The sequence below is a fragment of the Mustela putorius genome, unplaced genomic scaffold, assembly GCF_011764305.1.
Source record: "Mustela putorius furo isolate JIRA1106 unplaced genomic scaffold, ASM1176430v1.1 tig00003845_pilon_pilon_pilon, whole genome shotgun sequence".
Lineage (NCBI taxonomy): Eukaryota > Metazoa > Chordata > Mammalia > Carnivora > Mustelidae > Mustela > Mustela putorius.
Genome location: NW_025421998.1, coordinates 65,358,751 through 65,502,929, shown reverse-complemented (window position 1 = coordinate 65,502,929; position 144,179 = coordinate 65,358,751). Strand labels below are relative to the sequence as shown.

The following is a 144,179-nucleotide window of genomic DNA, read 5'->3' as shown; positions in this document are numbered from 1 at the left end:
CCAAGCTGAGGAAAGAAAATAATGCAAACAGAATATCTTAGGGAACTCAGTGACTCCATCAAATGTAATAATTGCCTGATAGGATCTCAGAAGAAGGGGGTGGGCAGAAACTTTATTTGAAAAAATAATATCTGAAAACTTCCCAAATCTGGGGAAGGAAACAAATATCCAGACCCAGAAGTCCAGAGATTTCTCCAAAAATTCAACCCAAGGAGGTCCACACCAAAACACACAGTAATTAAAATGGCAAAAAGTAGTGATAAAGAAAAAGAATTTTTAAAGCAGTAAGAGAAGATAGTTATATACAAGAGAGCCCTGATAAGACTATCAGCTAATTTTTCAGCAGCAACTTTACAGGCCTGAGGGGAGTGGCATGATATATTCAAAGTGCAGAAAGGGAAAAAAATCTGTAGCTAAGAATACTCTATCCAGCAAGGCTATCATTCAGAATAGAAATAGAGATAAAGGGTTTCTCAGACAAGCAAAAACTAAAGGAACTCAGGACCACTAAACCAGCCCTATAAGACATATTAAAGGGGAGTTTTTGAGTTTTTGAAAGGACGACCATATATTCAAGTATGAAAAAGTAAAAAACACGAAGCAGTAAAAAGTATTTCTTTAAAGGAAAATCAGTCAAGGGATCCATAAAATAAAAGGATGTAAAATATGACACCATATACCTAAAATGTACTGGCGGGGGAGAGAAGAGGAGTAAAGAATGGTTTTAAACTTAGTGACCATTAACTTCAGAGAGACTACTATATGCAAAAAAATCTTATACACAAACCCAAGGGTAACCACAAAACAAAAACCAGTAATAGATATCGAAAAAATAAAGAGAATGGAATCCAAGTATACCACTAAAGAAAGCCAACAAAGCATGAAAGAGAGCAAGAAAGGATCCAAGAAAAATCTATAGAAACAAGGTAACAAAACAGCAATAAATACATTCTATCAATAATTATTTTGAAGGTAAGTAGACTAAATGCTCCAGTCAGACATAGGGTGACAAAGTGGATAAAAAAGTAAGACCCATCTATATGTTGCCTACAAGAGACTCAATTCAGATCTAAAGACTTGCAGATTGAAAACGAGGGAATGGAGAAATATTTTTCATGCACATGGATGCCAAAAGAAGGCTGGGGTAGCAATACTTAACATTGGGCAAAACAGACTTTATTAAACAAAGACTGTAAAAGACAAGGACATTATATAATGAGAAAGTGGAAAATCCAACAAGAAGATGTAACAGTTGTAAATATTTATGCACCTAACATGGGAGGATCCAAATACATAAAACAGTTAAAAACAAACATAAAAGAAATAATAAAATAGTAGGGGACTTTTAACACCCCATTTACATCAATGGACAGATCATCCAAATAGAAAATCAGCAAGACAACAGTGGATTTGAATGACACACTGGACTAAATGGATTTAACAGACATATTCAGAACATTCCATCCTAAACCAGCAGAACACATGGAACATTCTCTAGAATAGACCACATATTAGGCCACAACACAAGTCTCAGCAAACTCAAAAAGATCAGAGTCATACCATGCATCTTTTCTGGCCACAATGGTATGAAACTAGAAATCAATCAGAAATTTAATAAAAAAAAAAAAAAAAAAAAAAAGGGAAAGAACACAAATACATGGAGGTTAAGTAACATCCTATTAACCAATGAATGGGTCAACCAAGTGATCAAAGAAGAATTAAAAAACTACATGAAAACAAATGAAAATGAAAACACAACAGTCCAAAATCTTTGGGATGCAGCAAAAATGGTTCTAAGAGGAAAGTTTATAGAAATGCAGGCCTACTGCCTCTCTGCCCACTTGTGATCTCTCTCTGTCAAAAAAAAAAAAAAAATCTTAAAAAAAAAAAAAAGAAATGCAGGCCTAGTTCAAAAGGAAGAAAAATCTCAAACAACTTAGCCTTACATCTGAAGGGGCTAGAAGAAGAAACAAAACCCAAACCCAGCAAAAGGAAGGAAATAATATCAGAGAAGAAATAAATGATATAGAAACTAGAAAAAACAGAACAGACTGATGAAACCAGGAGCTGGTTCTTTGAAAAGATCAACAAAATTGATAAACCTCTAGCAAGATCATGAAAAAGAAAGAGTATCCAAATAAAATAAAATTACAAATGAAAGATGAGAAATAACAACACAGAAATATAAATAATTGTAACAGAATATTATGAAAAACCTATACACCAACAAATTGGACAACTTAGAAGAAAGGGATAAATTCTTAAAAAATATATAACCTGCCAAAACTAAAGCAGGAGGAAATATAAAATTTGAACAGACCAAGTATCAGCAATGAACTTGAATCAGTAATCAAAAAATTCCCCCACAAAAAACAAGTCCAGGACCAGATAGTTTCACAAGAAAATTCAACTAAATATTTAAATAAGAGTTAACCCATTTTTCCCCTCAATTTATTCCAAAAAATAGAAGAGGAAGCAAAACTTTCTATGAGACCAATATTACCCTGATACCCAAACCAGATACACCAAAGGGAAAAAAAAAAAAAAAGGAAAAGAAAGAAAAAAGAATACTACAGTCCAGTATCTTCCATGAATATAGATGCAAAAATCCTCAACAAAAAATTAGCAAACTGATCCCAATAATACATTTAAAAAAATCATACACATTATCAAATCTGATTTATTCCCAAGATGTAAGGGGCGTTCCAGTATTCCCAAAACAATCAACATGATACATCACATCAATAAGAGAAAGATTAAAAACCATATGATCATTTTGATGCAAAAAAAGCATCTGACAAAGTACAACACCCATTCATGATAAAATCCCTCAACAAGGTAGGTCTAGAGGAAACATACCTCAACATTATAAAGGCCTTATATGAAAGACCCTCAGTTAACATCATCCTCAATGGGGAAAAACTGACAGCTTTTCCCCTAAGGTCAGGAACAAGACAAGGATGACCATTCACCACTTTTATTCAAGAGAGTAGTGGAACACTTAGCCATGCAATCAGACAAGAAAAAGGAATAAAAGGCATCCGTATTGGTAAGGAAGAAGTAAAACTTCATTATTTACATATGACATAATACTGTATATAGAAAATCCTAAAGACTCCAGCAAGAAAGCTATGATAAATGAATTCAAAATAGTCACAGGACCCAAAATCAATGTACAGAGTTCTGTTGTATTCCTGTACAAAAATAATGCAACAGCAGAAAAGGAAGTTAAGAAAAAAAAATCCCATTTACAATTCCACCAAAAATAGGAATAAACTTAACCTGTGAAAGACCTGTACTCTTAAAACTGTAAAACACAGATTAAAAAAAAAAATGAAAAAGAAATGGAAAGACATCCCACGCTCTTGAATTGGAAAAAGTAACACTGTTTCAGTGTCTACTGAAAGCAACCTACAGATTTAATGCAATTTGTATCAAAGTACCAATAGCAGTTTTCACTGAAATAGAACAAATAATCATAAAATTTGTACAGAACCACAAAAGACCCAGCTGAAACAATCTTGAAAAAGATAAACAAAACTGGAGGTATCGCAATTCCAGATTTCAAGTTATATTACAAAGCAGCAGTAATTAAAACACTATGGTGGAGTGCCTGGCTGGCTCAGTTGGAAGAGCATGTGACTCTTAACCCACTGAGCCACCCAGGCGCCCCGAGCATGTGACTCTTGATCTTGGAGTCATGAGTTTGAGCCTGTTGGGTGTAGAGATTACAAACAAAAATGAAAAACAAACACCAAACAAACTTTAAAACAACAATACCACTACAGTACTGGCATAAAAATAGACACATAGATCAGTGTAGCAGAACAGAAAGCCCAGAAATAAACTCACAATTATGTGGCCAATTATTTTTCAACAAAGAGGGCAAAAATATACAATGGGAAAAAGACAAATGGTGTTGGGAAAACTTGACAGATACATGTAGAAGAATGAAACTGGACCACTTTCTCTCATCATACAGAAAAATAAACTCAAAATGGATGAAAGACCTAAATGTGAAAGCTGAAACCATAAAAATCTCTGAAGAGAGCATGGGCAGTAAGCTCTCTGACATCAGCCATTGCAACATTTTCTAAGCTAGATCTCCTGAGACAAGAGAAATAAAGAGAAATAAAAATAAATGTTAGAGGCTATATCAAAATAAAAAGTTTATGCACAGTGAAGGAAACAACAAAACTTAAAGACAACCTATAGAATTGAAGATATTTGCAAATAACATATCCATAGAGGATTGGTATCCAAAATATATAAAAAACTGACCTAACTCAATACTCCAAAACCAAATAATCTAATTAAAGTGGGCAGAAGAAACAGACATTTCTCCAAAGAAGACACATAGATGGCCAACAGACACATGCTCAACATCCCTCATTATCAGGGAAATACAAATCAAAAGTACAATGAGGTATCACCTCATTGTCTGAGTGGCTAAAATAGCACAAGAAACAGTGTTGATGAGGTGTGAAGAAAAAGGAACCCTGGTGCACTGTTTGTAGGAATGCAAATTGTACCACCACTACAGAATACAGTATGGAGGCTCCTCAAAAAATTAAAATAGAACTACTCTATGCACTAGTGGGTATTTACCCAGAAAATTAAAAAAAAAAAAAAACTATTCAAAGGGATATATGCATCCTGTGTTTATTGCAGCATTATTTGCAATAGCCAAACTATGGAAGCAATCCAAGTGTCCATTGCTAGGCAATTGAATAAAGAAGATTATATTAGTCACCATAAAAAGGATGAAATCTTGCCATTGGCAACACATTAATGGAGCTGGAAGGTATGCTCCTAAGCAAAATAAGTCAGAGAAAGGCAAATACCATATGATCTCACTCACATGCAGAATTTCACAATACAAATAAGCAAAGGAAAAAAAGAGACAAACCAAGAAACAGACTTTTATCTATAAAGGACAAACTGATGGTTACCAGAGGGGGGAGGTAGGTGGGGGTATAGGGGAAATAGGGAATGGAGATGAAAGAGCGCACATATAATTAAAAAAAATTTTTTTTAAAGATGTATTTATTTTAGTGAGAAGCTGGGAGGATGGGGCGGAAGAGAGAGAGTATCTCAAGCAGACACCCTGAGCATAGAACCCAGTGCAGGGTTGGATCTCATGACCTACTGGAGCCACCTAGACACCCCCTAAAAAAAAAAAAAAAGATTAGAAAAAAATTTTAAAATAATTTTTTTAATAAACATAAAATGTATTATTAACCCCAGGGGTACAGGTCTGTGAATCGCCAGGTTTACACACTTCACAGCACTCACCATAGCACACACCCTCCCCAATGTCCATAACTCCACCACCATCTCCCTACTTCCCTCCCCCCAGAAACCCTGTTTTTTTTGTGTGTGAGATTAAGAGCCTCTTATGGTTTGTCTCCCTCCCGATCCCATCTTGTTCCATTTATTCTAAAAAAGAGATTTTTTTAAAAGAAGAAAGAAAAATACCTGCCAACCAAGAATACTTTCTGGAAAACTTGTTCTTTAGCTATGAAAGGGTGATAAAGACTTTCCCAGACAAAAGCTGAGGGAGTTCATCACCACTAGACCTGCCTTACGAGAAATGCTTCCAGTCACAATCCCAAGAGGATATTTTCGATAATTTGATTCTAGAACTGTTAGAAAATACATGAAAATATTAAAAGCACATACTTTTTTTAAAAAAGATTTTATTTGAGAGAGTGAGAGAGAATACAAGAGGAGGGAGGGTCAGAAGCAGACACTCTGCTAAGCAGGGAGCCTGACATGGGGCTCAATCCCAGAACTCCAGGATCATGACCTGAGCTGAAGGCAAATGCTTAACCTCCTGAGCCACCCAGGTGCTACAAAAGCATACACTCTTTGACCCAACAGCTCAACATCAGGAATTTATCTAATATATATACTATGACATACACTTATCCATCACATATACATAGCGTATTTGTATAAGGATATTCACTGCAACACTGTAGTAACAAGAGAGTAGAAAACAACCTTAAAACCTTAAAATTCATTATTCATTATAGTCTGTTTCTATTTTTTTTTAATGGAAAAGGAGAGGAGTAGTATGTATTTGTACAGGAATATATACTATCTCAAGTAGGCTTGAGTCACATACTATCTCAAGTAGGCTCCACAAGAAACTGGTAAGAATGGTGACATCTGAAGGATTGGGGACCACAGGTTCATTTTTACTGCATACTCCTGTTTGGATTTTTTCTACCGTATGTACATAATATCTTCAGTATAATACTAGAATCCTAGGTTTACTCAAGCACTATTTTTAATTGTTTTACATAATAAATAGTTTATTAAAAATGAAATTAAAAAGGTATATAGCAAATTCTCCTTTCTCTACCCCTGGCACCCATCCCTGAAGTTCTCCCCTAATAGTAGATAAGTGCTATTTTCAGCTTATACTGTTTATGCATATATAAGCAAATAAACACATATATACTTCTTGTCCCTCATCCTTTCTTACAGAGACAATTATTATATAAAAAACTCTGTACACATGGTTATTTTTACTTAGAACCAAAATTATAACCCACAACAGAAAAAATAGAAAAATAGACTGGACATCCTAAAAATAAAATACTATTGTGCTTCAAAGCCATCAAGAAAGTGAAAAGACAACCCACAGAATGGGAGAACTTTTTTGCAAATCATGTATATGATAAGGAACATATGCCTAAGAACTCTTAAAATTCAATAATAAAAAAAATGCTGACTTCCAGAGAAGCTGGCAGAGTAGGAGGATCCCAAGCTAACCTCTTCCTATGGTTATAATACCAAATAACTCCCATATCAAAGTAAATAAACCAGAAAATGACCCGAGGACTGGCAAAAATGACTCTCCACAGGTAAGCAGAGAAGAGACCACATCAATGAGGGAGGGCAGAGACATGTTCAGGAGCCAAACTGACCCATGGGATTGCACTGGTGAGAGGAACACCCTGGGCATGGAAAGGGGAGAGGAGCAGATCCCACACCAGGCACCCCAGACACAAAGGACCCACTGGGAAGACAAATTCCAGTAACATTTGGCTTTGAAAACCAGAGGGGCCCAATTTTGTTTATATAATGAGACTTAACACCTGAAATTTTAAAAATCAGTGGACTCAGAGGGCAATAGGAAGCTGAGTCCTCTCCCTTAAAGTGACAGCACAACAAACAGCGCTGCAGAGATACAGCACAGGAGCAGCAGTTTGAAATGTGCCTTGGGGATACAGCAAGATTTACTGCCTAATCTCAGTGCGTGTGTGCTGATCTTTGGGAGACTTCATCAAGAACAAAAGAGCTGGTGGGTGCCATTTCTTCTACCCCTGTACCCACAGACACTTGTGGGAACCAGTATAGCATGAACAGTCTCATCTAGCTTGCTAACAGCGCATTTCACAGTGGACCAGTGCAGAACTTCCTGGCACCACATGACCTGCCTCTGCATTCTCCTGCAGATCCACCCCTCCCAATGCACCTTGGGCAAGTGAGAAACTGAAGCAGTGTCAAAAACCTGGCAGGGTGCAAGCAACCCCAGCAGTGGCCAGCACCACCCTAAAGTGACTCCTCATCTGGGGAAGGAGGGGAAGATAATCACACATACCAGTCACACTGCAAACCCAGCCGTGGACAGGGGCAGATAACTGGTCTGACTCCAGGCCCTGCCCACCAACAAAAGCTGCTCAGACAACACAGGGAAAGCACCCTGCAGTTCAGTGCTACCTGGGCTCTAGCAAATATCTGTTCTGACCCAATTCAAGCTCAAGGTGTCCCCGAATTGGTCTACTAACAACATAGTAACCAAACCCTACCCACAACCAGGCAAATAGAGCCAGTGCAGATGACTAGCCTGAAGGCAAATGTGCCTCAGCAGTAGGGCACACATGACACAAATAGGAGACACCCCTTAAGCGCCAGGTTCTCATAAATAGGGACATTGCACCGCAGGGCACTACAGGACCTCATTATCATAAGGCGACTACTCTCAAGGGCAGGAGACAGAATTGACTTTCCTAATGTATAAAAACAGACAAAATGAGGAGAGAGAGTATCTCCTAAATAAAAGAACAGGACAAAATCACAGTAATAGCTAAATGAAATGGAAAGAATATGCCTGATAGAGAATTTAAAGTAATGGTCATAAAAATACTGGTCTTGAGAACAGTGTGGAGGATCAGTGAGACCCTTAAGAGAGAGAATACAAAGAGCCAATCAGAGATGAACTTATTAACTGGTATTAAAAATACACTAGATGGAATAAATGGTAGGCTAGAGGAAGCAGAAGGGATGAGCGACCTGAAGGACAGAGTAATGGAAAACAAGCAAGCTGAACAGGACAGACAAGAAAGAATAAAAAATGAAAATAGTTGAGAGAGACTCAGTGTAACCATCATACATTATAGTATTTTCATTATAGGGATCCCAAAATAAGAGGGCAATAAGGACACAGAAAATTTATTTGAAGAATAAGATGAATTTATGAATATGATGATTTATTTGATGAATATGGGGGAAAGAAACAGAAATCCAGATCCAGAAGGCACAGAAACCTCCAATAAAATAAACCCAATGAAGTCCACACTAAGACACATAATAATTAAAATGGCAAAAAGCAGAGATTCCAAGAGAATCAAAAGCAAGAGAAAACAGTTATATACAAGGGGAACCCTATAAGGTTATCAGCTGAGTTTTCAGCAGAAAGTTTGTAAGCAAGAAAAGAGTGGCATGATATATTCAAAAGACTATATGAAAGAAAAGATGAAAGATGAAAGAAAGAGGGGAGCAAAACTTCAACCAATATTCTACCCAGCAAGGTTAACATTCAGAATAGAGAGTTTCCCAGACAAACACAAATTAAAGGAATTCAAGACCATGAAACCAGCCTTACAGGAAATGTTAACAGTGACTCTCTGTGAGTGAAAAGAAAGACCAAAAGCAGAAGTAAGAAAAGTAGAAAGCACAAAAGCAATAAAAAACGTATTCACAAAAATCAATCAAGGGATTCACTAAATAAAAATGTGAAGTATGACACCATATACCTAAAACATGGTGTGGAAGGGGGAGGAGTAAAAATGCAATGTTTTTAGAATGGATTCAAACTTAAGTAACCATCAACTTAATATAGAGTGCTATGTGCATAAGATGTTATCATTAGGTAATGATAACCACAAATCAAAAACTGGAACAGATATGCAAACAATAAAAAGGGAAGATTCCAAGTATATCACTAAAGAAAGCCAGCAAACTGAAGAAGAGAGCAAGAGAAGAAAGGAACAAAAGAACTACAAAAACAGCCATAAAACAAATAACAAACTGGCAATAAATGCATACTATCAATAGCCAAATATGGAAGCAACCCAAGTGTCCCATGATAGGTGAATGGATAAAGTAGATATGGTAAACATAAACTATGGAGTATTATTCAATCATAAAAAATGCAATCTTGGAGCACCTGGGTGGCTCAGTCGTTAAGCGTCTGCCTTGGGCTTGGGTCATGATCCCGGGGTCCTGGTATCGAGCCCCTCATCCGGCTCCCTGCTCAGCGGGAGATCTGCTCCTCCCTCTCCCACTCCCTCTGTTTCTGTTCCCGCTCTTGTTGTGTCTCTCTCTGTCAAATAAATAAAATCTTTAAAAAAAATGCAATCTTGCCATTTGCAGCAACATGGAAGGATCTAAAGAGTAAAATGCTAACTGAAATCAGTCAGAGAGACAAATGCAATAGGATTTCACTCATATGTGGAATTTAAGAAACAAAGAAAAAACGAGACAAACCAAAAAAAATATGGAGAACAAGCTGATGGTTACCAGAGGAGAGTTGGGAGCAGGGAGATGAGGGAAATATGAAGGGGATTAAGAGTACACTTATCACAAGAGCACTGAGTAATATATAGAATTGTTGAATCACTATATTGTGCACCAGAAACTAATATACCATAGCATGTTAAATATACTGAAATTAAATTTTTAAAAAGTGGGAAAGGACTTTCGAAGGTCAAGTTCAATAACTTTTTTTAGATTTAAGAGGGATCCCTTGTTTTTTGAACCAAGGAAATGAGAAAATGAAAGCTGTGCTTCAAGAAAACTAATTTAGAAATCGAACTGAGATATTTCCTTTGAACCCAGTGGGACTTAGTCATCTGTTTATACCAAGTATCCTACTTGGTACAGTTATGCAACTTCGGCAACGATTCCTGTCATAAGAAACTTACTTATTCTGGTGGATTCGAGAAACTGATTTTGAAAAGTCTGACTCAATAAAATTTCAGTAGCAGAGTTGATGTCAACTTACATTTTCATTGGGTAGTTGTTTGGTGTTGACAATGTAGTGCCACAATAGTCACAGATTGAGTCTGTCATGATTTTACACCACTAAGGTGTATTCTGTGATTCTCACTGGATGTTTAGTCTACTCCCAAATCACTGGAATCCTGTTGTATCACAAATATGGATGAATTGTAAACAGCAGCATTTTGTATTTCATGTTTCTGCCTTTGTTCATTTCTAAATCAGGTTTCCATCCATCCTTAAGGCACCTCACCCCTCTTCTAGAGCACTCTTACCACTCCACATCTTCTAATTATCCCCTCCTGACACCTCCTTCTCTAAAATGCTTTATTCCCTTGTAATGGATGTCCCTCGCACTTTGTTATGCAGTTTTCTCTCTTTTTTCAAAAAGATTTTATTTATCAGGAAGAGAGAGAGGCAGGCAGAGGGAGAAGCTTCCTTCTCAGTGGGACTAATCCCAGGGCTTTGGGATCATGACCTGAGTTGGAAGGCAGACAATTAACTGACCCACCCAGGCATCCTGCTATGCAGTTGTTTTTGTCAGTCTTGCTTAATGAATTAAAATTATAGTCTACTTGAAGACCTAAAAAAAAATTTTTTTCAAATCTGTAAATTGAAAGGAGTTTGAGTTAAAATAAAATTAGTAGCACACTAGTAAAAGTAAGACATAATCACATTCAGAATACCCCTATTGTGATATGGTTGTATATTAATAAGGCTAGTATAAAGGTTAAAGGACAAGAGTATTAAAAGTAACTATAAAAGTATTAAAAGTAACTATAATTACAATAACTTGTTAATGGATACATAGTATAAAAAGAGGTAAATTAGGCCACCAAAATGCAAAAATGGGAGGCATAAAAGGATCAAGCTTTTGTATGTAATTAAAGTTAAGTGGTTACCAGCATAAACAGACTGTTTTATCTATGTTTTATGTAAACCTTATTGTAACCACAAAGTAAAAACCTACAGAAGATTTACAAAGGATAGAGAAATGAATCAATGCATACCCATTATGGAAAATCGTGAATTTACAAATGAAGGAAGCAAGAGAGGAAATAAGAAACAAGGAAAATACAAAATAGCTAGAAAACATTAAGATAGCATCAATAAATTCTTACCTAACAAAAGGCACAGATGCCAGGATAGACTTAAAGCACAAGATCTAACTAAAGGCTGCCTACAAGAGATTCACTCAGCTTTAAGGACAGACATAGGCCCAAAGTGAAGGTAAGGAAAAAGATACCCAATGCAAGTATAAACCAAAAAAGAACAGGGGTAACTAGTATCAGACAAAATAGACTTTAAGCCCAAAAGGGTAATGAGACAAAGAAGATCATCATACAATTATAAAGGGGTCAGTTCAAAAGGATCTAACAGTCATAACACAAGTACCCAACACTGAAGAACCTAAACATATTAGGTAAATACACATGAATAGAGAAAATAGACAACAATACAGTAACAGTAGGGGAGCTTCAATATTCCACTTTTCTTGTATCTTTTTTAAATTTAAAAAAATTTTATTAACATAATGTATTATTTTCAATAAGGAAATGCTGTACTTGAACTACACTTTAGACAGAAATGGTCCAACAGATAAATACAGAACACTCCACCCAATGGCAACAGAACGCACATTCTTCTCAAGTGCACACAGAACATTCCTCAGGATGGATCATTTAATCAGTGACAAAACAGGTCTTAGCAAAGTTAAGAAGACTGAAATCATACCAAGTATCTTTCCTGACCAAAATGGTATGAAACTAGAAATTAGTAACAGAAAGAAAACTGGAAAATCCACAAACATATGGAAATTAAACAACGTGCTCCTGAATGACCAATGGGTCAAAGAAGAAATCAAAGGAAAATTAAAAAAAAAAAATCTTTGAAAAAAACGAAAATGGGAATATAATGTATCAAAACTTATGGGATCCAGCAAAAGCAGTTCCAGGAGAGATGCGTATAATGATAAACGCTAACACTAATTTGAAAAAATCTTGAACAACGTAACTTTACACCTCAAGAGACTAGAAAAAAAGAATAAGCCCAAAGTTAACAGAAGGAAAGAAATAACAAAGATCAGAGGAAAAATGAAGACCAGAAAAGCAATAGAAAAAAAAATTCAACAAAACCGAGAGTTGTTTTTTTGAAAAGATAAACAAAATAGGCTAACTTTTAGTTACACTAAGAACAAAAGAGTCAAATGAAATCAGATATGAAAGGCATTGTGATTGATACCACAGAAACACAAAGGATTATAGGAGATTACTATGAACAATTAATATACCATCAGATTGGATAATTCAGAAGAAATGGATAAATTCTTAGAAAGATACAGGTACAACCTTACCAAGACTGAATAAGGAAGAAATGGAAAATCTGAACATAGATCAGTAATAAGTAAGGACACTGAATGAGTAATCAAAAATCTAAAAAAGAAAAATTCAAGATCACATCATGTTCCTGGTGAATTCTACCAAACCTTTAGAGAAGAATTGATGCCATTCCTTCTCAAACTTTTCCAATAAATCTAAAAGAACACTCCTAAACTCATTCTGTGAGAATTAATCTGCTATCAAAAGCCGAAGGATAGTTGAAGAACAAAACTACAGGCCAATCTCCCTGATGAATACAGATGCAAAAATTCTCAACAAAATTCAACAGGGGGATGTATTCCTGGAAAACAAGGATGGTTCAACATACACAAATCAAAAATATAATAAACTACATTAACAGAATACAAGATAAAAATAATCTGATCATCTCAATAAATGCAGAAAAAGCATTTGACAAATTTCAACATCACTTCATGATTAAAAACTCTAAAAGTATTGGGTAACTTTTGTATCAACATAGACAGGACCGGAAGAGATTATGCTGAGTGAAATATCATATGGTCAATTATCATATGGTTTCACTTATTTGTGGAGCATAACAAATAACATGGAGGATGTAGGGAGATGGAGAGGAGAAGAAAGTTGAGGGAAATTGGAAGGGGAGATGAACCATGAGAGACTATGGACTCTGGAAAACAATCTGAGGGTTCTGAAGGGGCAGGGGGTGGGAAGTTGGGGGAGCCAGGTGGTGGGTATTATGGAGGGCACGTATTGCATGGAGCACTGGGTGTGGTGCAAAAACAATGAATTCTGTTATGCTGAAAATAAATAAAATAAAATAAAATAAAATAAAATAAAATAAAAGTATTGGGTATAGAAGGAATGAACATTATAAAGACCACACATGACAAGCCCAAAGCCAACATCATATTCAAATGGTAAAAGGTTAAAAACTTACCCTATCAGATCAGGAACAAGACAAGGATGCCCAGTCTCATGACTCCCATTCAACATGTTACTAGAAGTCCTAGCCAGAGCAATCAGGCAAGAGCACATAAATAAGGCATCCCAACTGGAAATAAAGAAGTAAAATTTTCTATATTTCCAGATATGATCTCATACATTGGAAATCCTAAAGATTTTCTCCACCAACATAGACTAATTAACATATTCAATAAAGTTACAAGATACAAAATCTAAATACTGAAATCAGTTGTGTCTCTAAACAACGAAATATCTGAAAAAGAAAATCCCATTTACAATATCAAAAATGATAAAATACTTAATAGATTAACCAAGGAGTTCTATCATTTAAAACTATAAGACTTTCATGAAAGAAAGGGAAGAAGACACAAATAAATGGAACAATAACTCGTGTTTATGGATCAGAACAATTTATATTTTCAAAATGTCCATACTACCCAAAGCCATGTGTAGATGCAATGCAAGCCCTATCAAAATTCCAGTGTGAAACGCCTAGGACGCAGTGAATTTTTTTTCCCACAAAAATAGAAAAAAATATTAAAATTGATATAGAACAACAAAAGACCCTGAATAATCAGCAAAGCAATCTTAAAAAAAACCCCAGAGGCATCAGACTTCCTGATTTCAAACTATACTATAAAGCAATAGTAATCAAAACAGTATCCTACAGGCATAAAAATAGACACACAGACCAACAGAACAGAATGGAAGGCCCAGAATACTCAATGGGAGAAGGACAGTCTCTTCAATTAATAGTGTTGGGAAGACTGGATATCCATATGCAGAAGAATGAAATTGGATGTCCTAGATCATGCACAAAGATTAACTCAAAATGGATTAAACACTTAAACATAAGACTTGAAACCATAAAAATCCTAAAAGAGATCACAGGGGAAATGCTCTTTGACACTGGCCTTGGCAACATTTTTTTTTTCTTTTAAGTTGTGAAATCAAAAGTAGAACTGACAAGAGCAAAATAAATAAGTGGGGCTACATCAAACTGAAAAGCTCTGCACAACAAAAGGAACAACAGAATGAAAATACTAGTTTTGGAATGAGAGAAAATATTTGCAAATCATCTATCTGATAAGGAGTTAATATCCAAAATATAGGGAACTCGTGCAACTCAAGAGCAAAAAATAAAATCGGATATTAAAATGAGCAAAAGAGGGGCACCTGGGTGGCTCAGTGGGTTAAAGTCTCTGCCTTTGGCTCAGGTCATGGTCTCAGGGTCCTGGGATCAAACCCCGCATCGGGCTCTCTGCTTGGCAGGGAGCCTGCTTCCTCCTCTTTCTCTCTGCCTGCCTCTCTGCCCATTTGTGATCTCTGTCTGTAAAATAAATAAATAAAATCTTTAAAAATAAATAAATAAAATGAGCAAAGGAACTGAACATTTTTCCCAAAGAATACATACAAATTGCCAACGTGTATGTGAAAAGACATTCAAAAACACTAATCATCAGGGAAATGCAAATCAAAACCACAGTGAGCTATCACCTCACACCTGTTAGAATAGTTATCATTAAAAAGACAAGGGATACTGGCAGAGATATGGAGAAAAGGGACTTGTGCACTGTTGGTGAAAATATAAATCAGTAAAACAAGTATGGAAAACAGAAGGGAGGTTCCTCAAAAAAAAAAAAAAATAGAACTATTATAGGAGCCAGTAATCCCACTTCTGGATATATAATCAAAGGAAATAAAAATAGGGTATTGAATATATATCTGCATTCCAATGTTCCCTGCAGCATTATTCACAATAGTCAAGATAGGGAAATAATCTAAGTGTCTGTCCAAAGGTGAATGTAGAAAGAAGATGTGCACATGCACGTATACACACACTGGAATATTAATCAGCCACAAGAAAGAAGAAAATCCATTTGCAACAACATGGATGGGCTTGAAGGCATTATGCTAAGTGAAATATATCAGAGAAAGACGATTACTGTACGATTATCACTTATATGTGGGATCTAAAAAAGCTAAACTCATGGAAAGAGTAGAATAGTGGTTACCAGGGGATGTTGCTGGGGAGATGTTAGTCGAAGGATACAAACTTCCAGTTGATTCTGAAAGATTTAATGTACAGCACAGTGACTACAGTTATCAATATTAAGAGACACCTTAAATGTTAAGATCTTAACATTAAATCTTAACGTTAAGATCTTAAATGGTAATTATGTGAGGTTGTAGAGGTGTTAACTAGAGGTTAACTAGAGGTGTTAACTAATACTACTGTAGTAATCATTTCATAGTACATAAACATATTAAGTAGTCACATTAAGGGTGCCTGTGTGGCTCAGTCAGTTAAGCATCTGCCTTAGGCTCAGGTCATGATCCCAGGGTCCTGGGATCGAGCCCCGCATCAGGCTCCCTGCTTGGCTTCTCCCACACTCCCTCTCCCACTCCCTCTGCGTGTGTTCCCTCTCTCACTGAGTCTCTCCCTGTTAAATAATAAATAAATAGATAAATAGATAGATAACTTAAATAAATAAATAAAGTCTTTAAGAGAAAGTCTTTAAGAGAAAGTCATTGCATTATACTCCATAATGTTCTCTGTGAATCATAGCTCAACGAAGCTTGGAAAAACAAGAAAACCAACTACACTATTTGTGTTGTGTACTGGGTCCCAGACATATTTATGCATTTACAATCAAATATGCAAAACTACTCTTTCTTTTTAGTACAGGTTACTACACATATTTTTCTGTATTTTTGATTTTTCCATTTAATATATATCAGATTATTCTAAGATATGAACTCTCTAAATAAAGTTATGAGGGTTTGTTCTTTTAAAAAAATAAGTGGCATTTCAGTGGATGATAATTTCAAGAGATTGTGGAATGCTGGAGATTATTTTTTCCAATATGGGAATTAGATAAACCTGAAAAAGTCCCAAACACCATTTATGTCAAAGTTCTCAAGAGCAGCAAATACATGATTACCTCCGGTGTAAATAACTCAAATTTAGATAAATCAGATTATTTGTTTCTTTTGCCCTTTAAAAATAACCTCTATCATATTTACTGTACTCCCCTGGTTAATGACTGTGTTTCTCCCAGGAAATTAAGTATCTTGGATCTTACAGGTCAATGGGCCTTCCTGGATCTAGGAAGACCTAACTCTAGAGGGAGTTATTTGAGCTCGAGGGAATTTGAGTGCCACTCCACAACTACCCACTAGAGGGACCACGAGCTCTTCTTTCCCCTTCTCTTCTGGCTCTTCCCTTTCCCTATTTTATTTCAGGCTACAGGCTGTCTAGATTAGACTAATCTTGCTGGTTAATCCTTACAGCTAAACCCAGAACTACACTTTGACTTTAAGCCATCATAATTCTTCTAGGAAAGATATGTATAACCCTTTCAAGAGCTCAGGAGAAGGACTTACTGAAGTCTGCAGTCCCATTCCAAAATCAGGTGTCCTCTTGTGTTCAATTTTAATCTCATTAACGAGTTTGCCATAAAAATTCCTTGAGTTAGGCTAAAAACCAATATACGTACTCTGCGTATAAACACAGGAAGTGTATTATATGCTAAAGTATGTTAAATACTATTTACAGTCTTGAGAGATATCTTCAAAAACATTTCATTGTGTTTGAAACAAGCAAATCTGTGAGATGAGAACAATTTGAAATTTAGATGCTCTTTTATCCTACCACAGCCTCCAAATACAAATACCTAAGACACTACTCAGTACAACCAGTGTTTTGCTTTTAGGGAAATAAGAGGAGATACTGAGGAAAGACATCAGATCCTCTGGCCAAAGAGATTTCTCAGCTTGACAGCTAACCATGGCTCACAGACTGAGGTCCCCACTGTTTCTGGATCACAGGCAAGGCTAGGGAATTCACAACTTCTGACCTCAAGACCCACAGTGCTTTGATGTACCACACCTCTAGGGCGACTCTAGGTCTTCTGTCCCACACCCCAGGTACCTGGAAACAATGCACCTTCAAACCCTATAAGCTTTTGGACTGTCTTTAGATGAAACACTGGAAAGCACACAGAGGACTTCTCCTTCATGACCCATACCCCCAGGTAACATACCTATAAACTGGGATTCCCAAGCACCGAGGCGTTTAGGGGTTAGATAAGTGACTAGATTTAGATTTGTCAGGGAAAGCCTAGGCTTTGAGAACATGAACGTACTGTATGTTACGCTGAGGATGGGAACTGGGGCCCTTGCCTCCAGGGTCTGTCTGGAAGCTGCCTGCGAAGGCTCTTGGGTCTGATGCTCCCATATATTCACTGAGCCTAGTTGGCCTCAGCACTGAAACTACTCAGTCTGCATGCAGGCCCATGAGACCCCCGTGTGGTAAACGTGAGAAGATCAAACTTCTCAAAAGTTCTCCGGTAATTTAAAATTGAATAAGTGATGAACGATGTTCAGAAAAATTCTGGAGGAAAGTTCCACAAATTCCCAGAGCTCCAGCTGTTAACCAAATAGTAAGGATTTACTCGGCATTGGTCTTTGAAACCTGGTCTTGTGTTCAGTAATTAAAGTCGTGAAAAGGCCCTGGTGACATCAGCAAGCCCAGGGCTCAGACACTTAATCCAACAGTCACAGTAACAGTGCTTCTGCCACCTGTCCGCTCTGAGCTCCCGCGGATCTCCTACGGAGACTTGTCACAGTTACTGTCCCCACTGAAGGAATCTCTTACCTAGTCATTAAAAGCCACACTGAAATCCTAATCAACTACCCTAATCAACATTTCTTCTTGATGTCCTATCTTTAGTATTATGTAGAGGAGGCTCAGGCACATTTCTAGGCACTTAAAGATCCCCCCGCCCTGCCGCCAACACTCGTGTTTCTCAAAGGGTAAGACTCAGGGCACCTTCATTGATTCTGCTGGGCCACAGGCCAGACCGATCCGCACTCCATTCTCTGACTCCCTGCGTTAGGGCTAAGGAAACTGCTTGCCAGAAAGCTCCTGGGTGATCCTTCCATGTGCCAGAGTGGGAGGCCCACTGCCCCAGAAAGTGATTCTCCTTGTTCCACAACACAGTCAGAACACTTTAGAACAAAAAGGAAAGGAAAGGCCTGGGAAATGCAGTTCAGTGTAGCTGCTAGCTCCCAGCAAATCTGTGATATAGCTGGCTTCATCCTGGCATTTCCTCACTCACTAGCCTTGGGTTTTAGAGTTAGCATTGGGGGAGTAAGGTGGATTTTTCTAGCCAGGAAAATTCACAGGATTCCTTAAAGCAGTGAACAGGGACAGTATCTTGTTGGCACTTCCTTCCAGAGGAAACTGTCTCTGGGATCTCTGTTTAAAACCACCACCTCAGCTTCTCAGAGCCCAGAAGGAAGAAACTGCCACAGGAAACACAGTGGGCCTGGGCCCAGGGGCCAGACACCTTCTTCCAGCTGCAAAGTCGGGCTCTGTCCAAGGCCGTGGCTTCTATGTGATCACACAATGCCGGCCAGTTGTGCTCACTCATCACAGTAAAACCTGAGTCCTTGCTGCTCGCACCCTACCCCCATACACTTAAATGACTCACCATAATGGAGGTCAACAGGGCGCCTAGGCATGTCCCTCACCCAACACTGCCCATTGACTGGAGCCCAGCCCACTGAGCAGACTAACTGTTAAACACCCCACAACCACAAGCACCAAGGGAAACCTGCCTCATGTGGTTTGACCCCAGACTTGGGAAGGCACAAGCAGACCCGAAAGGCCTTTCGGAGGTTTTGTCTCTCTCCCTCTTGTCCCTCCTTCCCCAGCCACTGGGAACAACTGCCACCCAAGGACATGGTGCTCTGGAGACAAAGCCCTTTTTCCTGATGCTCTCTTTCAGACCTTTGAACTTCCCTGCTCTAATGGACCTGAACTGTCCATGTTACCAAACCCAACCGGGCCATGGGCACCCATCAGAGAAAAAGGGAGGAGCTGGAGACACCCTAGGAGGCAAGAGTCAGAAGTCCCAGGATGCCCCAGACCACCCCGCAGCCTTCAAAGCTTGTCCTGCACCTGCACCCTTGGCCTGCAGTGGTGGCGGGACCTGGCCACCCCTGGGGCTCCCCCACCTGCTTTCCTTAGTCTGTGTGCTGCTGGGGCAAGACCAATTCCGAGGTCACCCTTGGCTACTCAGCCTCCCAGGTGGTTTCCAGAAAGCTGGAAGACCCGGCAAAATCTCCCCGGCCTGTCCCTTTGGCGTTAGTCCCACTTGCCTTTGTCAAGGCCACTTATTTTCCGCAGCCCTCTGTGTCGGCTTGACAGGTCCCAGACCAAGCGCCCTCCTTATCCCAGGGAAACCAGAGCCCCTCCTGTCTTCCCTTCTCAGTCCCTCAGCTCCTTCATCAGCAGGAGGAGCACGGACAGTAGAACCAACCTCACTGAACCCTTCTGAGGAATAAAGCAGTTACACGTGTCAAGTGCTTGGGACAGTAAGGAGCCAGTAAGTGTGGGCAGGGATGATTTACAAGCAAGAGCCAGTTTAAGATTACTGAGTGCTGCTGAAGCCATGAATTCCTTTCCTTTGCCAGCAGACCCCGTGGCACTCTGACGCCATGGGCGCTCACCTCTCAATCCCACAGACGGCGGGGACTCCTGCCAGGCGGGGTTCTCACTCCGGTGGGACAGTGTCTGCATGGGAGCATCCGGGGAGAACTCAACCCTTAGATCTAAAGAAACACAAAGAAATAAACGATATCCCTCTGGCTCTGGAAGAATGCAGCCTGCTCTTGAGGGCCATGCCCATTTTGCTTCTTTTGACATCTTCCAAGCAGTAGTGAGGGAGTCCTAGCCTGGAGCCAATTATTTGTAGCACAGAAGGGCTTCTGTCTGCCCCCACCCTCTGCCGCTAAGTCTGGGGACAGTAAGGGATGGGGCTGGTGCAGCAGAATGGAGAGATGGTCCCCGGGGCCCTGCTGACTGGCTCCTGCACAGAGAGAGGAGGGGAGCTCTCTGATCACAGCACCTCTGTGGGACAATGGTCATGAGAGGAAGGTTCCACTGGGGCAGAAGGGGAAGGGCTGTGGTTGCCTGTGTGCTCCAGGATAGAGGGACCCCAGGAAAGATGGCAGAGCTTCTACTTGTCCCCTAGGACTTTGTGTGTCCCTAGCATGTAATTCCTTCACATCTCCTGCCCAAACTCACCTGCCAGAAGCCCTGTTGTGCATCAGGGCTTTTCCAACTGGGCTTTTCCAACAAAGCGGGTTTGCAGTAGGGCCCTTCTCGAACAATCCTGGAAAGCAGGGAAGGAAGAAAAGAATGGAGAGGGAAGGAAAGGAAGAATGGGAGAGAAATGTCCCATCTGAGGACGGAGCTGGGGATGGGGTGGGAGCGAAGTCTGGAGAAAGTGAGGATTTAGAAAGAGTCCAAAGGGTGGGGAGCAGATAAAGTTCATCCAATGGACTGTAGTTCAGCAATAACAAGAAAAGAGCTATCAGGCCATGAGGAGACACAGAGAAACTGTACATGCAGGTTGCTAAGACAAGCCAACTGAAAAAGGCTACAGACTGATTGCAACTATATGGCCTTCTAGAAAAGGCAAAGCCAGGGAGACAGTAGAAGGACCAGCGGTTGCCAGGGCAGGGCAATGAACAGGCAGAGCACAGAGGATTTTTAGATCAGAGAAAAAGGGATATATGTCTTTATACGTTTGTTGAAACCCATGGAACGTACAAAGAGTGAACCTTCAACTATGGACTTCAGTTAATAAGGTATCAGTCCTGGTCCCTCAGTGGTAGCGAGTACACCACACTAATGCCACAACAGGGAAAACTACCGCGAATGCGGGATCTCTGTGCTTTCTGCTCTGGTTCCCTACCAACCTAAAACCATTCCTAAAAATAACATCTATTAATTAAAGATGGAAAAAAAAAAAAAGAAAAGAAAAAAAAAAGAAAAAAAGAAAAGCAAAATAAAACCCAAGTCAAAACCATCCCCCCTAAAGCAAAAACCAAGAAGGCTGTGGCTAGAACAGCAGCTCCCTCTGCAGACAGGACTGTCCCACTGCAGGCAGTGCCCCCTCCCGGCAAACAGGCCTCCAAGCAACTGCTTGAATGTTAGGAGCCAAAGCCAGGATGCACTCTGTGTCTGGGATGTGGCTGCGGCCTTCCACTCCACGCCCCCTCCCTCCCTGCCTCACGGAGTGACCTTCAGTAAGGCCATTTAATTGGTTTTCTTTTCCTTTACTTTCACGTAGGACTTGTCTTTCCGTAGTTTTGGTGCAAAAGCCAATCTGGCCAAAAGGATTTGGGGCAGCTGGCTGGTGAATGCTGGTGAAGTCTGCTCTTTAGATGAGGCACCAAAAAATGGCCTGCTTTGCTGGGGAGCACCCTTTCCTCCCTGCCATGATCTTTCCTTCTAACTTGAGTGCTTTTGGTCCAGGCTCATTCATGTCTCCAGTGGCACAGCCTGAGCCCAAGAGAGAGGCACTACTCACCCTCCCTCCCCCACTGGAGTTGGTCCCTCAGGAGAGGCCCAGCCAAAGCCCAGGCACCCCCAGAGTACCTGGAGGACTTCCTTCCTGAGCCCACGATCAGTGATGCTCCTTGTAGCCGGCTGGTCCAAAAGATGGTCGTTGGGGGAAACAGGCGTCTGTCACTGCATCTGGCCCCGGCCCCAGGGTTCACACTGTGTGGTGACAACAGTTTCTGGGTACTGGTCCACACCGGGTTTTCCAGCGTGGAGGGAGGAATAAACCCTCGGCTTCCATGGTGACCTGGAACAACTCATCATCTAGGCTCAGTACTCACACATTCGCTATCAGGGTTGCTGCCTTCGCGGCATTGGTGCTGGCAAGCACAGACTGGAAATGTGGGCACGGGCTCTCAGGCTGGGTTTGAATCTCATCTACTTACCGGTTATGCGACCTGCAGGAGGTTAAGTGCTCTACACTTTGATTTCTTTGGAAATGGGTGTTATGATCTGGTCTCACAGGAGACCTAAGGGAAAACCATGCCAGCAAAGGAAGGGATACCTTGTGGCTGTTAACATGGGCTCATCTCCCTGCCCTTTTCCCCAACCCCCACAAAAATGAAGCCTTCCTCATTACACCCAGGCTTAGCTTCCTGTGGATCTAGAATCAACAGACAGTCCTCAGAATCACCATAGGGCAGCTCTGGGCTAGGAACCGGACTGAAAATTGAAGTGGGTGGGGAGGGAGGGAGGGAGGAAATAGGATCCTTCTGGGATTCTTGCCCAGTGCAGGGAACCGACACTGAACGGCCAGAGACACAAATGGCGCTCAGGGGTCAGAAGACAGAGAACAGGCTGGGAGGGAGAAGGTCATAGGAAGATTTTATAGTAAACTCAGGGGGTTGACAGGGGTGTGGGAGGCATCTCCGCAAAGTAGGGGGTGTAAATGAGCAGTTGCCTGGACCACAGCCTCACAGAGGTGCCGGAACTGGGCACAGAACACCCGTAGGCGGGGGGCCCACCCCCTGGACGCTCACTGCAACCAGGCACGTTCATCTCTGTTTATTTTTTCAAAACAAAACTAAAAATCACCACTCAAAATATCTGAGAAGAGTGCTCAGCTCAGTCACAGTTAAAAGCTTTATACAATCGGCAGCCAGAGCGTCATGGACCAGTCATTAGTCAGAGACAAGCGCTTCTGGCACAACTCAGACCCGGCCTAGCAGGTTGAGACCACCCTCTCCAGCCCCAACAGCCCTGTCACGGTTCTGTGCACGCCGCCACCCAGGGGCGGCGGCTGGCCGGCCTGCGTCTGTGGGAGTAGACGACAGCCCCAGATTATAAGGCACCTCGGTCCCCCACTGTGCTTCTGATGGGATCTGCCCCATGAGAGGTCCAAGAACGTCCACAGAGAAGGCAGGCAGGTCGAGGCCCAGGGGCTAGTGTTGTCAGGCCCAAGACCATGACGCAGTTCTGGCTCCGCGTCTTCACCTGGAAGGGTGGATTCCCCTGCCTGGGGCCCTCCAGACTCAGAGGTGGAGAGACCTCTGGGTGCCGTCATCGCTCGTGCTTAACGTTGGCTTCACTTCGCTCCAAGGTGACCCCGTTGCCGTTCCGAGGGCCTTCCTTCTTGTTCCAATCCTTTTCAGCATAGAACTCAGCGAGCACGGGGCAGTGCTCAGAAGCCACTCCGCCCCAGGACCAGTTATCGGGAATCCAAGGGTTCGTGAGGCCTTCTCTCACTACAGCCCAGTGACCTGGAGGGGGAGGGAAGAGAGACCCCGGGATCAGGCCTGGGGTTGGCTGGGGCCACGGTCCGGCGGGTGGAGACCTCTGCTGCAGCTGGGAGCCAGGATGCCCTGTCAATACCCCTCAGCTTGCCGGTGCAAACAACAGGTTTGGGCCAATGTGATCTGGACAAGCGAGGGCTTACTGTGTAGGCACCGAAGTCCCCCGGAGGCTGGCCTCCCACTCACTGCCATACCCATCAGCCTATGGTTGACCTCCTCCTCACCATACACCTCTTCTAATCTGAGCAACAAGAATAAATTTCTGACGCAGGGTCAAATGTCTCTCAGAGACGTGATATCTCATCGCGGTTTTGATTTGCATTTCCCTGACGATGAGTGATGTTTGAGTGTCTTCTCATGTACACAGTGACATTTTTTCCAAAGAAGTCCTACAAATTGCCTATTCAGTTCTTTCACTCCTCCCCGCACCTGAGTTTCTAGAATTTCACAGCAAGGAGACCGATGAAATCATTTCTAACTTCCTTCTGGCCCTGTGTTCTCTTTTGATGAGAGCATGCCCTTCCGGCATCCTGGGCATCCTGAGGCAGCCTGGGGCCAGCCTTTGGCGAGCAGCGCCTTTCCACAAACCGTGTCTCACCGAGTTGGATGATCGCCAATCCTCCTGAGACCCATTCCTTTACCTGCAGACCCGCCCCCAACACAGTCCAACGGAAACCAGCACCCAGAGAGAGGTGCAAGAAGCTGGTGACGCAGCCTGGACTGGAAATTCTGCTGAGGAGCTCAGTGCTGGCTGCCCACGAGGTGCTCCCAGGCCAACTCCAGAACGGGCGCTTTCACAGATTTTAAATGTCTCACTGAAGTAGAATATGGATAACGTGCTGGGACTTAGCAAAGCGGCCAGGCAGGATGGAGAACCACAGTTCCTGCTGTTCATCAAAAGACATTGCCTGTCACTGCCCTGTTTCTGACTAATATTTGCTGGCCCACAGTCAGCTCAGCAGGCTACTGGTTTGGGGGTTCCTGGGGCTGCTTTGCTGCGCTGAGATTACCCACCACACCCCAGTCCTCGTGAGGTCCAGGTAAAGCATGTCTCGCATCCTACCACAATGCTCTGAGACGTCTCCGCTTGTCCTCAACGGCAGCTCGTTGGGGCACCGACAGCACTTTGGGAAACCACAGGCCACAATAAAGCGCCTGAATATGAGGAGGCTTGAGGAATGTTTGCTAAATGACCAAGTGTCCTTAAAATTAGAGTAAGGTATGGGCTCCTCTCAGAACTGGTACTCTGCTGGCCTCTACCCAGGTTTGCCCCTGCTAAAGATCAGTGAATGCCTTTTCACCATTTTTCATGGCCCCCCTTCACTCCTCAGAGTGGCTGTTTGAATGATGGTTACAGAGGAGCCTAAACTATATATAATCCTGTAAATTACCCACAGAGAACATAAGAGAACTCCTGACCAGAGTCATCAAACCAAAGGATCTGGGACGATCAGTTTGGACAAGTCTCTCTTACATTTCTGAGCAGGAGAAAGACTGAGGGACTTCTGCTTTACCTGTGAAGACCTTCTTTAAGCTTTTACTGATCCAGATGTTGTCTAGAGACTTCGAGCCTTGGGGATTCTTGGTGCTGATGTTGGTGAAGGTGTGGGCAGGGACTAGGTGGTAGAATTTTTCTTTCCTCAAGATATCACAGTCACTGCTCTCAGGACCCTGGCCGAAGTCCCCTAAAACAATCATGTCTTTTTCTCCTGCAGGTGGAAAGAAGGAGAAGCAGGCATTTAAGAGGTGCTGGGAGGTCGAAACAAAACTGATCACAGCCCACAAAGTGGGATCTCGATTCTCTGATTGGACTCTGCGGGGTCAGAAGTGCATCTATCTGGTTCTCATTCTTCCATTTTTTCTAAATACCTTGTGCAACCAACAAACCAAAAAAAACCAAAAACCAAAAACTGAAAACAACAACAACAACACAAACTCCCAACATGCTCACAAGACTTTAGAGCAGATTAGTAACACATCTGGAAAAGGGGAGCTGGAGGATGCAGAGATCACCCCTGTTCCAGCTCATGTGATCCAAATTTCATGGCAGAAAAAGCCTGAGGGTCTTGACTGGATATTTCATAAGAGCTTGACAAACGCTCCTTGGGCACGGTGGGGAACACCGTGCAAAGACAGAAGTTGGTGGCCATCTACATGTCAAGGAGAGAGGCCTCAGGAGAAACCACCCCTGCCCACACCTTGTTCTCAGACTTCCAGCCTCCGGGACTGTGAGGAAATACATTTCTATTGTCTAAGCCACCCAGACTGCTATATTTTGTTATGGTGGCCCTAACCGACGAATACAGGGCCAGAGTGGAAATGTTTTCTCTTTAGAGTATTTTCAACATTTCTACCATTGTTTGATGTACACTAGAGTAAGTGGAGTCATCACAAAGTACTTCCTAGATGGAGCAGACATTCCGAGAAGACACTGGACCCCAGCTAGGCTCTTGGATTCCCATTATCTTGGCCTAACCATCCCTTCCTGTCTTCAGGTTCCCTCAGGGAAGACACATTATTGTGGGGAGCAGGGTTCCCGTCCTAACTAGCAAGGGAGGCTTTGAGGAAAGCAGTTCATGAATGAGAGCCAAAGGTATCTGAGACACTCAACAAATTTTTTTCTTTAACGCCAATATGTTGCAGCAATAATGGCTAGAAGCAAAGAAATCTGAAGTGAAATAACACAAGTCACCAGCAGAGGGCACTTGGGCACTGCAGTGGTCACCCCCCTACCGAAGGAGGCCAAGGGGAAGTAAGACTCTCCCTCCGCCCCACTGTGTGACGGTACCTCCACGCCACAACTCAACAACCTTGGTGCCCAGAGCAGGGCAAGCTCTCGCTGTCTTGAGAAATCAGGGCCAACCTCAACAGGAAAGCAGACTTCAGAACGCCTACCCGACTGGTCAGACCTATCCAAGAGCCCTCAAGTGGTGTGGGCCCCTCTCCATAGGTAAAGAGCTAGTCTCTGAGACGCTGAATGGCTTGCTCCAGTGCATCAGACCAGCCCTCAAGTCCCCGGCTGTTCACAAAGCGCTAGAACAGCAGAGCCACAGGGACATGGGTGGTCCTCCTCACAAAATCCCCCATGCCTGGAACGGGCCTGCTGCCTGGCAGACGGTTGATAAACACGTATGCAATGAACTCGTGAATGAGGCATGAGGAAAACCCCAGAATGCAGACGGACTCTTTGAAAGGAAAGAACGATGCTGTATTTACTAAATGATAAGAAAAACTGAAGGTTAAGAGAACGGAGGCAGAACATTCCATACAATGGGAAGTTTTCATTGGGAGGCACACCTGAAGACGTCTGGGCCAAAAAAGGCAATTCTGAAGCCAGGCGAGATGCTGGTGTCAAAGGTCAAAAAACCCAGCTCTGTGTAACTTCAAGAATGAAAATAACAGCTCCTTTTCTGAAGGGGCACATCTGGGTCCCCCACGACTTCTCTGCTTTCCTTTAAATTGGTGGCACTGAGGACATCAACATGGTCCTTGCCTCTGAAAAGAGGAGGCCTGAACCTCCCTAGAACACCATCTGCCTGGGATCCCCAGGGGTGGGCTCCTTGGTTCTCAGGAGTGAGGGGAGAATGCCTGGGGCTGATTTCCTCAGATAGTGACAGATATGCAGAATGCCAGGGGCAACAGCAGGAGCTGGTCCCTACTGAGGAATGGTCCAACCCAGACGCCAGGCATTACCACGCACTGTGTTTCAGTCTAGCGGAGTTCACAGAGTGAGCCCCAGGGCTCACAGAGTGAGGCCCTGAAAGAAGAACACGCCAACAGAGGCCTGGCATACATGCTCATGTCAACCCAGACACACATTCCAGACAAAGGCAGAAAGGCCCAGCGTTTGCTAATCAAATCGCTTCTGTTTGCTCTGATGCAAGGATGTGGAATAAAAAAGCTTCGTCTTTGTTTTAGCTCTGCCACCTCTGCAAATAATGGATTTGTCCTTGTACCTGGGGCAGGCTGGAGGGCTTCCAGAACCCCTGGGTCTGCTGTGTCACCTGTTCACTGGTTATCAGTTAGAAACACAAGGGCGCAGGGAACAGGAGTCACCGTCCATACCTGGACAAGCCAAGGTGAGCCAGGCTGTAGGTCAACAGTCCCCTTGGCAATTTGGTACAATGACCTGCGTACTCCTAAGTGTCAGAAAGAAGCAGTGAGACGTTACCAGAGAAGTTATGAACCGGAATTTCTGCTTTCTACTCCTACATACAGGCAAAGAAGGGCTTGAGGCAGAGAAGGACAGAAACGTCCACAGATTTTAAAAGCCATCAGGTCATCCTTTTTAATAGCTTAGAAACCAGCTGTGTGTAAACAATTTCCCATAGGGTTGATTCTTGGATGGGGTATCTTGGCTTAAGCTTTTTTTTTTTTTTTTTAGCCCCCCAAACTCCTAAATAGAATGTTGGCCACGGCATATCCTGGTTCAAATGTAAGTTGTCCATCAATGCTCAGAGCAGCATTCCTCACAACAGCCAAAAGATTGAAGCTGCCCAGGGATCCATCCATCAGCCAGTGAGTGGATAAACGAAATTCAGTAGACAGACAACAGAATAAATAGTATCCGGCCTGAAAAAGGAAGGAAACTCTGACACGGACTACACCATGGACGAACCATAAAGACCTAATGTAAGCGAAGCCAGCCAGAAAAGGACAAACATTGCCCAATTCCAACTTAGCAGAGGTACCTGGTGTAGCCGAATTCAGAGCCAGGAAGGAGAAGGGCGGTCGCCAGGGACTGAGGATGGGGGCAGCGGGGAGTTGGTGCTGAATGGACACAGAGTTTCAGTTTGGAAAGAAGAAAATGTTCTGCAGACGGATGGAGGGCGTGGTTGTAAGACCATGTAAATGAATTTAACACCACGGAACCGTACACTTAAAAATGGTGAAGAAGGTCACTGTCATGTCAGATATACTTTACTATAACCAAGACACCTTTTTAAGATGCAAATTTATAATAGGACCTAATTATTTTTTAAAAAGATTTTCTTTATTGATTTCACAGAGAGAGATCTCAAGTAGGTAGAGAGGCAGGCAGAGAGAGGAGGAAGCAGGCTCCCTGCTGAGCAGAGAGCCCAATGTGGGCTCCATCCCAGGGCCCTGGGATCATGACCTGAGCTGAAGGCAGAGGCTTTAACCCACTGAGCCACCCAGGCGCCCCGACCTAATTATTTTTATAGCCGGATGCTCATGAATCACCCATGTGAGGGGCTGATCTAGCATGCAATAGGCTTAGAAAACTAGAGAATATCGGCGAGCATGGAAGAGAATTCCAGACCTCCAGCCAGAAACCCTCACCTAGAGAAGGGCAGGGCTCTGAAGAACCCCACCAAGCTGACAACAGCCCAGTCTTCGCAGCAGTGACAACGCTTCCTTCCCGGTAAACCCTGCACACAAGAACTTTCTGTAAGGCTGGGCCAGAGCCTGGACCCAGAGAACCGACTTCCTCCCGAAGCTCTGCTCTTCTCAGTGTTCTGGTATTTTCTGAGTCAGTTCCTGCCTGCTGAGCCCCTACTATGTGCCTGGTTCATCCATAGACAGTCACCGTGCCCACCAGGCATCCCGGGGAGGGGGGCATCGGCCATCCCCCGACCAGACAGGCTTCAAGTGGTGTGGGGGGCTCATCCAGGTCCTACCACTACGAAGGAGCAAAGATGAACAAGCAGATTTCCTGAGAGCACCAGGGCTCCTTCAGGGTCACCTGCACCCCACGAGGAAGAAAAAGCCTACAGGCGCTCATCAGTACTTTCCCGGTCCCCTGTCACCCATGGTCTCTCTCTCACAAGACGAGCACGTGTGAATCTGCAGGTGGCACCCCCACAGGGGCAGCTGAACCAGGAGGACGGGTCACGAGGGAAGGTATCCTCCCCCCACAATCTTTCCATCAAAGGGAGGTTAGAAGGACCCCAAAGCTGATACCACAGTACATGTGTGGTAGACCCACCGAGACAGATGTCACCCTGCCCAGGGATGGTGGTCTTCTGTGCCCTCAAGATACACCACTGCCAATAGCTGGGTCAGCCTAAGGGGTGGGAGAGATGCTTGGAAGAGGCCACTCGGTGCCTGACCTTCAGAAGTGGGAGCCGTGGGCCCAGTCACAGAGAAAGAGTGTTTCCTACCTTTCAGGGTTTCCTGCAAGGTCTGCACAAAGCTGGCCAAGCGGTGGCTGTCACTGTGATTCCTGCTCGGATTCTCACTCCCCGGCAGGATCAAGGCTGACAGGTGAAGGTTCACAAGGGTCAAGTCGTTGCTTCCCACCTGAGGCGAGGGGAGACAAAGCAGCAGGCACAGGCTTAGACGTCCCTGCTGCCCATGTTCGTGGCTCCCCACTTACCAACAGCTTCTCGCACCATGCCGACAACGGTGAACGCAGCCCAGGCTGGCTTACACCCCAAGGGTTAAGGTGGTCCAGGGTTGGATTTTTTTTCTGAGGCACCCGGAGGACCGAAACCTATCTTGTTCTGTCAGTCCACCCCCTACCCCCACCATAGCACATCCCCTACTCCAGCTGAGGGTCTGGAAAACCAGGCACATCTGGAAATATCAGGTTTGGGGTTTTGTTTTTTTCCTTCTAAGCAACGACGGAGAAGGAGGCGGCGGCAATTCCAATAGCTGGTTGTTAACCAAGACTGGGTTCTTACCCTCTAGGACAGGCTGAGGTCCCTCTGCCAGGACCCTCTTCTGGGACCCACTTCCTTCCCCAGCCAGCCCATCCACCCCTCTGCCTTCTCTTCCCTCCAGAGACTGCTCTGCCCTGATGCTCACTTTCACCGGATTTCAGATGTGTCAAATGGGGAAGGCGGCCGAGCCTCGGCAGCACAGGCTATGCCCAGTCTGCACCCCCGGGGTGCGTGCCGCGGCGGGCAGGTGCAGGGACACGCCCTCAGAGCCGGTCTCCTGAGTACGCGGCGCTGCTCAGCTGCTCAGGCTTTGGCAATCCCGCCCTCCCGTTTGTCGTGGCAACAAACACGAAACACTGCCGGGGAGGAAGGGGGTGTAGGGGGAGCCCCCGGGAAGTGGAGCCTGCCAGTTTCATCTTACACATGTGACCCTGGTTTGCCCACCGCCCCCCCTCCCCCAGCCTGGACCGCTGTCAGCAGCGGTGGCTCTGACCACAGAGGAACCACCACGAGGCCACAGGCTGGGAAATCCAGCCTGGCGGGGGGCTGAAGGCCTGTCTACGCACTTTGGAGGATCTGCGCCAGCAAATGAGGACACGGTAGCATTTTCTCGTTGGCCACTAGAAGCAGCCAGCCTGTGAGAGACACTGGTTGGTCCAGCTGTGGCCTTGTCAGGTCAGAGCAAGCATCACCACTTTACGTAAATGAGAAACCCAGTGTGGTGTGAGGGGGACCTAAATATGGTAAGTGGCTGATTTTCCACCTCAGTCTTAGGAGTAAGCACAACCTGCAGACGCCCCAGGTGTGTGGGCACACACAGAACCCCAACAGCCTTGCAGCCAGGAGCAAGAGTAGGGCTAGACCCCCACCAGAGCCAACGCGGTGCCCCAAACATGGGCCTCCCCAGCCAGGGGCTGCCAGACACCACGCTGTGGCTGGAGGGAATGCGCAGGCTCCAGAGCCCCTCTGGAGCACACAGAAGGAGGGGGGAGCTCAAACACCCAGCAGTGGCTTGCTAGGCTCTGTGCTGGGGGCCCACTCCCGCCCTGCCCTGTGATTTCACTGGAAGTGCCATGGGGCTCAGGTCAGCTGAGTGCCGACCTGCCAGCCTCTTCTCCCTCCTGAGTGTTCGCTGTTCAGGTACACCCCCCAGGGATGGGGGCGGGGGGGTATCAGAGAGAGCCCTCAGATCAGTCTCCCTGCTGCTCCCCCTGTTCTCCCTGACCCCACAGCCCAGAAGCTCCTTTAGAATCCCCTCTGAACCCAGTGACCCCTTGAAGGTGAGCCCCTTCCCCATAGTCAGGAGAAGGGGTCCCCAGACAAGGGTGCTGTCCTCTAATCCAGTGATTTCTAAATGTCAGAGGGATGAAGAAGCTCTAAAGTTGTCTTTGAAAAATGGGCCATCCCGGGCCCTAACCCAGAAATTCCGTATGTTTGGGGTGGGGTCCAGGAACCCCTGAATTTTTTTAAGGATTTTATTTATTTGACAGAGGGATGGACAGAGAGCACAAGTAGGCAGAGCAGCAGACAGAGGGAGAGGGAGAGGGAAAGGCAGGTTCTCTACTGAGCAGGGAGCCTGATGTGGGGCTCAATCCCAGGACCCTGGGATTATGACCTGAGCCCAAAGGCAGCTGCTTAACTGACTGAGCCCCCCCAGGTGCCCCAGGAATCCCTGATTTTAAGAAAATCTCCCCAGGTGATTCTGATGTGTATTAGGTTTGGGAGCCAGCCGCCTGTTCTCCTTCCTGTCCAGATGCCAGAGTTGTCAGAGTCCTCCAGAATCCTCTTCATTCCTGCCCTGGACAGGTTCATCAGCCAAGGAAACCCCAAGAGTATGTGCTGACCTGACCGTGGGACAGAGTAGATGAGGCTGCTCTGGATCACAGTTTAGAATGGGACCACCCCCCGCCAACCCCATTTTAGAAGTAGACCTTCACAGCAACACAAATGGTACCTTGAACCGTGCAAGGTACGGGCTGGGCCCCAGCGGCTTCCCATGCCCATTACCAGGCGAATTTTCCTGCGAGCTGGCGTCTCTCAGCTCCACACCGGCCGTGGTATCCCACAGGAATCCAGAGAACCCAGCCCCCTGCAGGAGAAGAGAAGGCATCACTTAGTTTGGAGACCAGTCTCCTTCCTGGAAGGGCTCAGCCCCAACCTGGGGAGAGAGGCGGAGAAGCAGGGAGGAGGCAGGGGGACTCTGCACTGGGTCCTGAGATCATATGTGCAGGGACCGCTTCTGAAACACAAGCATACGCCAAAAGCCACAGCATGTTCCTTCCTGCCTGCTGCCCCAGATTTCCCATGCTGCCAATTTGTTTTAGGTGTAGCTGGGGCAGGAGAGGGGGGCGGGGGCTCTTATCTTTTGGGGAGTGAAAGGAGGGGAAGCCCTGATTAAGCAGAGAGTCATCTTCCTAATCATCACAACCCATGAGATGGACACTCATACCCCTCTCCACCAGGCAGGGACTCAGCTGCTCAGAGAGGTTAAGTAACTACCCTAAAATCCCACAGCTGGTAAACAGCAATGTTGAGAATGAAGCAGAAGACTCCGAAGGCCGGGCTTTGCTTACTGATGAGCTGCAGCTTCCCATCACCAGTACCCGGCACCTCCTGGATCCTCCATAAATACCTGCTGGGCAGATGGAGGTCAGCGCTAGCAGTCCCCACGATTCAGAATCTGTCAAGGGCATTCTGCGGGTGGACGGGGCCCACACAGGGGCCTGCAGCCCCGGGATGGAGGCCTGTGAGGGTCAGCGAGGGGGTGGCAGGAATGTCCTGGGTCCTGGTGCTAACCACCACCCTCTCTGGCTACAGATGGGCCATTGTCAGTCTGCCAGCTTCTCGCCGCTATCCCTTCTGGAAAGAGGGAAAAGCTTCCTCTCCCCACTCCACCCCAGCAGCTGGAGGAGATTGGAGATGGGCAGTAGGATCTGTGGCATCACTGGAGAGGCCAGCAACACTTACTGCTGAAGGAGAAGCAGCGACCCTGAACAGCTTAAGTGGCCTCTGCTGAGTCCCCGGCACCGCACGGTCCCAGCGCCATGCTTTGCTGGGCTTGCACCTCCACTAGCCCAACTCGAGGTGAGGAGGGAAAGCATCAATGGGCAACCGTGTTCTGTAAACTGTGCAGGTTGAGATTTAGAACCGCAGGCCTGCCTGCCCCCTGGAGAGAGCCCTAGTTTAAGAACTGGATGACCCGGATCTCAGGGCCACCTGTGTCACTCCGCCGTGGGGGCACGGAGCCCTCTGTTTTTCTCAATGTGTCTCCTCGGGTATATAGTGACGGAAGTGGGATTTTCCCCTTCTGCTGTGGAGGGTCGTCTTCCCATGTACTGATCCCCAAACAAGGTAGGACGCAGGTGCTCAGCCCCACTTCAGACCCTCCTGTGGCTCCCCGTGTGCCCTAGCCCCTGCCCGAAAAACCCGGCCAGCCAGGCACCTGCCTGTTCGGTCCGCCCTTCACACTTGCTCACCTGTGTGAGCACGGGGCGTTTCTGGGAGACTCTCCCGATCCCCTGGACCCAGGCAGCCCCTGGCTCGGGAAGAACTGGCCCAGCCCCTTCCGGGGCAGCGGGAGATCCCGTTAGAACCAGAGCGACAGCTGGGTGCGGGCCTGACCCCACCATGTCGCCACCGGAAGACCTTGGGGCAAATCGAGCTCCGTTTTCTCATCTACGGAGACGCCCCTCTGGCTATAGGGCGAGGACTGGAGACCCGAACAGAGGCGCCTGATGCCATTTTAGGCATTCGGGAAACGGGGTTTGCTGCGGCCACTTGCCCATGGTTGTCCAGGTAGAAGTGGAACGTGTGAGACTTGCAGATACAATTTGTTCAACAGCATTTAGAAACATTTTTGCTTATCTGTCCATATTTAAAAGTCAGGAAATTTCACATTAAAATCTAGATATTTGCATCTTTTGAGAGACTGGGAGATTTGTCCCCAAGAGGCCCTCCAGCTTCCATGGCAGCAAGGCCCCGATGAGCCAGCCGCTCCCCGAGACAGGTGCATGGACTTGTAGCTGGCACAGCCCGGCCAGCCTGCTGCCTCCTGTGGGCCCCAGCAGGCCTGGCCTGTGTTCAGTTAATGGGGCATTGCAGTAAATCCTACAGCCACCCAGTGACTGGCGGAAGGAAGGAAAAACTGCTCCCATTTTAGAGATTAAGGAATTGAGGCTGAGAAGTTGCAGTGGCTTGAACACGGGTCTCCCTCCAATAGCACACCACCCTCCAACAGCCTTGCCACCCTGATCTGGAGCAGGGTTTCCCACCTTGTGCCTCCAGCCGGCTGTGAGCTCCTGAGAGGGGCGCCATCAGCTCAGCATGGATTCTCCCCCTGGACTCGCAAGGACTACAAACAGGCAGGCCTGGGTCCCTGGGGCTGCGCTTCTCACTGATGTGTATCTGGCATGTGGCACAGTGCCTGGCACGTGGGAACATTTCTAACAATTTCTCAGTGGATGAATAGAGGGACTAGGAGAGCCTTGTGACCCTACATACATATAACATGCTATTTTTTTTCTTAAAAAAAGGCAAGGTGGAATTATTTCTATATGGACTGAGAAGCGACAGCCATGGGCAACAGAGGTAAAGACGAGATACCTCCCAGTTTGGCTTAGTTTCCAGCCTATGGGGAAACAGACACTGGCTGCCAGCTATAGTAACCATTTATAGTCCTAAACATAAAACCCAGAGAAATCAGATTTAGATCACATTTTTAAATAGTAGCTTTAAAAAGAGAGCTTATTGTCCACAAATGAGAGCTTAATGTCCATAACCTACTTTTAATCCAGTATGTATGTGTAATTTAAAAGCCCCATGTCTCAGGGTCACTCACATAAATACAATTCCTGTGTGTTTATAAACATGTGAGGTATACTAGAGAGAAAAAAAAATACGACATGCGCATTTATAGAAAAACTATGTACTGACAGTTTCTGACTCATGATGAACTATTGGAAGTCTATTTTAAGATCAAAACCCCACTAATATCAGACATTCCAAATGAGTGAAAACCGGCTGTGAATCTACCTGTATGAGTGACAGGTCCCCCTTCCATAATTTACCCACAGCCACAGGGGAAATGCCAGCAAAAGAACATTCAAAATGAGAATCTGCTCAAAATGTCCACAGAACATTTCCACGCGCGCAATTTCTACCACTGAAAGCAAATGCTTTGTGTATGAATTGAGCAAATCTGAAGTTTTCACTCAATGAACAATGGGCTCTCCACAAACTTGGCAGAGGATGGAACTGTGGAGACGGGATTAAGAGGACAAAGGACAGAAATACCCCATTTGCAGCGTTGGCTCCAGACAGGATTTCTCCTCTCCTCCCAACACCCTAAACTCCCATTTCCGTCTGGGCAGCAGTCCATTCCTGATCTAAACATGAAACAGGAACCAGGGCATTTTGAAATGAATGGCAAAGAGCTAAGAAATGTGCAGAAACACAGAATTGCTTCGAGGATGCTGGCAAAGGAAATTTGCAAATTCCTGTGATTAGGGAAAAAAGGAGGTTTCAGTAAGATGCAGACAAAATCCAGGTTTTGCAGAGGGAGGGTACCTTCTGGAGCTGAGTGGAGGGCATCTCAGCAACAATGGCCTTCCAGCATCCCCGGGGCCCCTTCCACTTGCGGATGTTGGGCAGGATAGGCTGGTTTAACTCCGCACAGAACTGCAAAGACAGAGCAACAAGTCGGTGTGTGTTCCTGCCCAAAGCTCCTAATAGCTGGTGGCAACAGGAGGGGCCAGGAAGTGCCTGACCCAGACTCATCGGCTTTATTTAAAGATTTTCGGACTTTCTCTGTGTTCTTAGGGATTGTGAAGACCCAGAGGACTCAAAAGCCTCACAAATTAAAAAAGCAAACTATAAATTATACAATTATCACCTGGCGGGCTCTTAGTTCATAGAAATCAATTCTTTCTGTAGTATTCTCGCACAACTTGCACAAAACTAGCGGTCAGAATCCTTTTTAACCTTGTAAAACCAGTGGCTTCAAGGTCTTCAAGGGGGAGAGGGGGATGTGAGAGGGGGTCCAGGTGGTTATCAAATGGGGAGGGAGGAAGGAAGAGGAATTCAGTGTCTTTTCTCACCGGAGGCCTGCTTAGAGGTGGAAAAACGGACCCCCAGCTTCACCCCAAACTACCATACTGTTCACTTTGACGCTCTTCGGAGAAGGAAGCCTACTACCATGGCTACTGCACCACACATGTGTTCGCAGGGTCTGCTTCTTTTTGCTTATGCTTGTTCCACCAAAATGGCGGACCTGTGAAGCCACTGGGTCACCAAGGCCGAGGAAAACTGCCCAGGCCAAGTCAATGGGGAGTCAAGAAACAATGAGGAGTTAAGAAGCTATTTCAAAACATGGGGATCCGTTCCTCCAACTCTCTCCTCAAACGCAGCCCACACTCGGGAGGATTGTTCTTTTGAGGGGTCCCCACAATGTGTCAGTTTTTGAGGTCCTCCAACATCTGGCTCTGCTCCTTCCTGGTGACCCCGTCTGTCTGTCTGTTTGCTTCTTGCACTCAGAGCAATGCCAGCCCCCTCTTTCTCTCTCTGCCCAGCCCTCACCACTCTCTCCTCTAGGAGCTGCCCTTAACTAGTCTTACTTAACTCCTCAGCTTTAGCTTAAACCTTCGTCCCCCACATCTGGGTCTGCAGCTCGGCTTTCTCTCCTGAGACTTGAAGGGCAGTTTAACAGCCCCTTTCACGTTTCCACCTGAAGGTCTCCACGAACCACAAACCCAGCAGGTCACAAAGAGACGAGCCCATCCCCCCTCTCCTGGTCCCATTCCCATCTCAGGTCCTGTCATGTCCATCCCTGCAGCTACTCAGACTCTTCCCTCCCCTCCCGGATCCCCTCCCTCACTGGGCCTGGCCCACCTGTTCTACTGTCACACATGTCCTGAGCTCCCTCTCTCTGTTCTCTAGTCCCACGGCTGTGGCCCGTTTCAGAGCCCCATCTTCTCTCACCTGGGTCAGCAGCATAGCTGTGATGGGCTCCTGCCTCCCTCCATCTGTCCCTGGGGAAGCTGTGATGGCCATGCCCACATGCTACCCCTCTGGTTCTTCAAGTGTGGCCTGGAGCCCACAAGCTTCAGCCTTACCTGGGAACTTGTTAGAAATCCTCTGGCCCCATCCTAGACCTACAGGATCAGAACGGCGAGGGAGGCCCACCGACCTGTTTTTAACAAGCCCTCCAGGTGATTCTGATGCCCGCCAAGGTGGGAGAGCCACGGCGGCTGCCCTGCCCCGACTTCAGAGGCATCCGCCCCCCACCCCCGCATGCAGCGCAGAGGCGGGGGCAAACAGCTGTCAGCCATCAGTCCTGCAGAAACAGTTCCACCGCACGGCGCTGCGTTCCTGGCCCTTCCTGGGAGGGCCCTCACCTGGTTTATGCCTCAGGCGGGAAAAGGGGGCACCCCTCCCCGGGCAAGGGAGGATGTATGACAGGAGGTCTACTCTAGAGACACACTGTTCTGGGGGTTCTGTGCCGACAGGTAGGCAATTAAGTGTCTGTCTTTTCCTGACCACAGGTAACATAAGAGCAGGGACTGTTCCCAAGCCCCCTTTATCAAGCTCACCTGGCACAGAGCATGGCGCCCAGGGCATGCTCTGGGCATCTGAGCATCTGCTGGTGAACCAGGGAACCCCAGGGAGGCCAGCACACCTCAAACCCGGGTATGACAAACACGTCTCCTTGCAGCTCCTTATCTAAATAATTGCCTCAATTTGAATGTGATTCTGAGTTTGCCTGAGAGGTATTCTCTTTGGGATTTGGTCATCGGGGCTTTTATCGGGGCTGAGTGGCTGTGGCCAGCGCTGTTCTTAATGGGGCCTTCATCGCAGATGGGTCCCCTTGGCCAGATGGTCCTGGCTGGAAGCCATCCTTGGATGGGAAATGAAGCCCTTTGGAAAATGCAGCCGGAATGTATCGACGATGACTACAGGGATCCAGCAAGGAAATGCACTCCATAAAGGGTCTGATTTCCTGCTCGGAAATCATTTGCTTGCTGAGTGATCACCAGAGCCGAATCTGAGAATCATTAAAAAGGAGAGCAGCTCCTAATGCCAGGCTGGTGCTTCGCCCCTCCCCATGGGGGGAGTCCCGCACATCTGGCTGCTCCCTGATCTCCCAGGAAGCAGCTGGGGGAAGGGGCTCCATTTTTCAAAAGTCCCATAAGATGATTAGCCAACCAGCCAAATTAGAGAGCCCCAGTCCTTGGGGGGTCCCATCACGCTGGAAAGAGCTACATGTAGGTGCTACACATTCCACGTTTCCTAACCCTCACAGGACCTTCCGACACCTGAAGACACGAGGAGCTCCAGTTGACACTGCAAACGCCAGCCACCGGCTCTATGTAAACATTTTGCGCTCCGGGCAACGCCCTTCTGATCAGAAAGGTTAGAATGTGAAGACGTAGCACGGTGCTCCGTGCTTCCCACTCTCCGAGATGATGGCCTTTGGGGCCTCGAGTCTGCTAATCAAAGTGGGATCCTCAGGTTCCGCTGGGAACTCATTAAACAGGCAAGTTCTCAGGCCCCGCCCCAACCGACTGAATTAGAAACTCTGGGCTGGGGCCAGGTGATCTGCATTTTAACAGACCCTGCAGGGGACTCTGACACAATTTAAAGCTACTGTTCTTGGAAAGACATTCTCCTTTCGTTTTCTACCTAAAAGCCTTTCTTTAGCAGTTATACTCCTAAGAGATTTAAGGAACCGTAATTCCTGAACCTTAAGGGCCACCTCTCCCTCGTACATCTGAAGCCTTGATCTTGATAACCTCTCTCAGCCCACACAGTCAGACGAGCCCCCTCTCTGTCCCCTTCTTCAGTAGTTCTTATGTTATCAGACACACTTCATAGTTGAAGGAACTGGGAAAAAGTTGTTGACAGCTGGAAGCCTTCTCTGCCCATCTACATGATCAGTGCCAGTTGAGCCGGAGGACTGTCCTCTATTCCTAGGGCTAAAAAAACAGTTGCCAGTTTGTTAACTTTGTCGACGGCACTCCTGGTTTGAGCAAAACTGAGGAGCACCTTAGAGATTCTTGCTACTCAGAGGAGAAAAAGATTAAAAAAAAAAAAAAGATTCTTTCAACTTGGAGCGTGGTCCACGGATGGGCAGCATTGACCTCAGCTGGGAGTCTGTTAGAAATGCCAAGTCTCAGGCTCACTTCAGACCTCCTGCACTGAAATAGGCCTTTTCATGGGATCCTGGAGTGATTTACAAGTTCGGCAAATGTGAGAAGCCTGCTCAGAGCCTTCTTGTTTTGTATACCCCAGCCCTATTACCCCCCACCACTGGCCCGCCTGAGGCCGACAGCCTACCCATGACTCCCAAGTGAAGGGCAGCACAGAAATGCTAAACCGAAATGTGAGTTTCTATTCGAGATTACACAGTGGATCAGTGTGAGGGGATGGTCCAAACTGAGGTCTGCCTCCTGCTGCCCTACCTCCTGGCTGGACAGGTGAAATAGTGGGGGTAGGACAGATGCCCAGTGGAGGCCGGTCACCTTACCGAAGCCTTACATCCTTTCTCCTAAAAATATCTTAGGAAAACAAAAGCATCCTCTGAGAGCCCTCTATCTGAACTCTGCCTGAAACTGTTTTATGTAGAACAGTTGGTTCTCAAATTTTCTGCTTTGCCCACAGAGCAGAAGGCAGAGATAATACTCTCCTAAGTAAAAGAGGCTCACCAGGCCAGAAAGGGTGGAAATGGGGAGATGTGTATGCTGGGGAAGAATTCTCCCAGGTAACTGACCTGCATAACCCGAAACAAGCCCTCTCAAATGTGTTTCTAAAATTCTGGGGTTCAGCCTATCCCGTCTCCATCAAAATCACACTGGTTCCTGTTTTTAAAACCACAGGTTTGCGAACCTCATTCTTTGCCGACTCAGAATCACTGAGGTTAGGGCCAGTCTGGGCAGTTCTCATGAGTTCCCCGGAGCAATTCTAAAGTTCGAGCCACCTGAATGGCTCAGTCCTTAAGCATCTGCCTTCGGCTCACGTCATGATCCCAGGGTCCTGGGATCGACCCTCACATCGGGCTCCCTGCTCTGCTCAGCAGGAAGCCTGCTTCTCCCTCTCCCAGTTCCCCTGCTTGTGTTCCCTCTCTGGCTGTCTCTGTCAAATAAATAAATAAAATCTTTAAAAAAAAGTTTCAGAAGCTCAGACAAGGCTCGACAATTGCTGATTTTGAACTCAGCCTTCATATTTTTCATACCTGTGGTCTAGAAAGACGGTTTTGACTCTTCAAAACAAGCATAGCATGTTGGCTGTCCCCGCACACTCGGAAAGCCTCTGACTGTGGCTCTTGTCAGATGATCCTGGGAGATAACATGAAGGGAGCCCACCCGCTGCAAGGTGCAGGAAGGCAAGCAGTAGATACCGGCCCAAAGAATGAATGAATCAAAGGGCTATCTCCCGAGCATCCCAGGGACCGCTTCTCTCTCCCAGGATAAGTCCCAAGAATGACCATGGGCTGGACTTGTTTTCTAGCCGCAAACCAGATGGGGTGATATCACCATTCTGTAGCCCCCGCCCCATAACCAGCAGGTCCAGTCGGCAGTGCACTTGATCATCAACTCCACACCCACCCTATCCTCTGGCTCGGCAACAGGGGGCCTCAACGTCAGACAGATAACTCCAATCTACACGACGCCCGAGGCACTGGCATTTAGGCACGTCAAGTCCTAAAAGAAAAGAGTCCTTCGGCCCTGTTTTAGATGTGCCGCGGCTTGGGTCTGCCCTGGACCATCTCTTGCCCGCTCATCTCCACAGTGACAGAAAGGTTCCCAGCCTTGAGACCAACTGTGTTTTGTTTGTAGACCTCCGGACTTCTTTTTTTCTTTCCTTCTATTCCCTCCCCATCCTCACTTATCTGGTCCTGAGTGAGAAACACGAATAGGAAAGGCATTCCAGCGTCACTCGGTGGCCTGTCCAGCCCTGCATTGTCCCTGTCCGGTTATGTCAGAAGGAAACCTGCGGTTCTGTGAGCTAGGCATAAAGATGTGTTGTAGTTGGGACCACCCAGTTAGCCCAAGATGAAATATCAGGAGTGCTGGCAGGCATTTCGAAGGCCAGCTCTAAACGGCCACCCTGATCCTGCTTCCGGGATGGTGGGGAAAGGGTGTTTTCACTCAGAACCCTCTGGGTCAAATTTCCAGATAAACTTGCTTTGCCTTGAGTTCCTTGTTTTGTTTGCTTTTCAGAGTGTGGAGGTCACTTCTCCTTGACATGATTTTCCCATTTTCCCTGCACTCAGCAGCGGGCCATTGAAAACGCAGCATACGATGGATAAAACAGCACAGGTAAGCTCTCCTTTAAAGAGATACATTGCCATCATCAAATACAAATGTCCCTGTTTTAGACTGTGTGAGGTCAAGAGACTGAACTTTCATTTGAATACTATAGAAACTGGAGCAAAGGACAGAGACATTTTTGTAAGGCTAATAGTAAACAAGGCTTATTATTTGCCAGGATCTTCAAGGGTAGAAATGTTAGGGACAATAATAGAAGCCAGTACATCTACTGGTATTGGTGAAGGATCACATTTAAAGTGAAACCAAGGATTGGTTAAGGTCATTAAAAAATGTCAGTCTACTCTAAGTGAAAACACCAATGCAAAAGCAAATTACCTATGAATTACCAAACTCTGTTTGGCCTTCTAAGTATAACAAGTCTATTAGAAAGTTTTCCTGGGATACTTAGACCTTAAGATGTTGATGTTTTAAAGGCCTATGGGGGCAGCAGTGTCCTCAGTTCCACCGCTTGGTTGAACTAGGAGCTAAGTGCCTTCATGGTTCTTCGAGATCTGACTGGCCCCTGGCATGCCTCTCTGCAGAGCAGGGGCTCACACACAGCATGCAACAGGACATAAAGCAAAAGCAAAAAGTCTTTAAATCCTCTTTCTGTCTCAGTCTGCCCAGAAGAAAAAAGTTTTCTCATTGGCTTATTCCACAGAGCCAGGACCATTATAGAAGAAAGAAGCCCTGTCTTAGGGCAGTGCAAACACAGGTACATATCCGGGTGCAATGTGGGACAGAGAGCGAGGTTGGAGGCGGGGAGGACTCCAGGGCACAGAGCCCCTCTCTAAATACAGCTACAACACTGCCTATCATGTCCTTTCCTAGAAGGCCACGAGTCCGCGGAGGGAGAGAAGCAGGTCATTCTCTCTGCTCCTGGGGGCTCACTGAGCAACTACAGTTTTCCATTATTGAAAGAAAGAACTGGGCTTGTTTCCTCCTACTTTTGCAAGTTTCCTCAGGGCCCCCTTCCTGGGCTGGAAGAAGAGGAGGAACTCTGGGACCCTGGTCTTGGTCTCCCCACCTATAAAGTTCTGGGATGAGAGGAGATGACCCAGCCCAAAGACATTTCGGGCTCCAAAACTGTATGATTCTAGAACCCTGGGAGGAAGGTGAGGGAAGGGTGGAGGGGGACGGGTGAGGTCAGTGTAAAGATGGGAGCGGGAGTACAAGATTCTCACAAAGACTAGAACTTTCTCCCTCTTTCTCTGGGATAATCCCTGCATGAACTCTGCGAAAAAGCTGCCTGCATTGACAGGACATTGGGTGAACTTTCCATAGGCTTCCCCCCGCACCGGAACAGGGAGAGTGGATTCCCCTCTTCCCAAAATGGCATCAGCTTCCCTTCACATCCCCTAAGCCCCCCTCAAAGACCCCTCACTAAACTGCCCCGACTAAGAGCATAGTTTTAATAGGTAGTCATTCTAATAGGTTAGGTTTGGCTACATCCAACAACAGTAGGAAACACAGGTGGCCAATAATCTACAAGCAGGTCAGCTTCTGAATCCTGTATAAAAAACAGACCCAGAGGGAAGGATTGGGGAGGGCAGAGAACCAACATTTATTAAGTGCCAATTATTTGGCAAGTACTTTTCACAGATTATCACATTTAATCCTAATGACAACGCTGGAAGGCAGGTAATAATACTCTCCTGTGACCCACGAGGAAAGCGGCGACGGAAAAGAAACACGGCAAGGTCACTCACTGCCAGCAAGCGGGCCCAGCGAGGCAAGAACCCAGGCATGGGCAGCTCAAAGGCCGAAAGGCACAGACAAGGAAAAGTTGAGAAAACCCAAACCTGTGGGTGGAGGGGTGGGGGGGGGTGTGTCCCCCGGACCCCAGGATTTGGCTTCTCCGGGACTAGACCCTGCGCAGTCTCCACAGTGCTGCTGGAGCTCATCGTCACTGCCCCAGGGGGCCCGGGGACGTGGGGACACAGCAGTTCTGGAAAGTTCCGCGTGTCAGACTTCCTGCTGGTGGGCACCGGGGTCTGGCAAGACGAGCTGGTTCTGTAACTTACCTCAAGCACTCAGGGCTTCGTAAGGCAGCCCCTGCTCTAAAGCTCGGACCCCATCCTCCATCACCCGTGGAGGGCGGCCATGGCCTTATAGCCCCCTTGTTCCCCAGGAGCGGTGCGGCGGGGGAGGGGCGCTTCCACATCAGCTCCAAGAACAGGCGCTTTCCGTGGGGGCCCGAGCGGAATTCTGGGTGACTGTTCATCCTTGTTTAAACGTTCTTATCATGCCGAGGAGGATAAAGAGCAAACAAAGAGACGTTTCCTCAGCCTCCACAACCAGCTAATCATTAGCTGCTTTTACAGAGTCAGGCGAAGGGACGCCCACATGCACTCCTGTCAGCAGAACGCTGCGGGTCTGGTAGCCTCTCCTCTGTGCTCCCAAAAGTTACTTATCACTTGTTTCCTGAACAAGATGGTTAAAAATATGCAGAAGTGGGGGGGGGGATGCTTTTCAAGGGCCGTTGAGACATTTTTCTGCAGGGGGAATGGTAAGATGGAGAACGGGGTAGGGGGAGGATTCCTGGAGGTGGAAGCTGGGTTGGGAAGGGAGGGACCCACCCTCGCCCTGCCCTCCCCACTGTCCTCATCAGCGCTCACTGCTGCCCTCCAGGGCTGCTTCCAAAGGTTTTTTTTTTTTTTTTTTTTTTTTTTCCTTCTCCAAAGGTCTTTGGATGTGAAGACTGTGATAGTTTTGTGGTGGGGTTTTTTCTCTTCTCTAAATCGAGGCTTATGTCAGGATATAAAGGAACACAAGCTCATTATAGGAGAACCTGTAAAGCAGAGAACCACACAAGGCTACCATGCGACGGTGAGCACCGCTAACCTTTTGTGGATTTCCTTGCAGGCTGTTTCCTATGGATTTCGTCAATACGTCTGTCTGTTCCTACAGACACATGCGGCTCTGTGTTCTGTTCTTCCCACTTACTGTGGGAAGCTATATACTGTGCCATGCTATTAGAAACCTTTCTAAATCCCCTCCGTGGGACGTCTCACATGCTATTATACTTGTGATGTGGCGTGCCATCCTACGGTGCTGGAGGTTTCTTTGGTTGGAAGAGATTTCTGCTCTTTTGAGGCTCATTTTGTTTCACTATAAACATCCTAAAACCACCTAACGAGGTAGCCGTAAGACCAGTTCTACCCTCACTTGCTCAAAGTGATTTCATCCACTGGTTTAAATAAAAATCCTCAGTAAGTTAGTGTTTACAATGATAACATCTTCAGCTCTGAAAATAAATCAGGAGGTCTTTGCTTATTTAAACATACATACTGGTGATAAATAGACGGCAGCACAGGGCCTAGAGTGTGAATGACCACAGACATTAAGCTTAAGCCCCAGGAATGTACAATCAGAGAGGAAGTGACACTTGCTTTTTTTAACTTCTTGATATAAGAGATAGGAATCTTCAAAAATAGTTCAGTTTCTTTCACCTACAGATAAATAAATTTCACCTTTATTATTTCCCTTTAGCTTTGTTGTTTGTTTAAAAAAAAAAAAAGATTTTATTTATTTATTTGACAGACAGAGATTCCAAGTAAGCAGAGAGGCAGGCAGAGAGAAAGAGAGGAGGAAGCAGGCTCCCTGCAGAGCACAGAGCCTGATGTGGGGCTCAATCCCAGGACCCTGGGATCATGACCTGAGCCGAAGGCAGAGGCTTTAACCCACTGAGCCACCTAGGCGCCCCTGTTTTGTTTGTTTGTTTGTTTAAGGTTTTATTTATTTATTTGACACAGAGAGAGATCACAAGTAGGCAGAGAGGCAGGGTGAAGCAGACTCCCCATCGAGCAGAGAGCCCAATGCGGGGCTCAATCCCAAGACCCTCAGATCATGACCGCCAAGCCAAAGGCAGAGGCTTTAACCCACTGAGCCACCCAGACGCCCCTAGCTTTGTTTTTTTAATAAAATTTCTCTTTAGAGAATTTGTCCTGCTGTCCATCTATCTGTGAGGACCCTCAGGTGTCCTGCCAGGCCACAATGCCATGGAATGTCTACCCCACTCTAGTGCCTTAAAGCTGTAATGTTAAGTGTGGTCATGTTTAAGGATGAGACAGAGTTAATTGCGCAAAGAGGAGAGGAGAGTAACCAGGGCAGTGGAACAGCATATGCAAAGGGCCTGAGGTGGGACAGACATGGAGGATTTGTAGGACAGAAAGGTCACTGTGGCTACAGCACTGGTGGTGAGGTGCAGAATGGCGAAATGAGCTTAAAGGAATGTCCAAGGCCTGGCTTGCAGAACCCTGCCTGACCTGCAAGGACTCTGTTCCTTAAGAGCAATCCTAAAATCAATGAAGGACATGAATAACAGATCTGCATTTTTAAAAGGCCTTTGAGCTGCAGTGTAGAATGCAGGCTGGAGAAGGGCCAGATCAGTTAGGTAGCGCAGTAAGATATGAGGGTGGTTGACTAAAGGGAGAGCAGTGGACAAGTTTGGGAGATAATCATGAAACAAGCATAACCTGGCTCCCAAGAAATGAAAACAGGTACTCAAATCAGTACTAGGATGGGAATGTTCACAGCAGCACCCTTCACAACAGCTCGAAGATAAAAAGCACCCACATGTCCATCAAGCAATGAATGATACACCAAGTGTGCTACATCCACAGAATGCAATGGTAGTGACCCCCAACAAGGCATGACATTTAATCCCTGTCTGCCAGGGATGAACCTCAAAAATATTATACTGAGTGAAAAGGCCAGACACAAAGGTCCTCATGTTGTATGATTCCATTTATATGCAATGCCCAGAATAGGCAAATCCACAGAGACAGAAAGCAGACTAGCAGTTGCCAGGGGCCAGGGGAAGGGAGAGGGAGGAGTGACTTGTAATGGGGTACTGGGTTTCTTTGCTGAAGATCAAAATGTCTTAGAACAAGACAGAGTTGATGGCTGCCTGACACTGTGGACATGCTAAATGCCACCAGATGACATGCTTCCTCGTGAGCTCTGAACTGGTTAATTCTTTGGGATGTGAATTTTATGTAGATAATAATGACAGTGCCTTGGACAATGGATTGGCTGTTGAAAGTAAAGCAGAGACATCACTCTGTTCGACCACAAACACCAGGAGCGAACCAGGGTGAGGGCCATCCCAGAGCCCTTTGCCTGGCAAGGATCAGGGCTCAGTGCCAGACCTGGGGAGGCCACCTTGCAATGGGGGTGACTCCAGGGTTCTTGGCACATTACAGGTCACCTAGAAGAGGAGCATAGCACTCGGTAATTCATGGAATAGAGGCTCTCCGAAGCTCAAAAAAGACCGTTTTAGGGCAAATAAAATAAATACTTTGTCCCAAATTAGGCATTAAACATGTGAGTAATGATTGAAACTAATTATTCCAAGTGGAAGCTGGTCTGAAAATAGCAATGAGTTTTGGAGGATTTTGTGGCTATTTTAGGAGAGAGTAGGAAAGCTTAGGGGCAGAGTGAAGCACCCCACGTTGGAGCAGAGACACTGGGATGGTCACACCATGGTTTGCTCTGAAGATGCCATTTCACAGGTCCTAATATTTTCACGTCACCTCAGAGACATATCAGTGATGAGGCTGGCAGCACAGATTTCATTCGTCCCTTCCTGATGAAATGCTGAACCAAAATTTCGATAGCAAATGTGATCCAGACATGTTACAACGTTTCACTTAGAAGCAAAAGGCATCTGTCCCAAGCTTGTAAGGTAACAATCACATTTCCTAGGACAAGCCATGCTGGTGTAGCCAACGATGGCTCTTCCTTTCTAGAATCTCCTTCCCTTTTTGATATTTTCAGGGGAACAGGCTCAAAGATTAGGAAAGATGGGTACAGATCAGGAAAAGAGTGTCTCTAGACCCCCCAAAACCATCCTACAGTACAATTGATTAACAAGAGTATTTTTTACCTCTGAGGTTTCAGATACGGCAACAGAAAGGGTGGGGACAGGGAAAGGGAAGATGGGAGGAGCGAAAAAGCCAAGACAAGAAAGTCGGAGACCATTATTTAGGTACTTAAATCCAAAGAAAACAATCCAAAAAGAAGCAGAACAAAGCCACGGTTTACATTAGCTCCTCATCCCTATCCTCCTACGAGAACACCTACACCTTTTTAGCCCCAGAGATAGATTTTTCTCAGTCCCTAATGACTGACAACTCGTTCACTCCTAGACTCAGTCTCGGCTGCAAAGCTCCCAGACCTTCCCTGTGTGTTCCTGTGAAGAAGCCAGAGTTATTTAGGAACCGTCACATTAAACAAAATTAGTTCTTATGGACCCTCAGGGAAATTGCTCTGGTAGCCATTTTTCTTATAAAACGCCAGCCTTCAGCTATTCTAAACAGCGTTTATGCAAGCTGCCATCCTCAGCAGCGATAATCATAAAAATAAAGACTTCGAAGCTGTGGGTGAAAGTATTACTGATTCATGACTTACTTTATTTTGATTTGCATTATGCCAAATCCTACACTTTCAAGCCTTCATATTTCCTAAATTATTTCAGGGCAAACCCCATATATTTGATTGTTCTTTTCTGCGTGGGCAGCAAGGGATGGAGAGACGGGCGATTTGTCACACCGCAGGCCATTTCTGGCAGCAAGAACTCTAGGCTGTGGTTCGTGAAACAGCATCCTCATTTTGGAGAATGTCCTGAGGCTCATCACTTCTCAGTTTTCTGTGCTAATGGGAGAAATGGAAAGCCAAGTCCCCGAACTATCTTTTAGTCAACCTCCCCTCCTGTTACACTTTTGGCCAGAGGCACTAAAAAGAGCCTAGCTACCGGGGCGCCTGGGTGGCTCAGTGGGTTGAGCCGCTGCCTTCGGCTCGGGTCATGATCTCAGGGTCCTGGGATCGAGTCCCGTGTTGGGCTCTCTGCTCAGCAGGGAGCCTGCTTCCTCCTCTCTCTCTCTCTCTCTCTCTCTGCCTGCCTCTCTGCCTATTTGTGATCTCTCTCTGTCAAATAAATAATAAAATCTTTAAAAAAAAAAATAGAGCCCAGCTACCTGAGGTTAGCTTGATAGGCTCTCCAGCTCTTTTCAAATGCCTGGGAGTGGGTGGAGTAAAAGCAAACAGGGCGGAGAGAAGTGGTACACAAATCCAGTGGCCTACCAGGCAAGGACCAAACCAGGGACGCCAGAACAGTGTCCTGCAGGGCACCAAAAGACGTCCACATTCATGAGCTGCAACCAAAGCAGCTCACTGCAAGCCAAACATGACGGCTGGCTCTTTGCACACGTGGCTTGATGAGACTCACGCCGTGGTTGGAACAATGAAGAGTGTGGCCTGGAGGGGATAAGATGGCCCAGAGGGCAAGGGGCTAAGCCAGGACCCTAATCCCCGTCTATGTGACCCCACTATGCCCTTCAGCTTCCTGCTGATGCAAGAACCAAGAGAGGTGTTGCATGATCCCTCCTGCATCTTAGAAGGGTTATCTGGTAACACTATAAATGAAGGACGGAAAAAAAAATTCAACTACGGAGACCAAATAATCCTTTTCTATGCTTTAATTTTTCTCTCTGCTTTCAAGTTTTCTAGAAATCTCACTTCTCTAGCCATTGCATAAATAGGGATCAAATGGCTTGAACTTTGTGCAGGAAGACGTGCCAGTCTGTGTACACACACACGTTGCATTTTCTTCATAAATAAAAGCAAATTAATTGCTGTTGCTAAATAAACACCAAAAACAACATCAAAAAAGTCCCTGCCACATCCTGAAATGAAGCCTGAAAATACTTGTACTTCTTCTCCTTTTATTCACAAATAGAGCCCCACTGATGAAACGCATATACAGGGATGTCTGGGTAATTTAGAGATAAAATGAAAAATTGATATGTAGCAACTTATTCTTCAACTAGAAGTTTCAGCCAGGTGAAGAGATGACGGGAAGACAAGTCTTGCTGGACAGCAAAGATTCACAGTAATATAAAACTACAGTCTCATAATTTTGTAATTAAGGCCAAAAAGGCTTTAATCCATATCCACTGCTCCTACCCCCATCTCCAGAGCTGGGGTAAATGCTGGAAATTCAGGCCAAAAACCAGAGCTTGTCACCTCCCCTTCCAAGTTCAGCTCTTTGGCTTATAGATGCTGGGGATCCTGCTTTAGCCCTGGGCACTTCTGATTCCTGTGGCTACTGACGGCTGGACACACAGGAAGGTGCTCTTTGTCTCAGTAATGAGTCTACAAAGCCACTTAAATAAATCTCTGGACTGGCTACTGGTATAGGAAGTCACTGACAGATACCTAGGAGGGCAGGCAATTTTAGAATAATTCATATATGGGGAGCTGCTTTGTTTTCTCTGGCTGTCTTCTTCCAACCTAATTAATTCTGCCTGTGAAAATGGGACCACATCTCATGGATGAGAGTTAGGTGGGAATTTTGGGGGTGAGGCAAGGAGTGCCGGGCAGCACAGTCAGAATGTGGAAGAGAAACCAAGTCTAGGATCTAGAAAGGAGTCTTGGACTGTGTTCATAAGGGATGTCAGTACACTTTTCTGAAATTCTACCAAGATGGATCAAAATCTCTGAAAGCAGGTTGAATGCTTTCCCAGAAGTTTGGAATCTTGTTAAGGCCCAAGCTCACCTTTTCAGTGCCTCCTGAAGGTTAATAAAAAAATATTTTATCAGCTGTAGGAATTACTCATTCTAAATGGCTAGTTAATAATTTGATAGATTTTTCCATTGAATTAATTCTGACAAAGCAAGCCCTAGTGACCAGCTCAATCAGGATAATTTTACCCACTGAAAACACCCAGCATAAATGTTTTTAGCAACTAAGCAAAACAGTTTTACCTACCTGCCCTTCTGTTTTATTTAAAATGACAAAGCAACCCACACTTGCTAAGTACAAAGTCATGCTCTCAAGAAATGAATGAATGAATCATTCGTGAAACGTCTCAGAATTCTCTAAAAAAGTGAATTGAAAGTTCTCTCAGCACTAACTCATTGTTAGCATTTCCTGATAACAGAGGCATTTGAGGGTGGACCAAATACGACAGGAAGTTGCATGTAACTCCAGTCACCATGATGATGTGAATGTTTGTACAAGGCGGTGGCTACATTACAGTTTTGAAGGGAATGTGGTGAGTCGAGCACCTTTTCTCTCAGTTGAGAAGCAATATAGAGTCAAGGGACAAACAAGGTCAGAGGGGAAAGTGCTCAGGATACACCCAAGGGCAAGCCTTTTGAGTACTAAAAAAAAAAATGCCAGAGCAAGCTTCTTCCTCTCCCCAAGCCAACCAATAGTGCAGGACAGCAGTTTTCAAACATTTGTGACCATGACTCATAGCGGTAAATATATTTTTATATTATATATATTATATTATATATAAATATTATATTTATATATAATATATAATATATTTATATTTATATTATATTATGTTATATTACATTTATATATTATATATTTATATATAAATATAAATATTCTATTTGTCTACCTGCCAGCTGTGCATGTATGTATGTAGTATGTATGTTTCCATGTTTCCATCCATCTATCCATTCATCCAACCACCTACACACTCATCCATCCATCCATTTGTATATACATATAATGGATGCCAATAAGAAAATGATGCCAAATGGTAATGTGAATCCACAGGAACAAATGAAGTGAAACAAATGGTAAATAAGAAGGTAAATGTAGCTAATGGTATAAATAGCTACTTGTTCTCCTTTCTTCTCTCCTCACCTTCTGCAAAAGACATACAAGTATATAAAGTAATGAGTATAATATGTATATCTGGGTCTGGAGCATAGTAGTTAGATGTAACATGTGTAACAACACCTCAAAAAGGGGAAAAGGAAATACAGCCATACAGGAGCAATGTGTTTATCTCTCATTGGAATTAAGTTAGTACAGATCTGAAAGAAGTTAGTATAAATCTGATACATTAAGATTTATATGGTAAACTCAACAGCGACTATGAAGAAAATAACTCAAAAAGCAGAGTGAAAAAAATCATTTTGGAAATTAAAATGCTATCTTAGAAAATACTCATTTAATGCAAAAGAAAACAGTGAAAGAGGAAAAAAGGAAGATATAAGATACAGAAAGCAAAAAGTAAAACTTTGGGAGCTGTAAACTCAACCATATCAATAATATCATTAAGTGTGAATGGATTAAATAACCCTATCAAAAGGCAGAGACTGTCAAATTGGGTAAAAAACAATATCCAACCACATGCTGCATACAGGACATAGCACTTAAGATTAAATGATACAAGTAGGTTGAAAGTAAAAAGATAAAAAGGACACATCATGCAAACAGTAACCATAAGGAAGCTGGAATGCCTAAACTAATATTACAAAAATAGACTTTAAAATTAAAGCTGTTACTAGAGATAAAGAAGGACATTTTATAATAATAAAAGGGTTTTATCAGAAAGACATAACTATTATAAATTTATATGCACCAAATAACAGAGTCCCAAAATACATGAGAAAAAAATCAGACAGGACCGAAGGAAGGAACAATATTTAGGGACTTCAATACCCCACTTTCAATAATGGTTAAGCAATTAAATGAATAATTAACAGAAAATAAAAGACTTAAGCAACAATATGAACCAAACAGACCTATAAACATTTATAGAACACTCAGCCAAACGACAGAAGAATACACTTTCTTCTCAAGTGTACATGGAATATTCCCCAGAATCGATCATATTCTAGGTCATAAAACAAACTTTGATAAATTTAAAAGGACTGAAGTTAAGTAAAGCATGTTCTCTGATCACTGTGGAATGGAAAAAAATTAGAAGTCCATAACAGAAAGAATTTTGGGAAATCCAGAATTAAGTGGAAATTAAACAATACACTTGTGAATTCCCAATGGGAAGAAAGAAGAAGAAATCTCAAGAGAAACTAAAAACATTTTGAGATAAATGAAAATGAAGATGCAACATGCCAAAACTTATGGGGGTCATCTAAGCAGTGCTTAGAAGAACACTTATAGCTGTAGATGCTTATCTTAGTAAAGAAGAAAGATCTCAAAACAATAGCCCAAACTTCCACTTGAAGACACCGGTGGGGGGAAAAGATTAAACTAAACCCAAAGCAAAGAGAATGAAAGATACAAAGATCAGAGCAGAAATGAGTAGAATAAAAGATAGAAAATAACAGAGACAATAAATAAACTCAAAAGGTCTTTGAAAAATCCAACGAAAAAAGAGAAACCTTTAGCTAGAGTGACCAAGAAAAAAGAAAAAGAAGACTCATGATATCCCCCCAAAGATCTCCTGCCTGAACTCTAGCTGAGCACACAAGCCAGTCAAGGTGATCAGGGGGAAAGCCAAACAGATGTGGATCTCACTCGGGGCTGGTTCCTTCTTTCCAGGGTTGATGGCTCTCCCCTGTCTGCCTGATTTGGGTAGCTCCTGGTGCTTTCAAATTTTTGAAATTTTATTGAAAATTTTTTGAAATTTAAATTTTTTTAAATTTTTTTGAAAAAAATTTTACTGAAATTTTTGAAATTTCAAGTTTTAAAATGCTTTTTGCATTTTAAGCAGAGTTGATCGTTGTTGTTTGAGGGAAGGCTATACTGATACAAGCTACATTGCCATTTCTAGAACTGGGGCCCCCAGATGCCCTCTTGAAGAGGAAAGAAGGCATCTCAAGCCAAGACTCAGCACAGGAAAAATATTAACATGGACACAGTATGTTTAAATTATGGACTAGACAAATGCACAAGACCAGCCCATCATTTCTAAGCCACTAGGAGAAGCCAGTCACTCTCTATCTTGTGGCTGATAATACAATTCTTAGCCAAACAGAGAGCAGTGATTTTTCAAGGACTCCTCCACTTTGAAGTCCTGAATCAAATTATCTTTCTGCTCTTGGAATAGGCCTTGGGTGGGCCTCTGCCTGAACCTGTAATTCACGTGGATATGAGATTTCTCCTTTTTTCCTCTATACATACAGAATCAATTAGGAGATGAAGAAGTAATGAATTTAGGGTATGAAGGCAAAGTAAGGGAACCATCACCAAAAACAGCCCCAGGGACAACCCATCACAGGTACAATATGGCAGGGGGTTCAGACTCACCTAGACAAGACAAGCCTCAGATATGATTTCTTTTCTTTTCCCACTCCCAGATTCCTAGCATTGTATCTAAATGGCTTCAAACTGTTACAAAATATTTAACATAAAATCATTATGTATCCATTACAAAAACAAAGTTACACAGAAATTATCAAACATGTATAACTGCTTATAAAATTTTAAAGTTCTATTTAAAATCAGTTCACAGTTTTTTAATTAAAAAAATAAAAAAGCCTAAATAAAAATGCTCTGGGTGGGAAGCTGGCTAGGGTAATCCATGATGTAGTAGTAGATGAACGGGCAGGGGTCAGGCTCTGAAGGGTTCAGGATCGCTGAGGTACAGGAAACTCCAAGTGCAAGAAAGAAGAGAAATAGGACAGGACCAAAGAGGAAAGTAGGACAAGTAGCCACACATTTCAGGTTTGGGGACTGCTACCACAGACTGTTTAACCCCTCCCTTCCCCCAGAGCACTGAACTGCCATTCATTATTGTAATTATAAAGCATGATATGACAGGCTTATTATTTTCTGCTTTTATGGATCATTTCCTTAAGATGTGAGTCCAGGAATAGGATCGCTGGCCAAAGCATAGGGGCATCTTGAAGCCTGATAAAACATGTTACCCAGGAACTTATGGGAAGACGGCACCTCATCACCAGCCCCACCCAGCAATGAATGGGGACCCCCCGGCTCTATCCCCACGTGAACATTCTATACTGTTCCTTAAAAAATTTTGCTAATGTAATAAATTTAAAAGTGTTTTTTTGCTTAATTTACGTCTCTTTAATAGCTAAGGACGCTAAAGGGGATTTAAGAGCCCTTTTGGAATTCTACTTTTTGCTCACTTCAAATAAAAGCTTTTCATAAAGAAAGAAAGGTGGTGGGAGACCCTAAAATTACCTGGTATCTTGGTGATTCTTAAAGAATAAAGAGAAAATACATTTTTTTTTTTAAATGAACTGTGAGGCCCGGCCCATAATTCACCAAGATGTTCCATTTTCTGGCAGCTGAGGGGCTGGGGCGGAGGTGTATGTGGGGGGGGACCCCAGCCAAGAGCCCTTTCCAGAACAGGGGTGGGGTACAAGTGCGCAGTTTGTAAAGCAGAGCTGGTGAGGGGGTGGCTGTGGCCGCCCAGCGTGCACCTGAGCCAGACTCCACACAGCCAACAGGGGGAGTCTGACAATAGGGGTCTCCACTTCTGCTTCCTGGACCCTTCAGGAAGGTAACAAGCTGCCTGCTGGAAGGGATTTGGCCAGAAACATGGTTACAATGAGTTTAACCATGCTTAGACACTGATCTGGCTCAACCCACTTAAAAAAAGAAAAAAAGTAACAGGCACATGAATACTGACCATTTAAGATGGTATTTGAATTAGGCTCAAAGTACCCGAAGGACCGGGGCACGGGAGAAAAAAATAAACCAAGGGAGCTGAAGAATCTCATTCTGATATTTTTAAATGAAGACAGAGTGCTATTTTTTGAAGGTATTTTTAAGTAGACTTCATGTTGAAATTCTTGAAGCTATTCATGTTGACTCTGAGCCCACGTGGAGGGCATGTCTGCTGCACGTTCTGTGTTGCCCCCTTTGCAGGCCCCCAGACCCCCGCAGCCCTCACACCACTCTCAGATGCTCCCCTGGGCCTGTCCACATCCGGGGCCCTCCAACCCCCAGCCCATATTCTCTATTTCCCCTCCTGGACCCAAGGGGGGCTCAGGGAGACCAACACTACATGCCTGTGTCTGTTTCACTACAAGTCATTCTTTTAAAAGCCCTGAGTCTCACCTCTCCATCACCTGGCCTGGGACTGACCCTCTGGGTCACTCCTGGAAGATGCAGAGATAGAAGCTTCCACAAAGCCTGCGGGAAAGCTAGTGTCCAGATTAAATGAGATCACAGGAGACAGGCAGCTGCTCTCTTGAAGGGAGTTCTGGACTGGAGCCCTTTCCACTGGGGCACTCCAGGTTCCAAAACAACTGGCCCTGGGTCAAGGGGACACTTCAGCTCCTTTGACCTCTGTGCCCTGTCTACAAGATGACAGGGTGAGAACCCAGGGTTTGAACAGTTTCCCTCAGCTCTGGCATTCTGAGTTTCTATACACGCCATTCAAATGTATTTACGTAACTTTATCTCCCTTGGTTTACAGTACAACTTAGGCACATGTTAAGTACTCAATTGCTGCACAAACTAAATTAACTGGAAGTCCAGATCACAGCGAAAAACACTCCAGAAGCAGGTAATGTCAGAGCTAAAGTTTATGTGCACCAGGCCGTTTGCCCTGGACAACTTCCCAAACAAGGGGAGGGAGGGGTGGTAACTCCTTTTTCAACGTCCTCTAAGGCATCAGCTCAATCTCAAGTTGGGCTTCTCAAGAAAGGAGAAAAAAGAGATACCAATGATGATGGTGATGGTGACAACAGGGATAATCTCATTAAGCAGGGACAGCACCAGCCACCATCACTTTCATGCTCACTCTAGACATAATTTCTTTTATCTCACATGTTATCGTCTTTAATTCTCGTAAAACATCCAGGGAGGTAGGTACTAGTCCCTTCATGTTAAAAAGAAACCAAGTCTGATCAATAACTTGCCCACGAGAACCCCCAGCTGGTAAATATCAGAGCTGGATTCAACCCCAATCTGTTCACCCTCAAAGCTAGAGTCCCAGGGGACAGAGCGTGGGCTCAGCCAGCTTGTGATTAACGGCTGAGTCATGGCCTGTGGAGGCCGGGGTGTTGTAGCACAGAGATGGCCGATGGCTGTGTGCTGGGTGGCCTGAACCTCACACAGGCAGGTCTTCAGGCCGACTTGGATCTGGGGTTGGGTCAGCCGGTGCTTTGCCCTCTGGCTCATCCAGCAACAGGATGACCTTCAGCTGGAGTGAACGGCCAAACTATTGTTTGCGGCTTTGCAGGAAGCTGTTTGAAAGGGTCATTGAAAAATGATCTTACTAAATCAAGCTGTACTAATATTTTTATTTCCTCTCATGCAATGCCACGTTTAAAGGCATTAGACCGGCCTGTTTATAAGGCCTGGGAAACTAGTCTGTGTGCCTTAAGTTCAGAAAAACAAAAGCGTCCCACACTTAAACCAGAGAGAATGGAGAGAACAGGATGGCATGAACCCTTCTCGAAGTTGGTCCTCAATCTCCGCTCCTGATAGATGCTTGACGACAAAGCCCAGCAAAATCCAAAACTTCTTGTCAGGGGACTGTCACATGTCCTGACATGTATGCATATTAAGGAATCTTCTCGTGGTTCCAACAGTTTTTTAAGACAAGAAATTGGTAGAGAAACTTAGTTCATTAATTGTGTGGTTTATAGCTTATTTTTTAAATAAAAGACAAGTAATTGACACTCGTCCAGGAAATGACTTTTTGCAGCCTTTGTAGAGAAGAGAAATTCAGAGACCTAATCCCCCCAGGGATCCCTAAGCTCCAACCCAATCTACTACTGCACCTGACTTAAGATGAGCAGTGTTAGGAGAGGTGAAAACTGGAACCTTACTGAGTGTGTGAGGGTTCACACACACAGGCCTGAGCTCACCGTTCACATCTCCTCAGGAAGGGTGTTCTAATGGTGAGTAGGGCAAATGTTAGCCTTAGAGGTCCTGAAGCCCAGTAAGGACCCCCGGGGCAGGGAAGCAGAGAAAATGCAAGAAAACAGAGCATGAAAAAACAATTTCCTCCTCTCCACGATGTGATGAGAGATGTACTAGGAAAGTAAACCCCAAGCATTTTAGGGTGAGAGGACACGAGAGAGATCAGTTTTATGCATGAAGAAAGGGCCTGGGGCCTCCAAGGAAGGTCCCTTGCCAGGTCCAGTAGCCAAACAGGGGTGAGATTAGGAGGGGACCTTGGCTCTACAACAATAGAGCTTCCCCAGAGCTGACCCCAGGGCCCTGTGAAAGCCAGGAACACCTCGCCATTATTACAGCAGAGAGGCTCTCTGCCTAAAACCTGGGACAGGAGGAGTCAGGCACATGGCTGGTAGTCTGAAGCTGGAATACTAAGACCATAATAATGCCTAATATGAGGGGAAAAAAAGGATTAGAAATCTTAGTATCTAGGAGACTCCAAAACACTGCTTCTCATCAGCCTTTTCCAGTATGTTTTATATAATCTGACTGTTTACTGGTCGGATTCAACCTGCAAGTCCCTAGGAGGGAGATAACGCACGAAGAGCTTCCACACTATAAGAGAAAGGCACGAGGGCAACAGGTCCCCGCTCTTGGGCCTGAGTCTGGAGGGGGACCAGTTCCACTGAGGCAGGGTCTCAGGGAGTTCAGTCTTGCAAACCACAAAAGCAGATTGCTGTTGGAAGCCCATCTCCAAAGACAGTCAAAGAGGTTTGAGGTTTGCAGGATGTTTGTCTAGCTGATGCCTTTCTGGCTCTAACTATTAAATTAAATAAGACTATTTTCTAAATAAAAAGAAGGGATGTCGGGGTGGCCCCGTCGTTAAGCATCTCTCTTCAGCTCAGGTCATGATCCCAGGGTCCTGGGATCGAGTCCCACATTGGGCTCCCTGCTCAGCGGGAGCCTGCTTCTCCCTCTCCCACTGCTCCTCCCTCTGCTTGTATTCCCCTGCTTGTGTTCCTCTCTTGCTGTCTCTCTCTGTCAAAAAAAAAAACAAAAACAAAAACAAAAAAAAACTGAACTATCATCCTTATGTTAAAAAATATATAAAATAAATGAAAGGAATAAACAGGAAAACTAAAGATAAAAACTGGGTTCTGACAAATAGAATGATGATGTTTGCTGCTTTTCTGGTGCAAGAAAAGAAAAAAGAAAAAAAAAAGAAAGGAAGAAAAAGAGCTTATCTGGCCCCCAAACCAAATGCCTGACATCTCAGAGGTTCTCTACGGAGGTGGGTGCGTCGACAGCAGGGATGGTGATCAGAATTGATTATCCTCAGGACACCTTCCTGGACCTTAGCACACACAACTCAATGGGTCTTGTTAGAAGGAAGATTGATTCTAGGGGTCTGCGTGGAGCCGAGAATCTGTCTTTCTAACCAGCTTACGATGCTGCTGGCCCACAGACCACACTCTGAACAGCAAACTAAGCAGTTTACTAAGCCCCTTCCTAGGTGGGTCTCGAACTTGTCCAGGTGAATGAGAATCCACATGTCATGAGGCACCTTGGGAGCCTATCTCATGCCAGCAAAGGAACCAGGTCAGTCTTGCTGCAAAAAAAATAATACGATGCCAGGGAACAGACCACGTGTCCCTCAAAATGCTGCTGACGACCCAGCTTGCATCAACTGGTTGCTTCTGGACTTTCCGAAGAATGTTTGCTGCTTGCCTGGCACATAGAAGCTCAGCAGAGGCCTTGAGAGGAAAGAATGGATGGATGGATGGATGGATGGATGGATGGATGGATGGATGATGAACGAATGAACAGAAGGCGGCAGGAAGAAGGACGCTAAGTGAACTTGGCCTCCAGCTAGCCTCTGTGCATATTTGGACCATCTCATAAATCTTCGTACTTACCACGTGCAGAGATCGGGGAATAATACAAAACCACCGTCAGACTTGGGGAGAAAAAGGGAGGGAGGGAGGGGAGGGGAGGGGGGAGGTGCAGCCACTAACTTCTGGGGATCACTGAGCGTCAGACACAGAGTCAAGTCCTTTACACTGACTGTCAACTCCATCTTCTCAAGCCCTCTGTGAACTGGGGATGATAAAGTTTTGCACTTCACAGACTGGGGAACTGAAGCACAGAGAGGGTCAGTGACCTGGGACGCCCCAGTTACGAAGGAGGAAGACGGCTCCGGCCCAGGCTGCCTGAGCTCCACACTCCCCACCCCACTCCGTGGCAGGCTCACCACTCCCCCCTCAGGGCAGCACAGCGGCTTGCCCGCCACCCACAGTGAGCCCTGACCCCCCCCCCCCACCGTCAGTCCCCCAAACTGGCTTGCCTGGGGCAGCTTCTCCAAATCGAATATTAACACAGCTGCAAGACCTAACCGATGGTCTCGGTGCCTGAGTTCTTATTATACGGATACAGCTTAGTGTACGGACGCCACGGGTTTATGAGTTTTGTCTGAAGGGCTCTGGGTTTCTTTGAAATTAAGTAGTAAAACAAAAGAATCATAAAGAATATTGAGGAGAACACTGTTTGTGGAGAGGTAACTTTTTAAAGGTTTCTGGAACAAAGAATCTTCATACGCTCCTCTACCCAGTCCTACTCAGCCCCATTTGCTTTATCATCTACGCAACCTCTTCCCCACCAACGTGTGTGTGTGTGTGTGTGTGTGTACACACACACACATTTTTCTCTGAATCATTTGAGAAGAGGGCACAAACAGCATGCCCCTTTATTCCTAAACACATCAGTGCATAATTCCTAGGAACAAGTCCATTCTCTGACACGTGCCAGTTATCGACTTCAGGGAAAGTTCACGTTGATAGAATACTTTCTAATCTAATCCATGATCCACATCCAACATTGTCATTTGGCCCAAGGATATCTTTGTGAGCCGGGCCTCCTGCATTTTAATGACTGGATGTGTATTAAGAATTGATACACATAATTAAGAATTAATATGTGTCGAGTGCTTTGGCATTTAGAAAGCCCTTCCGCTGCACTCGCTCATTTGGTTCTCATGTTGCCTCTCTGAGGTCAGGCAAGCAGCATCATCTCTGTTTTACCCGGGGCCAAAATGAGCTTAAAGTAATGTTAAATTCAGAGCCAGCGTTCAGCAGCCCTCTCCCCGCACATGACCACTTGGTGCTTCAAAACTGCTTCAGGGCCAACCAGCAGACTGACCACTAATCCAAACATGTAAAATTCTATTAATAAAATAATACTGCTTGAGTGTTTATATCTCTAACCATTTCCTTTTACACTAACGTTATAGATTCTAATTAGTACCCATAGCTACATACTCAGGAAGAGACAGAGTCACTCCCAGGAGAGCAGCTTGGTATGAGTTGAGAGACCCAAGAGGTGGGTCTTGGTCTTGCCCGATCTGTTTTCCAGAGCCTACCCAACCTTGCACACAGAATTTGAACTCCTGACCTGGAAAGGATCCTCGGCTGCCTGCTTGACTTGATCATGGAAGCTGAAACACTGGGTATCTCTTCCAGGGCATAGTGAAACAGTAGTTTGAGTTGGGGAGGGAGTTTCCTAATCCTCACAGAGAGCCAGCCTAAAAGGGGGATCAAACTCATGAACTCGCCCATTAAACAGAAAAAGCACTGATTTAGGAAATGGAACCGTGGGGTTCAAATCTTTACTCTGCTGCTTAGTTAATTTTCCTTGGGCATGTGACTTAAGTTTACTGGGCCTTTGTTTTATCATTCACAAGCCTAGAGAGGAACTAACACCCACACACAGAAGGGGAGTGAAGGGGCCAGCATGGAGTCTGGTCCAGTGCCTGGTGTTAAAAGGAAAAGAAAGGCTGCCTCTGCGTTCAACAGGACCCTGAAGTGGCCGAGCAGTGCTGAGACTGTAACAGGATGTGAGCAATGTGGGAAAGTGGATGAAAATGCCGCACGATTCACTGACTGGTAAGAACAAAATAACAGATGCACTTTGCAGTAAGTGCTATCTCTGACCACAGGGAGCTGAGTTTTTCCCGTGTGTGGCCCTCTGTTCTATGTTTGTGATGGTGGGGTGGTAAGAACAAAAGATTTACCTTTTCCAGAGCCTCTCTGTCAAGTAGTTCCTGCACAGCTAGAAGCTTGATGCTGTAAAAAAAAAAAAAAAAAATGAAACTGGGCTTGAAAACCAATTGAAAACAAATCATTTCAAATTGAAAACAAATCATTTCACATCACCAAGCATCAGCCAAATCATGAGAACAAATTTTGACCTGTCAGCCTGCATTTCTGCTGAGTCCCATCTAAAGGAACCTTTGCTTTGAATTGAAATGACCGCTTCAGAATGATCAAAAATGTTTCTAAATTGTACAGTTGATGGCATCATAGGATCCAGAAATTTCACGTCCGGGCCTACACCCAGAGGGGTTGAAGATAGGACCTGCAGCAGACATTTGCACATCCATGCTCACAGCAGCCAAAAGGGGGACACAACTAAAATGCCCATTAATGGACAATGCTGGGGATAAACAAGATGTGGCAGAGACCTATGATGGAATTATATTCAGCCTGAAAAAGAAAGAAATTCTGGCCCGTGATACAACATAGAGGAAGCACGAAGACATCATGCTAAGTAAAACAAGCCAGACACAAAAGGACAAATGCTGTCTCATTCCACTTTTATCAGATAGCTAGCACGGTTGCATCCAAAGAGACAGGAAGCAGAAGGGCGGCTGCCTGGGGCAGGGGGAGGGAAGATGGGGGACCTGTTGTTTAGCGGCTTCAGTTTGGGATGACCAAAAAGTTCTGAAGATGGATGGTGGTGTGAATGTACTCACATAGTCTCATGCTCATAAATGGTTAAAATAGCAGATTTTATGTTACGTACATTTCACCTAAAAATATTCCAAAAATAGGGCGCCTGGGTGGCTCAGTTGGTTAAGTGTCTGCCTTTGGTTTAGGTCATGATCCCAGGGTCCTGGGATCAAGTCCCACATAGGGGTCACTGCTGAGCAGGGAGCCTGCTTCTCCCTCTGCCTGCTACTCCCCCTGCTTGTGCTCTCTCTGTCTCAAACAAATAAATAAAATCTTAAAAAAAAAATTCTAAAAAATAATGACAGCTGCTTTATGCAATGGATCTGAACACATTCAGAGGAATATAAAGAAGTAAACAGGTGCCCATGTTCAGTATTAATCTTTTCTTCATGTCCTTTTGATGCCAATAAGCCAACAGCTAAAACCTCTGCTTACGAAGACGGCCTGCTCAGCTGCTGACCGCACCGTAATCAAGCCCTACTGTGTGCAGGTGGGCAAGGGTGTGCAATGACCAGGACACGCTCTCTGCTCAGGAGCTCACAGCCTCTCGGAGGCCACAATCAGACCACAGTCAGAACACAAGGCAGGGTGCCACGGGGATGGGCCAAGATGCAAAGAGAAGCCCGGTCCTGGCAGAGAACAAGGAAGGCTTCCTGGAGGAGGGTCTGGGCTAGCCTTGACTGGGGAGAAAGGCCACCCACAGAGGGGCAGCAGAGGCAAAGGCACCGGGGGGATTGGAGAGGTGTGGAGCGTATGAACCCTCCAGTTTCCGGTTTAGGGACCAGAGCCCGGGACGGTAGCCAGCAACTGAGACGTAAATTCGTTAGTGGATGCAGGCTTTACAAGGAGGCATCCTCCCCATCACGACACGCTGCCTTTGACTTGTGGCCAGAAGGCCAGACTCAGCGCACATGGGAGGAAGCACGAGTGCTCGCTGAGATCGTTTAGGGAGCAGGTCAGCCGTGGGTGGCGCGTGACACTCCCTCTCCGCGGAGCCAGTCTGTTTGTGGTCACTGGCCACTGCGTTCTCTACCTCCGACCAACCTGCCTGGATTCTCTGGAGCAGAAATGTCCATACTCCCCAGCTGACGAGCCTCCCTCCAAAGGGGTTATTCCTCATGATAAGGTTCACCTTAATTTACAGAATTCTTCGTATTCTCTCCATGCACCTAAGGCAAGCCCAGGCAGCCAAGTGCAATGGCTTACATAACAGCAACTCGGGGAAGGACGATAATGGTTTTAAAATTTACAGGACACTACCAGCACGACTAACAATTCGGCAACTCTCAGAGTGAAAAGACAGGACTCAGGGCATTCCCTCTGCTCCAGCCACACTGACTCTCCATGTCTTGGACACTGGTTTTGTTGTTCGTCCGGCTTGGGTCCTGCCCAACATCTTCACAACCCTGACTCTGACACTGTGTCATTCCAGGCCAAATGTGAACTCCATGTCCTCTAAGCAGCCTTCTCTGGACACTGAGGTCAAGCAGCAGCTCTGATCGTCACATTTCATTTTCTCCGGCCCACTTCCTAGTCCATTAAAGCATTGATTTGTTGGGGTGCTTTAATAGATCTGCTGTGGTCTGTCCCTTCCCAAACAGCAAGGAAGCTCCTGACAGCTGAGAGCTCAAGGGTCTTCTCGCCATTCTGTTTGCAGGCTCTGTGACTGAGGCATGGAAAGGATTCAAGGAACACTTACTAACCGACTAGCAGGGCCCAGTCAATATTATAGCTGATGCAGCCCAGCCTGGCTCACTGGCCGGACCTTAGTTTCTCTCTCTGTAGAAGAATGCCTCCAACAAGATGACCGTGTGTGTTTTCCCTCGGTGACACGCACTGCAGGCATGTACGCACAGGCCTGCTATGAAGGGGACGTATCCAGTGGCCGGTCAGCACTCCTGGCTACTCCTCAGCACATTCTGATTCCCCACGAATCTAAATTCCAGGCCACCGATTTGGATGGCAACTTACATGCTCAGTTAGGGGTTTCCAGCTGGAGCTCAAGTTTCAGAAGCTTAAACTGCTGCTGAAATAACCACTGGAAAATAATTCTACCAGGGGAAATTTTTCAGCAGTCTCTCATTTCTGCCCCAGTCCACGGTCTTGAAGTCCGATTCAGGATTGGATATCAGACATCAACCGATGAGAGGAAAGGTTTGAACACTGTTGAGATAGTCAACTCTCCTTCTCTCCCTGCTTGCAAAGATAGTACACACAAGCCATTATAGAACGTGAGCTGAAAACCGACAGTTTCAGGCTCTAAGGAAAAATGATATAAAGACAACATCAGTTGACTCTCATTTAAGTCAAGGCCTGAAGGATGCTGCTTCCTGCTCTGACTTTCCTCCTGACTGGGGATGTGGCAAATACGTGGCATGTCTAGTGCCACTCTCCAACCCTCTCCACCTCTTCCCATGAACTTTGCTCCCGCGTACCTTCGACGCAGCTTCAGAATCCTCAACACTCCAGTTAAATCAGATTAAACTGATTTAACACCTGCTCTACAACCAAGGCCAAAGAGTATTAACCTATGCAGGGGGGTCAGAGAAAAAGAGGGGCATTCCCACACTACTCGAAAGCATCAGCGTGAGGTGAGATTGCTTTAGGGGCGGGGCAGAAAAGACGGGAAGAGGAAAAGACACTCAGATCTTTCAAAATGGAAACAGCACATGGTACTGAGACATTACTGCCCCAGCTGCTTATAACGTTGGATTTCTTCAGGGAGCTGTGGGTTTTTTCCCCTCCTTAGAGCTGTAGTCTTTAAGAGTATATGAGATGTTTGGGGCACCTGGGTGGCTCAGTGGGTTAAGCCGCTGCCTTCGGCTCAGGTCATGATCTCAGGGTCCTGGGATCGAGTCCCGCATCGGGCTCTCTGCTCAGCAGGGAGCCTGCTTCCCTATCTCTCTCTCTCTCTCTCTGGCTGCCTCTCCGACTACTTGTGATTTCTCTCTGTCAAATTAATAAATAAAAGCTTTAAAAAAAAAAAAAAGAGTATATGAGATGTTTCCTGTTACATAACTATCCTAATGTTAGTTCTTCCCTTATTGGAAACGCTCCAAGTTTGGGGTATTTCTTTCAGTATGTGTGGTATCAGATTCCTCTAAACTGATACCGAGAGTCCCTGGGACATAATGTCACTCGTATGAAGCCGTTCTCTGCATCCTCCAGTTCAGACTTCTCATTTCCCCCCCCATCTCTGTGCCAGCTTTGCTCGTCTTTCCCTCACTCCCTCCCTCGTCCTCTCCGTCCTGCCCATCCTCCTTCTGTCCTTTGGCTAAGTCCATGAATGTGTATGGAATGCCTCCTACATTTCAGAAACTGCCAGGCCTCAGGGGGACCGAGATGAACCCACACTATCCCTGCCCTCCCAGAGGCTAGGATCCTGCTTGGGCATGTGCCGAGGGAAGTGTGCCCCTCTCTCCCGGGTTCTGTAGGCTGGTGGCTGGACTAAAGAGGGCATATCTTTATGGTGGCCTGGGGCTTGGTCACCACCCTCTGAAAACAGCAGAGCCCCCATCAGCAGTCTCAGTGGCAAGCAATTTCTTTTTCAGCACCCAGCTGAGAACGGAGGCAAATGGTAACACAAGAGCAGCCGAGAGCAGCGCTTTCCGTAGAAAAACGACAACTTTAAGGACAAGTTCTGAAGTCGAAGTGCCAACACTTGGGTAGACCAGGGATGCCTGCTATTAATGTTTGCTTAACTAAGCCCCAAGGAGATGAGCTAGCTGAGGGCTGAGGCCTTATTCTGCGGCACAGAGCCTGGTCCAGCGAGGTCTATCAAGGAGAGGTAGCAATGGGGAAAGGACCAGACACGGCAAGCAGGGAAGCAAAGCAACAAAGTTGAAGATACAGAAGCTGGAGGGCTCCCCCCACCCCACCACCGCCCCACTGCTGTCTGGGGTGGCTTGGAGCTGCAGGCTGAACCTTAATGGCCCCTGAAAAGGCAGCTAAGAGCCAGATAAGAGAAAAGGCAGATGGTTCTATAGGTGCCGCAAAATCATTTAAAGGCCAGACCTTGTGACTATGCAGAAACTCATGCGCGGTACCAGAGTCAAGGATTCCCTCCAGCTCCCTCTCTCTGAGGACTCTGGCACCGAGCTTCCCCTGCATTTATGAGGTGACACAGTATAGTGCGTGAGACATAGCAGCATTTGGAAATGCGTTATGGATGTACATGTAACATGGAGGAGTGATCCACTCACCGCACAGATAAAATATTTAAGGCTATGCATTACGCACTAGGCACTGTTGGGCACCAGAGATGCAGTGATAGGCAAACACAGCCTCTGCCTTCAAACTTCTTAGTCTGATGGAGGAACCAGTTACATACATCAGCCACAGATGCACCCTCAAGGGGCAAACACAGGGTGCCATGGGGCTCTTTGGAAGGGCAGTGCAAAGCTGGCAAGCTCCCTGGGAGGTGACTGTTCTAGGCTGATGCCCATGGGCTTGCGAGGCAGAGAGATCAAGTGGGAGGAAAAGTATGAGCAAAGGAACCAGGAGGTAGAGTGAACATATCCCTCCACCCTGCCCAGAGACTGAATGCCCACAGGGACCACAGCGATGTCTGGAGGATGGGATAGGTGACGAAGAATTATTCTGCAGAAACAACTGAGGCCAGGCCTGCTTAGAGGGTTGGTTAAACCATATTAAGGAGTTTGAACTGTATCTTGAGGCAAGGAGTAGCTAATGATGAGTTAGGGCGGTGGTGCCATTGAAAGTCCAAGGGGCAGAAGATGCCCGATAAAGGTATAAAGTGGCTCTGGTGTGAAGGGCTTGGGGGTGGAGTGGGAGTGGGGGACAAGAATGGAGTAAGTGAGACCCGAGCTCTGCACCCAGCATGCCAGCCCAAACTGTCTCCCGCACTGGAAACCAGGCAAGTACGGGGCCATGGTTACCACCTGTGTCCTCAGCAGAACAGATGCGAATCTCTAGAGAGGGGACACTCTGGGCAGACTCCCAGGAAGGGACAGGGGGCCCAAGAGCAGAATCTGGAGAAAAGATGGAATCACAGCCAGCAGCCACAGGCAATGATGATTCTCTATCCGTATGTCCGCATGCAGGACATGGGGGCCACTTAAGACTTCACGAAAGTCGAATTCAGAAACTAGGTCAACCCAGTCGTTGGACTGCTTCTCCTTTCCCTCTGAAGGAAGGCTCCCCATTAACTTCTGAACAAAGGAAGGAAGAGTTCTCTTTTGATCATCAAATTTTAGACGATGCCACGGAGGTTAAATGCAGACTGGTTTTCCCTAAGTCTAGATTTTCTTCCACCATTGACTCAGGGCTGGGAGAACACAGTGGACATCGGCCTCCGGATATTAGTGAGCGTGCACACCTCAGAGAGAAGGCAGGCCCCCAGGGAAGGCGCCCTCTTCAGCATCTTGTCCCATTGCTGCCAAACACACACTCACCATCTCATCCTTCCTTCCCAAAGCCAAGGGCTGAACCACACCACCACCATCAGAACAATCAGCATGGAATTTAGCTTGGCTGGCTATTCTTGGCAGGTTAGAGAAAACTAGTGGCGAAACAGTGGGCAGGAAACTTCTCTGACGACAATCTCATGGTTTTTGTTCTAGTCAGGTTTTCGACTGCTTGAATCAATTATAGAAATTTCCATTTCTTAGAAATTTCTTGGAAAATTGCCCAATCCACTCAGATTTTCAAAGTTTGAGCACAGAATGGTACTAGTGGTCACTTTAACTTAAAAAACAACCTCTGCTTCTGTGCTGATGTCCCCTTCCTCGTTCTTTAATGTGTATAGATACTTTTTCTCATCTAAAAAAGTAGATCTGTAAGAGATCAGTCTCTTATTGGTCTTCTGAAAAAAATTAGGTCCTGAACTTATCAAGTCGACCATTTTATTTTCTAATTAAGCAGGTCAACATTTACCTTCACTAATTCCTTTCTCCAAGTTTCATTGTTTTCTTCAGTTTCTCTATTTACCTTCTTGAGTCAGGTATTCATGATTCAGATCTCTTTATTATCTATAAGGCCATGAATAAAAATTCATTCTCTATGTAAATATTCATCCTTGTTTCCAATCTCATTATGTAGCCTTCTTGTCTACCACCAAGTCTGAAGCTGCTATTTTGGTCTCTTATTGGAGTCGATAGTTCTTTGGATTATATTTTTCTATCTCTGAGTAATTGGGTTTTAAATTGTATAGTTTTGTATTTTCTATAATTCTAATGTACTGAAGTTAAAGGAAGTACCCTGTACGTTTCCTGCTTTTAAAAATCTATTCATAGTCTTTTTTGGTCTATTTTATGATGCTTTTCTCTATTTCCCAGGGTTTGAGTAGTTCTAGAACTTTTTTTCAATCTCCCAGTGTGTACCTTTAAGTTTTCATATTACTGTAGGGGGATTAGGGAAGGGCTCTGCAGTCACTCTGCCTGGGTTCAAGCTGTATCACCTACTCATTGCAGCATCTTAAGAACTTTAAGAACCTCCAGGTAGGAGGCAGGGAAGGAATCTGGCATTCACCCCTATGACCTTGAACATAGATGACACAGGGGAAGTATTTATCATGTTGCTTAGTTCAGGGTAAACCACTTTCAATGGTGGATACTGGTATGAATATTATTGAGGGTTTTTTTTTTTTAAGCTATTAACACTTCTCTAAAAATCAGAATAAAGAAAGCAACAACTTTTTGTGCTACCAACCCATTTCCAGATAAGCAGCACAACCAACCTCTCTATCTCCCATTTGCTTTTTGGTCTCCATTAACACCCGTTAACAGATCCAGAGTATAGTCCCACTGCTACTGCTGTGTCCTGTGGCTGCTCTTAAGAACAATTTCTGACACTCTTATTTGCTTCTTTACCAAACTTAAAATAAAAAATTGCTAGTTCTATTGATTCTAGGGCTTGTGCTACCTCTTCTTCTTCTTCCTTTTTTTTTCTTTTAATAGAGTGAAAGGAGGGAGGGACAGAAGGAGAGAAAGAATCTCCAGCAGACTCCCCAGTGAGCACAGAGCCCAACATGGGGCTCAATCTCACGACCTCAACTGAAACCAAGAGTCAGACACTTAACCGACTGAGCCACCCAGGTACCCCTGTGTTACTTCATCTTGAGCAATATTTTGTCTTATCTCTTAAACTTCTACAATGTATCTTTAAAATAAGCTTTAAAGAGTTTATTTATTTATTTGACAGACAGAAATCACAAGTAGGCAGAGAGGCAGGCAGAGAGAGAGAGAGAGGAGGAAGCAGGCTCCCTGCAGAGGAGAGAGCCTGATGTGCCGGGCTCAATCCCAGGACCTTGGGATCATGACCTGAGCTGAAGGCAGAGGCTTTAACCCACTGAAGGCAGAGGCTTTAACCCATGCGCCCCAAAGTAAGCTTTAAAGTAAGGAGTATGTTCCTATGTTTTCCCAAGCCCTTGCATGCCTGAGAATGTCTTTCTGATTGGCTTCATACACGAAAGACAACTCAGCCGAGTGTGATGTGAAATTGTTGGGTTACAACATAACCCCCAATACTTCAGAGTTGGTTTGCCAACTTACTTGATAATCAGAAGAACTTTTAATGTGTCAGATTTCCAGATCCCACCTAGGGAGGAGTGATACAGGGCCTGGGAACATATCTGAATTAAAGGCAAGACAACACAAAACTCCCAGGTGTTCTAGTCCTCCAATATCTTCCATAGATACAGACTCTCTGTTGCAGAGAACAAGCCTAAAGCCAACCTGATTTTTGTTATTCTTTTCTCTGCTTGGATTCCCATGAATTTCTCCCCATTTTGTCCTTGTTATTCTGTTTTCCGGGCTATACCCAGATCCAGGCCTCTTTTTTCCAACAGCTGTTCAGAACATGGTGAGCAAGTACCTTATACCCAGACCCAATCTCTCTGTCACTCAGGGAGGTAGCTAAATCTGGATCACTGGTCCCAGTAATCACCAACACCAATCTGAATAGGGGCTGTCAGTTCTGTCTTCCACATTGATAACCTTGTCTCTTATTTTTCTCTTTCTTTCTTATATTTTCCTGAACTATTTCTCAAGGTTGGTTTTTTTCTTCCCCTCCATTCACATCACTGATTTCTCATAGCATTTGTGTTAGTTTTCTGGGGCTGCTCTCACAAATTATCACAAAGTTGATGACTTAGCCCAACACATATATATTCTCTCACTGTTCTGGAGACCAGAAATCTCCAATCAGGATTACTGAGCAGAAATCAGGGTACCGGGTCTACCACACTCCCTCTGGAGGCTCTAGGGCGGAATGAGTTCTTTGTCTCTTCTAGCTACCAGTGGCTGCCAGTATCTGGCGATGGGTCTCCGTCTCTTGGATCATAGCGCCTTCTCTTCCAGCAAACCTGCCCCTGCTTGTCTCATAAGGACACCTGGGATTGCACTTAGGACAATTCAGGATAGTCTCCCCACCTTTCCAGATCCTTAGCTTAATCATATCTGTGGCATCTTTTTTGCTTTATAAGGTCATAATATTTACAAGTTCTGGGGATTAGGCTATGGATATCTTTTCAGGGCCATTTTTCAGCCTACCACACATTAATACTCCTTACACTCCTACTAATTTGGGTTTTAGTTCTGTTGTGAAATTTTGTTTCCTCAAGACCTTCCCTAATTCACTGCATCTCTTTTTAAAATTTTATTTCTGTTGCCTTTTCCCACTAGCCCATTCTTTCCTTATGTTTTTCTGTCCCTGTTCCAGAGCGGCCATGTCTTGCCGTAGTATGTGGAGGATGCCACACATTTCCCCCAGATTCTCTTTTGTAACCTGCTATAGATGACTTTCTGGGTCTCCAGAAGCTTCCGCCTTTACTTTGTTCTGCAGGAATTTTCCATAAAGTCTTTTTTTTGTCTTATTCATCCTTAAGTAAGGAAAGGTTTGTCCTGACCAATGGTTGATTTTCAACAGACATTATGAGCAGACTGACCATGGCTGTTTTCTGCTCACCTGCATAAAGGATGGATCTCCTTTCCAGACCTGCTATGGGAGGGGACTGGCTGAGGGCACAGCTCCTGGCCAACTCCTGCTCAGAGGTTCACCTCCTCCTCAGAGACTCTCAGTCGGTTCAAGATAGAAAGCATCCTGTCTCCCAACACGTGCAGCTGCCAGGACACCCCGCTTGTAGCACTTTGCTTCTGGGGAGTAGATTTACTAGAGTGCACTGAAATCATGCCAGTTTCCCCCTATCTCCCATCTGGTTATAGTCTGATGTTTCTTTTTTCTCTACTTGGCAATGGAGAAAAATCCCAAAGAGACGGCCCTGTGAGGAAGGGCCCACATCTGAGGCTAGTAGCGGAGGATAGAAAGGAAAGACTAACCAGCTGGAATTTGCTTTAAGTGTGTGAGTCAGGAACAAATGATGAAAAACGTGTAAATTGCTTTGTCACTGTTTTTCAGGAAAGGCAGAGGGGGTGGCGGTGACGTGGGGTCTTCTCCCGGTGGCTCTTTGTGTCACGAGCAATACCCCGGGTAGGCTCCCCCAGCCTGGTGCTGTCCGCCTCCTCGCTGTCACCAGCTGACACCTCCACGTTTCTGCCATTGGTCACTCCTCTCAGTTCTTGCTGGCCCGAGAGGTTTTGTTATTTTTCTGCGTCATCATGGGTATCTGAGCCAAACCTTCCAGAGATGGGGTCTCTGAAGGGCAGGATAATGTCCGGTCTCTTGTTTTTAGCAATGGCCTGCTCATTATGTGGAAAGACTGGCTCCCTCAAACTTCAGGGCTTTTCGTCCTCCACGTGGGGAAAAGTATCCGAAAGAGAAACCATTTCCCCGCATTTGATCTGGCCCTTCAGAGCTCCCAGGGCTTCAGGTCTCAAGGCTGCTGAACACCTGGCAGGGTGTCCACAGGGTAGAATCAGGGTGGGACCTTCTGGAAATCTCTTCAAGCACAAACCAGGGGCCTGGCCTGCAGTGAGGAAGCCTGACTTTCACTGAAAACAGCAGAAGATGATCAGATCCAAGAATGGACAAGCTAACAGTGGGAGTGAGGTTGGTTCACAAATGGAGACCAGGAATCACTCTTCCACACCTGCACTTTTTTCCTCAGCAGCAAACTGCCTACTTCATGCCACTTCCCTAAAACGCGGAAACATTTAACCTAATCATCTAAGGTCTGAGGCCCCAGTGGAAAGCCCACTAGAAAGTTAACAGCCTGCTTTAACTGCAGAAGATAAAGCTCTAGTCCACTGGGCAATTTTACCCATGGGGAGTTTGGAAGAAAAGACACAGGAACAGACGGAAATGTAGACAGAACCAATGAAGAGGAGAAAGAGGATCCTATTAACAGAGCGACTTCCAGATGTCAGGTACTGCACTAAGCCTTTATGACATTATTTTACTTACACCTCGAAGTTTTTCCTCTTGGACATTGTTCTAACAAACTGCAGATTCCAAAGCGAAAGAGCATTTGGGGACTGAATGGATGATTTGCATGCTACAATATCAATTTTTCTTCCTCCTGGCTGTGGGATAGCTTACTCTCTGCTGAAGAGGAAAGGATTTCAACTCCTACTTTTTAGCTTCAGAGAAATCAAGTGTCTTGTGAAAAATCCACACAACGGCAGGGAATGGCACCCAGGCCTGGATGATTTGAAAGCCCTTGCCACTTTTTACTCAATGAACAAATATTCCCTGAGCACCCACTGTGTGGCAGGCATATGGCACCAGACACAGAGCAATGGACAAAACAAAAGCTTTCATTCTGCCAAGGGATGGGGAGCAGCGGTCTGCTGGCCTCTGTTTAACCACCGGCCTTAGGGAAGCAGGGACGGGAGAGCTGTAGCATTTCCCGATTTCCCTGGTGGATATACTCCCATTATGGCCCATTTCAAGCCACCAGTTTGACGTGACTAAACACAGAGATGGCAAGAGACACGCCACTTCACACCAGCTCCAGCATACCACCGTGAGCAGGGATCTATGACAAACCAATTTTCTATTAATTACAAATTGAATATATAATAAATTATACAACTAGGTAATGTGCCCAGGGGTGATGAATTTGTAAAACCTAAGCAGGGTAAAGGAGTAGTAAGGGTGCTATGAGATGACATTGGGTCAGAGACTGGATTTTCCCATCTGTAGAGTCAGGCTAATGATTCTATTTAAAGGTGTCATCATAAGGATTGGGTGAAATGGCACTTACTATAGAATAATCCCTTCAAGTACATAGTAGGTACTCAATTAATGATGGCTATTAATATTTATCTGAACTGATATAGAGATGGCCTGGTACATAATTCTCATCTTCCTTAGAACTGATAAGAATATAAAGTTTTCATTCCTGAAAATCAAGCTAGCATTTTAGCCACTTAAACGAGTTCTAAATGACTGACCAACAACCTAGAAATGTTGCTATACACATGGAGTCGCTAAGTTCTTAATGCCAGGCCTTCTAACACTGATGTTAGAACTTGCAGTGTCCCCATATTTATTATTATTATTATTGATTAATTCAATTAAATTTTTTAATAATTAGCTCTTTAATTCCAAATCAATCTATACCACCCTCCCTCAAAGAGGTACAAAGAAGGCTGTAACTCTTCTGGATGAGTAGACCCCATAGTTTTGCTCTCCTTCCTCCTCTGAACTGAAAACAAAAGGATATGCAGATAAATAAGTAAAGCCTCCACCACAGCATTGGTTCTTAAACTCATTCAGAGCTGTGCCATTCATACAGAATGCAAGTCTCAGGACAAAACGGTAAAGACGAGAACCCCCTCAAAGATAAAGCTGCATAAAATGTTGAAAAGAAATTAAGTATTAAGTTATTTTACACTGAAGGGTGAAACTCTCCCATTGAACAGAGAAAAATGCTCAACTACTTTTACTATTTCTTTAAGAATTGAGCTATAGGGCGGCTGGGTGGCTCAGTGGGTTAAGCCACTGCTTTCGGCTCAGGTCATGATGTCAGGGTCCTGGGATTGAGTCCCGCATCAGGCTGTCTGCTCAGCGGGGAGCCTGCTTCCCTTCCTCTCTCTCTGCCTGCCTCTCTGCCTACTTGTGATCTCTCTCTGTCAAATAAATAAATAAAATCTTAAAAAAAAAAAAAAGAATTGAGCTATAGCTAGAGGTTCATTATGAGGATAGAGAATTAAAGGAGAATGAAAAATCTTCTCAGCCTGCCATCTGCAACGCAAAGGGCCAGATGTCCCGCAAGCGTCCCCATTTTGTCTGTCCATCACAGAGAGTCTGGCCTCCTTAGCTCTGCTTCAGAAGGACAACAGTGGGGCTATGCCACATGGCAAGAGCAAAGCCATCATTCAAACCCAGGGCTCAGGGCCCTGACTGGTACCTCTTGGTTTCACTTCAAATTCCCCACCTGCTGTCGCATCCAACTAGTTAATGACAGAGCCTCAGAACTTGGATGAGGTTCTTGTTGGTCATTCTTACTCCAAGCGGTTATGATGAAATGCAGGCCCCGATGTCCCTAAACCGAGGGGGCTCTTACACTGGTACTGTTCCTTCTCTAATCTAAGTAAACTGGGGACTTCTTGGAACTCATACCTTTTTCCGTAATTTTTTTCAACATACTTTCACCCAAGAAGGGCTACCTGCCCAACACAAATCAGAAAATGCTGCAGATATCATCTGAGGATAATTTTTCCTTGAGGAAGAAATATTTTTTACCACACTCCTCTCCAGGTGGCTTTTCCTAAATCCTCTTTGGTTGCTCCTTGACTTTCGTTGGGGGAGGTAAAAGAAATAACCAGATCAAATAAGTTTTTGTATGTACTGTGGGGATGGTATCCCCATCCTGCATGACCTTACCTGGAAAGGGGTATAGCTTGACCTTTCTCCCATTACATTTCTACTTGCCTATGGTCTTTTCTAGGAGTTCCTTCACAACTACATGAGACGTACTTCGACATACTGTCTCTTCCTGTCTTCCCTTTCCATTCACAAAGCTTCCCTCCAACATTTTAATCTTTTGCATTATATGTATTTCCTTACGTGCATCAAATCCTGTGAGAATGGAAGTAAGCAACACACACACACACACACACACACACGCTTTTGCTTTTTGAAATGAATACTGAGTACTATGTGGCTGGCCAACTATCATAGCAATAATTATGAGTTTTGGGCTTTTTTTGTTTGTTTGGTCCCCACACTTTTTGTATTTTGGGATTCATGGGGGACTTCTTGTTACCTAGTTTTTCTGTAAATGTCCGCAAGTTTAGGTTTTGCCAACTAGTTGCTCTTTTTGCTCCCAATATTTTCATTATGAAAATTTTCAAACCTTTGGGAAAATTCAGAGAACTCTACAGTAAACACATACCTACCACCCCCTTTCTATAATCATTAGCATTTCACACTATTTGCTTTATCACACATCTGTCCTAACCACCCATCTACCCATCTTTTTTTTCTTTTCTTCTTTTTTTGAAATGCATTTCAAAGTAAGCCCGGAGCCCAGTGATTTGTCTCGTATTTCACACAAAGACTGGCTTCAAAGTAATTCCTCTCATTCTCAGCTGAACCACTCCCTGCAGACTCCTAGACTCCAGTGTGGGAGCCCACCCTGGAGCTCTACTGAAGGTCCACCAGCATGAATGTTTGTCCTCCAGGCCTTTCTCAAGGCCGTCCTGGAAGATTTCATTAACCAAAGCCTCCCTTAACCTGGACTAAATGGCCATTCTTCCCCTCCAGCTCAACTCCTCCACCTTTTAATGTTTCCATCAAGCCACCATGAAATGAATATTTCTAAAGCTCCACTTTATGTTTGATCACATATTTTCAGCCAAGAAATGAGTGTTATTTTCACATAGTACTCAGTATGATTTCTCCAGGCGCCCTTCAAAACCAAATAAGACCGGCTTGTCTTGTGACCCTTTCAGTCCTCTGCCCATGTCTCAGTGACCCCAGTGCCATGGCTGCCCAAGGAGGCTTATTGCTGCTGATTTCAGCTATACACTGACACCTTCTTAAGAACTTAGTTACTGGGAAAGAGTAAGAGTGATGAACTGAATGTGTAAGAGAAAAAAAACTTCCACTTTCAAGAACATACTAGAAATTACAAAGTTATCTAACACAATGCAGGGTCTGTGATTCCAACTTAATGTTCCAGCCAAAAGTTTTCATCTGGCTTCAAGGTTGACCTTTCACCTCTTAGCTAGGCTTCTCTTCCTTTTAGGCCAGACAAAATCCACCCCTGGGTTTTGTCAGAAGCAATGGCCTCATTAATCAGCTTAAAGAGTAAACATTCATTCCTCCTTATATTGCAAATGAGCCAGTAATATTCTCTGGGCAGGGAACTGTTTAAAGTAGCAATTATGAGGGCCTATTTCACAGCAATCTTTCATTTTTTTTTCTTTTAAAGAAGTCATTCGCAAAACACATATTTATATGAGAAAATTTAGAAAATACAAAAAGAGGCAGGGAAAAAAAACATTGTCCATAATTCTGCCATGCAGGAATTATCATTAATAACTTCATCTCTACCCTTTTAGACTTGAAAAAGATGAATATATGCATTTTGGAAAATTGAAATTATATTGTACATGCTGTTCCTATTATTTTTAAGTTATCATTATGTTATAAATTATTGTCATTATTAGTTGGCATGATTCCATGTCATTAAGTATTATTTGATATAATTTTAATGGAGCTAAAGAGCTATAAATACAGATATAAGCTATATTTAGTAATCTTTGTTGGACATCTAATCTGCGACAGGGAGCAGAATAGGTTGCCCCACCATGTGCCACTTTGGCGTGTAGATTGTTTTAGCTAAAGGCAATCAAGACTCAGCAGATTCAAGAAAAACTTTTACCTCTCCCTTAACCACCATAAACAATTTAGATATGGAGCTTGGCCCAGAAAGAGAGCTATTACCAGGGATAACTTTCTATGTGAACGACCCATCTATATGGCAGAGCAAACAGCTCATTATCGAACATCTGCTCACATCTTGCATCTACTGCTTTATGAATCACCCTCCTCCCCTTTGAAGCCCCAGGCCCCTTCCCCTTTCCTTAACTCAAGATGGCATATAAGCCTCAACTGCCTGACTTGCCTTTGGGTCTCGTATTTTTATGAGATTCTCAGAGGTATGAAATTAAAAATTTATTTTTCTCCTATTAATCTATCTTATGTCAATTTAATTGTCACATCAGCCAAAGAACCTAGAAGGGTAAAACAAACATTTTTCCACCCCAGCAGGTGTTTCCAATGTTTCAGTGTTCTAACGATCACTTTGGTGAATAATTCTGAACATACTACTTTCTGTATAACTTTGTTTCTAACAATACATTTCCAGGAGGTCAAGGACTATGAGTATTTTTAAGATTTTAAATAATTTTTGCAAAACTGCTCTGCAGACTTAGACTTCTGCTACCCATTGTATGACCCACTTCCCTGGCCTGTGTAATTTATGTAAAAACTCCCTAATCCAATAGGTGGAAAAGGCGTAATGAAGCTGTTTAAATTTACATGTATTTGTCCACCAGAGAAACTGAATGTTTTAATTATTCTTTCATCAGAGCCAGTGAGTGATGGCAAGGGAGTGGAGCAGCCCCAGGGAATATTCGGCAGCACCTAGAAGTCACACTGGAAAGCCTGGAGTGGGGATGTAGGTGGGGGTGTGGGGGGTGGCAAAGCTCAGCAGCCCTGTGCAGGGTAATCAATGAACAATTGGGCCTCTGTACCTCAGTGGAAGCTCTCAAACCATTTGTCTCCCCCCTCTCCTTTCCTAATTGGATATATTTCTCTGGAGATACCAGAACAGTATGTACAAGGCTTTTTAATTCCCCAACTTCTTGATAAACAACTACTATCAATATTTTGCCAAAAAAATTTTGTCTAGCGCCCCACCAGCCAGAAGAAGTATGACTGAAGCCTACTTACTTCAGAGAGAGTAAAAAAAAAAAAAGAGTATTTTGAAAGATCTTGTTGGCTCAAAGTCATCTGGGTAAACTAGAACCGGAACTGAGGACTCCCACCTTCCCTACAGTGTGGGCAGCAAAAGAAGTAGCGATGCAACTGTGCACAATGCAAAAGAATTTAGTCAGACTGACACAAGTCTGCAGTCTACAGGGAGGCCCAGTGGTTTTCCAGAAGGGAAGAGGGAGCCCCCAAGCAAAAGCACAGGCACTGGCCCACAGGCCTTCCCACCTGGGAATAACCCCAACGTCAGGGGCCGGTGCCAGCCACGGGTCCTCAGGATCTAACTACAATACTGCACTCAACAGTGCAGAACAGACTGGAACACAAACCCCGGGCAGCAAGGCTTCCAAAACAGCACATCCCCAGGCTTTCGGAGGGAGAGTGAGCATGTCACTGCAGGGACAAATGGCCACTTAACGCTTTGCCAGAAGCCTTGGTTACCTGTAGAACTCCAGCCCCTGGTTTTTAGAGTCAGCTCCACATGTGTGGGGATCTGGCCAGTCTCTGGATGTCTGTCTCAGATATCTGTCCCTCCAAATTATGAAGGGAGAAGACTCCCTCAATCTCTCTAGCAATTACCATTTGCAGCTGGATGTCCATACTGTGAGCTGCAGCTAAGAAGTCCCTTAAAAGTCACAGCAGCAGCCATCACTGCCAAGCTTTTATCTCCAGGGAACCCAAGATGCGAGAGGGGCTTGGTGTCTGTCCCCGCGGGGTGCCGAGTCACCGTGAGGACAGCGGCTGGGGGGCTGGGACCTGTTTTTGTCAAACAGCATCTCACGGGGTCTTCAAAGCAATCGTCCCAGACACGGCTGCTATGAATTCCAGCTGCTAAGCGTGAAACCTTATCCTCCAGCCTCTAACTCAGGCCTCTCCAGTTCTTCACTGTCTTTAATTTAAAATACTGAAATCAGGGAGACCCAGAAGCCCGCCTCCCATCTCTCCTCCCCCCACCAGCTGGCTCAGAACCTCCTGTTGCAGAATCAGGCCCAGAAAGCTGCCTGGGATCCCCGCAGAAACTGCTGGCCCCATATGAAATACGGAAGGGGCCTCTGCAAGACGGGGGCCTCGAGTTCCAAAGTGGGTTTTAGGTTAACAACTTCCTCTTCCAGGAAGCAGGCAGAAAGAAAGCAGACATCCCTGCTCTTGGAGGATGCTGCTTGAGCGTCAGTGGAGCGAGCTGGTTTCCAAGAGGTGCTGGCTTGCATTCTGTAGTTCAGCAGTGGTCCTCGAGCTGTAGTGTTAAAACAGACCACCGGCCCCCTCCCTAGAGCTTTCTATTTAAGCAGGTCTGAGAGGAAGCCTGAGAATTTGCATTTCTGTCAGGTTCCCAGGAGAGGCAAGGGTTGCCAGACTGGGAACCATACTTGAAGAATCGCTGAATTAGAATATGCTCTCACTCAGAATGCCACTTCCATGATGATTTCAACACAGACAACTTTACAAGGCACAACTTTTCAAGGCACCAGCCTTGGTAAGGAGGGCTCTCTGGGGAGACTCTTGGTGGCTTGGCTGCCAGATAAGACTACAACTATTGTTTCTCAAACAGGGCACCTATTTCCTGTGGACACTCAGTTTGGAAAAATCAGATGTCACAGAGTACTCAACTCCGCTGGCCTCGAACCACGACGTTTGAATTACTCCATGCCTGCTCTTTCCTATGCCTCTCCCATCCCCTTTGCTATCCTGGCCACTCAGAAGAGCTTCTGCTCCCCTTACCCAAGACCAATGCACCCACCTGTGCTCTTGAAAGACTGATTGTATTCTCCTCCCCCGGACCTGCTCCCACTCTTCTTAGAACCCATCTCTCTCCATCTCTCACCACTGCCCGGCAGTGGCCCCTGATCCTTCCTTGAAACCCTTCTCTGGATATGTTCCTGGACCCCTAACAGCTTCTCTGAATCCTTCTCACCCTTTTATTCTTTGGTTTGCTTGCCTCATGCTTCTGTTCATTCATTCTCCCTGAAAACCCATGCCAGACCACAGTGATGAACAACAGTGGACAGACAGGGCTCACCCTGCTCTTGTGCAGCTGACGACCCACTCCCGCTGGTGAACACACTACATGACTGGTCATCTCAATAGAAATGTGTCAAGTGCTCCAAAAGAGAAACACAAGGTCCTCAGAGGGCATATGAGGGGATGCGAGGTATGGGGTGGCTAATCTAATCTGGGGCTGGAGCAAGGGCCTTCTCAAGGAAGCCACACTAAGCCAGGGTCTGGAAAGGGAACTGGCCTGACCCTTGTCTTTTTAGTGCCTTGAATGTTGGGTCCAATCATATTTTCAAAGACCCAATCCTATTTTCTCTGTCACAATGACCAGCAGTGATTCAAAAAAAAATATTTCTCTCTCCAGTACCTACTTCCCTGCTGAACTCCACCTCTGTATTTCCCATATCTGCTAGACTCTTAACTACAAGGCCTCAGAGGGACCTCAAACTCAACACATTAAATGAGAGCTCTCCCAGCAAAGCTGGTCTATACCCACTTCCCCCACCTTAGACACCATCCAACCAAGGCCCGAGCGCCATTATTCTTGAACCCCCCACTCCCTGCCATATCCCATCACTGAAAAGCCACCGATACAGGTTAATTCTATCTACCCAACCATCTTCTGAATCTAACCTTTATCATCTATTAAGTTCTCTGAAGCCATAGCCATACTCTCCTAATTCAATGTATATCTTTTGCTTGTGATAAAATATATACTCATTACAGAAAATTTTGAAAATACATAGAAATTAGAAAATAGCCATTGATAACATTGTCCTATTTGCATAGGCGTGTGTGTTTTTGTGTGTCTTGTATTTAGAAAATGCAATCATAATACCAACGTATCTGACAAGCCGGTGGCCCTCACTCCTCACTACTTAGGAGTCAGGGCTTAGTCACATGACTTGTTTTAGCCAATGGGACTTTAGTGAGCATGATGCAAAAAAAGGCCCTTAGTTAAAATCTCCTGCATGAAATAATCTTAAAAAACTATTTGGGGGGAACCTTAGTGGCTCAGTCGGTTACTTGTCCCACTCTTCATTTTGGCTCAGGCCGTGATTTCATGGGTTGTGGGATCGAGCCCCGAGTCAGGCTCCATGCTCAGCAGGAAGTCTGCTTGAAGATTCTCTCCCTCTGCCCCTCCCCCCACTTGCTTGCACATGCACACACACACATACACACTGTCTCCCTAAGATAAATAATTAAGTCTTTTTAAAAAGTTATTATTATTATTATTATTTTTAAAGATTTTATTTATTTGACAGAGAGAGAGAGACAGTGAGAGAGGGAACACAGCAGGGGAAGTGGGAGTGGGAGAAGCAGGCTTCTCGCTGAGCAGACAGCCCAATGTGGGGCTCCATCCCAAGACCCTCGGATAACAATCCAAGCCGAAGTCAGACGCCCAACGACAAAGCCACCCAGGCGCCCCTAAAAAATTATTTTTAAAGGCTATGTGATATTTCCTGTGTGAATGTACCATAACCAAACTGCTATTTCCTTTATTGCTGGACATGCAGATTTTCCCTCACATAGCTCATATTTCTAATAATATCTTTGCATGTACTTCTGATTATTTCCTTGGGTTAGATTTTAGAGTTGGCATTAGTAGGGTAAAAGACATGTATAGAGTTAAGCCTCTTTAAAATGTTATGCCAAAAAAGCTTTCTCCAGTTAAACTACCACCAGCACTTCAGCAAAGTGCCCTCTGCAATCCAACCTTTCCTGGGTTACCTGACAGGAGAAAAATTACATCTCATTTTACTTTGCAATTTTTTGATAGCAGTTAAGTGAAACATCTTCCCCTATATTATTGTTGCTTATATTTCTTCTACACATTATCTATATCTTCCCTTTAGCTAATTTTTCTATTGAGATATTAGTGAGTTTTTTTCCCATAGACTTAAATAAGTAATACTTTGCATATTAAAGGTTTCAGACATGTTTTCCTGTCACGTTTCAATATTTCTACATCGATGATAAATTTTGTTTCTAAGCCACGTGATACAGGCCTTAAGTTATACACTTAATTCTTAAAAGTAGTCTAATCCACAACTCTTTATTCTGAATTTTCCCCCAGTGCTTTGTGTTTAGAAAGCCAACTCTTCACTAGGGTCCCACATACTTCCTTGGATTTTTCATGGTAATTTGATATGTCTAATTGGAATTCATTTTGATACATGTTGTGAGGAAAGGATATAATTATTTTGCATCGGTCATTGAATAATTATTCATCCCCTCTCCCCACTGATTGGTGATACTCCATCATCATATATTAAAAGCTCATAAATACTAGGGTTAGCTTCTGAGATATTATTCTGTTCCTTTTATCTCTGTCTCCACACATACACTAGCATTACTTTAATTACAGTGCATTTGTATTATGTTTTACCATCATGCTTTCCTGTATTCACTCAACAAATATTTACCAAGCTGGTATTTTGTGCCCTGCATGGTTCTAGGCTGAAGACACAGCAGGGAACCAGGCAAAGTGCTTCTCTATTTGCTTCCCTTTCTAGTGGGGGAAATGGATGTTGAGCAAGTCATGACAACAACGTTATTTCTTGCCTTAGCTATTACAACTAACCACCTCCTCAAACCAGGGTCCCTCCTTTCCTTCCACACTCCTGCCTACTTCTCTACCTCAGTTTATCTCTCTGCTTTATAAACACTCATGTTTACAGGATGTCCAAAAAGTCGTGCTCCCCAGAGTGCTCCCCCACCCCCAAGCTAGCTTCTCCTCTCCTCGTCTCTGCACTCAGTGAACTCAGTCACCTCAAGGCGGACCTGCCCACGCAAGATTCCCTTTTGTGAAAGACCCACATGGATAATCTGAGGCCAGGTATTATGGGTTGAATTGACCCCCCCCCAATCTATATGTGGAAGTCTTAACCCCCAGTACCTTAAAATGTGACTGTAATTAGAGATAGAGTGCTGAATGAGGGGGATAAGTCAAAATGAGGCCATAGAGTAGCCCTAATCCAATATGGTGGGTGTCCTTAGGAGAGGAAGATGGATACAGATAGCTACAGAGAGGACACCATGTGGAGATACAGGGAGATGACAGTCATCTATAAGCCAAGAAGAGAGACCTCAGAAGAAACCAACCCTGGTGACAACTTGATCTCAGACTTTTAGCCCCTGGAACTGTGAGAAAAGAAATTTCTGTTGTTTAAGCCACCCAGTCTGTGGTACTCTGCTGTGAGAGCCCTTTCCATATCTGCAAAATGGACCTAAAAGCTCCTATTAATCATGATAAAATACACATGTATCTGGCCAAGATTCAGAACATTCGGATCCTCAACTGGTCCCTTTCTGGCGCCACGGTCACTCACAAGTGCCAAAAGGGACAGCACCAGGCCAAGGAGGACATTAGGCCAGACATGACCCGCAAACCACATGCAGACTCCTGCTAACCCACCCTGAACACATGTATGCCAAAATAATTCTTCTGGCCTGCAGCACTTAGTGGTGACTCTTAACAGCCTCCCATTAAAACCCAATAACAGAAAAGGATCAGAAATTTACTGAGGCGGGGGTGCCTGAGTGCCTCAGTGTCGGGTAAGCAACTGCCTTCTGCTTAGGTCATGATCCCTGGATAGGGCTCCCTGCTTAGCAGGGGGCCTGCTTCTCGCCACCACCCCACCTCCCACTTGTGCTCTCTCTCGATATCTCTCTCTCAAATAAATATAAATCTTTAAAAAAGGAAAAGAAAAGAAATTTACCAGCACCTGGGTGACTCAGTCAGTTAAGCGACTAACTCTTGATTTCAGCTTAAGTCATGACCTGCCAGTCCTGGTATCAAGCCCTGCTTCAGGCGCCATGCTCATTGGGGAGTCTGCTTCCAGAATCTCGCTCTCTTTGCCCCTCCCTCTGCTTGCTCTCCCTAGTAAATAAATAAATATTTATTATTATTATTATTTTTTATTTGGCAGAGAGAGAGAGATCTCAAGTAAGCAGAGAGGCAGGCAGAGAAGGAGAAGCAGGCTCCCTGCCAAGCAGAGAGCCCAATGCAGGGCTCGATCCCAGGACCCTGAGATCATGACCTGAGCCGAAGGCAGAGGCTCAACCCACTGAACCACCCAGTCGCCTCAAATAAATAAATCTTAAAAAAAAAAAAAAAGGCAAAAGAAATTTACTCTAGGTTGCTTGACAACCACCAACAGCAGGAAAGAAGAACCCTTCTGTGGGCACCCAGAACAGCCATCACTAATCAATAACAACACACATATGCTAAGATCAGGTTTGGTCTTAAAATCCTTCTCTCAGGCCTCAAGCAACTCCTACTAAGGTACCAGAGTTGACAATGAGACAGGGACATCCCTGCTAGCCTGGACCTACAGAGCATCTGACATTTTTGCAGAATGAGATGCTAAACAAATTGTGTTTCTACAAAACAGCCAGTACAATAAATGAGTAAATAGCCCTGAGTTCAATCAGACCTGGGATCAAAGCCGAATCTGAGAAAGTTAGAGCAAATACTTAGGGGGTGCTGAGCATATGCCTAGCACCATTCCTAAGTTTTAATACAAATTATTTAATGGAATCCACACGTCAGTGTACTGCACTATTAATACCCACCCCCTAACCTACAGATGAGGACATGGAGGCACAGAGTGGTTTGCCCCCCAACTCACCCAAAGCCACACATCTGAGACCTGAGCCCAGACTAGCCCCAGGACTGTGCTCTTTACCTTTTGGGTGGGGTTCCCAAGCTTTAGAGTGCCTCCGGATTACCTGGAGGACTTGCAAAAACACAGATAAACTGGGCCCCTCCCCAGAGTCCTCATTTCTGAAGGTCATGGGCATCCTCTAAGGATCTGCATTTCTAACAAGTTCCCAGGTGAGGCTGATGCCCCTGGTCCAGGGACCACACCTGGAGAACTACTGCCCTGTGGAAGGAAAACTTCCGCTAACAATGATAAACTCACAGAACAGTTGCATGGAACTCATGAGAATACGTAGGCAGAGCACTTAACACAGGTCCTAGTACAGCCTCAGGGGACCAGAAATATTATTTTTCTTACTTCTGATTCAGGTGGGTTTCAAGCATCAGCCAAGAGAGGGGCAGGGCAGGTCTCTGCTTTCCTGTGTCTGAAATTCTACCACACCTTCCCCGAAGAGGCTGGGACAGCTGCCCCTGACTGCTCATTTCCAGGAAAAGAGCACAGCACCAATGTCCGGCCTCTGAATATGAAACCGTGTCGTTCTGATGCCTCAGCACAGATAAAATCTCAGCCAAGCCCCACATGCATGAGCACCAAAGCCAACGGGCCTGAATTTTATCCACAGCCAAGCTCTGAGAGGTACCCACCTTTGACTTTGTGTTTCTAAACATTAATCTGAATTCTGCAAACTCTGCTGGTTCTTTTTAAAGGACTGCTATAAAGGGGATGCGGGAGGGGGGAGCACAGGCCCCAGGTTACATTTAGCATCATGTTTGCCCAGCCTGAGAACTTGTTGGCCTGGTAGGTCACTTCTGCTCCTGGCCAGGGGGGAGCCCGTCCTGCCCCACTGCAGCCAGCCACACAGGAAACCCCCATCTCTGCAATCCCAGCCCAGGGCCACCTCTGAACTGGAATAACCTGGTCCCTCTGGCCCGGGCCCAGGCAGACAGCTCATTCGGGTCACTAGGATTCACACTTTAAAAGGAGGAACACGCTGATGAGATAAAAATAAAAACTGCTGAGCCCAGCAGAGGCTTGCCGTTCCTGGAGGGCAGCAGGGCCTCGGCCGGCATGTGGGTGCCGTCTCTGTCCTATCCTCATGGGGGCCAAGGGACTTCTGTGGACAAAAGGCAAGAGCCCACATCCCTGTCTGGGTTTAAACCCGTGAACTAAGATTCCAGATGGGCAGTCAGATCACCTGGGGTTAGAATCATCCAGAAATAGTGATTTTTCTCCCAAGACTCCCCAGTAACTCCAACAGAACCACAGCAAATGGTACTTAAAGTGCACGTCCTTACTGAACTTGAACATAATGACAATATAGAGTTACACACAGGCCATTCTTATTTCAGATCTCAAAACAAGTCCTGGTGGCTACAGGCAGGAAAGGCCCTGGACAGGGCCTCTCCCATCACCAACTCTCTAAGGAACCTGCTCAGAAATCACTTTTTCCAAATAAATCGCCCCCTAGGCATGGCTACCCTGACCTCCTGGGCTCCAGAAACCCCTCCTATGTATACCCAGCAGGACATCAAGCAGGTGGCCTACTCTGTCTACCCTGTACCATGGACCTACTAGGCTTGGAGCTTCTAACTCCAGGGGATCATGTTCAGAATGCCTCTCCCCTTCAGAATGCCTCTGCCTAGCAAAGGTCTCCTCATTCTGCAACTGTCTACTCAAATATCCCACATCTGAAGAGCTTCCCCGACATCTTGGGCAGAAATGCAGGTGTTCCTTCTGTGTCTCCTATCATCCCTGCTCACATTCCCACCATAGTTCCAGCATACTGACACAATGAGTAGTTTTTCTCCTCCACTGGAATCTGAACTCCAAGCAGGAGCTGTATGTGAAATCAGGGCCTATCACCCAGTAAAACCTTGATAGACTTTTGTCAAATGAATTATCCCTGCCTCCCTCCCTCCTAGAGTTTTAGGAGCAAGAGAGAAAATACTAAAGTATCCTATAATGGAAAGGCCTCTGAAAATGTAAAGAATTATTATTTATAACTTGTTATTAAGGTTTAAAGGTTTTTGGTTTTTTTTTAAGATTTTATTTTTATTTGTCAGAGAGAGAGAACACACAAGCAGGGGGGGCAGCAGGTAGAGGGAGAAGCAGGCTCCCCACTGAGCAGAGAGCCCGGTACAAAACTCAATCCCAGGACCCAGAGATCATGACCTGAGCCAAAGGCAGACACTTAACCAACTGAGCCATCCAGGCACCCCTTAAGTTTTTTTTGTTTGTTATGTTTTTTTTTGTTTGTTTGTTTTTTAGCGGTGAAAGAACGCTCTGAGAACTGTACATCAAATGCCGCAATGATCCTATGGCCCAGAGGGCATTCTGGCAGCTTTGCACCCCTCACTCTGTAAGATGCTGAGTGATACGGTTCCTAGACATCCACTCTCCAGTACAGCAGCCAAGAGCACACAAAAAGAATGTAAAACATTTCATTAGTACTTTTGATATTGATTATGTGCATAAATGCTGACCGCATTTTGGAAATAACTGAATTAAATAAAAATATGAAAATTAATGCCACCTGCTTTGTCTTACCATTTTACACTGTCAGAAAATTAAAAACTGTGTATGTGGCTCACACTGTGTTTCAACGGGACAGCACTGCTGTAGACGGTCCACCGAGAACTGTGTGTCTCTAACCCAGCCCTGGGCTATAACACAGTTCATTCGCTTCTCAGGGTTCTCCTGAGAAAACCCGTATTCCTTAGCGCCTCTGTCCAGGGATTTTCGCACTGCTATCACCCAGCCTTCAGCCAGGCTCCCGGAGCCAGGAAACCTCGTGCGGGTGGTGCTGGAGTGGCCAGTGGCCCAGGAAGGCAGCCCCACAGGTCGTCTGGGGCTTGAGCGCACAGGGACTGCTGTGCTATGGGAGGATACGGCGGCCTCAATTCAGTCCATCCTGGCAGCCTGAGCTCATTGTACTCAGCGGGCTCCTGCCCTCATTTAGCTCAGTGGCCCCATTACCCCGGAGTCGCAGCGAGAGTTTCTATGGGGTTTTGTCTATGCCATACTCTTCGCTACCCTTGTCCCCTCTGCAGAAAATACCACATTGCAGAGGCACTAAAACTCTTACTTTAGAAAGAGCCAGAGTTCTGATTTCCACGTGCTCCTCGCTTATAACCCCTCCTGATCAAATGGCCCACGCCCTTTGGGGATTCGTCACTCTTTTCAAAACTTAAAAATATCATTCCGAATCTAATGCCACTTCACCTGAGGGGAAAGAATCACAATCCCTGCTTTTCACCTGCAGCTTAATTTTCTAAACCAGGCTTGAGAGAGACAAAGGCTTTCCCTGGCCTGGCCCCTTGCAGGGCTGGAGCCAAGAAGGAATCCGGGCTGCTTGGGCAGTGAAACTTGAAACCCTTTTCAAAGCTCACTAGAGGCCAGAAATACTTTGCAGGCTGCTCCCTCCTCCCCCACGTAAACTATGAGGCCAGTCTTCCTCATTACCAAACAATCGAGCAGCCTTGACTTAGACACCATCCAGTTTTGAAAGGAGAGGCATCTCTGGAGAGTCTAGAGTCAAAGATTAATTTTCTTTTCTACAGTTTACCTTCTAAATAACTCTGTTTATGCCAATAACACATGGCTGCATCCTCATGGTAAAAATAATCCCCCAAACACCGAAGCGAGTGAGGGGCAAAGCCCACCCCGCGGCCACGTCCGGGGCTCTGTTCTCAACTTTGGATTCTGAGGCAACCTGATGTCTGCTTCGCCTGTTTGGTTGCAGGCCCTGCCTCCCCCTGCCCATCTGGCCTGCCTTGAGGGCCAGGGCTCCAGGCACACATAACCCTCTCCCAGTGGGGAATCAGCGTGGAGGAGAGCCGGGGAGGACCTGCGTGTGACAGGCCACTGATGCGAACAGAAGCTGCTCCCAGCTTCAGGGACAGCTAAGCTCCACGCTGTCTTAGAACCATTACAGGATGGTCTTCCCCAGTTCCTAGAGGAGAAGAGCCATGACTTATTCATCTCTACGCCCCCAGGGTCAGCACAGGATGTAGCTGATACCTGGAAAGGAATCAACCAGTATTTCCTATACTGTCCTAGAGCACAGGCAACTTTCTAGACCGCCGCCGGATCACTTCAGGAGCTCCATGTAGGGTCTCCAGACTCGGGCAGCAGGGAGACGCACCCGGAGAGCGGTGGCAGCCCCAGCCTCTGCAGCCCCTGTGGCCCCATCTGCTGGTCAGGCTTCAGACCCCCAGACTTCATTCCTCGTCTGTTCTGGGGCACCTGTGAACCCCAGAGAGCCCTGAAGTGCATGGTGGGGGTGGTCTATGAGTCAAGGTTGGTGCTCTACTCAGGTGAGCAAATGACCGACACCATGTAACCCAACGGACTTTCCAAAGCAGGCCTGCCGGCTGGGGATTTAACCTGGGGCAGTGATCAGATTTCACCCCCTCCTAAATCTATTTCAGCCACTCGTAAACTCCACCCATCTTTACTGACACTAGTCTCCTCCTCTCTGCTCAGTCAGCAAATGTTTATAGAGCAAGCAGCCTGTGTAGGACGCTGAGCTTTGAGAAAACACACGAGAAACAGTTCTGCCCTCAAGGAATTTTCAGTCTAATTGGGAGACACCACATAAGAGACTGGAGTTAACTTGGGGCAATAAAGGGCCAAGAGAGTGATCAGGGCAATGGGACCGAAAGAACCAGGACTCAAGACACACTCTCCCTCCAGACCCCTCAGTCACAAGCTGCAGTGTTCGGCAGAGGGCAGACGCTCACCCTCTCTGACCTTGCAGGCCACCACGAGGCCACCTCCAGACCAAACAAAAGGGAAGAAGAACAGAGACAGGAGCGGAGACTCACTCTCTAGGACAAAGGGGAAGTGCATCAAAGCTTTAAAATGTGCACACCCTCTGACCCAGCAGCAACCTGTGGGAAAACAGGCTGTGTTTCCAGACGTGTGTTTAGGGGTGCCTGGGTGGCTCAGTCAGTTAAGCATCTCCCTTCTGCTCAGGTCAGGTCCCTGCTCAGCAGAGAGCCTGTTTCTCCCTCTCCCTCTGCCTGTTGCTCTGCCTACTTGTGCTCTCTCTCTGTCAAATAAATAAATAAAATCTTAAAAAAAAAAAAAGATGTGTTTATTACAAAGTTGTTTAAAATACCTTTCGTTTTAAAGAGAAAGTTGAAATGTCAAACAGCAAAGATTAAATGGGAAGCACAACAACCCTCATCCACAGATTGTGTGACGATAAAGTAGATTCATAACGTAAAGCTCAGAATCGTGCCTGGCACAGAGCGCGTTCCATACAAAACCTCGCACTCCTTATCATCGCTGTTGTCACTGGTGTTCTTAGATAAATTACGATGCCTTTATCTAATGCAGTCATTTGATGCAAAGAACATTTAATGGACATTTAATGACATGGGGGAAAACTGAAATATTATTTCGTGAAAGAAGTACTTTATAAGACAATGCATCAGTATGATCCCAATTTTGTGCATAAAAACCTTTATCTGCAAGCATAGGAAATGCAGAACTAGGAGCAATTCTTCCCAATGGTAGTATTAAGGGTAATTTTTCTTTATTCTTGTGCTTTTCTGACTCCTCTAAAATTTCACAGTAAAATGCATTCTTTTCATGACATTTTTTTTTTTTTTTACATTTAAAAGTGAGAGAGCGACAACTTTTGTCGCACTGCCTAATTTTCATTAAGCCAATTGGCCAGTTTTCCATTAGCTCCTACAAATGAGGTCCAGGGTCTATTTTTACTGCCATGTTCCCACCCCATTACAAATAATGATTACTCCCACCAGGCAGCTTTTGGAAATGATGATATAGTCTTTCTCTAACAGCTAATTACCTCTGAGCCTTTCAGTTGATTCTAAAGGAAAAGCCATTTCAAATACACCAGACTCTCCTGCAGCAGAGTCCCGGGGCTAAAGTGAACGGGCAGGGCATTCATTTAGTCCCTGGTGGTTTTCTGCTTTCTTCTGCTCATCTGTTAGACAGGGAAGGGTAAGGAAGAAAAATGCGCACAGAACAGGAACGAGCCTGGGCGGTGTGAGGCATGACCTGCGGTGCCTCCCTGAGCTACTTCCTGTCCGGGCTCAGCCCACTCTGTGACTGTTCCAGACCCAACTGAAGTGGTCATGCCTCACAACCACTGTGGGAAGAAGCCTGGATGCCGGCTCAGGTCTGGCCTTCAGGAATGGCACCAGGACGAGCATCCCTGACCCATATGTTCTGCCTGGTCTCCCGGCCTACAACTCTCCCTTCTCAGCCAAACCCAGAATTCAAGCCTTGCACCCAATATACCCTGCCTCATCATGGAGCTGGGGCACTGTGTCCTGGCACATGGTTTCGGGGCAAGTACAGAATCCCAGGAAGGAGCCTGCTGGAAGGCACTGGTGTGGCTGTCTTGCTTTAGACAACAGAAGAGCACCCAAGTGTGTACAATATAGGGTTCAGAAAGTGGGCTCTGGGTTCAAATCCCAGTTCCACTTACGAGCTACATGGCCTTGAGCCCCTATTGGCCCTTCTGAGTCCTGGTGTCCAGAACTTTAAAATGGGGCTGATGGTGGTCCTACCTTATGTGGGGGTGGGGGGAGCTAAACACAAGGCAGATAAAGTGCACGGCTCAGTTCCCGGGCACTCTAGATCATCCAAGAAATGTGAGCTTAGTTTCAATGACAAGCTATGCGGTACCTGTCACGCTGCGTAGTATCAAGTCTTGCCATAAGCCAATCATCTCAAAGCAACCTGTGCCATTATCCTTTTCCTGTGGACATCCTCTGGGCTGCTGGATGCTGTCAGCCCTGTTGGGGGCAGGGACCAGGCATGCTTGACACAGGCTATTAAACAGGGGGAGAAATCCAAGTCTTCACAGAAAATAAACAGCCTTTCCCCAGCGATTCCCTGGCCGGGCACCCCCATGCAGACGCCCCGGCCAAAACTCCAGGCAGTTGGCAGGATCTCAGACCTCTGAAGTCTTCGCAGGAGAGAATTCCACACAAGGGCCTGGTCTAGAGCAATGCCTCCTGAAGCCTCTTCTGACCTGTGTTCATATTTCTCAGCTCTCTCATCAAAACTCGTCCGGCCTCTTTATGGCAGAGACACACGCGAGAAGGCAGACTGCTCACAGGTCAAGCAGAGGACTTCTCAAGCTTGAATCACGAAGCACCTGGTAAAATGCAGAGTCACAGCCTGTGGGCCTGAAACTCGGCATTTCTAGCATGCTCTTCGATGAATCTGAGGCTGCTGGTCTGCTTCAGGGGCATGAAGCCTCTGAAGGAGAATCCTAAAAGAAACCAGAGCTGGCAAAAGGGCAGGATGAGCCAGGCCTCATTCCTACTTAAGACTTCTTCTGGCAAGAACCACAGAGAGGGTTTCTCACCCACAGAACCAGCTTCCCAGGCCTTGGGCATAAATGCACGTGCAGGTTTTTTGAAAATTCTAAATGAGAGGGTGCACGGTGGAGGTCGCTAGAGATAAGGGACGGGGCAGGGAAGGGCTGGGAGGTGGGAAAAAAGACAGATCCCTGGTTTACCACTGGGGAAGGGAACATTAACCTCAGTGGGGTGCAAACAGGTGCCTCTACACTCCCAGTAACGCCAGGGGACTGGCCGAGAAGGGGACCGCAGCTCTGACGGATAATGCTACCTAGCCAGCGTCACTTAGCTGATCATTATCAAAGGTAAGACATGAACCCAGACCAGGCTTTTCTGGCTCCAAAACCTGAGTGCTTTTCTCCACACCCTGGTGTGGGAGAGACGCTGAACCCTTCACCCAGCTTCCTTAAAAGGTTAACTTCTTTCAAAACAGGGCAATTATCAACATCAGGGAAGTCATGGTGACACAATAATACATTGACTACTCCACAGGCTACATGCACATCTCACCAGTGATTCACTGGGGATTTTTCCTGCCCCAGGATCAATCCAGGACCCCACACCACACCGAGTCACCATGTCTCCTCGGTCCCCTGCAACCTGGCACAGAGCAGGTCCATAGCTTTTCTTTCTCTTTCGGGACTCAGACGTATTTGAAGAGTACTGGCCAGACATTTGGAGACTATCTCTCAATGTGTATTTGTTTGTTGTCTCGTCATGATTAAATTGAGGTTATGCACTTGGGCAAAAATAGCCCAGAGGAGAGCTTGTGCTCTCGTTAGGGCCTCGTAGCAGGAGATGCCCGAGCATGCAATGTCTTGGTGTGGTGATGTCTGCAGGTGTCTCTGGGGGAAAGTTTTGGCTTTTTCCTTGGTAATGAATAAGGATGGTGTGGGGAGACACGAAGGCTACCCAAATGTCCGGACAGCTGATTCTGAAGCACGTGCCATTTGTCACAGGGTAGGGCTCCAGGACTCGGGAAACCTGGGTATGTGGTTGCTGATGGCCAGTTTGCACAACAGATGACGTGCAGAAGATTCCAATGAGTGCTTGGCAACAGCCCGGGGCATGGATCTAGCCTGGGAAATCTGGTAATCTCAGTGACAGGAAGAACAAAAACACGGACAAGTCCCTTGATGTCATCTTCCCGAGAAGAACGTTCCGAAGGGCAGATCTAGCACAGCAGAGAATCCATGCTAAAAAATTGGAAGGTGCAGGTAATGATTCCTTTAAAGTAAGTTCTTCCTTGTAGAGCTGGGCTTTCATCTGAAGCAAAACTGGGCAGGCTTAAAGCCATGGGATGATGTGGAAGAAAATACCAAGAAATCTTTGAAAGGAGTGGGAAGAAGTTCAGATTTACTCGAAGCTCCCCACACCCAGGGGAAGCCTTCCTCCCACCCCAGATGTTGGGGGCACTGTGACTCCTGGAGAGGGCCTATAATTCCCATTTTAGGGAAGAAGGAGCTGAGAGTCAGCAAGGAAGCCATCGCCCAGGCAGTAAATAGTGGTCTGAACCCAGGCATATCCAACAGCACTCATTTCTCCTAAGGCTCTACAAAGCTGGTCCTGGGAGTTCTGGAAGTTTCAGAAGTTATGGTTCATTAATCCCAGACATTATTATTATATTATTATTAAGCCCAGGCATGAGGTCTCATTTCCTACAAACACCATGTTTTGCCATTTCTTAGCAAGCCACTGTCTCCCCCTCTTCTGAGGGTCATGCCAATAATTAGAAACTTAAAATTCTTAAGGGAGGGGATAAAGAACTTTTAATGCTTCTACTACTAATGATACTAATAATGATGGTATGCTAATAACGATAAGTCCCCCTTCCTAGAAAATTCTTATTATCTAGACAGTCCCTGGAGAACGGAGGCATTTCCTGAGACCTCACGGAGAGACAGCTGCGGAGGGCAGCACCCTAAACATATGGGTCTGAGGCAGCATGTACTCAGCATTGGCAGGGACCGCGACTCTCAGAGAACTTTCTTCAAATTTCTCAGACAGAGAAAAAAACTCCTGTCTCCTCTCCCCCAAGGACAAACCTGCATCTCTGGGCCAGGGGTTTCAGTGGAAGGCATTATGCAAAGCTTGTGTCCTGCTGGGGCTGGCTGGGTGGGTAGGCAATCCTGAGACCCCTGCAGTGTGTGACCTCAGAAGGACAGCTAGGAGACTCCCCCTGGGCCTCCCTGAGGTCTTCCCCTCACTGCCGAGAACTTCGGGCACATTCAGCAGAATACCCTCATTCTACCAGGCTCACTGCTCAGGCCACAAGGCAGCAGTAAGTCAGATCCCCAAAGATGGGGAAGGCTGGGCGGAGGCAGGCTCCACCCCTGTGACCATGAACATATGCTTGGGGAGACAGTGCTGGCTGGGGCCTCTGCGGATGGGACAATCATGGCCGAAGTAACCTTCAATCTCAAACTGTGCCTTGATTTAAGATAGCACTCGTCCTGTTCCCACAAACCAAGGAACACAGAATGTCTCATCTTTTTCAGCTCTCTCTGTTATCTTCAGGGAAGAAGGGCCTCAACTTTCCAGCAGTGACATACTCTATAAGTTGCACACAGACCCAAAGGGTACCCTGCTCACCTCTGCACACTTTGTCAGAGCCTTAAACGAGAACTGGAGAAGTCACTATGATCTCAGTGCAGAAGGACCTCAGGTCGTTCTTGATGGGTTTCTTGGCTTCTTGTAGGAATCATTAGGAAGGGAACTATTTTTCAGACCCACCCTTGACTTCCTGGGGAGGAGCAGGTCCTGGATGGAATCACTGCCAAGAGCATTGCAGCCAGGAAGCTGGCTGTGGAGGCCTGGCCACTCTGAGTCCCCTCCTTTGTCCCGGGAACACATCAGACATGCTTCCCCTCATCTCCTCCTACCACAAAGTCTGTCAGGTCCCCAGCCCTGTCAGCCCTCTCGGCCCCATGTTCCACGCTGAAAGGGTACCTGCCTGCGACACTCGGGAAGGGGCCCTGCCTCTGGCTTCTCCCTATATGACCAGGGTTGGGACAGGTCCCTACAGAGAATGCACTCAGGAACACCTGATCACTAAGGGAATACAGAAAGGAACAAAAGAAGAGACGAGAGACAGACTGCAAGTCAAGAGCTCTACCTGGGGCATTAGGATTTGTTTGAAAACTAAAGATTTAGTAGTCGCCAAGGACATGAGTTTTAGCGTCTCGCATTTGGAGACCAGGTAAAGTCGCATCCAAATCAGACCTGGAACCAAGTAACAAATCTTAGCACATAGAGGGACACGCACATTTCTGATAAACTGCCCGCATTTCAAAAATGGGCACTTCCAGACCAACGAGGCTGGCAACCTGGGATGAGAAGGGCTGATTGAGGACCCAAGACTGCCTCTCCCATCCACTTCTCTCATGGCAGACTCCCAATCAATTCCACCATTCTTCCTGGGCCAGCCCACGCCTAGCCCCAGGCGCCTCCAGGCAGCGCCCTAAGTGCACCGTTCACCCCCACTGCTACCTACCTCACAAGTACCTGAGCTTCCGTTAGAGATGATGACTGCTGGCTTGCATCCCATGCTTACCGAGTCAGACTGGCTGGGACTGGGGCCAGGGAATCTGCTTCTCTACAATGAGGCCCGGGTGAGCTTTCAGTAGGGGGACATTTGAGGACCACCCTCTAATAAGAACAATCACGTACAGTCCATCCCATTTGGCATCCCTGCACTAGTAGAGCACCCCCAGAAAGCCATGTGAGGGCTTTTCCTCTGAGACTAAGACCTGGGATGAGGATGAACAGACCCTGGAAGATTCAATTCACAACAATTAAATCATGATGCAAAGGGAACAGGGGGAAGCAAGTCCCGGAAAGACAGTGCCCTGGAGGGCCCAGGACATGGGAAGTTCTGTGAGGTTCCCCCCAAGCCCTCGGGTATACTTGCCATGGAGGTGGGCACAAAGGAATGGACAGGGTAAGATGCTGTCTGGGGTAAAAATCACCAACCTGAAAATTCTCCCAGGTTGGAACTAGAATTCATTCATTCATTCATTCACTTCAGGATTTCTTCTACCAACATGTACTCAACAAGTCTGGATATGGGTCTGAACCTACAGCATGAATTTGGCTCCACATATGTTTCAGCTGTTCCAACAGAGGTCCCCAAGGCCAGGAAGACATGCCAGATGAGAGGACATCCACTGTAGGGAGCCAAATAAATCCACTACTTTGGCTCCTTTTCTCATGTGGAATAAGAAATCCAAAAGGTCCCTCATGTATAAACTCAGATCTTATTTTCCCCTCATGATGGAAGTAGCATCATTCTTCTGGAATGAAGAAGACTCCAAACGTGGAGTTCAAAGGCCACACAAACCCAGAACTGGCCCATCTCGAGATTGTTGGGGGGCAGCCTGGTCGTGAGGACTCAAGTCAAGATGAGCGGCTCTAAGCAAAGCCCTCCGAGCCCCTCACCTCCTGTCCAAGGCCCGAGTTGACTGCCAGCTCTGCCACAGCATGGCAATATGGCCCCAAAGGCCACATGACAGGGAGGTGATAATTATTCTTGAAAAAGCCTTAGTAACTGTGTTAGCTGGTCTGCTACTCATCACTGACTTATCTCCTACGATGGCTTCGATTCCTGAACGTCTCAGAAAACACAGTTCTAGGCACGTGTCCTTAAGATTGCCCCTCACAGAACACAGAACAATAGCTGACAGTGTACCAAGGCAGGGCCTTCTAGAAGCTGTGGTCCCTGGAGGTTTTCTAGACTTCCATCTCCACTAGGAGAGGGTATCTGGCCACCTCAGGACACAACTCCATTAACACGTAATAATGAAAATTTCAGAACTTCATGGGTCTTCCTGTGCCGTCCTTTGCTCTTTCCACGATTTCCCTCTGCCCTTGGGGGAACTCCGCATTTCCGAATGGCCTTTCACGGTCTGTATGAGGGGGTCCCTCCCTTCCTGTGTAGCCTCATCTCTCCCTCATTTCCCCCACATGGCTCTTTCTGTACACTCACCATACTTTGCCTCCGTTACTCTCCAAGCATTCCCTCGTCTCCTGGCTCTGGCCCTCTGCACACTCTCTCTCTCTCTCTCTGGAACTTTGTTCCCTGAGTCTCTTCCTCCATCTAACTTCTCCTGGTTGGCACTTCAGAGCTTAGCATTCATCATCAGTTCTTCTGGGGGCCTTCCCCAATGCCCCACTCACCCCAAGATTCGGTTAGTGTCTATGCTGTGAAGGTCCCACTCTGTGCTCTGCTTGCTTCCTCCAATAGACTGGGAGTTGCTGCAGTCTAGACAGAGACCAGGGCCCAGCAGGGCCAGGCTGAGACTATCTGGAGAGCAGAAAGAAAGGGTCTAGGCCAGGCTGTCCCTCCCCAGACCCCCTTCAATGACCTGAGCCCATATAAGAGACTAAGGCCCAGAAAGAACCCTGGGCCACAGCCCTTCTACTCCAGCCCAGGAGCATTTGGGCATCACTCCTCTCCAGGGAGAATGTGCCGAGCAACCAGTCCCCTTTAATGAGGGACAGGGAAGAAAGAATTCCTCCCACTCAGTCCTGAAGGACTTATATTTCATTCGTGGAAACACGATTTAGTTATTGATCTAAAAAGTATCATTTCTCTTCTCAGGGTTTAATATCAAATTTTAAAAATTTATTTTGTTTGTTTGATTATTTATTTATTTATTTATTTATATTTTGTGATATAAGAGTCACTGGGTGATCTTTTAGTCTGCGTTTAGTAAACCAGGCTGCCCAGTATTACCCAGTGTTGAGATGCAGGCCTTTGACTGGTGAGGGTCTCTTGCTAGAGTCCCCACATCCATTCACTTTGTGACAATACTACAATTTCTATACTTACAATTTCTGTACTTTTCAGCACATACAAAAAAGGTATTCAAATTCATTTTAAGAGAAAGAAGGAACACATCTACCTAACAATGGCTGTCATCAAGGCCCTGAAAATTAGAGACAAAGACGGGTGTCAGTACCCCCGAGAAGGCAAGCAGACAATTTCCTGCCCATCCGTTCCCATCGAGCTGGTTTTCCCTCTGCCGCTGCTCAGAAAAGCCTCTAGCAGCGTTCTTCCCTTGATGCACGTGACGCGAGGACTTCTCTGCATCTGTTCTTTTGCCTTCTTCCCTTTTAAAAATAATTTGTGGTTTGTGTGTTTTTACACAATACAGATTAGCTGGCTGGGGATGCGTCACTGTTCATACACCATCACTCTTGGCGTTTAAAAATAAAAATCGCATCTGCAATGCAAAGCTCACACTCTCTACTTTTAGAAAAGGGTGAAAGACTTGGGTGCCCGGAGCCTTCTAGATTGTACTGATGAGGTGTTTTAACCTGTGGTTCCAACAACTGGAGAGAGCCTCAGTGTCCTGAAGCGTGACCCCCCAAACCTGCCCATTCTACTCACAGGCACATGACAGGGATCATAACCAGCCTCAGGATCCCAGACTCCAGAAAAGGCATGGTCTCTGGCCACAAACTCACCTGGATATGGTCCCCGGAGCCCCGGAGCCACACCAGGAAGGGCAGCTGGTTGGAGACCCAGCACTGCCATCTGGGACAGACAGGACATGAGCACGTGTCTGGTTTTAATAAGAAGTGCCCCACCTGTATGTCACCTGAGATGGCTCACACTTGACCAGGCAGCTGAATGGGTCACTAGCCATTCTTGATCCACGCGCTCCTCTCTCTTACTCAGGGTAGGCTGGACGTCTTACCCGGCAAAGCAAATGCTAGTCAGCCCTGGTCACGGCCACCTCTGGTCTCGGCCATAATGGGGAGGACAAAGCTGCTTCCAGGCTCCTCCGGCTTCCCTCTCCCCATCTGCTGGGTGTGCAGCAAACACCTTCTCCCGTGCTTACCTATACAGCCATGCCACAAAGTTTTCACCCTCAGAAAGGGATCAGGGCTGACACACCAATTTTAGGTTTTAGACAAAAGCCGTTGAGGACTACTGCCGCAATGCTCAGGAGCTCATCTCCTAGTCCCATGAACTCGCTTGGGGCAGGCTAAGCCCAGGCTTAATTTTAGGACCAGCAGCTAGGGTGTCCAAGGTCATGGGATTTGGCACAAACCAACTCTTCTCAGAAGAATGTCTCCTTGACACATTCCATGGACGCTTCCTAACTCGATACCACTGTGGTCATTTCCAAGTGCTGCTTTTACACCACCTGGCCCAAATGAGGAAACTACAGTGTTCCCTGAGTCAAAGCGAATGTAGAAATCTTTTCAAGCTCAGAAACCTCTTAAGCATTTTCCTGGGGAAGAGGTCAATGACCGGTAATGACTTCAGAGGAGACGGCTGGCAAGAGACCAGAATGAGGAAGCCCGAACATTCTGGGTGTGGTGGGTACGAGTCACGCTCCTGGCCCCGGCCTCAGCAGCTCCCACACAACCCCAGAAAGCAGAGGCCAGGAAGGATATGCAATCACTTGACGGTGGGTTTCTCCTCTCTAAAAATAACCCAGGGATAATCAAGCTCCAGGCTTTCATCCCCCACTCCCCCATCTTCAAAGAGCGGGCTGCTTTATATCTGTACTCGGATTAGTGTTATTTTTGTGTGTCGGGCTTCCATTAGGTATCAGACTCCGAGAACGAAAATAAACCCAAAGGAACAAAGGAAGCTGATGGAAGGTGCCAGATGTTTTTCTTTCCGCAAGTCCACGAAGGCCAACCTATGTGCTGCTGCCGTGCCCCGTTTCACCTTCAAGAGGGGCCTGTGCCTAAAGACGACACGTGCAGGCTTTGAAAAATCAAACAAGAATCACTTCTTGGTCACGATTACATTGATTTGTTTGTCTGACTATGCACGGAATTAAGAGTGGGAGATTGACACAAGAGCCAAATTGAGGCCTCCAAGCTAAAAATAATGGCACTGACCGGGGCCCCAGGCCAACAGAGCCTTAGATGCATTTCTCATCCACATGTCATCAAAACCAACGATGCCCATGTTTATTTTTATCTTATAGGTGGGGGAACTGAGGCTCATGTTTATTTTTATCTTATAGGTGGGGAAACTGAGGCACTGAAGGTTAAAACTTTGTCTAACATGTCAGACACGGCAAGCATCAGGCACAGGAGCTGAACTATTTACAGATCTCTACTCTTCGTCACAGCATTAACCTCAGCAAGGGAGCTAGAAGAACTAATTTCTGGGAAGCCTTCCTTCTCAGTCATCGTGGGAGCGGATGGGGTACACACTTTTTTCTGACCCTGAAAGCCTACACCAACCGGAGCCTTCTACCCATAGCAGGTACTGACTGGAATTCCAGATCCTCACATTCGACAAAAATCTACCTCAAGAAGATAACAGAAGCAGGGGGCACACGGGTGGCTCAGTCGTTAAGTGTCTGCCTTCAGTTCAGGTCATGATCTCAGAGTCCTGGGATCGAGCCCCATATCGGGCTCCCTGCTCAGCCAAGAGTCTGCTTCTCCCTCTCTGCCCACCCTGCTTGTGTCCATGTTCTCTCTCTCTCTAATAAACAAAATTTTTAAAAAAGAAGATAACAGAATCAAAGAACTTCAAAGAGATTTAGGAAAATTAAACATAAGGTAACATAAAGAAGTTGAATATGTTATACCATTGTTATTGAACACTTAATAATTATATCAGTAATAATATTTCAAGACTAAATACTAAAAAAAAAAAAATCCCTATTTTCAACCTGACTAATATTCCATCCTTGGACATCAGATTAGAACTCATCTTGAAACTTATAAATTGGGTTAAACAATCAGCAAATATATTTTTGAGGACCGCACTGTGCCACGTGTTGGGCTGGGTGCCTTGGAGTTTCCCCAGTGGCCATCTTCACTGCATCCCTGGTCTCCTGGGGCGCTGGCACAGAGGAAAGGGTCTGCCACCTACTCACAGAGGTCAGGGTGAAGGCCAGGAATGTCTCCATAGGATCGGTTACTATTCGTATTTCCATAGTATCTGTCCAATTGAATCCACTAAAGGACACACAATCTGTCGTGCTTTAAACAGATATTTTTAAATGCAGAAATTAACATTTGCTGATAAATTGTTACCAAGCATTTCCAAATATGAAATTATATAAATCCTTGACAACATGTGGCATTTCCATTGTATAGTAACCAATGAGCTCCATAAGACTTCATCTATTCATTTCCCAAAGGTATTTAAAAGTATTCATAATCAGCCAACTTCATATTTCAGCACTCAGTTTTTTTAAAGTTGGCATTTCTTTTCATTGAGGTAAAAGTGACATACAATGTATTCCCTTCCGGTGTATGACACAGTGATTTGACATTTGTGGACACTGTGAAACGATCCCCACAGTAAGTCTAGTTACCACGTGTCACCATAGACTCAATTCAACAGATGACTAAGAATCAGGACAAGAGGAAAAGGATGTAGAATTAACCCTCACCGTCTATTTACTGGAGATCTCGCATTTCATTGAAGCTGATTATTGATTGCTAGCCATTGGGTTCTTGCAGGACAGATGACAGCCATCTGGCCCACCTGTCTTAGTTTCAGTCACCACACTGCTAGCTAGCTGCAGCATCCTAATGCTGTGGAGATCGAAGACCATTACCACACCATCCAGACGGCTCCCAGCTCTATGCTGGCAGGTGCCAGACATACAAAATGACTGATAAAGTTACATCAATATAACTGATGTTAGTAGAATAGGAAGTGCCTCTTCCTACTCATGTCTGGCCTCTCCTCACACATAATCATTACTGCTATATTGACTATCAAAAAAAAAAAAAGCACATGTTCTAAAAATCTCTAGTAAAAATAATGGTGCTTACAGGAAAAAAGAGAGTGACACAATTCAAAACTGATGCAAATTTGTACCCAGAGAACTAAAGAAACTAGCCATCCCGATTTAAAAAATTATCGGCACAGTTAAGTTACATCACTAAGAAGTAGAGGCACAGGACTTGCAAGATTATTCACAGAGGCCAAAGGGTAGAAACAACCAAAGGGTCTACAGACAGATGAGTGGATAAACCAAATGTGTTATATACATATTAAGAATAGAATATTCTTAAGCTGGAAAAAGGAAAAAAAATTTGGACATGTGCAACAACATAGATGAAACTTGAAGACATTAAGCTAAGTGAAACAAGCCAGTCACAAAAGGACAAGTACCATATAATTCTATTGCATGAGGCACTTAAGAATAGTCAAATGCCCAGAGACAGAAACTAGAATGGTTGTTGCCAGGGACCAGAGGAAGAAAGGGGCATGGGGAATTCGTGTGTAACAGGCACATAATTTCGGTCTGGCAAGATAAAAACAAGTTCTAGAGATGCCTGGTGATGATGTTTCCATAAAAACAAATGTTCTTAATGCCAATGAATTATATACTTAACAATGGTTGAAATCACAAATTTTATGTTATATCTGTCTTACACAATAATTTTAAGATCTATTTATTTGACAGAGACAGAGAGCACCAGCGAGCAAAGCAGCAGGAAGAGGGAGAGAGAGAGGCAGACTGCCCGCTGAGCAGAGAGCCAGATGCAGGGACCCTGGTATCATGATCTGAGCCAAAGGCTGATGCTTAACCGACTGAGCCACCCAGGTGCCCCTAAAATTTTAAAAAAGAAGACTTCACTTAAAATTCTAAAAGGTAAAGGTGGCTTGATTGAAGAGGAGAGATGAGGGGATTGGGGATGTCAGGTTCTAATGACAAGGGTGAAATGCACAAAGCTCAGACAGACCCACCCAAAGTCACTTCCGGAACAGAGTGCACAGCCAAAACGAACCAAGAAGAACAAGGTGAATGGGTTCCTCCTTGGCTTGCAGAGTTCTGCTGGATTTGTGCACTGCTGCAAAATATTTATATGCTAGGAATAGTTGACTTCCACATTATACTGACATCATTGCCATATTTATGATTATAATAGTGTATGAGCTAACCTACATCATAGAAACACGTGATATGGCCAAACGTTTCAGTATCTAACATTTCCAATAATAGCTCCTAACACTGCTGAAAGATTGGCTAGCTTGCCAAATTTTGATCAGTCCAAATTTTGCATATGCCCCGGCCACAGCAATGATCCTGCCTTACCTCCACCCACACAAGTATACAATTAGGCATCCCTAACTGTACATTTATTTTGAATTGCTTTTAATTGCTTGCCTTGAATCATTCTATTTCCCTTAGATCCATGCAGACATTCTGATTTATGAACTCCTAAAGGAAAAAACAGACAATTATTGAGTCCTTCCAGGAGGCTGTTAATGTATTTTCACAATCCAAAAGGAGGATATAGTGATGTGGTTTTTTGTGTCTTTAAATGAGGCTGACAGAAGCCTCTAAGACTCTCACTGAAGGTCTGGTGTTGGAGCCAGAGGAATGCACCCTGCTTTTCTCTCTGGGAATCATCCTCGGAAAATTAGGATGATGCCACCTGGGATAAACCTTCCCAGGTCAGAAGAAGAGCCAGCTTTTCCTAAAGCCCTTTCCCCACCTGCCTTCACTGTCACCCTTCACTGTGAATCCTGAGCAAACTAAAGACAACACAGTAGATTTTTGAGGAAGAGGAGGGTAAAAGACAGAGGGAAGGAAAACGGCAGGAGAAATTGGGGTGCCGGTACTCAGGGGAGGGGAGGGCCCAGAGAGGTGCTGCAGCCGGGTCTGGGTGCCAACAAAGTTTTGGCCATCTGGACTCTGGATCCCTGGGGAAGGCAAAGATACAATCATATGTTGCTGGTTTCTACAAATGCCAGGGGAAAAAAGTAACCCACCAAGCAAAATAAATATAATCTCTAGAAAGAAAAAAGTGAGTAAAGTTACTTCAACTATTTCTAGATAGAACAGCCAGTTACACTTGCTCCCATGTTAAATTGTCCCTTTTGCCAATGGGTAAAAGGATATTCTGATTTGTGCTGTACGCTTTTACGCCAAGGTGAAGACCTTCTATGGAGCTTAAAAGAAACTTGATAGAGAACATATGATCCCTGCAAAGCCTAACAACATGCCAAACAAACACACTGCCACCAACACAAAGGGCACCAAGCAAAACATCAAAGCTGCTTAGGAACCATGAACAGATGGAGAGCACGATTCTCCTTTTCTTACAAGAGCTAACCTCAACTCAGGATGCTCCTAACTACCAGTGTCCTTCATCAGTGGGAAAGGGCAACATCTTGCTAGAGTAGCAATGGGATGGGCCAAGCTCACAGGAGTTAGATCTGGGAATCGATGTGCTGAGCAATCACTGTTAAATCACGTCTGGCAAAGGGATGGTTGATGCCAGTGTGATCAATAAAATAAAAATTAATCAGACACCAAAAACTGGCCAGTCTCCTCCTCATCTCTTCCCAAGAGAAATTCTCACCCACATACGCCACGACATATATAAGAATGTCTGTAGTGGTACTGCCTGCGATAACGAAAACCTGGAAACCATCTAAATGTCCATCAGCAGTAGAATGGACAGGTGAACCGTGGTCCCCCCCCAGAGTGGAACAGCACAGTGGCCGAGCCGAATGAGAGATGGCTCTGCGCACAAGTGTGGACAGACCTCAGGAGCGTGAGGCTGAGTGTGACCAAGAGCGAGCCGCAGAGAAACACGAGACACTTTACTCCAGTCTATGCAGCTCGACAATGCATCTGTTGATGAACAAAAACACAAGTGGTCAAACTCTCCAGAAAAGCAATGAAATGATGAACGCAAATTTCCCCAAGTTATCATCTCTGTGCCGGGAAGACACAAAGGGAATTTTAAGAGAACCATGTTCTCTTTCTTAAGTTGGTTGGTAGCGAATGGGTATACACCACCTCTCTAATTCTTTACCTCTTACAGATATTTCGTGCAAGTTTTTGTGGTTTTATAAAAATGCTATTTAAAAAAGCAAAGGGAGGGATGCCTGGGTGGCTCAGGCAGTTAAGTGGCCGCCTTCAGCTCCGGGCAGGATCCCAGGGTCCTGGGATGGAGACCTGCATCGGGCTCCCTGCTCAACGGGGAGTCTACTTCTCCCTCTGCCCCTCCCCCTGCTTGTGTGCCTCTCTTTCTTTCTCTCTGAAAAAAAATAAATAAAATCTTAAAAATAAATATAAAGCAAAGGGAGTCAACAGCTACCCTCTGGTTATGAGAGAGAGCTACAGAGTCATTCTAGCTTCAAACGGAAGGGACTGGAATTCTTCAGGAGAAGGAAGAAACACAGATTTGTCCTTCCAGAGGCATCTTCTGCCCTCACATGGTCCCAGATCTGATATTCCCAGGGTACACTTGATTCTTGACTCTGTGATTGTCACTTGGATAAGACGGGTTCCAGGTTAGATACCATGAGCTCCTTTTGCTTAGAAGTGCTCAAAACCCACCAGTGGCTTAGAGCCGGCCTTGGCAAACTGCAGACCCACGGGCCCTATCCAGTCTGCCACTGGTTTCTGTACAGCTTATAAATGAAGAATAATTTCGTCATTTTTTTTTATGGTTGAAAAATATCAGATGAAGAATGGTCTTTAACATGAGAAAATTACATAAAATTCAAATGTTAGTGTCTATAGAATTTTACTAGAACACAACCACAGTCATCTGCGTGTCATCGTGGCTGCTTTCCTTCTACAACAAACAGCAAACAGAGTAATTGCAACAAAAAGGGTAATGGCCCTGGGGTGCCTGGGTGGCTCAGTGGGTTAAAGCCTCTGCTTTCAGCTCAGGTCATGATCCCAGGGTCCTGGGAACGAGCCCCACATCGGGCTCTCTGCTCCATGGGGAGCCTGCTTCCTCCTCTCTCTCTCTCTGCCTTGCCTCTCTGCCTACTTGGGATCTCTCTCTGTCAAATAAATAAATAAAATCTTTTTTTAAAAAATGGTAATGGCCCAAAAAGCCCAAAATACTTACTATCTGACCCTTCACAGAAAAAAATGTGACCACCTCATCCTAGAGAATAGTTTAAAAAAAAAAAACCAAAGACCTCCTCGGGGCAAATAGAAAAGAACCTGAGACACAAAATGTGCTTCTTTGCTTATATTCAGGCTCATTCCATAAAGAATTTATGGCTTCTGTGACACTATATAATAAACTAGAATATAAATTTTAAATATGAGGACCAGGAGTCATCTGGCTAGAACGGGGAGGCCGGCCCAGAGAGACAGACCATCCAGGTGATGAGGCCTACACAGTTATCAAGACTGGGATACCAATCTGTGTTTTGAGCAGTCACAGTACTGTGGAAAAACTGACACAGTCTGAGGAAAATGAACAAAAACATAAGTTACTTGGAGCAAAGCTGCTCTCCCATCAGGGGTGATGCTGCCACGCTGACTGGTGGTGTCCTGACAATATCCCCACAGCGAGAGCTTCCCGTGACAGAAGCCAAGTGCACAATTCCGTGGAGCTCTCTGTCAGGATGGTCTACGAGGTAGATACGACCAGATTCTTTTAAAGAGAGACCATGCTCAGCCTTCCTGGGTCTTTGCCATCTTCTCCTCGGAACACAACTAGACTGTGGATTAGCCAAGTACAAAACCCGTGCCAAGCCAGCCAGATTTCAGTCCCTGCGGAGAACACGATGATGTATGTGTGCCATCCGCACTTCCTCAGACACTCAGGGGCAGCTCAAACTCAGCTGCTTGAATCTGACAAGAACAGTTCTAACAAACCAAACTGTGTGCTGGCTTAGAGGCTGGGGCTTACACACAAGAACTGGCACCCCTTTGGGCCTTCCTTCCCGAGGACCCATCCAACCAAGAAGACTCTCCAACACCAGAACTTGGAGGCAGCCGTGGCTCCTGCTGTCCTCAGAGGAAGGAAGAGGTCAGGCATCTCAGGTCATTGTCACATAAGCAGTAGAGCGTACCTGCACACAGACACCCTAAAGAACACCTACAGCAGTGAAGCAAAACTTTGAAAGGGTTGGAAGACCCAAGATGCTGGATCTCAATTCCAGGGAGCCGTTTTAATGCCTGTGCCATCTGCTGAAGGGAAGGAAGCTCTCTGCTTCTGCTGCAAGATGGTACAGACTGAGCCCTAGGTTGGGGACCAGGCGTTCCCAGCCTGCCTGCCCATTTCCGACCACAAGCCCCTAGGAAAGCTCATGACCTCCTTGCAAAGACCAAATAGAAGGAATGTGAACATTCCATTTAAATTACAAAATAATAATCTATTGGTGTACCATTACATTTAGAACCGTATTAGAAGTATTTTCATTTGTATATAATTTTTTTAAAAGGAAATATATTCATAGACATAAAAAAATCAAGATACTATGGAGAGACACACTGAGAAATCCATCCCTGTCTCTGTCCCCAGGTATCCCCCAACATAGATTACCATTTTATTGGATCGTTGGTGTCTACCCAGCATCTCTCAATGCATTTACAAGTAAACACAAATATATTGTCTTATTTTTCTCTCCTTTTCTTACACAAAGGTATATATGTTGTCTCTACCTTACTTTCTTCCCTTAACAAGATAGAACGGCTATCTTTCTGTGTGGACCTTCTCTTTCTTCTGTTACAGCTGCGGAGTCCTCTGGTGGGGCTGTGCCCAGTCTGTTAACAGTGGACACACAGACTATTTGCAGGTTTTGTTGTCACAAACAATGCACAGTCTAATCCAGACTTCACTCACGTGTGTTTCAGTTTGTTTGCAGGATAAATTCCCAGAAGCCTATCACAGATTTTAACCCCACCTCCCTGATGCTACTCTTTTGTAAATCATCTTTATTCCTGTCAAGGGCTTTAGTCAATTAGTCAATGCTGAGAAACAGAAGAGATAGGAATTGGGGTTGAGAGTGTTAGGAGTTGTTTTTGTTGGCAACGTTAGGGAAGGGATAACATACCGTGGCAAGGCTGTCCTAATTCCCTGCCCCTTCTTCTCCTCCTCCTTCTTGTTAACACCCACAAAGAGTTGGGGAAACAACAATTGTGCTTAAGGGATATGAAAACAAATGCACTAAACACATCTATGAAAGGGGAAGCTGTGAGCTCCATTTGCCGGCCTGTCTCGGGGTTCAGGTCTCAGGGGCACCAAGAGAAACATGGATGTTTTCTAACTCTGTGGCCAGAATTATTTATCTCCTACACCAAAGTATTTCCAAATGTACCCACACTTTTTCCCTCTAAAATGAGGAGGGAGAGGGGCACCTGGGTGGCTCATTGGGTTAAGCCTCTGCCTTCGGCTCTGGTCATGATCCCAGGGTCCTGGGATGGAGCCCCACATTAGGCTCTCTGCTTGGCAGGGAGCCTGCTTCCTCCTCTCTCTCTCTCTCTCTCTCTGCCTCTCCGCCTCCTTATGATCTCTGTCTGTCAAATAAAAAATTAAAATCTTAAAATAAGTAACTAAATAAAAATAAAACGAGAAGGGTGGTTGGGGGCTAAGAACAGGGAAAATGTGCAAGATACAGGCAACTCAAGCGCCTTCATACCCTGGACACCCTTGACTTGCACATTCAGCTCAAAACGTCTGTTTCTGCCTCTCACGTCGGACTATGTGAGCTGTCGGTCATGCAGAAATAGGACCCCTCCTCTTGAGAAGCTTACAGAAAAGCCATTCCTGGGGTGGGCGGCAGTTCAATTCAGTAGTGGCCAAAACAGAGAGAGGAACACAGGACAGGAGGAGGGGACCATGACGGGGGGCGGGGGGTCCCCGGCCCGCATTTGTGCCACACGGACTGCAAAGCCCTCCAAGTGTAGGAGGGAACAGAGGTGGCGAGGAGGCTGAGGGCAGCGGGATGTGGCGACAGTGGGGTGAGGAGAGGGGAAGGATGCAAGATAAAGAGGGCCTGTGGACAGGCTGCTGTTGAGCACCTGGGCGACTGTGCTCACTGGCCCCAAACTCCAGCCGGCACCAGCATCACCGGGAAGCTTGTCAAACGCATGCTTCCCAGGCCCCACCTACAGACATCAGATCTTGTGGGTCCCGGAGGGCTTGAAGAATCCGCACCAAGAAAGCACTCTGGGTAATTCTGCAGATTGTCCAACCTGACTCTAGGAAACGCTGCTGAAGGCAAGGGAGGCATGGAGTGACAGGCGGTATAAGCAGGCCTAATCAGTCCAGGGCACCGTGGAGCTGGCAAAGTGAGAAGGGGCAAGAGGCCCCGAGATGAGTAAGGGCATGAGGCCACGTGCACGCTGACGGGCTGGCGTTATGGGTTTGCAGACCAGGCCTATGATCGATGCCCACTGTCCCAGCAGGCACAGCAGAGAGAAGCCCCGCTGTGGGGCGGGGGTCCATGCCCAACCTCCCAGAGCTCCTGTGCCAGCCACCCTGCCTCTGTCCCGAGTATGTCATCTCCTGCCTCCTGCTATTTTCTGCGACAACCCATAGCTAGGAGTACAGCCACACAAACCCCAACATTCCATAAGCAGAGCCAGAAAGAGGCTCCATGGCCCTGGTTTCTGGGAAGGGCTTTTGGGGGAGATCTGCAGCCACTCTGGACACTTCTCCTCCGCTACTCCCAGAATGGGAAATGGCAGGGGACAGGGCCAGGAGAGAAGGAAGGAACCAGCTGCGGTCGCATCACCTCTGCCCTCCTCTGCCAGCCCTGGTCGGGCCAAGTGGGAAAGGGCAACAATGAAATATGACATCAGATAATAACCAGACAAATGGCAAATCAGATAGGAAACTGTTGGCACCTGCTGCATGGGTGGGGCATTACCCCTTGTCACTTCCTCCCGTGGTTGCACAATTATCCTAAGCATCTTAGGCCCTGCCAGTTACCCAATTCCTTTATCTGTGAATCTCTTCTTGGTGTCAGAGTCTGCATAGAGCCTTTCCTCCTGCTCTACAGTTCCAGTATTTGAGCACCTTCGGAGGGAGCTTGGAGCCATTGCTCACTGGGCTGGGAGGAGCGGTTCTCAACGGGCTGCTCCCAGCACCAGGAGGGAGCCCCGAGGAAAACTCCCACGCCCGGCCCCACCCTGGGCAGCACAGGGGCATCTTGGGGCAGAAACTGGGCGTGGGAACATCCTCCAAGCTCCTCAGGTGGTTGGGAAGCACAAAACCAGGCTGAGCACTGCTGTCATGGGAAGTCACATGGGCAAGACTCCGGGCCTCAGTCCTTCATGCGTACGTGCGGGGTGCATATTGTATACGTTCTGGAGTTCTACCTACAACTTCCTTGTATGAAAAGCTTCTGCTTTTTTTAAAAGTCTGCAAACCACTGCATCTAGATAAGTTTTTATGTTACTGTAATCCTGTTTCTAATTTTTAAAATAACACATCACTGCCTCAGCCATCTTTATAGCATCACCAGTATTCTTGGTATATATATATAAAACTTATTGATCAATTATGTATTAGTACTAAAGTAATACTGTACATGTTACAAATACACATAAAATAGAAATATTAAAAGGATGAGATAAAATTCACAAAAATAAAACTTGAGGGAATTGCCAGTCCCCCACTGGCCCAGCTGTGGCAAGAGAGAGAAAGGCTGATTATCAGGGAGGAAGCTAAACCACTGAATCCCTCAAATTAAAACAGAAACCTTGCTTTATTTAAATATATTTTTTATACACAAGTATAAAAATAAAAATATATTTTTATAAATATAAAGGAGATCTCCACAGGAAAAAGCTGGTTTACAGGTGAGCAGATGGTTAATGGGTAAGCTCTTTTATTCCATGCGAAGAAAGCATTTCTAATTTAGGGCTTTAAGATCCCAGGAGACCAGACGGAGACAGGATCTTTGCCTTGGAAAAGCACCATCCTGTGAAATGCCAAGGCCACATCTCTTTTCCAGTTTAAGTCAAACCTGTGGAAGACCAGATAAGCTTTCTCTTGAACAAACACCCAAAGAGAAAAAGGGTTCCAGACCTGCGGCTTCCTACAAGGACCAGAATGCACACTTGGAGGAGCCCGTTTTGCTGGAGCAACTCAAGCAGCAAGGCAATCTAGCGCTTGAGAAACACAACTGTTCTTCAAGGGTCAGTGACCAAGTGCCAGGCCCTGTGCTGGACACTGCGCCCAACACAGAGGAGATGGGCATGCCCTACCTTGTGGAGTTCCCGGTAGGTAGGTAAGGGATGACAGGAGCAATGGCTTGAAGGGCTTGGGAAGGGCCTGGCACAGGCTCCAGGCTGATTTCCCCACAAGCCACAGGGATGCCAACACCTACAGAAAGAGAAATGGTGGGGAAATCCTTCCAGGAAGAGCCCAGATGGGGGAGTGGAAGAATTCTCAACTGACAGGAACGCCAAGGGCTGAGAGATAACTGGAGAGCTGGAGGTGAGGCTGGAGATGAAGAAGGGGCCACAGCGAGGGTGGGGGTCCCTGTTAGTACAGGGGGTTTGGCCCCTACCCAAAGAGCTATGGGGAACCACCTACAGCACTGTTTTCAGAAATATTAGGTTTTCCTTTTGGAAGCTGCAGTCTGACTGTGGAAAGGAAGATGCGGGAGGCTCAGAGGCAGGCCTGGGCCAGGATAGAGAAGGAAATGACAACGGGCCTGAATACTGATGCTGATGCCCGTGGTGGTGACAAGAACATCAGGAAGAGGGGCTTCTGTAAGGGCTTCACACTTACTAATGAAGCTGCCAGTCCCGCCAACCTCTGGGGAAATACAGGATCACCCCCATTTCCAGGAAAACGGCACAAGGCACAGAGAGTTTAAGACCTACCTTAAGTGAGGCACCTGTTAAAAGGGGTCAGGAAACACAGACACAGAAAAACTACTGAGAAGTCAAGTAAGATATTACCTCCAGCACAGAGCGAGAACTCTCGGATCGTGTTAGCGAAGGAACATTTACATCCTGTCAACTCCACCCATTGCAAATGTACAATCCAGTGATTTTTAGGAAACTTAAGTAGTGTGATCGTCACCACAAGCCAGTTTTGGAACCCTTCCATCCTCCCCAAAAGTTTCCTTGTGCTCATCTGCAGTCAACCCGGCCCCAACCACCGATCCCTTTTCTGTCCCTAAAAATCAAAGTGTTCACATTTTAAGTAAAAATATACCTTATCATTTTTTGATTCATTATTTTTCTTTCCACTGAAGACACTCAGAGGGCCTCAGAGCTGCTTGAGGAGAACCGGGCAGCTGTATTTTTAGGCTGTACAACTTTATACCATATGCTATTTCCTCCCACGTCTTTTTCCTTACTGAAAATGATTTAGTCTGCTCTTCGGCCTTAGCGGTTTATTTAGGATTATATTTATGATACAGTCAAGCACACATCAAATTAGCACGATCTAGAGTCAAATACAATTATCTCTTTGAGATGTTTCTCTGCACACACACAAAATAATACTTTGTTTTAACAAGGGTTTCGTGTTTATTTTAAGGGGGGGGGTCATTACTGAGGGAAAATTATAATTTCCCCCACAGAAGTACGAACACTACTTCTCAAATCCAGCTAATATTTTCCCTACATGTTCGCAACAGTTACAACCATACCTCCCAGCACCAGAGGACAGAAGTAATTTTATCCAAGGAGCATTGCATAAGAGAACTTGCCAAATCCACTAGGCTCCCGTGAGACACAACTTTTCTATTGTAAAGTGAGGCTGGGAGATAATGAAGCCTTCCTCCTCTTGCAGAGTTCTGCACTGCACCGGGCTGCGTGAGGGAAGGGATTTTCTCCAGGCTGCTCTGGCAGAGATCCACAGCCCAGCAGGTGCATAAGCCTCCCTAGGGAAGGTCTTGATTTATCCTCTTTAGGGAACCTCCTCCATGGGGCCTTATGCTTAGTGTTCCTGCCCTTCCTGCATCCCCGACTCACCCTCATGACCAGGGAGGAAGATCAGTTTGTGGCCCCCAAGCACCTTCTTCACTCAGTAGCCCCAGCAAGGGTCAGGGGTGCAGAGGTTTGGGGCCTTACCTCCCTAACCCTGCCTTCTACTCCACATACAGCCGCCCCATGGCTGACACCTACATGCCCCAGCCACTACCCCTCCCCTGGCTCTCCAGCTACAAGAGGTCACCTGCCTGCCTTCTTCAACCTCACCGAGACCAGGTGGTTTACCTTTCAGCCCCTTTGGCTTGCCTCCTTCCCTATCCAGCCCATGCCCCACCGCCCAGCACTTCTACTGAAGCCAAGGAAAATCTGCCAGGCAGAGCCGTGCTCCCCACAGCATATTTCGAGGCTTCTTTACACATGGACTGAGAGGGGAAAGGCATTTGGCAATGAATGTCTACAGGCATTTTTGGTTGCCACACCTGGAGAAGGTTCTCCTGGAGTCTAGAGGCCAGGGATGTCATTAAACACCCCACAATGCACAAGCCAACCCCCACAACCAAGAATTATCTGGCTCAACATGTCAGAGTGTGGATCTATAATAACCTCAGAATGAAAGGTCTTTTTAAGTCCAAATTGCCCAGGTTGAGAAACGCCGCTGTAAGGCACCTCCTTCTTCACACATGAGGGTGAATTTCACCAATTAGTTGACAGTGAAGTTTTTTATTGTAAAAATGGATGTGTGTTTTAAAGAAGACTCCAAGGAAGACATGGAAAAAAACGTCCTTTGCTCCAGGTTGCTCCAGGTTGCGCAGGATCTGGACGCAGGCCACGTTTGTAACCATTCACCTGTGCAAGCCATCAGAGAGAAGGCCAGAGTCCTGGGGTTCTGGAAACACAAACCAGTGAAGAACCAGTAGCCAACGCCACCCTCTGCCCGTCCAGTGGCTGCGTGGCAGAGAAAACAGGGCTTAGGCAATGTGGGCAGAGAGACAGTGACTGATCCAAGGTCAAAAAATGTCAGGGCTGTGGATTTCAACTCTGCTTTGCCTAGTGAAGGCCCCTCCCCCAAAGAAGCCCTTCCACTGGCTTTGCCTTATGCTTCCCCATGAGATTTCATTTACAAACAGGTTTTGTTGGCTACAGAGTGTTTTAAAAGCACAATGAGGGCCTCTAGATCAGGGTGTATCAGTCACAATTCTAGATGGCAAGAAACGGAAACCGACATAGACAGACTGAGGCAGAAAAGTACTTCATTATAAGGACACGAAGAAGCGGGGGCTGGGCAATCACGGAACAAGGGGCAAACATGCCCCAGAACTGGGGTGTGAGGACCCCACTGCCACAATTCCAAACTCTTGATGCTGCAGCCTATGCAGTCAACAGCACCCCCCAGGGACCCCACTGTTACCAGCAGCCACACTTTCTGCTGTCCCAGGGACACGATCCTGTGTAAACTGTCTCCAGGGCCAGAGTGAGCTCTTCGTGTCCCTGAGCTGTCAGTCCCACGGGCTGCCCACTCAGAGATGAGGATGGACCCTCCCCCTCCAACCTGCAGAGCCCAGGCCCTACCTGCAAAGGATGCTGGGAAAGTGAGCCTCTGCATTTCCAGCTGTCCCCATGGGGGATGGACTCTGCTGCACACTAAGTCTTATAAGGAAGGAAATATTCCAAGCACAGAAGGGGTGGGGTGGGAGGAATCCAAAAGGATGACAGTGGGATAAAAGGGCTTTGAGTCCTCAAGAAAGCAAGATACATTGACAAGAGGGGGAAAATGGTCAAGCATTATTTATATTTTTCTGTATGTTTTAAATGTCTCACATCAAAACTAAAGGTCTTGACTTGGACACCAAAAGGAAACAACACAGTTTGGCTCTAACCACAAAAAAGACTTAGGTCATGGCACCTGACGTTGACTTTGGTAACCCCCAGGCCATCTGAAAGCCGACTGTAGAAAAAAAAATTTCTCATTTTCACCTGGGTTGCTTTTAGGTGAAATCAGATGCCAGGTACCATTGGGCTGGGTTGAAACGAACTACAGAGAACTTACAAATAATTAGTTAGGAGGGAGTGCACAGCCAGCTGCGTACAGGTCCTCCCAACTCAGCTTACTCACTGAGAAAGTGGAAGAAGAAAGAAGCAATTAACACTAAAGATAAAGATCTATTTAAAACGATGGGTATATTTATAACTCACACATACCCAGACACTCTGTGGGTGGAGGCATGTACAGACATATGTCTGTGGTCAGACTCACAGGAATCCACGGACACGTGAGAAGCAAATAAGATTTATAAAAATGAGACTCCATAAATGATGTTTGAACTATTAAAGATAATTCCAAGGTCTCTGATCTCAAATTTGACCCGCAATAAAATGCAACTCGCTGCTAGAGTTGTTCTACACAAATAAAATTAATTTGAAATTTAAACATTTATAATTTAGGGTCTATATATATGTATTTTGGGGGAGGCTTGGGTTAAGCCAGTGGCATATCTTTAGGTTCTTCCATGGAATCCACTCGTATTTGTATATCTACTCATACAAGAAGGATAATCTGGGGCACCTGGCTGACTCAGAAGAGTGTGTGAACCCTGATCTCGGAGCTGTGGGTTCAAGCCCTACGTTGAGTGTTGAGATTAGTAAAAGAAACAAAGAAACTTTAAGAAGAAAAAAAAAGAACAATCTGAGGTCTAGAGTATTGATCTATCCTTGAAAAATGTGAACCGTGGAGAAAGGCAAAATGAAGTTACATTATTCAGAGCAAGACCATAAGGTGGAAGGAAGCTGAATGGGGGCCTTCACATGTCCAGAGCGAGCCTCACAGAGGTTCTGGCTGGCCGGTGTTTACTTCTACCAGGAAGGATTCAGCAAAAAGGGCCTAAACTATAAATGAAGGACACAGAGTAAGTAGAGGAAGAGCAATGTAGTAGTAAAGAGGGCTCTGTCACAATAGCGTGAGTGACAGAATAAAACCACGGAACTTCCTGCTCTGGGGATTTTAAAAATAAGGAATCAAAGCATCTAAGATTTGACCCAACGAAGAATGCAACAGGACCTCCATGGAGAAATGAGTAAAGACCCATTAAATGTTCCAAAAGAAGACTTAAATAAAGGAAAAAATACAGATGTTCAAAGACAGGGTGAGTTAACATTGCAATGATGTTATATTTCCTCAAACTTCATCTGTAAAGTTAATGCAGTTCCAGTCAAAATTCCAACGGGATGTTTGAGATGTGCAGACTCTGAAATGTACATAGTTAGGGAAATCTTGAAGTAGAAGAACAAAGGACAGTCCCCCTGACAAGAGGCCATGGTATTAGCAGTGTGGGAATGACACAGGTACACACAAATGGATCATGAGATGTGATGGACACATGTGATAAGGGTGGCATCCCAAATCAGGGGGGAGAGGATAACTTGCGTAGGGTTGGTATTAGGAAAGTCGGAAAGAACCAAAGTGGGTCCCTTCCTCATCCCCACACAAAGGTTTTCTCCAGTTAGGTCAAACACTTAGATGCAAAAGCAAACTATAAAATGTAGAAGAGAAGAGGAAAATGTAGGTGCGAACTGGGGGTGAGACGGATTTGGCAGACTCGGTCACATCAAGATGAACAATTTCTGTTGCATGACAGGCACCAAAGACAAAGTGAGCAGAGGGTGATGGGCTGGGAGAAGAGCTTTTTGCAGTCTCTGGGGACTGGCATCTAGAATGTGCATAAATAGTTCTGAACAACTAAAATAATAATAAAAAAAATTAAGGTGATATTAAAGTTTATAAAAGGAGCAAAAGTTGAGAAAAGTTGTTCCTCAGAGAGGAAATCCAAATGGCTGAAAAGGACATGAAGGAGACGCTGGCTTCACTGGTACCAGGGAGCCCCAGGCCATCTGGTGTGTCACCACTGGGGGATGGGTAAGCATACGAGGCACCTGTCCTTGCACATGGCCAGGGACAAAGCAACCGTCCCGTCAGCAGCAAAGAGCTAGCTGGCAACGATAAAAACACAAGGTGTTTGCAGATTAAAGGCACTCCATTTCTCCAAGATATGTCTAAGGACATTTATTTAACACTTTGCACTGGGGATCTATGGAAGGGGGTAAAGGGAGATGTGGAGGAAGAAGAAAAGACATTTTTAAAATAAAACCAAACAGAAGTGGGGCCTAGCATCGATGGGTGACACATGGTGCCGTACCTTGCAGAGTGTAAGGAAGGACTCAAATCTCTACCTTTGGGCTCAAAAGAATACACATAAGTTTCCATTTGGCCATGATGACTTGGGCAGGGTCTTATGGAAAGGGCCCCTTCAAGGTTCTTTTCCTGGCTGGGGGTCCTGTGATTTGCAGATATTGTCAGGAACAATCCAAAGCTCCTCTCTCTTTGCAAACCCTGCCATAGCGTATGTTACATTTGGCTTTAGATAAAAAGTGCTAAAGTTCCTCCCAAAACACATAGTTTAAATATAAAACTCAGAAGACACCAAGCACTTCTCAAAGACAGTATTGAAAGTGCAGTGTTGACAGACCACTCCAGCCAGAGTACTGAAGCACAACATGGTGTTCTCAAAATTCCTCCCCAGACAGGGTTGGGGGAGGGAGGTTATTCCTGTAGGATGGTGGGCCCTTTTTCCTAGTACAAAGTGATTATTCTAGTTTAGGCTCCAGTATAATGACCCCATGATTAAGGGGCAAGGAAGAGGGGGAATGTGGAGTAAAAAGGGAAACCACATAAAAATATCCTGTATTTAATCCACTTGGAAACAGTTGTGAAAACAGCCCACCCAGATCTGCACAGACATTTCTCCAAAGATCTACAAAAGGCAGGAAACACATGAGAAGATGCTCAACATCAACATTAGTCATTAGGGAAATGTAACTCAAACTCCTAATGAGATACCATTTCACGCCCACCAGTATGGCTATAATCAAAAAAAGAAAAGAAAAGGAGAAAGAAAAAAAGGGAATAACAAGTGTTAGAGAAAAGTGGAGAAATAGGAGACCCAGTATATCACTGAGGGGAATATAAAATGGTGCAGCCATTCTGGAAAACAGTCTACAGTTCCTTAAAATGTTAAACATAGAATCGCCATGTGACTCAGAAACTCCGCTCCTCCATATGTACCCAAGGGAAATGAACACATATGTCCGCACAAAAACTTGCACACGAATGTTCACAGCAGCATTATTCTTAATGGCTGCAAAGGAGAAGCCACACAGCTGTCCATCAACTGACAACTGAATAAAGAAAATGTAGTATATCCACATCATGGAATAGTATTCAGCCATTAAAAAAAAGAAACATACACACCACAACACAGCTTAACCTTGAAACATGCTATGTAAAAGAAGCCAGACATAAAAGGCCACATATTATGCAATCCCATTTATACGGAGTTTCCTGAATATGCAAATCCAGAGAGAAAGAAAGTAGCTTGGTGGTTGCCCTGTGCGGTGGGGTGGGGAGTGATTGCTAATGTGTACGGAGTTTCCTTTTTGGGTGATGAAAATGTTCTAGTACAGGGGTGAGAGTTGCGCAACTTTGTGAATCTACCAAAACCCACTGTATTGTACACTTTAGAAGGGTGAATTGTCTGCTATGTAAATTATATCACGATTTTTACAAAATCCAGCACCCCGAAAGCCCCACATTCCTGACTTCACCAGATGATAAAATGGGATGATTTCCTCAGTATCAGCTGAGACCCACTCCAGGGAGTACCTCCTCCAATTAAATGTGTCTCTTCATACTTTCCAAATACAAAAAGGCTAGGGTATCTCCAAGTTTATGGATTCTGTGCCTTTGAGTATAAAAGGCTTTGGTCTCTGAGTAATTCTTCCTGGCTTTGAAGTTTTGCTCCACATGCACCAACCATGTGACCTTGAGCACATTTCTTCAAATTCTGTAAGATAAGTTCCCTTATGTGCAAGGTGGGATACTTTAGCTGCCTCACTGGGATGGTGTGAAGATAAAAGGCTTAGCCGAAGCGCTTGGGGTAAAGTAAATAGTCAATAAATGTCAGTGGTGGTTTCTTCTTTCCACAAATCCCTGAGTATTATGGCGCTGAAAGTAGGCTGTGCTATGGTCTAGGAGCGCAGACGGCAACACACAGGCAATTACAACACAATGACTATTTGGGAGGGGAACATAAGCCATCCAGGGAGCCCACAGCTGCAGTGCTTAACCATACAAGCCAAGGACAGCTGAACTTGAGTGGACTTCATGGTGGTCCCTCTGAATCTCTCCTTTGCCAACACTTCCAAAGGGCACTAAATTCAAAAGAGCAGACACACTCAAGTATCACCATTCCTTGCAGCCAAGGGTAAGCAATGAACTCAGCAAAGTGGAATACTGTTGGCAGGGTGGGTACAAGGTTTCAGGTCACTGCTGAATTTCAGGAGAAAACCAAGGATTAGCAAGCTGCAAAGAGAAATGATTGAGGATCCCAGCCCCTAAGAGCTGGTCCATGCTGACTGTGGCTGGCAAGAAAGCCATCCCTCTTGTCCATCAGACTGTCACTCCAGGACTCTCATATAATGTTCTCTAGTGTTTAAACTGTTAAACAAGTATCCTGAATCATCATCTTTCCAGGAAAAACCCAAAGATGCAGAGTCCTCACAAGGAACCAAGAAGGAATCCCTGGGCAATTTTTCTTGTGTCTTTTGGTTATGGGATGAATGGTGTCCCCCAAAGCCATATGCTGAAGTCTAACCCCCAAATATGTAACTGCATTTGGAGACAGGGTCTCCAAAGAAGTAATGAAGGTTAAAGAAGCCCATTAGAGTGGCCGCAATCCAAAATGACTTGTGTCCTTATAAGAAGAGGAAATTTGGTTGGGGCACCTATGTGGTTTAGTCGGTTAAGCGTCCAACTCTTGATCTTGGCTCAGGTCTTGATCTCATGGTCATGAGTTTGAACCTCATGTTAGGCTCCTAAGTATGGAGCCCACTTAAAAAAAGAAGAAGAAGGAGAAGAGGAGAAGGAGGGGAGGAAGAGGAGGAGGAGGAGGAGGAGGTGATGGTGGAGGAAGAGGAGGTGGTGGAAGAAGAAGAAAAAGAAGTAGAAGTAGTAGTAGTAGTAGTAGTAGTAGTAGTGGCAGCAGTGGAAGTGGAGGAGGAGGGGGTAATTTGGACACACACAGGTAGAGAGGGATGACAATTTGAGACACAGTGAGAAGATGGTCATCTACAAGCCAAGGAGGAAGGTCTCAGAAAAACAAATAAAACTAAAAAACAAAAACCCTGTCGACACCTTGATTTTGGACCTACAGCCTCCAGAAGTGTGAGAAAATAAATTTTTGATGTTTTGGCCACTCAGTCTGTGGTACCTTTTTAGGACAGCCATAGCAAATAAATACACATCTTACCCATAGGAACAATTGCTTTTCCTTCTCAGATTTGAAGGGCATTTGGCAGAAATAGTGATCACTTACCCTCTCTTGAAAAAGCCTCAGGATTAGAAGAGACTTTTGTGATTTAGAAGAAACGTATACTTCTAAAATATAACCTTTAGCCATACAATCCACCAATAAAAATAGCACAGCTATTTGATGAATGTAAACATTGCATTTGAAATCAGAGGTTATGGGTGATCCTGCAATCATTCTCACTCTCCATCCCATTTATTTCCCCCCCCCCCAAGATGTTTTGGTTTTATTAATCAGCCTGTTGTTTCCTATCTAGCAAGAGGAGGGGAGTTCCCATCATCTAGCTTATTTCTATACCTTGCTTTGGAAGATGAGTAATAAGGAATGCCTGATATTCTTTTGATAAATGGCTGCAAATGGTAACATTTTAAACAACCACCTTATAATCTCAGAAGCTCTTCAATTAAATTTACCTCAAAGTTTTAAAGACAGAAGCAAATTCTAAGTTGAAATTCTAGTGATATTTTACAGCTCCTTGCATTTTTATTAGAAATGTTGGAAGTATTAACAGTAACATAACTGAAGACTACGAACCAACCCCAGACAGTCTTGCCTGGCCTTTCACTGAGTTCAGCACGTGTGCAGAGCAACATGACAGTGTCTTGCTCAGTTCCGCATGTCTGCGCGTGTATTTAACATTAACAAAAATCAAACCTGAAAACTAAATTAAGTTCAGACCAGTGAAAAGAGAAAGCACAGAGGTACACATTTGGGGAGGTACTTTAAAAGATACTGTATCTAGTCCAGGGCTCTTCCTTAAATTCCTCCCAGCTTACTGTTATTCACGAATGTCATAAGCAGTGCATCCATGTTACCGAGAAGATGCTGGCTAGTATAGGTCTTCAGTCAAAAAAACAAAACAAAACAAAACAAAAAAACCCTCATTATTTCCTCACCTCTTTTGTTTCTAAAAGTTGCACGAGATTTTTTTTGAGGGGGTGAGGGTTTTGGGACAATGAGTCCCCGACATTATAACTAGCTACAACGTTTGAGTCAGTCTTCTAAGAAAATAATAGTGGGTCCGTACCAACCTGCAGTTACCGCAGGAGGTCTGCAATATACATATACGGCAAGTTTTGTCTTTAGACTACAGAAATAGTATCATGTGGGCTCAGGGGCCCAGATACCAGCATTTTTCAAAATACCCCATAGATGCTCTCCTAACTGACCTCTATTTGCAGGACCCAGCAGGCTATCCTCAGTCCCTTCTAAAAACCCACTGAGGGATGGATGGCCACGGCATGGTCAGTACTCCTGGCTAGATTAACTGTGTGTCACGTGCTCACCCGGACTCAGGTGTATCTGTCCCCAGGTTTATGTCAGTTGGACATGTGACTGTGGTCTCCTAAAACGTGACATCAAGAGATGAAATAGTGAGCAGAAAAAGAAGTGGTTTCCAAGAAAACTAAGACAAATGCTGGCAAAGCTTCTTTAAAGGCAACTTGTTTAAAGAAACCTTTGTCATAATAGGTGTGGGCGAGACCACTGTAAAAGACTGAAAAGCCATAAAAATACAGTATCCTGCACTCAGATTTCTTTGCAAATATCCTTGCTCCACTCTGAAGAAACAAGGACAAGCTACACACACAGATAACATCTCAGATCAACACACTTAGGAAAGGTCATGGCCTAGGGAACTCAAAGCAGGTTGGTTAGAGGAACATGTATTCTCATATGCAGGTGTGCAGACGAGGGCGTACATACGAAAGCATTAGTGAGTGGTTTTTATCATCCAAATTTGGGGTCTGATTGCTTGGGTTATTGTCCAGGCTCCACCACTTACAAGCTGTGTGATCTTGGGGGAAATTATGCAACTTCTCTGAGCCATCTCTCTGTATCTCTACAAGAGGGCCACTGGCAATACCCACTTGTGAAGCTGCTGGGCTCTGGACCTCAGCCACAGGAATGACCATGTTAATTACCACTGTTTCTGTTCTTAGTACAACTACTACGTCCACAAAGCCACTGAAAGTACAACCACCACTACTGGGTGGTGGGAGGGACATGCAGTGTTTTGCTGATTTTTTTTTTTTTTTGCTTTGTTTTGTTTTTTTAAATGAGTCCTCAACATAAAAGCAACTGAGAACCACTCTTTAAAAACCTGACGGGTAGAGGAACACAGCGGCCTGAGCAGCAGAGGCTGCCCACCAAGCCAGGAAGCCCAGAGGAGTCCACGACCTAAAGCTGATCATCGGTACTTCAAGGTCACCAAAAAGTATACTTTTTTGCCCTTTAAGAAAACGAAGACAGCAAAAAAATTTAAGTCAGACTGAATATACTTATCAAAAATACATTCTGAAGAAGTTTTTGGTTTTGGGTTTTTTTTTCCAACAGGATATTGGAGCAGTAGTTTAAAAAACAACAATCCCTCTGAGACCTCCTGCCTGGAAAGACACAGTGCTTTTAGCACAAGCTGAGAAAGACAAAAGTACAGACGTCACCTATCAACATCTGGGTGAGCCAACGGGATTGGGATCCTTGGAACACGGTAAAACCACACTCCAAATGCACGCGGCCTTAAATGAGGCAACATGAACAACATTGTCTTGGCCGCGGTAAAGCGTTCCGGGAGTTACCGTGGTCTCCGGATAAAACAATTGAAGGCCCAGTTTAACAGCTTAATCAGGTAATGATGGAACCAAAATAGAATTCTCAGGAAACAGGGCCACTGGAAACAAATGCCAAAGCAACAGAGGTGGGGAGCTGTGCTCAGGAAAGAAAACCCAGGGTCTCTCTATCCAGCAGTTTGGTAGAAGAACTCAAGACTTTCCGTTACAATGAAACCTCTACTCTGAGCACACACCCACAGGGTTCCTCTCCAGCTACTGGGCAGCTGTCAATCAAAATACTGCTGTAAAAGCTGCTATACCTACCGTGCCTGCAGACAGTCACAAGCAGCTGGGTCAGGAAGCTTCCGGGGTTCCTAAATATTTGAGGAGGACCACACATCTGGAGGGGCAGCGGGACATTTCTGTGTGGCATCTGCTGGCTGCTTCGATAACCAGCAGTCACTGGTGTGAAATTTCCACTCAACTGTGCATCACTACACTCAGACCAGGGTGTCTGTGACAAGCACATCAAATATTGGTGAAATGCATCCTTTTCTTATCCACAGAGACTGTTATTAAGGAATTCTGAGATAAAAATTGTGTAAAGTAGGGTAATTTTGAGATAAAAATAACACACCGCAAATAACACCTACCTCAATACTATTCCCTACTGTGAGGCACGGTTCTCGGGAACCTACTGTGCTCCCTGAGTATTTCGGATTATAAGCCCAGCCAGCGAGCCAGCCTGGATCCCCAAAGTGTCAGGAACTGCTGGGGGGCTGCTGGCTTTCGCTGTGAGGACCACCACACGCTTACGCCCAGACCCCACCCTCCTCTCCACATTAGCTCCCTCCAAGCCACCTGACTTGGTCCTAGCCCCACATCTTTCCCCTGTATGAGGACTTGATCTATCTCCAGAGCCCAGCAGACAGGTACCAGATCCCTGTGCTTAAACGTCACCTCCTCCCTCACAGCCCCGCCCATGGCATGCTGTAAGTACCAATGGATGTGTCCCCTAGCCGGACTGTGAACTCCTTAACCACAGGGTGGTCTCTCCCTGTGATCCCAAGCCACTGGGGGGAGGGGATAAAGAGGGGGTTCTTAATTGATGTTGAATTAAATTCATTTAAATGTCTTTTAATAGAAATAGTTACCCCCAATCCCCCCAAATATGCCCTTGTTATATATGTAACTGATACTGTAAAGAAAGCGGCCCCATAAGATACATGATCTTCTGTGCACAGAAGACAGACCACAAGGCCTTTTCCTCCATCTACTATGGACCGAGACCCTCCCTGTCCAGAAGAAGCACCATGCACCCATCCAGTGTGAGGCAAGAAGAGAGGGGAGGGGTGAGGCTGGCAAGCTGCATCACGTCAATGCAATGCATAGTCACGTGGGCTAGCCTGGGGTTCCTTAACCCCCTCTGAGCCTGCCTTCTAGGAATCCACATGGTTAATCCCCCCAACATCTGGAACACAGGCATGGCCTTCCAGTCCTTGCTGCTAAAGGATGTTCTCATCACCACCCACTCCCCCTTCACCCCATCACTATCCTCTGTAACCTTGACTCTGCAACTCAACCTTCTCAAACTGTACCCTCTACCTAACTCCAGGACCTGCTCCAAGCGCCTCCCCCTACTCTGGCAGCTAGAAGAGCCTGGTAACAGGTAAGTCACCAACTTTTGCTTCTAATCCTCTATGGCCTCCTCCTGCTAAAATAAGAGCCCTATCCATCTGGCCCTGCCTCCCCTCCTTCTGTTGCCCCTCTCCACTCCCTGCCACCCACCGTGCCCAGAACTCTGGCTTTCTGTCTAGAACAAGCACTCTCAGGGCCTTTGTACGTGCTGGGTCCTCTAGTGAGTACTCTTCCCCCGAGCTTTCTCTATGTCTGGGTCCTTCTCATCCATCAGCTTTAGCTGAGGCCTTCCTTTACCCCCATCCACCTCAGCAGGCTTCTCTTCAGCTCGCCTCCATCCTCTTCAGCATTCGCCATTATCTGTCTTTATCCATCATGTATTGACTTGTCTAGCTCCTCACATGAGAGCAGGGACAGTATCTTGTTATGGGGGGCCTGACGCAGAACCTCGTACCTAATGAGAGCTCAAAAAGTATCTGTGGAAGAAATAAATAATAGAGGACTGAACAGCCCCTGGGAGAAGCAGTACTATCAAACCTCCAAAATCAGATCCTGAATGGGCCCATCTTGTAAGACAAACTAACATCTCTCCCTTTGGTGAAATAAAGCCTGCCCCGGGCCCACCCCAGGACTTCCCTTCAGCCACACCATCTCCTCTTATTAATCCACAGAAGTCTTATTAAAGACCACCTCTCCCTCTGGAAACCACCCAGAACTCTTTGGCTCACAAAACCGGAACTCTGCCGTGGAGCTGAGCCAAGGTCACAGACTCACATTTGAGGGGCCGGGTGGAGAGGCCCTGATGCCCTCTGAATGGCTCTACCTCTGGCCATAAGCCCTGTCCTTCAGAGGAACAAAAACAGGAAGGGAGCAGAAGCCTCCTGGGGCCTGACTGAGCCCTAGAAGTCTAGGTGAAACTCTGAGGCCTGGCCACCCGAGGCCCAAGACAGGGAGGAAACAGCAGGTGGGCCAAGGGTCAGTAAAAGGACACGGTGTTTGGGAAAAGACACTTCCACTCCCCGCCCTAAAAATCACACAGAGCCTGGCTTCAAATCCTGACCCCAATCCACATTTCTGAAGGCCACACAGAGGCTATCTCATCACTCTGCGCCTCAGTTTCCACAGTCAAAGCAGTTTTCATTATTTCTGCTTTAAGAGGACTGCTGGCCATTTTGCCTCAGATGTTATGTCTGGCTGCATCTACTCACTGTTCAGTCTCCCAGGATAAGCTCATTATTGGGATGAGAAAGATGCAACCTGAAATCAATCACACTCCATGACCCCCCCCCCACCTCAAATCTGGGTTTCTCAGACTCTTTGGAGGCTAAGTCACACAAGCTGATTCCCATTTACTTTACTCAAGTTAAATAACAGGACAACCTGATTCCCGCATTTAGCATCTGCATGTACACAGCCGCTACTCCACACAGTTTTCAATGAATGAATCAAATGACAACACGGCTTGTGTCTACATGGATCCTACTAATCAAGTCTGATCAACTAAAATCCCATCTTGCACAACATACTAATTCACCTTGTGCTTGGATACTGCAGACAGACATGTAGCAAGAAAACAGATTTAGAGCATTATAAAGCTGAAAACTTCGACAGGTTCCCTTCTGACAGAGGCCGTGGGGAAATGCACAAGTAGGATAGTAAACCTATTATTTATTTATTTATTTATTTATTATTTATTTATTTATTTATTTTTGGAGATTGTCAATGTCTGCTCCTCCAGGGCTTACGCTTCCAAAAACCAAAGGGACTTTTCAGAATAGAAGAGCTACTCAGCAAAAAAGAGAAAATTAAAAATTAATCTTCATTCCATATGTGGGCTGTCCCCAAATTTTGCCAGGATGTTTAGCAGAAGCATTCCTCTTTCTGTCTTGCCTCATAAACACTGGACGAGGAGAAACATTGCCTGAGACTGAGATTTGGCAAAGGAATGTGATGAAACCCGTCAGCTCTGTGCCACAGGGCGATGTCCTTGAAGGCTCCTGGTGACTGCATGATTAGCTAGTTTTCTGCTGTCCTACCTCGGTCTTCACGTAAGACTCGGTGTTTTGTAGCTCACACATGCTCGTCCAGGGGCAGCCTTTCAGGGCAAGAAAGGTCTCTAACCTTGAAGTCCTACCCTGGCACCCTTTAGTAGAAGAAAGCAAACCCACAGAAAGGAAAATGAAGAGCCAGCTAGCGATTCCCTTTACAAAAGAAGGTTTTTTTTTTTCTTTTTTTCCATTTTTTTCAAGGGTTTTTTTTTTTTTTTTTCATTAGTTACATTTAACAGATGGGAAAACTGAGACCTGGAAAGGTTTAGGAATTTCACTGATTTTACACAGAAAGTGTGGAGCCAAGGTGGTTTCTTTTTTCTTTTTTTTGTGCCTTTACAATGAATTTATTTTCTTAAATGTGACTGGCACACAAACTGGCAAGTGTAGTACCTCTGTAGGCAGAGGGTGGGATGCCTGAACAAGAGGCAGGGTGAAGGCGGTGTGCTTACAAAACACAGTGTGCCTGCAAAGAGCATGGGACTACAGTGAGAAGGTAGTCTTAGTCCCAGCTAAGTCACTAATGAGCTATGGGATGGAGGCAAGTCGTTTAACTTCTTTGGTTTCAGTTTCCTCACCCAGAGATGGAGCATCATCATCCCCCTCCCAGGCTAATGGGGGAAACAAGCATTACCCCCCTCCCAGGCTAATGGGGGAACCAAATGAATATGAAGTATCAGCAAACATGAACAAGACTTGTATTACACATACACATGTACAAAAATAAGAACCACCTCGAAGATTACCAGCACTCATTCTTGCTCACACTACATGTATGTCCTCTTACTAATAAAGGGATCAACTGGAATGCGAGAGATTTTTGTGAATCAGGACGAACACACAGCTCTTGGGGAATGTGCACTCTGTTCTGAGGACATGGGACCCACTCTGGAACAGGCAGCCATCTTTGGGTGCCCTGGGACAGTCATAGACAAATGGAGCCACTCCAGCTCTACAGGGGACCAAGCCCTAAGCCCATTAATGTATGTTGACTGGACACTAATAAGAAGCTAGGAGTGCCCAGAACACTCTGAACACATTGTGAACAGGCCAAAGAAACCACCAAGCCACAGGACAACCTAGCTGGCCAGGTGTGAGAAATGCGATGGGGATATAGGTCACCTTCCTGCTTACTTACAGGTGTTTCCTTCTCCATCCCTACCAGGCCTGGGTAAGTTCTTCCTCTCACCTGAGGACAGTATTTAAATGACTTCAACAAACCACCATCCCTCCAGGAAATCCAAAGAAGAAACACCAGGAGAAGTCCTAATTCCATGCAGGACAAGAGTTGCTAGTACTCTCCTCAGTGTGCCCTTGGCTGACCCAGGTCTACACTGCGGAGTAAAGACCACTCTGAGGCCAACCGGCCCTTGCTCTCTCTCCCATTCCCTACCCATTGCATTCATCTGTTTTAGAGGCAGAATAAGCCCCTCAAACTCTGGCCAGAAAGAGCATCGTGAAGTTGAACAACTACAGGGATGATCAGAACAATCTAAGAAAACATAGTACCTGGAAAGTTCTGGAAGGTCTGTGTGAGTTCACGGACCTTGATGAGGTGCTTTACAGAGAAAACCACAGGGACAGCTGATCACCCAATGAACAGCACAATGGGGTTCAAACTTCAGTTTGTATTGGAACCACCGGAGAGTGTGTGAAAACACAGAAAACCAGGGTTTCTGAGTCAGTCACTGACGTTGATGCTGGTCCAGACACCACACTTGAAAAACCACTGTCACAGTAAATGGGCAAGAGCTGCCTGGTCTGTCATTCTCTCTGGGGCGACTTCAGATCCTGATTCAACCCCCTTCACCTCCCCAAACGGAGCCTTAAGAAAACTCAAGATAGGAATTAAACAGCCATCCGTCCCTCTCCCTACCACCCCCCCGCACGCACCTACATTGCTAATGGATAAAGAGAACAAATATCAGGCCGTTCCTGATAAATATCACCCAGCGCTGAGTCTAGTTCTCACCTGCGTACAAGGCGATTCTGCAAAAGGAGTGAGCTACAGCACAAGACAGGGGACACAGCTGTGCAGGAGGAGCGCTCAGGAGCTCTCCCAGTCCAGTTCTCTAACCTGCTGCACAATCCCTCAGTCCTGTGAGGAGAGTGTGCCATGGGGACAGTGCCAGGGAAACGGTGTGACCTGGTTTTCTCCTCACTCATTTATCCTGACGCTCTGCCACAACGCACAGCGACTGCCCGCTGAGGACTCAATTCTTGTCACTAAACTGTTGCCCATCAGGCTCACTGACAAGCCAATGCAAAGGCAAGTAGCCAGTGGCCACAAACATGCCACCCTACATCTGGTAGCAGGGGTACGGTCCCTCAAGACCAGGCTCGGAGGACTTCTGACCCAGAGGAGACCATTAAAAATATTTCTTTTCCTTCCCAAAGCTAATTACATGATACACTATACTATTTTACTAACAGCAGGAGCTAACGGCTACAATGATATTGTTTTGTTTCATAGGAGGGGGGGCAGTAACGGAAGTTCCTACAGAGAGCAGTGTTGTGAATGATGTAAACATGCTGCGGTAAGAGTCCTTCCTACAAGTCTCTTCCCCTGTGGTTCAAATGGGAAAATCTGGCCAATATTCACCACATGTAAGCCTGACCTTTCCTGGCTATGGGGACAAGAGAGGTTACATACATTTGGGGCAGCAATTGTGGGCCTGAACACCAACTTCCGGCTAAATAAGGAAAAAGAATGAGGAGTGATTCATTCACAGCATTTCGGTGAATATACACAGCGTATGTGTTTGCAAATACCTGCCTTTTCAGATGATTTTGTGCACACAAATAGGCATATTTGGTGAGACAAATGTGACTTTCCCTCTCATTAAAAAAAAAAAAATCCAACAATCTCCCTTCTCATATGCAAAACTGTGCAATGGTTCCCAGGCCTCTGAGTGCCTGATTTGGCGTAAACCCCACAAAGTCTTCTGAGTCAAACAGCATTCTCCAAAGCAATAACATCAACCTAATCTCCACTTACCCCCAAATTAGGAACTGATATCGGATATATCTCGTTTTCAAGATATGGGCCACAAGCCCGAATGGCTGTATTCAAAAAATTCTAGAGCAGGAGAGCTCAGCCACATTGACAGTACCGCTAGGTCCTCAAGAACACTGATTAAATAGTCTTGCCCTCTCCCTATTCCCCAAAAAGTCCACTTGTTTGCATGCCCAGGTGAGGCCATTCGAGAACTGCCTTCACACCCAACGCCCCCAGTGGTTCCCACCCTCACCTGTTTTCCAGGAGGGTCATGCACACCACTTCTCGCACTCCAGGGTTGTTGGCCTTCTCCACTGAGCAGCCCTGCAGGTTCCAAGTGGCCAGCCTCAGCACTGGCCGCCCATCCCTTGTGCCTCCAAAGGCCTCCACAGAAGGGCGTGTGGAGATGATCTGGGTGGGCCCCCCCGGTGGCAGGTCCAGGTCCTCACTCTGCAGGCTCAGCGAGGTAGGGCTGGGGTGAGGCTTGGCGGTGAAGGTCAGGCCTCCATTGGTGTGGGTAGATGGGGGCCTGGACCGCTCCGCAAACACCTGGTGTCGGATCCTGTCGAGGAAGGCAGCATTGATACCGCCCATCCTCACCAGGTCCTCAACGCTACGGAAAGGCCCATGCTCACGGCGATAGTCCACAATGCTGACTGCCATCTTCTCTGTGAGGCCCCGTATGCTCATGAGCTGAGCCGGGGTGGCCGTGTTGATGTTGACCCGTGGGGTGAGGGGCACAGAGGTGGCCAGGTGGTGAGGCTGCTGCTCCGCGAGCAGGTCCCGCCTCAGGGAGCTGGGAGAATGCTGCGCCGAGCTGCCCTTGCTGCTCACGCAGATCTCGAACTTGACCTGCTCCAGTTTGGTGGCACCCACGCCGCTGACCAGCGCCAGGTCCTCCACCTTTTTGAAGCCACCGATGTACTCGCGGTACTCCACGATGCTGCGGGCCACCGCACGGGTCACACCAGGCAGGGTCATCAGCTCCTCCTCTGTGGCCGTGTTGATGTTCAGTCGCTCCTGATTCACCAGAATGTTGCTGAAGTTGCAGGCTGCGCTGAACTTGCGGTTGTGGGACAGGTCTGAGGGGTCCCGTGGTATGGAGCGGTGGCAGCCCAGCGTGCTCCCCATGCCGGCCAGGGTCAGTGGCCCAGGACGGCCTCACCACCGCAGAACTCCTTTCTGGCTAGGGAGGAAGCCCAATAGACCTTACTGGCACAGAAGGAGGGAAGGTTCAGGATGCAGGGAATGAAACAGTTACCAAAGACAAACACTAAATCTCCATGCTCAGGGTGTCCAAAAGTACCTTTCACTTGGCCACCTGGAAAACAAATTAATAAACACACAAATCGATTGAATCAGTTAATCAGTTTGCATTAGCACTCCCTATCTAGAGCAGGAGTTTTAACCAGGAGAGTCCCAGGCTGATGGCTGCCCATGAACTCCTGAACACACACAATGAGGCTGGCCCCTATGGATTTTCCTCTGGAGAGGTCCTATTTTTGTCATATCGAGGTCCAAACAGACTATGAGCTGCTTCTCTTGGAAAGAGACCTACCCTCATCAGCCCACATCTCTGGTCTCTGCCTTTCTCACCTCTGGCAGCGATGAGGCCATCCCCCGCTTAGGTCGCCCCCACCTGGGCCCAGGAAGAACGGAGAGCGCATCTCCCACGCCCACCCCTCCTCCTGACGCTCAGCACCATCTGCAACTTGGGAATCCCGTCCTTACTAATGCAGGTACCGAGAACAGACTTGTCGACCTCCACCAGACCCGCCGCCGGTCCCCGCGCCCCACCTCTCCGCTGCTCCCCCGAGGCGTCCTTCCACCTGCGGCTCAGGAGCCTGAGCCTAGCCCAGGACCGCGCGGGCCCCCTGCCTCCAATACGGGTGCCCGCGCGTGTATGGTCAGTAGCTGGGCCGCCTCCAGCCGCGCGTCTCAGCTCTTTCTGCGAGAGAAACTCTCAGAGTCGCTCTCCCAGAGCCGGCAAGAGCAGCAGGGCTGCGCGGAGGCGGTAGCGGCGGCGAAATGCGGCCGCCGTGGCTGCACCAAGTCTCGAGGCTGCACCAGGACTTGCGGCGTCGCCGCAGTTGCGTTGATCTAGCCGAAAAGTCCTGCTCCCGACTCGGACGCGGGATCCGCCAGGACCGCGTCGGTGCCCAGCACCAGAGCCACAGCTCCAGCTCGCCGTCCGTGTCAAAGCCAAAGTCCTGGCCGCGCCGCCCGCGCCTCGGCCGGCACCACGGCCACGCCTCCCCCCGCGCGGCTACTCCTCCCGGGACTCCAGAGGGAACGTGGGGGCGGGGCACGAGCGGCAGACTCGAGCCCGGGAGAGCGGAACCCGAGCGCGCTGGGGCGGGGCCCTGGGGTCCGGGGGCGGGACCACGGCTCCCGAGGGGGCGGGGTCAGAACTCGAGTGGGTGGAGTGCGGAGCCGGGAAGTGTGAGAGGCGGGGCCCTGGTGCGCGGGGGCGGCCCGAGCGCGTGGGGGTGGAGATGGAATACGGGAGCGCAGGGGCGGGGCCACGGCGGGAGGGGTGGGCCGCGGGGGCACGGAGGCGGGATTTAGGGACTGAGTGGGCGGGGCCGATGCTCAGGCTGCCGGTCACACCGAGGTTGCCCTGGGTCCTGCAGCTCTTGGGGGGTTGGGGGGAGTGATTTTATCAGAGACCCAGGGCTGAATGTGCGGCTTGGAGGGTGTTTAGTCTTGCCCGAGGGGAGACCAGGCAAGCTGCTTTACGGCAAGAAGAGCCCAGGGCTCAAACACTACCAGGCCAATAGCCCGAGTTTACATCATCTTTGGGGCATGGGGCAGGGTCTGGGTACTCCTTGTGGGGAAGGAGACCTGCCTGTCAGGGGCCTCGCTCAGTTCAGTTCAGCAGTCAAGCTGAGAACATTTCCAGAGGGGACTGAGTGGGATCTTTTTAACCTCTGACCCTCCCAGACTTTCGACCTCCTCTTTTCTTCCACTGGAGAATTACCTTTGCACTGCTCAGAGAGAGATGTCCTCACAACGTTAGTAACTCACTGCCCTGCTAGGAGAGGGCATGAACCACCGATTAGAGATGTGCTGGAAGACATCTCTTAATAGGGTTGCTGGTTTGAACATATAGCTCTGAGTAAATATGGTTATGTTCCTATAAGGATTAAATTTAATCATTAAGACAGAAAATGCTAGATGGAAAGGGAGATTGCTTACCAAAATTCAGAACAGTTTTTGGATCATACCACTAAATGACATTGTAGTTAAAGATTAAAGAGCCTGCTGAATTACAGCGGGTACAGGGAGCTGGAGTATTCGATTAAACAAACCATGTGGTGATAGTTTTGAATACTTTGACCCTGGGCATTCAGTGTCCTCTGAAGTTTCATTCCCCCAACCAATGTGACCAATGCTCCTGCTTTAAATTCCCAGGGCTAGGTCAGCAAAAACAGTAACTCTTAGGGAAGGCAGAAAGCACTTTAGATGTGAAATGAGAGGCAGCCAGGGCTTGGCAAAAGCTATTAACTTTTGGGGCACATTCCCCTACTGTGCATACTAGTCAGGGCTTAATCGCAAGTGACTGAAATACAAGTTACACTAGCTTATACAGAACAAAACAAAACAAAAAGGTGAGGGTTCTGTGTTCTTGTGTGCAAAAGTTAAGGAATAAAGCCTATGTCAAGCATGGCTGCATCCCACTCAAATGATGTCATCAGGACCTGGTCTGACTCTCTCCTCTTATTCCCTCCATCCACCACCCCACTCTGCAACTCTAGTACTAAACTACATTATGCCAATCCTTTCCTCCTGGAATCCTGTTGTGATAGGAGAACAAATGTTCAGAAAAAGCATGAAAATCCTTTGTAGAGGAGGAAAGTCTTTGTTGAGCATAATGCCTTGATGAGCCTTTGTGGCTGTGGACAGACAGCCTAGGGGTATGACCAGTTGGAATAGAAGTAAAGAAATCACATATTTTATTATACAAACCAGGACACTTCACAGAGTAAAAGGGACACTATTAACTTCACTTGCACAGCAGGCATAACCTGGCTAATCTAAGCATATATTAATCTGGTTAATCTAAACATATGGTAGAAATGAAGCCAAGAGGTAGCAAAACCACTGTGCATTGAAACAAACAAAACCACAACAACATGATGAAATTCTAAATGACTGGCCATACCAAATGTTGGTAAGGATATAGAGCAATTAAAACTCACACGTTGGTGGTAGGAGTGTGGCACAGTATAACCACTTTGGAAAGCAGTCTGGCAGTTTCTGTCATATGACCCAGCCACTCCACTCGTAGGTATTTACCATAGAGAAATGAGAGCATGAAACCCAAAGATTTGTACATGAATGTTCTAGGAGCTTTGTTAAAGCCAAAGACCAGAAACAACTCAAGTCCACCAGTAGATGAATGGATAAACAACAATATCCATAGGACAGGCTACTACTACCCAGCAATAAAGACAAACCTCTAACACACGCATTTTTGAAGGATATCATACTGAATGAAAGCAGCCAAGCAAAAAAAAAAAAAAAAAAAAAAAAAAAAAAAACCAGAAAACAAACAAAATACATACGGCTTGATTCCATTTACACAAAACTCTAGAAAATATAAGCTAATCTATAAGCAGAGAAAGCAGATCAGCAATTGCTTGGGGGTAGTGATGGATGAAGGAGTGGATGAAAAAGGGCACAAGGAAATTGGGCGGGGAGGTCATGGAAATGTTGTTGGAGAGATCATGGTTTCAAGAGTGTGTGTCTGTCAAAACAGAGAATTGTACACTTTAAATGTGTGCAGTTTAGTGTTCTTCAATCATGTCTTAATAAAGTTGGGGAAAAACCTTCAAAAGATAAAAGACTGCTTTTTGAACTAGAAGAAGGAGAAAGAGGAGGAAGAGGAGGAGGAAGAAGGGGAGGCAGGATTATTTTGGGAGGAGATGAGCCAGGGTGAGGCGGAGGGAGGTGAAGGGGAACAAAGGGACCCAGGAAGAAGTTGAGTCTGGAGGAAACAGAAGAGACCAGCAGCGAACATTCCCAGTGAGGGAGGGATGGGGCCGAGGGAAAGGGGACGCCAGAGGCTTTAAGACTAATGATGACTGACAGTCTGTTTGATCTGCTGTGCTCTTCTCTGATGGAACCCCCACACTTATACCCTGAACCTCTAATAAGAAAGGTAATGGCCTTGACTGAGTGCTGTTCAGGAGAAATCAGGTAGAGGAGCTGAGCCTCTCTGGGCAGCTATGGGATGGCGAGACAGGGGCAGCTGAAACATGCAAGAGGAGGGAGAGATCCGGAATTCACTGGAACAAAAACCTCAAGGTGACCTGGTGACATGTCTGACTTTCACGAATCCCCACTGAGATTGAGAACTTGGCTGGGGTCCTGCTACACAGGGAATGGAAGGTTGAGCTTCCAAGGACAGGAAGCGAGGGTTTGGCTGACATCTGTGTGACAGGAGTCTGGCAGAGGGCAAGGGTCCCATCATTCCTGCTGAGGGCCATACCCTGTGGCCGCTGCTCCTTCCAACAGAGATATTGCCTGGGGCCTTGGTCAGAGGGACAGAGTGGTGGGGGTCGCTGTCCTGCTTCTTAGTGGGTGGTTTCAGAGGTAAACAGTGATTCAGGGGAAGGGAGAGGTGCTGGAAGGAAAGAAGGGAAAGCAGTTTTCGATGTTCAGCTTCAACATCCATGGCCCTGGAGATATGGTGATGAGGAAAACACATGATTTCTCTATTCCCAGGGCTGAGAGGCCAGCAGAATGCAGATATTAAATCAGCAAGAGCAGAACATGTTAGAATAAAGGAAAGGGGAAGAGGGTACAGCTGTACATTAAAAATAACTGAGTGTAGGGGACTTCCTTGGGAGGCAAGGATGACACCTGACAGACGGATAAGGAAAGATGCCCCAACCCCCAAAACCTCAGTCCTTGCAGAGAGGCCCCAGTTTCCCAGTCAGCAAGGGGTTTGGCCAGGCTACTGACATCTACGCTGGCACCAACCCTTGGGCAATGACCGCGCTAGATTCTGTCCTGAATATTCGTGTGACATCAACAGTAGTTTTGTCACTCTCCACCGCAGCCAGCTTCTGGGCTCCCAAACCGATGAAACACAGCCATTGACAGTACACTTGAACTTTCTAAATCAGACCCTGCCTCCCTGGGAGTCATGGCTTTTGATGGCCCAGAATGACCATGGATGGACCCCATGGACAGTGACAATGGATATACTGTCAGACTTCACATTTCTTCTGCTGCTCTGTGTGCAGACCCTCAGCTGTAAAACTTACCATTAGGACCATTTTCACTGGGTTCTCTAAATAAGCCTGTTGCTCTGCTCTACAACAATATGGGGTAGACTGTGACATTGACGGTCCCCCGTGAGTCGTGTTTCCCAGTCCTCTCATCCCTGTGTGATTCCTTCCTATGTTGACTCTGGGCTTGGCCTTGTGATTTGCTAGGACCAGTGGGACACTAACATGAGGCAAGCAAGGATTTGATAAGCACTTTCCCATTGGATCTTGTCACCATGGAATGTTTCCTCTTAGATTCCAACTGCCATGCTAGAGGGAAGTTCTGGCTTTCCTGCTGTGGGAAGGGGCACTCCAGCTCACAATCAACACTAAGGCCTCACATGGCTGAAAGAGACCGTTTTGGGACCTTCTACCCTAGCCCAGCCACCAGCTGGATGAACCCACAGGAGTGAGCCCAGGAGAGACCACAAGAAGCAGAGAAAGCCACCTAGCTGAGCCCAGCCAACTCTACGGGACTATGAGAGAGAACACAGTTAGAGGTTTATAAATATTGAAAAGGTTGTCTCCCAGAAATATCGATCAGATTAGATGTGATCCTCAGGCCTTGTTTTTCCAGAAAGAAAAGCCAATGTCATAGCCCTAAAGGTAGTCCCCTTTACAATTCATTGACCTCTGTCCCATTCTTAGTGTGATCTCACCAGGCTTTGATTTCCCTCAAAGAAAGTGGTTTGAAGGCTTTTTTTTTTTTTTTCCAGCTGGATCACAAGAGAATTTCGAAGCATTCAGGGCCGTTCTCTTATAAAATGGAGACTGCCTGTGAAGGCTGTGGAGGTGCCAGCCATCCTCTCGTCTGAACCCTGTGAGCAAAGGCAGAGCACGTAGGCCCCTCTCTCTTTGGATGCACAAAGTCCTCTCGCGGCAGGCTGTGAGCGCATGGCATCAGTTACGTCCTGCTTAGTTCCTGCCGGCACTGTGTCCAGTACCTGGCCCATCTCCCATACTCCCTTGACAGGCTCCGTGGAGCTCACGATCTTCATGCCCCATGGGAAGCTCAGGGAGCACGCCTGCCCTCCCTGCATGTCTTCTTGTTTCTGTCACTGCTCTGGCTACCTGAGGTCTGGTCGTCTCCAGGCTCAGACGCAAGCCAAGTCTTTCTGGCGGACCTCCGACACAGGTGCGGAGGAAGGTGAAGGACCTTTCCCTTCCCAGTGACCCCCTGCAGGCCCTGGCTATGGCCAGAGGGAGAGGATGGGGTTATACCATCAGGCAAATTCTGGTGGTCAGGCACCTATCTCAGTTGCCAGTGTGGAAGGCGTGGCATTTCCTTTGGGGGATACAATGGCAGGGAAGGGGGAGCTGGCTCCATCTGGGACTCATCAGTGCTTCTGGTGTGTAGATGCTAGGGAGGCTACAAGGCCATGTTGGGGACTCTGCTGGGATGGTCTTCCTTTCTCTGCCAGGTAGGGGACTAGCAGACGCTTTGGCTGAGCTGCTGGCCTTCTGTCCTAACTCCTGGTCTTCCTCAAGCCACGATTCTTCTGTCTTGCTGCCCTGACTCTTCTCAGACTGGAAGGTAGAGGTGGAAATGGCAGGCTTACTGAAATTCCACTGCTTCGGGTGTGATGCCGTACCTTGCAGGATGAGTATAAATGGCAGCTGTGGGTGGGCCCAGCCCAAGGGTGGGGCTTCAGGCTGGTCGGGGGGGCCATCTGGTTCAGATCATGTACAGGACTGAGCACAGAGATTACCATCACTTCATCATACTTCTGACCCACCTGTGAGTCCTTGCTCCTTTCCCACATGTAGCCCATGGACACCATCAACTCCGTTGCCCAGGCTCCTTGTGGTTAGAGAGTGGGTCTATGCAAAGCATTAGTTCCTTCTCGTGGTCCATGACCACTCACAGAACCTTCATGATCACCTCTATCTCCCTTGATGGGACCGAGGACAAAGAGTTTCTTGAGGTTTTCACATTCCGTGGACATGTAGAAGGGAACATCATATATTCTGCTCAATATGCATTCTCACAATTAAGAAATTAGAAAAAGAAAAGAGAATTTAAAAATGAGAAAGATGGAACAGAATAAAGAAAAAACTCATAAAAATGAAATTTAAAAAGGAGGAATTGGGAAAAGTAAAAGGTTAAGAAAAATAAGAAAACAGGAAAAAGAAAATAAAAGGGGAAATGCAACAGAAAAAATATAAATTACAAAATTCTAACTAGAAGGATTAAAAAAAATAAGAAAGTTAAAAAAGGAAAAAAAATTAAATAAGCAAAAATAAACAAAATGTCAAAAAGGAAAATACTTAATTTTGGTGAAAGTCCCTCAGGTGACCAAAAGCCAGCTTCCTAAGCTAGAAGGACGAAAAATCTAGGCTGAGCCAGGGACTTATATAGGTACTTGGAATTCCATAACAATGACTCCTTATGAAGTCATAGCAAGAAATGGACCTATCACAGCGAGGGATACTCCACAGTGGCTTTCTAACTTTTTGTCTCAAGAACACTTTTCCATTAAAAAGGGGGGGGGGGGGGGGCTTTTGTTTATGTGGATTATAGCAATAGGTATTTGCCTTATTAGAAACTAAAACCTGTAGGATGCTTCAGTGGCTTTTCCACTCTGGTTTGAAAAGCCATAAAAAAAATTCCAGTTTTGAAAAAGCTCAATGTCAACACTTGAAATACTCAATTCTTTTTATCATTAAACTCCAATTGGTTGGTCTCAAAATAATGCCCCGGTGTAACTGACATCATAAGACTCTACAGAAATGTTCCTTTGCATAAAACAATGTAATTTTTTGTCTGGTTTTGGTATGAGGGCAATGCTGCTCTCATAGAATCAGTTAAAGGGGCGTTCTTTCCACTTCTATCCTCTGGAAGAAACTGTAGAAAATTGATATCATTTCTTCCCTAAATATTGAGTACAATTCACCCATGAATCCATCTGGGGCTGGTACTCTTGTTTTGGTAGGTAATGAATACTGATTCTTCTTTAATACGTAGAGGTTTATTCAGACTTCTGTGTAAGCTTTTTCTTTTTCTTTTTTCCAAAATGAAGTTCTTAGGGAGGATTAATACAAACATTTCCATGACAGTAAACTAAATAAAAAAGAGAGTGAAAAAAAGTTTCCCCGTTGAGGTTCCATGGGTCTGTTTGCTGATAGATTTGCCACCACCTCCCTGACTGCCAACATAATAGAGGCACGTATTTCTTCCCGTTAGCTCCATGGACACTGGAGGAGACAGTTTCCAATCAATTTTACATGCAAACCTGCATCCGATTTGGTTTTACTCAATGGCTTAGCATCAGCCCCCATGACAGAGCTCAATACCAATTAAAAACAGACACCTCCATTCACAACTTCCAGGGAATTCAGAAGTGTTTCTTCTGCCTTCACTGGACTTGGCCTTCTCCCAGGCAAGCGGCTTGAAAGGCAGGAATGAAACTTTGGCAGCACCCGATTGTGTTTCTTTGCATCAGATTTCTCCTTTAAAGCTCATAGTCTACTGGCTGATACATTGTTTCATTTCATGGCTGATAATTGAAGGCCTTTGTCCTTTCTGGATGTGGTAAATGCCTCTCCAGCTGGCATTTTGATTCCTTATGGAGCATTTGGCTGGAGGTTATTGTAGCAAAGTCCCAACAGAAGGAGGTGGCTTCATTAATACCACGACGGAGGACATTTACCATCAGAAGCACTGTGTTGCCTTCCCCTTTTCCCCATCCGGAATTATTGCTGTTACAGAAAATAATACTCATTAATCTTTAAAGGTGATGTGATTATCATCATCACATTTGGGAACTCGTGCTCCCGTTTGCTTCATTTCCTCTTGAAAGCAACACTTCCAGTTAGTTTCAGACTTCCCCTTTTCACAGAACAGTTTATTCTTTCTTGCTTATTAAATTTGAGGGTTTATAAAAACATTCTTCTTGGTAGAGCCTATTTCTTGGGTTTCTGAATGCCTAATTAGGAGGCTTCTCCCTAGCACAGAACACTCCAAAGCCAGAACAGGGAATGAGGCAACTAATCCTATCTTAGGATAAATCATGGCAATGCCCTTGGACCCTATACATCTGGGGGTGGGGTGAGCAGGCTCCTTCAGCCAGGCCATCGGCCAGGCTGAGTGTGCACTGCTGGCTGGAGCTGGGAGAAAGGCTCTCATACACACGGGAGCAGCAGGTAGCCCTCCCCTGCCTCGCCTCCCCTTCCGGCTCACCTGGCTATAGCTGGTCCCCACCGTAGATGCCCTGCTAGGTTCAACCTCACTAGGCATTTTTCTTGTTCTCACCTTGTCTTCTCTTTCTGATGCTTTTTGGTGGTTGGGGGGTGGGGGGACACTTTCTCCTAAATACTGGAAAAATAGGTCCTGGTAAGTTGGTCCCTGACCTCACAGCCCCACTTCCAGTAATAATTCCCTTAAGAAATAACATTAAAGGCCTTAAAGAGCATTCCCCAAAGTGTGATCCAGTGGTAGTGAGAAAGAGGAATTGAGGAGGTTCCAGATGCATCATTAAATATATTGGGGAATCTGTCCCTTTTCATTTCTCTGACCATCACTGTGGTTGTGTTGGGGGGAAACTCTCAGTTTGGGGCCACCATGACTAGAATATGTTCTTACATTTGTGCATCTCATTCCATAAGAAAATGCTGACCTCAGGCTCAGAATTTTGGCAGGCACTAGGATCTAGCTAGAATTTAATTATATTGCTTTCCATCTTGGGGGGAGGGGTTGTTTTGTGGCTATCTTGTATTTATAGAAAAAGATACAACTGTTCATATAGTCATACATTCCCATGCCCAGATGGTACTCAGATATGGTAATAGACCATGGGGGTATACAAGAAAGGCTGCCCAGGGAAAGCTGCATTTTAAAGGCAGTGATTCCTAACCTCACAGCACCTAGGAATCCCAGGGTAGTTATCAAAATCCCAAAGCCCAGGCCCTTCCCCAAGACCAGTTCCATCAGAAACTCTGGGCATGGGATCTAAGTAAGGGTGTTTATTAAGCCTCCAGATGACTTCAGTGCTCAGCTTAGAGACAGTACTTCCAACTGATCCTAAGTCTGAGTGTAAACGAGATTGAACCTCTTTTCCACACCAGAGTGGCAGGATCAGCGTCTATAACATGAATAACCAGGACTGACCACAGTCCTAACAACGCAGCCAAAAAACCGTAGATTTTTAGAGCTGGAGGGAATTTGAGAACACAGAGTCTAGATCTTCATTTTATCTTTGAGGCCTTGAAAGGCCAAGAAGCTTTCTGGGAATTGCCCCCTAGGCCCCTTTCCCAACACATGCTGCCTCTCTGGTGGCTATAAGGGCCTCATTTGTGGATTGATCTGGAAGAAACTACAGTTTGTTTGTTTAAGATTTATTTATTTATGAGAGAGAGAGAATGATGGGGGGGGGGAGAGAGAATGCGCATGAGAAGGGGGAAGATCAGAGGGAGAAGCAGACTCCACACCAGGCAGGAAGCCCGATGCAGGACTCGATCCCAGGAAGCCAGGATCATGACCTGAGCTGAAGGTAGTCACCTAACCAGCTGAGCCACCCAGAAACCCAGCTAAAAGTCTTTTTTGAGGAATAAGTTAAGAGACACAAAAAGTTGGAAAGTCGGCTCCCAGAAAGTACATAAAGGAGATATTATACAAGTACATAAGGGAGATATTATACCAAGCCCAAGAGGTACCATGGACATTCTATAGTTGGAAAATGTTAGATTAAAGAAATTGAAATGAGTTTCATCATTGCAGGACTTCTCAGGGCCTTCAATTTACTAGCATGCATAGGGAATCTCTGGGAGGAAAGAGTACAGGAAGCACTTATTTGCCTTTTAATGTGGAACATCTCACAGAACTAGCTTTTCTGGGGGGAAATACTAGGTGGGCACAATTTCCTAAAGCTCGGGTCTGCTCCCTCCCACTCACCCCACTTTCCTTATCCTAGAAGCACTTATTGCTTAGATATTTGTTTATTGTCTGTCTCTTCCTCACTAAAATGTAGCCTCCTTGAGGAAAGGCAGTTTGACTCCATAGCTGTATCCCAAACCCCTCCAGTGGTGCCTAGGCCTTCATCAATATTTGTGAAAAAGAATTAATGGATAGTCTCTTACCACATCAGTAGCCATGACTGGTTACCTAGTGGGACTCCTCCTATTCATGGTCGTAGAGCTCTCACCGCCATGTTAGGCTGAATTTGTGAGTCTCCATGCTACAGGGACTCTCACAGGACTGAGCAGCCCCGGTTGGCACCCTGGTGAATGGCCAAGCTCTGGCACAAATAAACTCTGTGACCCTGGATAACTCAGTTGACTTCTCTGGGTCCCCTTTTCCTTATCAGTTAATGTGAGTGGACTGGATTAGACAATGTCCGAACGTCCTTCTCCGTTATTGTACAAGTGGCTAATTTAAAATATCTGATATAACTGAGGTTTTTCTATTTCTCCTTGGAGTTCTATCAGTTTTTGCTTCATGTAATTTGAAGCTCTGTTATCAGGCCCATAAATATTTAAGATTGTTATATCCTTCTGATGAATTAACCATTTTATCATTATGAAATAACCTCCTTTGTCCTTGGCAATATTCTTGGCCCTGAAATCTACTTTGTCTGATATTAATATATCTGCCCCAGCTTTTTTGTAAATGAGTGTTACCATGGTACATCCTTCTCCATCATTCTTTTAACTTAACTTTTGAGCCCACTATTAGAAGTGGGCTTCTTGGATAGATAGCCTATAGTTGCTTCTTGCTTTTTTTACCTAATCTCTCAATCTCTGCCTTCAAATCAAAACATTTAGATCCCTTAAATTCAATGTGGTTACTGACATTATTAGTTTTATTAAGTAAGCTCTATGCCCAAAGTGGGGCTGGAATCCACAACTCTGAGATCAGGATTCCTGTGCTCTATGGACTGAGCCAGCCAGGTATGGATAGTTTAAGTTGACCATCTGATTGTTTGTTTTCTGTTTGTTCTACTTATTCCTTTTCCATTTTTCCCTCTTTTTCTGCCTACTTTTGAACTGATTATACTTTTTTATAATGGTTTTTTTGAGGTATAATTCATATACCATACACTTCTCTCATTGAAAGTGTGCAATTCAGTGATTCCTAGTGTATACACAAAATTGTGCAAAAGTTATAGAACATTTTGATCACCCCAAAAAGAAACCCCGTGTCTTTTAGCTATCACCCCCAAATCCTCCCTCTGGTACCCTTTCCCAGCCCTAGATAGTCACTAAGCTACATTCTGTCTCTGTAGGTTTGCCTATTCCAAACATTTCATGTAAATGGTGTCACATAGTATGGCCTTCCATGACTGGCTTTCTTTAACTCAGCATAGTGTTTTCAAGATTCATTCATCTTGTAGCATGTACCAGTGCTTCATGCCTTTCCACGGTTGAGTTCTACTGTATGGACCTATCACATTTTTTTCTTTATCCATTTTCTATTGATGAACATTTGGGCTGTTCCTACCATTTGGTTATTATGAATACTATTGCTGTGAACATTCATATTTTGGTGTAGACATATGTTTCATTTCTCCTGACCATGAACCTAGGCATGGCATTGCTGGGCCAGGGACTAACTCTGTGTTTAACATTCTGAGTCCTGCCATACTGTCCCAGAGTGGCTGCCCCAGTTTACATTTCTGCTAGTGCAGCGTCAGTGTTTTTGATTCTTCGCATTCTCTCCAATGTGGGTTAGCGATTGCCTCCTTGCCTACAACCATCCTGGTGGGTGTGAAGTTCTTATCTCACTGTGGGTTTGATCGCATTTCCCTGAAGACTAATGATGGGGAGCATCTTTTCATGTGCTCTCTGGCCATCTGTAGGTCTTTGGTGAACTTATTACTGTTGATGATTTCTTTTTTTTTTTCTCTAATGGCTTATTTGCTCTAAGTCTTCGTATTGTTATTTAGTGGTTGTTTTAGGGTTTACAGTACACATCCTTATGACTACTTTCATGTGATCTTGTATCATTTTATGTAAATTCAACAACCTTACCAAAGTGCACTTTGATGTTTCCACTCCTGGCTTCTGTCCTGCTGTTGTCACATCTATGGTTAAATTATAGGCTCTCCTCTTTGTAGTACCCCAGGACTCTGCTACCTGGAGGGAGTAAGATTGTTGTGGGAAGCTTGGGAAGCTTGGAAAGCTGTGGGAAAGTAAATGGGCTTGCTTTTTGGCACTTTGCCCTGTTCCTGAAGGTCAGGCCCAGGTTCAGCTGGGAGGATCACCAGAGAGAACATCAAGAAGGGCCTGGCCTCAAATGTAAGAAAGAGGAGAGGTGATCTCAGAATGATAGAAATCCTGAGGAATCGCTAGGGCACCTTTGCCGCTTCCTGGATTCTCCTAGGGGTCTCCCTGCCTGCATTCCGTGGCATCCAACCATTGGGTTCATGACTAATACCTTTGTCAGTTACAGTGATTCTGTGTGAGTCAGATAGGGGCAACAGAGAGTCATGGGCTTGGTAACAGAGAGAGCTGGGCTCAAATACCAGCTCTACCACTCAAAGATAGACCCACGGACAAGATACTAAACTCTCATAAGCTTCAGTTGCTTCACCTATAAAATGGCAGTGGAGGGAGGGGTGGTGCAGTGAGGTGGGCAATTCTTACTTCATAATGTTGCTAAAACAATTAAATGAGGTGATATGGGTAAAAGGATGTGATATTATAAGCACTCCATTAATATTTTATCCCCTCTATATGCCTTACCATCTATGTGAGTCAATTAC

General features: G+C 45.9%; 1 protein-coding gene across 1 annotated transcript; it reads right to left on the bottom strand.

The window, feature by feature from the left end:
- Positions 1-23,028: 23,028 nt before the first annotated feature.
- Positions 23,029-131,533, bottom strand: EEPD1 (endonuclease/exonuclease/phosphatase family domain containing 1). Its single transcript, XM_004741972.3, has 8 exons — positions 131,000-131,533; positions 129,456-130,523; positions 61,359-61,410; positions 35,960-36,070; positions 32,349-32,483; positions 29,894-30,032; positions 25,286-25,480; positions 23,029-23,738 (listed from the first exon to the last, which is right to left on the bottom strand). Exons 2-8 carry the CDS (start codon positions 130,331-130,333, stop codon positions 23,539-23,541), a joined length of 1,710 nt encoding a protein of 569 aa, XP_004742029.1. The 5' UTR covers positions 130,334-130,523; positions 131,000-131,533; the 3' UTR covers positions 23,029-23,538.
- Between the last annotated feature and the right edge of the window lie 12,646 nt (positions 131,534-144,179).

Bases quoted from the DNA above. Each gene is read 5' to 3' on its own strand.
- EEPD1 (XM_004741972.3), bottom strand. From the start codon at position 130,333: ATGGGGAGCACGCTGGGCTGCCACCGCTCCATACCACGGGACCCCTCA. The intron at 36,071-61,358 runs GTAAATCTTTTG...CTGTCTTTGCAG, and splicing joins ACAGAGAGGCTCTGGAAAAG to TTCTGTGCGGAGTTAAACCA. The intron at 30,033-32,348 runs GTACCATTTGTG...CCCTCGCCTCAG, and splicing joins CGTACCTTGCACGGTTCAAG to GTGGGAAGCAACGACTTGAC.